Genomic DNA, 139,273 nt, shown 5'->3' on the forward strand with positions numbered 1-139,273 from the left:
TCAGCGAACAGTGAAAAAGAGGACAAAGAAGTCAACTACGAATGTACGATGGAAGTGTTACGACTAACGGTCTTATATTCAACCTGTAGAATCAGGTAGAGAGTTCCTCACCTCTAGCAGCCGCCTTCCCCGTAGAGCTTGTTATGCTCAAAGGCACTCGGATGCCCCCAGGACTTATTCTCGCGGTGGTACAGGTGTATGAACGTGCCGTAGCGTAGAGTAATGTGGTGTAGAGTCTAGCGTGGTAAAAAGACAGGCCAAGGTCTGGGTCCAGAGCAGATATCATGGTCAAGGTCAGGAATGGCAGCAGACTGGGATAAAGCAGGAACAAAGCAAGGGTCAGGGCAACAGGCAAGAATCAAATCCACAAGAACAAAGCCAAGCACAGCAGCAGGCTAAGACACAGAAAACAGGAACTATAACCTGCAGGGAGGCTAAGCCCTCACTGCCTTATAAACAGACACTGACCAATGTCAAAACAGAGAGGACAGCATGATAATCAGCCCCAGAAGCTGATTAATAAATTCAATTACTTGCGCACGTGCCTGGTTGCCCCTAATGCCGAGACCCGGCACTATCACTCACAGCGTCCCGACTGTTGTCTAGGCAACGGCCGGGGTGATACAGGAAGTGACGTCCCGGCATGGAGACAGCCTGGACACTTCCTGCGGGCATGGATAGTTGCGGTGACCTGAGGGACCACCACGACCCGTTACAGTACTTCCCACCCCACCCCCCCCCCTTGAGGAGGGATCAAGGAACCTCAAAAACCAAGTTTTCCAGGGAATTGTTTAAATAATCTATTGAGCAGTCTGTCAGCGTGCAGGCGCCTCTCAGGAACCCAAGAGCGTTCTTCTGGACTGGATCCCTTCGGATGCACCAGAAAATGGGTTTGTCCCTGAATCCTCTTGGAGTCGAGAATTTCTCCACAATAAATTCATGAGAACCATGCAAGTTGACTGGTCGGGGTTTGGGTTGTTCAGGAGTCTCAAACTTGGAGGATGAGACAACAAGTTTCAGGAGGGAACAGTAAAACATATTAGGGATTCTCAAAGGAGGTGGAATCTTCAGCCTGAAGGCAACAGGGTTAACTTTTTTTAACAATAGAAAACGGTCTAATGAACCTAGGTCCCAATTTCTTGCAGGGTTGTTTGAGCCTAATATTCCGGGTGGACAACCAGACTTTGTCTCACACCTTAAGAGAATAGTTCCTGAAATGACGATCTGCAAAAAAAATTGACCGAGAGGTGGCCTGAAGCAGGGCGGAATGGAACTTCTTCCAAATAATTGTGAGATAGGAGGCTGTTTGGCGTACCCCAGGAGAACTAGAAGAGTTGATTGAAGCAAGAGAATTAGACCTGGGATGGAGGCCATAGTTGCAAAAGAATAGAGATGTGCAGGTGGAAAAATGGCAAGAGTTATTATAGGCAAATTCGTCCCACGGAAGTAAAGAAGATCAATTGTTATGGCATTTGGAAAAATATAATAAGATGAATTGTTCCAATGACTGATTGACTTTTTCTGTTTGTCTGTTTGACTGTGGATGGTAGGCAAAAGACAGACTGATGTTGATGTCAAGGTGGTTGCAGAAAGATCTCCAAAACTGAGCCATGAACTGAGACCCACGATCAGAATCAATATCTTCAGGCAGACCGTGGAGATGGAAGATATAGCGAATGAATAGTGATGCCAGAGTTCGGGCATTGGGTAGACCTGCCAAAGCGATAAAGTGGGCCATCTTGTTAAATTCATCTACCACCACCCAGATTGTTTTGTGACCGGGTGACCAGGGTAAATCTACAATGAGGTCCATCGACAGATGTGACCAAGGTTTACTTGGAGTGGACAACGACATTATTTGACCCGACGGAGAGCTTCTGATACTCTCGTTTCTAGCACAATCTCTACATGAGAGTGCAAACTCTTTAAAATCAGTGGCCAAATAGGGCCACAAAACTGTGCGCAGGAGGACTTCAGTGGTTTTGAAAACTCCAGGATGTCCGGCAATCTTGTTGTCATGAGCCTCAGATAGTACAGCCTTCCTGAGATGGACTGGTACAAACAATTTATCTGAAGGAGTCTAAGGAGGAGCAATTCTTTGGAAATGGTGGAGAGCAGCACCCAAATCCTGGGTCAATCCTAAATGAATTGAGGATGAAGGAACTGTAGAGAGCGGAACAGTGGAAGGGGCATGAGAGGTCATAAAGCGGCGGGAGAGTGCGTCCGTGCATCCGCTTAAACATTCTTGGAACCAGGTCTGTAAGAAATAATAAACTTGAAGCGGGTAGAAAAAAAGGCCCAGCGTGCTTATCTGGAATTTAGACGTTTGGCAGATTAGGGCAGTTAGAGGAGCTACCAGGTCCAAGAAGGAATTAATAAATATCAGGTAATAATTCTAAAGCCCAGGAATCTTTGTACGGCCTTCAGATTGGTTGGGCATACCCAATCTAAGACTGCTTGGACCTTGCTGGGATCCATGAGTAACCCATCCTAGAAATATAGCCTAGAAATGAGACCTTATGGATCTCAAATTCACACTTTTCTAGCTTGGCAATGAGTTGATGTTGCCGAAGTTTAGAAAGGACATGTTTCACGTGAAGGCGGTGTTGGTCCACGAATGAAGAATATATCAGGTATAACACGACAAAGCGCCCTAATAACTCTCATAGAACATCGCTTATTAGATCCTGAAAGACAGCATGTGCGTTGCATAAACGAAAAGGCATGGACAGGTACTCATAGTGACCTGAGTGGGTGTTGAATGCGATCTTCCCTTCTTCCCTGTCCTTGATACGTATAAGGTTGTATGCTCCTCGTAGATCAATCTTGGTGAATACTGAAGCACTTCTGAGTTTATAAAAAAAAAAGGACTGATATGAGTGGAAGTGGGTAGGTGTTTCTGATGTGATTGTATTTAACCCACGAAAGTCAATTCAAGGTCGAAGAGAACCGTCCTTTTTTAGTCACAAAGAAGAACCTGGCTCCTACCGGGGATTTAGAAGGCCTAATAAAGCCCATTTTAAGGTTATCCTTAATGTACTCCTCCATGGAATGTGTTTCTGGTAACGAGAGAGAGTACAGTCTCCCTTTTGGGAGTTTTAGAGCCAGGATCTATGTCAATAGTGCAATCATAATCATGATGAGGAGGTAGCGTGTCAGCTGACTGCTTAGAGAATACATCAGAAAACTTATTGTAGGGTGACGGAAGCTGATCTAGAGGAACCTGGAGCAGACGAACAGGCACAGATAAGCAGGATGAAGAACAAGAAGGACTCCAATGAATGATGTCTCCCTTGTTCCAATCGATGACCGGACTGTGGAGCTGCAGCCAGGTATGCCCCAAGATCACCAGAACGGAAGAGCAATTAATTAGATAAATGGATGTTATGACTGTCTTTGTTTTGTATCTGGCAGCAGAACCTATAATCCATCAGAGGTGCTGCTACTGTCCTGCTCCTGAACTCTGCAACATGCCTGAAGGAGTTAATCTCCTTGTCTGATGCTAATTAGAACTGCACCTGTTGCACTGCTTTAAGTACCTGCCTCTAGCTGTGCTCTGAGCAGTTCATCCATTTGTTCCTGGCTGCTGCTAACCTGCTCCTGTGCTATTTGGTATACCTGCTGGACTGAACTTCTGTGTATGACCCCTGCACAGGGCCATCTTAACAACATTATGGGCCCCCGGGAAAAGCAGTGCACCGGGGCCCATATATATAGATATAGATATAGATATTTAGATGTATACAGATACAGATACAGATATAGATCTAGATATATAGAGATTGATAGATGTACTTGCTCAGTGACCCGTGTAGTTTTTCTTTTGTTGTTTTTTTTTCTTTTGCAGGATTATTTATTCTCATTAAGAGAATTGCCTATGGGGCCCACTTGCTCGTGGGGGCCCCCGGGCAGCTGCCCACCGTGCCCAATGGAAAAGATGGCCCTGCCCCTGCCTTTACCTTGGACCTTGCCTGCTTGCCTGAGACCCCAAATCATTTGCCTGTACCTTGGACCACGCTGTTTTACCTGTTGCCCTGACCTTTTGGACAGACTTCTGGACCTCGCCTATTTGCTTGATATCTGCCTGGCTATTTGGATTTGTTTGTCTGGTCTCTATTTGATCCCTGGACTCTGTCTGCTTTCCTGGACATCCTTGTGCCTTCTGGACTGGGGTAAACTTATCATACTTGTTCCTGCCATTTTACTATACAGTCTCTTTTGGAACCTGTTATCCGTTTATTTCAGTTATCTTTGTTAATATATTAACCTGAATAAATGCACTTTGCCTTACACTTCTGTCGCACTTTGTGACTGCACTGGGATTCATAACATGATGAACTGCCATACAATCTGGGCCTGCTGATTGCACACCCTCTGCCTTAGTCCTGGAATTCCTAGTGATGTTGCATTGAACTCTGTGTTTGGCTATTAGACATGTCTGTAAATCCACAATTACAAATGCTGCAAATGGACATTGTTCAGCTCTGTTACCAAATCATACAACTATCCATTTTACTCCAAGAACTACTTAAAACTATTCCTGCTGCTGTGATAAGTAATTTCAACACTAATTCTGATTTTAAAGCAACAAACTCCTCTAATGAAAGCATTCAGACTGCAGAGAATTCTCCCAGAACTTTTTCTGACATTGGTGCTGCATCTATGATATTGCCAGCGGTCCCTACCATTAGGGATTCTAAACGACCAAGCTACCTGCGTCCCCCTCTCACTGAGGAGGAACGATGGCGCAGAAGGATTGGTAAACTATGCCTCTACTGTGCCAGTGGCGAACAGCTCTTACAAAGTTGTCTGCTCCGCAGACCACAACATCCTATGGAGCAGCCTTCAGTGTGCTCCTCTCCAGACCCTAGATTGTTCTGCACAGCACCTCCTGTTGCTTTACTTCAGCCTAATCTGCCAGTTCCAGTTGCCACCTGTCCTGCGGTGCCAGTTCCAGTTGCCGTCTGTCCTGCGGTGCCAGTTCCAGTTGCCGCCTGTCCTGCGGTGCCAGTTCCAGCTACTGCCTATCCTGTGATGCCAGTTCCAGCTACCGACGGCACTGGGTCTCCGGCCATTGCCTCCTGTTCCGAGGTGCCAGCCTCTGCCTTCAGTCCTGAGTCCGCTGTGTCCGGTCCTGAGTCCGCTGTGTCCGGTCCTGAGTCTGCTCCCTCTACTCCCGAGTCTTCAGCCGCTGCCTCTACTGCCGGGTCTTTAGCCGCTGCCTCTACTCCCGGATCTTCAGCCGCTGCCTCTACTCCCTGGGCTTCAGCCGCTGCCTCTACTCCTGAGTCTTCAGCTCCAGAGGGGGCGCTGCCCTTACAATCTTCTCCAGAGAGGGCGCTGCCCTTAAAGTCTGCTCCAGAGGGGGCGCTGCCCTTACAGTCTGCTCCAGAGGGGGCGCTGCCCTTACAGTCTCCTCCAGAGAGGGCTCTGTCCCTCCAGCCCATTCCAGAGAGGACCCTATCCCTCCAGCCTGTTCCAGAGAGGGCCCTGTCCCTCCAGCCCGTTCCAGAGAGGGCCCTGTACCTCCAGTCCCCTATCGAGTTGCCTGTCCATGCGGTTCAGCCCGGGTTGCCTCTCCATGCGGTTCAGCCCGAGTTGCCTGTACATGCGGTCCAGCCCGAGTTGCTTGTCCATGCGGTCCAGCCCGAGTTGCCTGCCCATGCGTTTCAGCCCGAGTTGACTGTCCATGCGGTTAAGCCCGAGTTACCACTTGGTACTGTCTGCATTGAGGCATCTCACAGTGCTGTTTGCTCTGAGGCATCTCACAGTGCTGTCTGCTCTGAGGCATCTCATAGTGCTGTCTGCTCTGAGACATCTCACAGTGCAATCCAGTCAGAGTTCTGTGCCCAGTACGGGCTTCCCATCAAGTGTGCCCAACTTGCCATCCCAGTCGGGACTCCTGCTCTGCCGTTCCAGTTGAGGACTCTCCAGAGACTGCTGCACAAGCTGGGTACTCTCCAGAGACTGCTATTGAGCCTGAATGCCCAAAAGCCTTTTCCGAGTCATCAGATCCTCCTCCAGTCTTCTTTGATGGAGACATCAAACAGTTTGTTATGGTACTCAAACTTTCCATGAAACAGTTTCAAGATTGTCCGGTTTATTTTGTTGATCAATTTAACCAAGTGGGTTCAATTATTATGTGTTTTAGAGGGGAGCCACAAACCTGGGACTTCTCATTACTAAATTCCGATGACCCCATTATTCATAATACCATGGACTGTTAATACTGTTTGTCAGAAGTAGACTCCATCCACAGTCAAGTCATTTGATTACGATTTGTCTGTGCCCGTTCCAACCTGTGCGTCAGTTCCTGCACTTGTCCATAAGACCTCTATGAATGTGTCTTCCATCAGACAGTCTAGGTCACCTAGGGAGAAGGTTAACAAGAATGGAAAAACCTTTGCTTTGCCACTTCAGTCACAACAAACACCAACCTTGGTGACTGGCTTTTTGGGCATATCATCATCGGGTGATAAAATAAAAGGTCCTATCCCGACTCTAGGCTGGGACTCAGACTCTGAAATTGAATTTGTGGAGGATACTAGAGAGTTAGTGGACAAACTTTACAATTCTTCTGCTTCTGAAGAATCGGGTCTTCTCTGTACTCCATTAGAGAAGAGCCCAATTGTGTCTCCAGGGAGATCTTATAAAAAGAAAAAGAAGAGGAGAAAAACCTGAAGGGAGCATGTATGGAGCGTCTGGAATCCGCTCCTTAAAGGGGGGGCTATGTTATGACTGCCTTTGTTTTGTATCTGGCAGCAGTACCTATAATCCATCAGAGGTGCTGCTGCTGTCCTGCACCTGAACTCTGCAACATGCCTGAAGGAGTTAATCTCCTTGTCTGATGCTAATTAGAACTGCACCTGGTACACTGCTTTAAGTACCTGCCTCTAGCTGTGCTCTGAGCAGTTCATCCATTTGTTCCTGGCTGCTGCTAACCTGCTCTTTTGCTATTTGGTATATACCTGCTGGACTGAACTTCTGTGTATGACCCCTGCCTGTACCTTGGACCTTGCCTGCTTGCCTGAGACCCTGAATCATTTGCCTGTACCTTGGACCACACTGTTTTGCCTGTTGCCCTGACCTTTTGAACAGACTTCTGGACCTCGCCTATTTGCTTAATCTCTGCCTGGCTATTTGGATTTGTTTGTCTGGTCTCTATTTGATCCCTGGACTCTGTCTGCTTTCCTGGACAGCCTTGTGCCTTCTGGACTGGGGTAAACTTATTATACTTGTTCCTGACATTTTACTATACAGTCTCTTTTGGAACCTGTTATCCGTGGATTTGAGTTATCTTTGTTAATATATTTACCTGAATAAAGACACTTTGCCTTACACTTCTGTTGCACTTTGTGAATGCACTGGGATTCATAACAATGGACAAGACTTCAGAATGTAGCGCCCCCACTGTGAGCGGCAACAGTTGTGGTTGGGAACAAATTTTACCACCTGGTAAAGGACCACCATCCAGACCACAGACAGTGATGGGCGACTCGAGCTTAATGGCAGGAAATCCCAAAGTACAAGCGAAATCCAGATCCAGAAAATTCCCTGCAGTACCGCTGTCTAGGAAAGCAGAGACAGATGTGGATTGTGCACCAAAGGAAATTACTGCAGGAACCAAGAGTGCTTTATTGGAAGATATAATCTGCAGACCTAGACAAACCTCTTCCACGTTCTCTAGGCCTGTTCTTTTCCCGGCTGGTCTGACTTGTTGGCACAGTTTTGGAGGAGATGACACCAGTTGCCACAATATAGACAACGGGCTAAGGTTCGTCTCCGGGTTTTCTCTTCCGAAGAAAGGCGATAAGCACTTGGCTGCATGGGCTCAGCAGCTTCAAAAGGTGCAGCAGGAGGAGTCTAAAAAGAGCATGAGGTGACGGTAGTATCCCTCTCAGCTTTTCTCTCTTTAAATCTACGGTCAATTTTAATGACCAATTGCATTAGACTCTCCAGTGTAGCAGGAATAGGATATTACAACAGGGAGTCTTTTATGTGTTCCGAGAGACCCAAACGGAACTGGCTCCGGAGTGCCAGATCATTCCACTCGTTATCTGTGGACCAGCGCCTGAACTCAGCACAATATTCCTCAGCAGAGCGGTGACCCCGTTTTAGTGCCCTGAGATGTGATTCAGCCGATGCAGCTCTGTCAGGCTCTTCATAAAGCAACCCCAGGGCATCAAAGAATGCATCAACGGACTATAGTGGAGGGCATGTGAAAGCAAGGCTAAACGCCCAGGACTGAGGATCACCCTGGAGCAGGGAGATAATGATGCCAACTCTTTGCTGTTCAGAGCCAGAGAAGCGTGGTCTCAAGCGAAAGTAGAGTTTGCAGCTCTCCTTAAAATTGTGAAAAGAAGCCTTGTCACCGTAGACGCGGTCTTGTAGCTTCAATTTGGGCTCCATTGCAGGACCCGGAAGGCCTTGCTGGGCTTGCGAGGCTCTGGTGGCCTCTTCCTGGGCAGACAATTGCTGAACTAGGTTCTGGACCACCTGTGATATGGTCTGGATCTGGCCTGCAACAACTTGGGCTGGAGTGGGGTTCGTCCCGCTTTCATCCATGGAAGCGAACTCTTCCAGAACTTCACTGACCGGTTATAATGCTACGACTTGTCATCAACCTGTAGAACCAGGTAGAGAGTTCTTCACCTCTAGCAGCCGCCTTTCCAGTAGAGCTCGTTATGCTCACAGGTACTTGGTTGCCCCCAGGACTTATACTCGCGGTTGTACAGGCAAGGACTTATACTCGCGGTTGTACAGGTGTATGAACGTACTGTAGCGTAGAGTAACGGGGTGTAGAATCTAGCATGGTCAAAAGATAGGCCACGGTCTGGGTCCAGGAGCAGGTATTGTGGTCAAGGCCAGGCAAGATGTCAGGACTGGCAGCAGACAAGGATAATCCAGGAATGAAGCAAGGGTCAGGGCAACAGGCAAGAATCAAGTCCACAAGAACAAAGCCAAAGGTCATACACAGGAAGCCTAATAAAAATATTTGTTCAAGCACAGCACCAGGCTAATACACAGAAAATTGGAACTATAACCGTCAGGGAGGCTAAGCCATCCATGCCTTATATACAGAGACTGATCAATGGCAAAACACAGAGGACAGCATGATAATCGGCCCCAGGAGCTGTTTAATTAATTAATTAATTCAAGTACTAGCGCACGCGCCCGGCTGCCCCTAATGTCGGGACGCGGAGCTATCACTCACAACGTCCCCACTCTTGTCTAGGAAACGGCCGGGGCGAACCAGTAAGTGACAACCCGGTCGCCGAGGAGACGGCCGGGACACTTCTTGCAGGCTCGGAGAATCGCGGTGGCATGAGGATCGAGAGAGGAGGAGAAAGTAGTGGGGTCAAGAGCATCTAGATTGCACCTAGGAAAGCTAGATTTGGGTGAGAGGGGAGGGCAGGAGAAGAATGTAAGGGGTGCTAAAAATGGTACAAAGCGCGCAGCACAATCCCCTATCCCACCCCCAGTTACTCACCTGATCCCGAGGGAATACTATGGAAAACCACCTCCCATGATCTGAGGCTCGCCTTGCTCCTCCTCCTCCTGCAAGCCACCGGTACGACCCTTGCACGGGGAAACAAACTGGAGGCTCTACTACCCTTCGACGAAAGGGCAATGTCCGAGGTGACGGCTGCGAGTCAGAGACACTGACTCTACCCCGGCTGCCGACACCTTATTTTGCTCTAGTCTAATACTTAGGCGCCGAGAGTACGAGGGCCTAGGAACAATCCCGCCCAAGTACTCCACCCACCAAAAGGTGGGAGCCCGTTCTGAAAAAGGGGACTTAGTGTTTTACTCACCTGATCACTCCTCTCCTTAGCTCCTGACTCCGTGCATCCTAACGTCACCTGTAATGACACTACCCAGCCTCCCACCAACTCCAACTGTGAGGCTATGGTGGGGCACTCTTACACTGTTACCAGCGGATCTACTAGGGACCTAACCACAAACCAACTAGGGGTCAGGGAGAGACTACGTTTGTCAGAATCACTAGGTGGAATTGATGATACCTGCCAGCAGTTGGCGCTACTGAGTACTGAGGCGCAGAGTCTAACACGCCCATGGTTTTCACCAGGAACCACCGCAAGAAGGTATGGACTTCGCTGCAAGGGACATGCAAGTCGCGGCCCTCAGTATCAGTCAGCTGGCGAGGTAACAATTGACAAAAAAGGAGAAAAAGAAAAGTGTGTCTTAGAATAGAGGCACTCTAATGGCCAGAATTTTTTTAAATATATAACTTTATTAATTTGCATTCAAAAGTATATTATTTATTTATTATATGGAGAGTGTTTTCTCGTAGGCCTGTAGCGAAATATTAAAATAGAATGTGAATTGTATTTACCAGGTTAATATGTACTGTTAAGAAGGTAGAAACAGGAAAAAATACCTTGCTGCGCTGCTACTCTGAAGTATAGCTGATACTTCTAAATGTACTAAAGAGAACAAATTGGATTAACTGGGATGTCTGCCACCTTTGGTCATTGGCGGCATGACGTCCTATAAGTGATATATTATATTGTACCAATAGTCACTATATATGGTATGAACGTATTATACGGGACCCTTGAAATATAGTGAAATATAGAACTCAGTTATCCATTTCTAGTTGTACTTTACAGGTCCACTTTTTTTAAAGTCTGTTTGGTAAGAAGTATTTTTGTATTTCAGAACAAGTGATATTTATTCAGAGCTAATGTTGCTCAATTACTGCAGCAACAGAAGTTGCTTATTTATAAAGTTTCAGTGGGAATTGTTAATCCAATCCACATCAAACCATTACTATTGAGTAAAAGTTTTTTTCCCCAAATGTCTATTTCTAGAGTATTTGTATAGCTCAATTATTGTCATTGGTACATGTATATAATACTCAAAACTTCATTCACTCTCCCTTTTAGGGATCATTGGTCACTTCCCCACGTTTTAGGGACTGATTTTCTATCTAGTATATATTTACTTGTTCCTTAGTATAGATATCATTCATACAGAGCTACTTTTTTGGAATTCTCATTCACACATTACTTCAATGAAAAAGCGCTATATCTAATGAGCATCATTTCATAGCTACTTAGTAGTTGGTTGTCTCTCTAGATAATCTTAAATGCTTTCACAATCCAAATCTATCATGAGTAGCAGACGCAGCGTCCGCCGACGCGCGTTTCGCTAAGAGGCTTTTTCGAGGCAAGCCGGGATGTGTGTTAATTGGCTTTATAAATGGGAAAATCCTCCCATAATTGCTGACGTCACTCAGCGACATTGATAGCAACCGTCCGGTCATGTGACTGCATCAGCCAATAATCTGATTTGCTGACGTCGCCTAACGATGTTGATGGCAACCGTCCGGTCATGTGACTGTATAAGCGAATTGTCTGATTTACTAGCGTCACTTAGTAATGTTAGTGGCAACCATCCAGTCATATGATTATTCCAGCCAATTATTTGATTTAATTTCAGGTGAGGTATTTATCTGTATTGCAGTCATAAGAATGCTCTCTGTATTGTATGGTGGTCATAGGAATGCTCTCTGTATAGTATGGCAGTCATAGGAATGCTCTCTGTATAGTATGGTGGTCATAGAAATGCTCTCTGTATAGTATGGCGGTCATAGGAATGCTCTCTGTATAGTATGGTGGTCATAGGAATGCTCTCTGTATAGTATGGGGTCATAGGAATGCTCTCTGTATTGTATGGTGATCAAAGGAATGCTCTCTGTATTGTATGGAGGTCACAGGAATGCTCTCTGTAAGGTATGGCGGACACTAGGAGGCTCTTTATATTGTATGTGTGTGTATATATGTGTGTATATATATATATATATATATATATATATATATATATATATATATATATATATATATATATACACACACATTGGAAAACAAATAGAGGATATATCAGGCGCTGATCACCACAGCGTGATCACTTAAAAGTGGTATAATAAAATAAAATAAAATATGTATATATGCACACATACATATACACAGTTTATGACAATAAAGTCCCGTATCCACAATATATAAAGATCACTTGACTCTTGTAAGAGTGGCAGCCTCGATAGCCTGGCGTCAGATGGTTAGTCCGGACAAATTGGATTACTGCAACAGAAATACAAGCAGGGCGCCTTTCAGTGGTATATTAAATATGCAACATGGGATAGAGCAATAACATGCGTACCGTGAGGAAAATAGCGTTGGGTCTTGTTGGGAAATAGTGGAGTAGTCTTTGCTGTACTTGTAGTCCTCCAGAACTCCACCGATCAGTACAAAAATGCGGAAAGAGCAAACATAGTATAACTCTGTGGTATTTTTGGTAGGGGCAGTATCACCAATAACCCCACAATCCTATGGGGTGTGTGGGATTGGTATCCCAATATTACCAATTTATATGACACCCATATAAGTGCAACACAGAAAAACATGTAAGTCTGCGTACCATATATCCTGAAGTATCCCACTTCTGGATAAAATTAGAACATGTGCAACACCAATGACTTCACAGTCACAAACTCATCCAGATGGCGAAATTGCATAAGATTGAAAAAAAGGAAGATATTTTGGTATGCATATAAAAAATTTAATAAAATGTAATAAAAGCACTCACATGAGGTACTGGACAATACACTGGATACAGCTCAACGCGTTTCGTCTTGCACAACTCAAGACTTCATCAGGAGCATGAGATATACATGTACCTCCGGTCTTGGTCGTGGAACAGGTAACACAGGATAACGATGTGCACAAGGGAGCCAGAGAGAACAGGGAGCGTCCTAACAGGCAAGAAGAGCTGAAGATCCGGCCAATAATCTGATTTGCTGACGTCGCCTAACGATGTTGATGGCAACCGTCCGGTCATGTGACTGTATAAGCGAATTGTCTGATTTACTAGCATCACTTAGTAATGTTAGTGGCAACCATCCAGTCATATGATTATTCCAGCCAATTATTTGATTTAATTTCAGGTGAGGTATTTATCTGTATTGCAGTCATAAGAATGCTCTCTGTATTGTATGGTGGTCATAGGAATGCTCTCTGTATAGTATGGCAGTCATAGGAATGCTCTCTGTATAGTATGGTGGTCATAGAAATGCTCTCTGTATAGTATGGCGGTCATAGGAATGCTCTCTGTATAGTATGGTGGTCATAGGAATGCTCTCTGTAAGGTATGGCGGACACTAGGAGGCTCTTTATATTGTATGTGTGTGTATATATGTATGTATGTATATATATATATATATATATATATATATATATATATATATAATTCATTTCGTGTGATGGTGATAAGGGGGCCACTGTGATAAAGATGGCTCCATGGCACGGTGTGATAAAGGATAAACTGTGATGGAGGGCACAGTGTGATGATTGGGCAGTGTGATACAGATGGTACCGTTACATTTATGTTTTAATTTGTTTCAGTGAGTTTTATTTTAATAACCAATTAATTTTTATACAGCTAGCATGTGATAGCTGCATTTAAAGTACTTTGATTCTATGGAGGCTTATTACATAAAGATCCTTACAAAGCCAGACCGAGAAGAATGGGGAGGGAGGGGGCTTCAGTGCGGTCTAGAACTTGTAAAGCGCTAGCCATGCCCCCACAGAAGGTTGATCAGGCCCACTCGATGATTGGCACTCCCACTTAGATGGGGGGCGCCGGTTCCCTGTCTCGCCCAGGGCACTAAAATGGCTAGTTACGGTACTGTCAATACTCCATCTCCTGGAGGGTCATCCGGTCTGGTGGAATGGGTTAAAGTATATGCCCCCATGGGAGAGAGCATTGGGGGAAGCTGTGTCGTAAAAAGAGAGCCAAGTTTCAGTGATGGCTAGAAGGTAGAGGGGCCTATTTATCAAAGCTATCCGTCTTTTAATTTAGCGGTAAATCCTCGAAAACAACAGTTTTCGGGTATTATCGGCTAAATTACTATGTATTATTCTAGCATCACTGCAGATATCTCAGATATCTGCTGCTTTGCATCTCTCATCGTTTTACTGAGCACTCCCCATAACAGTGCATGGGAAGTGCTCAGTAACTCTATGCAACAGTGACCGAAACTTAGCTTTCAACCATGTTAATATACGCCATCTGAAGCTGGCGAACATTAACATGATTGAAAACTTTCACTGAAAACAGCTCTGCTCAGAAGAGCAGAGCTGCACAGCGCATGTGTGAAGGGATCACATGATCCCTCCATGTCACTTTCCGCATGTTCTTCATTCAGGGATTTCTGTGCGCATGCCCGAGGTCACCGGTCGAAGCATGCGCAAAGGGATTGAAAGAGGGGTGAGCAGTGTGGAGAAGTGCCCCGGCGACAAGGCGGCCGAGAGGGAGGCGCAGGACAAAGCTACTCACCAGTCCAGCGGTGAGTATTCATTCCTCCCTGGAAAGGTCCCGGTGGCAGCGGGCAAATGAGCCAATCCCGGCTTACTTCCCGCTGCTGGCCAATCAGCGGCCGGGTCGGCGAACCAATCCTGGCTCGCCTCCGGCCATTCAAACTACTGGTGCCACCGCTAGCCAATCAGGGCTCGCGGCAACGGCTGATGACGTCAGTGTGTCCGCGGCTTTTTCTGTCGCTGGGCGCCAACGCGAGGGCTGTGCGGCGGCGGAGGGGAAGTAGGAGGACGTCGCGTCCAGACGTCCAGCAGCGGCGGAAGCGTTAGGGAGCCCTTGTAAGGGCTGTGAGCTACCCTGATGCCCGAAGACTTCAAGCAAGACGCCGGAGCAGAGATCGTCGGTGGGGAGCCCTTGTAAGGGCTAAGAGCGCCCCCGCAAAGCAGCCTTTGACAGCGCCAAACAGGAGAAGAGGCGCCGGCGGTTGGAGAGCCTGGAAGACCCGAAGAAGGCGGGTCAAGCTGAGTTTCCTGCGCGGAACAAGTGAGTACCAATTACTCTTTTAGCAGGACGCTAGGACCTGACGTAGAGTACGGAACACTCGGTTCCTAAGTAGGTACTAAGAAGAGTTCTGGAGCGGTTTATAGAACCCCATCCATCCGTCCGGAAGGGCACCCAAGTTCAGGACAAGGCGGGCTTAACGGCCGCGGGCGCAGGCCGGTGGGGCACAGCGTCTCAGGACGTGAGAGTGGTCGGTCTAAGGTAACGTCCGGTGTGGTGAGTTCCATAGCGGTCCCTCTGGATCGGGTAAGTAACAGAGGTGTTGGGAAGGGCTGTCATTGTGCTGTCTCTCTTGTCTTACAGGTGCTGATCGGAAGACAAGGTAAGTGGAAGGAACCAAAGGGGGCACCAACGGAGAGTTAATAAATTTGAGAAACTTTTGAATCCGCATCTATGGGATGGGGATTGAAAAGTTTATACTGAAAAAGCGAAGGGTAATAATAGACCCCTAAGAGAGATGGAGATGAAGAGGTTGCGGACAGAGGGCAGTTTATTGCACATGACACTGCAGTTCCAGAGGGCACAGGAGAAAGCGAGGGAGGGAAGTGGGGAGATATGGATGAGATTGGCAGGGTTACTTGAGCGGGGAGGTGGGTTGTGATTAGGGTAGGACGGGGGGAGCTGGGGGTGAGGATGGGTATAGGACTTGAGCAAGGAGACATGGGGCACATTTATCAATCATCGGCAAAAGTGAGAAATAGTTATCAATCCTTATCGCATGGATAAGGATTGAACTATTTCTCAAATTTATGAACAACAGATCATAGGAACAGCTGTTTCGAAAAACTGCTTTTTCTGTGATAAAAAAAAAATCATACTTACTCCCCCTCTTCGGAAGCGCTGTCTCCGGATTTACTCCTCGTTCTCTTCATCCTTCAATTGCGCATGTGCATTTCGAAGAACTGCACATGCGCACAGAGATCCCTGCTCTGTCTCTGCAACTATCGTTGCATAGATAGAGCTGTAAGTGACAGGGAGGGATCCTGTGATCCCTCCACACATGCGCTGTCCAGCTCTGCTCTTCGGAGCAGAGATGACAGCATTGGATTTTTTCGGAACTTGTTAGATTTCAGCTGGGAGCAGTCACCATACTGTTGAATGTCAACTACTCCTAAAAACGAAGAGGAGTGCAAAGCAGCAGATATCCACGATATCTGCTGCAATGCACTTTTCATAAATTTGCGGAGGACACCCAGGAAGCTTAATTTGCCGGTAAGAGCACTATCATGCTTTCTTAAATATACCCCATGGTGAGAGACAGAGGGTAGATAAAGGAGAGGGAATGGAAGGACTGCATGGAGTGGAGGAGGGGTATATGAGAAGGGGAGGGGAGCATGAGGGAACAAAGAGTTGTGCGTGTTTATGATGACCACAGTTTAGCTTAAAAAGGAACAAAAAGATTGTAACTGTGCTCTAACACTGCCCACAAATTATGTTACATGTGAAAACTTAAGTTGTGTTATTTTATGTGTCTCTGGATAAAAGGTAATCTGTCTGCTCTATATTGCTTGGCATCTGTGAGGATACCAGGGTAACGCATAGCCCATGTTTGTTGCCAGCTTACTGACTGGCCCAAAAGCAACCTTATTTGCCAAGCTATCACCTGCCTCAGAAAGGGAAACCTTTTGTCATATGATATAACCCTGAGAGACCATATTCTAATGGCACGGTGACATACATGGTTATACTATACACGTGGAGCATTTTGGAGAAGTGTGACTGGCATATTTCAGAGAACAGGGGGACTCCAACGGGTACTGGACCTTTATTGATGTTGCTGGGTACTTGTGTGATGGATTGATATCGGCTTAGTTTTAAGAGAATACCAATAAAAATAAGAAAAAACTAAAATGTGAAGAAAGTGTTGACTGCAATTTCTGGCTGTTCGGTGGCAAGAAATGATCGGCGGATCCCAATAACTGGTGGTGAGCATGGGGTTAATGGTGGCTGTTTTCCCCACACAGTAAATAGAACATCTGTTTGAACGCTGCGTGGAAACAAAGTAATGCTTTCCCGCTCAAATCCTTTCATTCCCGAGTTGCTAATAAGACTTAGTATACCGTTGATCTGGGAAGTACGTTACTACTGGCGGGTTAATTTGAAATAGTCCACAGTTTATTTAAGCCAATCAAAGGAGGGGGGCATGCTTAACTCATCCAATCATCGTGCAGCGCTATGTATAAATAAGATTGTTAAGCTGCCGTCTTTAATATTCATTATAATTTTGAATAATGGCTAGAACTAAGCAAACCGCTCGCAAGTCCACCGGCGGGAAAGCTCCCCGCAAGCAGCTGGCGACCAAAGCTGCCAGGAAAAGCGCCCCAGCTACTGGCGGCGTGAAGAAGCCTCACCGCTACCGTCCCGGCACTGTTGCTCTGCGAGAGATCCGCCGCTACCAGAAGTCCACCGAGCTGCTGATCCGCAAGTTGCCCTTCCAGCGCTTAGTACGTGAGATCGCCCAGGACTTCAAGACCGACCTGCGCTTCCAGAGCTCAGCAGTCATGGCTCTGCAAGAGGCCAGCGAGGCTTATCTGGTGGGGCTCTTCGAGGACACCAACCTGTGCGCCATCCACGCCAAGAGAGTGACCATCATGCCCAAAGACATCCAGCTGGCCCGCAGGATCCGAGGGGAGAGAGCATAGATACTCGTCCCTCCTACGTACACAGCACAAAGGCTCTTTTCAGAGCCACCAAATGCGCATTCGAACGAGCTGTATCCTCCCATCTACCCAGCTTTCCGACATGATATGACCTGGGAGGGGCGGGTGCTTTATACATGTTGAGATCTAAAACCTGTTTTAAAAGTTATCCCGTTTTTTTAAGTGTTACTGTAACGTCCCTAAAATTCATTTTAACAACAGTTCTCCCTTCGGTGCAGGACGAAACATTGCCTGGGTCTATACTGGTTCCTAGAGTAACTAAAGTACGTCTGGGTTACCCAATGGGCGAGAGCTGATTCATTCTACAAGCCGTTAAATAGATGCTGCAAGACAGACAAAATATTAAATTGAAGTCGGCTTATTTAGAACGTTGGCTGGTAGAATTGTATGTATTGTAATAAACATTCGTACAGGGGATGGTGGTGGTACAGTATAGGAAAACCTGTTATCCATGACTTACAGGGAATGTGAATACAGCCCGATCAGAGAGAAGGTGGGTGGCTCTGAAAAGAGCCTTTGTGGTCTCAGGATATCACGGGTGAATTATTTGGCGCTGGTGTATTTGGTGACGGCCTTGGTGCCCTCGGACACGGCGTGCTTGGCCAGCTCTCCGGGCAGCAGCAGACGTACGGCGGTCTGGATCTCCCTGGAGGTGATGGTGGAGCGCTTGTTGTAGTGAGCCAGGCGGGAAGCTTCTCCAGCAATGCGCTCAAAGATGTCGTTGACGAAGGAGTTCATGATGCCCATGGCCTTAGAGGAGATGCCGGTGTCGGGGTGGACCTGCTTCAGCACCTTGTAGATATAAATAGCATAACTCTCCTTCCTGCTCTTTCTCCGCTTCTTGCCATCTTTCTTCTGGGTCTTGGTGACGGCTTTCTTTGAGCCCTTTTTGGCTGCTGGGGCAGACTTGGCTGGTTCAGGCATTATAGCGACAAAACGATCCCAATCACAATGTGCAGAAGCTGTTCCTGATACCTCCCACAGCCGCTCTATTTATAGGCAGCCCATGTAAATGAGACCCACAGTCTGCTCTGTGCACTATTGGATGTTGTGCGATGTCAAATCCCACCCGCTGCTGCGGATTGGTGTTTGTTTGAACTTGAGCGGCACTAGCTAATTTGATAGCGGACCAATGAGAGAAGGGTGTCTGTCCCTACAGCGTATAAATATACGGAGGCGGGACAGATAGCCTTATTGTTGTAGATTGACTTACACATAAGTTGAAATGTCTGGAAGAGGCAAACAGGGCGGTAAGACCCGTGCTAAGGCCAAGACTCGCTCATCTCGAGCCGGTCTCCAATTCCCGGTCGGTCGCGTTCACCGTCTGCTGAGGAAGGGGAACTATGCGGAGCGTGTGGGAGCTGGCGCCCCGGTGTATCTGGCAGCGGTGCTGGAGTACCTGACTGCTGAGATTCTGGAGCTGGCTGGGAATGCCGCCCGTGATAACAAGAAGACCCGCATCATCCCCCGTCACCTACAGCTGGCTGTGCGCAACGATGAAGAGCTCAACAAGCTACTCGGTGGGGTGACTATCGCCCAAGGAGGAGTCCTGCCCAACATCCAGGCCGTCCTACTGCCCAAGAAAACCGAGAGCCATAAACCGACCAAGAGCAAGTAATTTCCTGCTGGATAATTGTCCCCACAACACAAAGGCTCTTTTCAGAGCCACCCACCCCGTCCCTAAAGAGCTGATCCACGACTATAACATCACGCTTTAGCTGTGTGTTAACTTGAGTTAGACGAGGTTACATTGTAATGCTCGTTAAATAACGGACACAGTTGAACTAAACTCCCCCATCCAGATTGGCGGTGTCGTCTATTAAACAAAAGTGAACCATATATGGCACTGTCACGGTGCACTGACGTTACGTTTAAACAAGCTGCAGACACTTTATAATAAGACGGCAGGAGTCAGTATATACGGCTATAATCTCTTTTCTCGCACCACCGCCGGAAAGAAACAGCTACTCTAGAGCTCCGCTTCATAGCGCACACATCCACCCCCATAGAGTAACAGAAAAGTGTGTGGAGGGGGATATATACTATATAGCTCTGTCGAGACCGAGTGGGTGGCTCTGAAAAGAGCCTTTGTGTGATTGACAGGAGTGCGGCTCCAAGTTACTTCTTCTTAGGAGCAGCCTTCTTCGGCTTAGCTGCCTTTTTAGCCGGGCTCTTGGCTACTTTGGGCTTAGCTGCCTTTTTAGCCGGACTCTTAGCCACTTTGGGCTTAGCTGCCTTTTTAGCCGGGCTCTTGGCCGCCTTCTTGGGTTTCACAGCAGGTTTCGGCTTCTTAGGGCTTTTTACTGCTTTCTTGGCTGCTGCCGGTTTCTTGGCCTTTTTCGGGCTCTTGGCTGCGCTGGGAGACTTCTTCGGGGACTTGGGCACTTTCTTGGCTGCCGCTTTCTTGGGTTTAACCACCGCCACCTTCTTCTTAGCTGCCTTATCCTTGCTCTCCAGCTGCTTCTTGTTGAGCTTGAAGGAACCGGAGGCGCCGCTGCCTTTCACCTGGATCAGGGTCTCTTTCGTCACCAAGCTCTTGAGCGCCACTTTCAGGCGGCTGTTATTCTTCTCCACATCGTAACCTCCAGCAGCGAGGGTCTTCTTCAGGGCGGCCAGGGAAACACCGCTGCGCTCCTTGGATGCGGACACGCATTTTACAATCTGCTCAGACACGCTTGGACCGGACGTTTTGTTGCCCTTCTTGGAGCTTCCTGCAGCTGCTTTCTTCGGCTGACGCTTTCCCTTGACGGGGGCCTCTGCTGGAGCAGCGGGCGCTGCGGCTGGAGCTGTCTCTGACATTTTCCGTGCACCAAATAGAAACAAAACTTTTACATGCAGATAATCATCAACTGAGTTGTTATATAGAGCCCAGGAATGCGAAGCCATTGGCTGTGGTGAAGAGCCAATCATGTGCGCAGATTCCGGGGGTATTGTTACCACGCCCATTATCCTCATGGACGCCGTTCTAGAATGTCGGCTCCCGCTTTGTGTTTCTATGGCTGAAAGAAATGAGTTTAATATGAAGTGTAATAATACCGGCTCGTTGTCCTTTATTTCATCAGCACATTGTGACGCCCTTTCGTCGTGTGTAGACTTTTTATATTGAGGAACCCCGGGCAAATACACTGAAAATACACCCAACACCCCCATCTCCCTAAATCTCCTCTCTGTATCTTAACTTATGATCAAATACGTGGATGCGCCCAAAGAAAGCTCCCGGATCCCCCAGTGACTGAGCAGAGTAAACCTTCCTACTTCTCTTTTTATGTCATGTTTCACTTCTCACGTCTTATTTCTACCTTTTTAAACCTTCAGACTCCTGTGAGACTGTCACGTTACACAGATGTTCCATACTGACAGGCATACAGTCATGCATCACAATCGTCAGCTCTGTATATGTCCAGTAATCACTATTCCCGATTTAACATTTGCGACAGTCTCCTACCAGACAACACTGAAAGGATGGTCACACGGCAGTTTGAACACGGAGCATACAGAATGCAGCCACCGCCGCTGAATAAATGGTCACAGACTTGTACAGAAAGTGTGTGAAAGTGCAAGCAGCGCTTTATTCCCAGCCTGAGAGCTCAGAAAACAGAAATATATACTGAGTTAACCGAACACATCTACGTTCTGCGTTCTAACAACAAAAGGTCGCCCTGATTGACATTACAGGGCCAAAATATAATTGTACTACAACGGCCTGAAAACTGGCAGTGTTGGTATGACTCAGGAACCTGTTGCTTGGTGCTCCTCCCCTAATTCCATCAAGTTCCCAATCAGGTCCGCCTATCCTGTATAAAAGGACAGCTTGTCTAGCGTGTAACTTAGTTCGTTTGCTGTAGACGGAAAGAAGATTACTTTTGAACATGTCTGGCAGAGGGAAAGGCGGTAAAGGACTCGGAAAAGGAGGCGCCAAGAGGCACAGGAAAGTCTTGCGGGATAATATCCAGGGTATCACAAAGCCCGCGATCCGCCGCCTGGCTCGTAGAGGAGGTGTGAAGCGTATTTCTGGCCTCATTTATGAAGAGACCCGTGGGGTGCTGAAGGTTTTCCTGGAGAACGTCATCCGGGACGCCGTCACCTACACTGAGCACGCCAAGCGGAAGACTGTCACCGCTATGGATGTGGTCTATGCTCTGAAGAGACAGGGCCGCACTCTGTATGGATTCGGAGGCTGAGCACTGACTCCTCTCGTCTAATTTCATTACACACACAAAGGTCCTTTTCAGGGCCGCCCATCTCTTCCATTGGAGAGCTGTAATATTGCCCTAGTACTCGGTAGAATGTGTGGAATTCTCCCCACTATATATCGGTGATCTGTTTAACTTTTGTATCCTCGAGGATACACGATTAGCTATTTGAAACATATGCAAAGGTGATCGCTGCGTGTCAGTGTTGCCTTAGAAAAGTTTGTTAATAAGAGACTATCGCGTCCTGCTGGTAACAATGCACGATTGTAAAGCATACCAGATTATATAATAATTACATCTTGCACAGATACCTTTGCTGAGTAAATGTGACCAGTGGTATTGCAGTCTGTGTAAAACATTAAACGGTGCAACTCACGATTTGAACAATATATTATCTTTCCAGAAAACTCTAAATATGTGTCCCTATATTTGATATCTTGGTGCAGACTTTATAATATATGTGAGGTCTGGTAAGAGCAGGGAGATGGCATGAATGAAAGTAAAGTTTAAGTCAGCCTGGCTCATTCCCTCTTACATTTCAAAGGACAGCAGAAAGCATTCACCACAGAACTGGGTATTTGTTTTAATCATACATACAATAGTTTTAATTCATAGCATGGGACAATGTAGCACTGTGAAAATGGAGATGTGATTGCCACTGTTCATGCAGCGGTTATGATACATAGTAAATATAATATGTGATTTGACACTGTATATTAAATCTGTTCTTTGTTTCAGTCTGTACACTTCCCTGCATTCTAAGAGAGACTGTTACAATATGACTCAATACATATGTTAGTCCTGTTTTTGTATTGTGACATATTAGCTGTATAACTGACATATTAGCTGTATAACATTGTTCTCTCTTTATTAGAAGCGAAGATTAGGGGGAGAAATTATATTCATAAATAATGGACACATGTTTGTTAAGTATTAATATCAATTATAGGAAGTATATTTAGGAAGGATTAGATTTTTCTTATGTGGATTATAGGAAACATGCATGCGCTCTCGGATCACATGGTCCCTTTGTGTGTGATTGGCAGCCCCCCTCTCTGATCTGGATCCCTGGTGTCTTGTTATGTGTTAAGAGTTACTTCAATGACAGGACATTGTTTACAGTGAAAGCTTTTGTCTCCTATAGCGGTTCATTGCAGCTTTAAAGTTATGTCATAGATGAGGTTGCTTTGCATTCCACTACATGTCACATAGTAGTACAGGCAACTTTATCCCTGATATCACATTTCATATATTTGGCTCATAATCTCGACAGCCAGCAAACCAGTCAGACAGCCAGCCACAGGGTTAACCAGGAGATAGGCATCGAGAAGCCCCGTCTGCCAATGGGTTACTTGCAATTGGGGATTTGGGGTTGGGGAAGTCACCCAACGAATGTCAGACAACAACTCTGCTACCACTATTTTGCACATATGCGTGGCCCAATTTCTCCCCTGTTGCCTCATACTTTGCTACATGACAGTGTCAACCTCCACTCTAGCTGAGTGACCGCACTAATGAGTTCCAATGGGACATCCAGGAACTGTGTACTGCTGTCTACCCCACCACCAGAACCAGGTGAGATCCTTACGGGACAGATCAGTGGCTTAGGCCAGAGTCTTTGGACCTGGAGGAGGAAGATGTGCTTGGGATAAGTCGAGACACTGAGTAACAAGGGTTAAATGTGTGCAAGAAGTGGCATCGTTTTATAACAACTGTGTTCAATACACCACTGGGTACACACCGTAAATTTTAGTGTTCAACTGCCAGGGAAGGGAGATGCAAGACCTATCACTCACTCACATCCCCTGATAATGAAGAAAATGGAACCAACCAGCTGTGTCTAGCAGCAGTAACCCCCAGTTGGGGGTAGCTCACAATGTGGTTAGCAAACGGTTGCACCAAGGTCTGTCGCTAGCAACGTCAGGAGCATGACGCTTGGGACAGAGGGTGCAGGTATGCATGAAGAGGCTGAGCTACAAGTTGAGTGATCGCTGACAGGTAACACCGTACGTAGTCTGAAGGCACATGTATCCAGATGGCCGGTGCATGATATAGTGCCCGAACATGGAGATGGACGGGTGACAGTACAGCACAGGAATATGCTGCGACCCTGTTTATTTTCAGAATCACACTTGGTGGTACCAATTGCGGAAGAACAAGTTGACCCACTGGTGGTGATGGAGGACTTCTGGTTCATGTTCCCACACATTGAGGATGTAGCAAATCCCCCACCTGCCAAAGATACGGTCATCCAGACCCCTCTTCCAGTCCTAGTAGGAGACAGCCCCACAGGGCCTTGCCCGCTATCCTGCCTCCCATAAGGCCCCTGAGGACAATCTTGGGTAGCCCCAGCAACCGGATTGCAAGTTACGTGTGGTCTTAGACTCTCTTTATAGGGACTACAAAGGACAAAACAGTGGGAGTTTAAGAGCCAGGACTGGCGACACTTTGGTTCCGGTTGCATCACGGTCCATCGAACTGCGTGTGGATGACGTCACCCGGTGATATCCCTAGACGGCACGTTATTGGAACAACGCGGCTCCCCTTGAGGGGCATTATGCAACACCGCTACTGGTGGACAATTTAGGTGTTCAGCGAACAGTGAAAAAGAGGACAAAGAAGTCAACTACGAATGTACGATGGAAGTGTTACGACTAACGGTCTTATATTCAACCTGTAGAATCAGGTAGAGAGTTCCTCACCTCTAGCAGCCGCCTTCCCCGTAGAGCTTGTTATGCTCAAAGGCACTCGGATGCCCCCAGGACTTATTCTCGCGGTGGTACAGGTGTATGAACGTGCCGTAGCGTAGAGTAATGTGGTGTAGAGTCTAGCGTGGTAAAAAGACAGGCCAAGGTCTGGGTCCAGAGCAGATATCATGGTCAAGGTCAGGAATGGCAGCAGACTGGGATAAAGCAGGAACAAAGCAAGGGTCAGGGCAACAGGCAAGAATCAAATCCACAAGAACAAAGCCAAGTACAGCAGCAGGCTAAGACACAGAAAACAGGAACTATAACCTGCAGGGAGGCTAAGCCCTCACTGCCTTATAAACAGACACTGACCAATGTCAAAACAGAGAGGACAGCATGATAATCAGCCCCAGAAGCTGATTAATAAATTCAATTACTTGCGCACGTGCCTGGTTGCCCCTAATGCCGAGACCCGGCACTATCACTCACAGCGTCCCGACTGTTGTCTAGGCAACGGCCGGGGTGATACAGGAAGTGACGTCCCGGCATGGAGACAGCCTGGACACTTCCTGCGGGCATGGATAGTTGCGGTGACCTGAGGGACCACCACGACCCGTTACAGTACTTCCCACCCCCCCCCCCCCCCCCCCTTGAGGAGGGATCAAGGAACCTCAAAAACCAAGTTTTCCAGGGAATTGTTTAAATAATCTATTGAGCAGTCTGTCAGCGTGCAGGCGCCTCTCAGGAACCCAAGAGCGTTCTTCTGGACTGGATCCCTTCGGATGCACCAGAAAATGGGTTTGTCCCTGAATCCTCTTGGAGTCGAGAATTTCTCCACAATAAATTCATGAGAACCATGCAAGTTGACTGGTCGGGGTTTGGGTTGTTCAGGAGTCTCAAACTTGGAGGATGAGACAACAAGTTTCAGGAGGGAACAGTAAAACATATTAGGGATTCTCAAAGGAGGTGGAATCTTCAGCCTGAAGGCAACAGGGTTAACTTTTTTTAACAATAGAAAACGGTCTAATGAACCTAGGTCCCAATTTCTTGCAGGGTTGTTTGAGCCTAATATTCCGGGTGGACAACCAGACTTTGTCTCACACCTTAAGAGAATAGTTCCTGAAATGACGATCTGCAAAAAAAATTGACCGAGAGGTGGCCTGAAGCAGGGCGGAATGGAACTTCTTCCAAATAATTGTGAGATAGGAGGCTGTTTGGCGTACCCCAGGAGAACTAGAAGAGTTGATTGAAGCAAGAGAATTAGACCTGGGATGGAGGCCATAGTTGCAAAAGAATAGAGATGTGCAGGTGGAAAAATGGCAAGAGTTATTATAGGCAAATTCGTCCCACGGAAGTAAAGAAGATCAATTGTTATGGCATTTGGAAAAATATAATAAGATGAATTGTTCCAATGACTGATTGACTTTTTCTGTTTGTCTGTTTGACTGTGGATGGTAGGCAAAAGACAGACTGATGTTGATGTCAAGGTGGTTGCAGAAAGATCTCCAAAACTGAGCCATGAACTGAGACCCACGATCAGAATCAATATCTTCAGGCAGACCGTGGAGATGGAAGATATAGCGAATGAATAGTGATGCCAGAGTTCGGGCATTGGGTAGACCTGCCAAAGCGATAAAGTGGGCCATCTTGTTAAATTCATCTACCACCACCCAGATTGTTTTGTGACCGGGTGACCAGGGTAAATCTACAATGAGGTCCATCGACAGATGTGACCAAGGTTTACTTGGAGTGGACAACGACATTATTTGACCCGACGGAGAGCTTCTGATACTCTCGTTTCTAGCACAATCTCTACATGAGAGTGCAAACTCTTTAAAATCAGTGGCCAAATAGGGCCACAAAACTGTGCGCAGGAGGACTTCAGTGGTTTTGAAAACTCCAGGATGTCCGGCAATCTTGTTGTCATGAGCCTCAGATAGTACAGCCTTCCTGAGATGGACTGGTACAAACAATTTATCTGAAGGAGTCTAAGGAGGAGCAATTCTTTGGAAATGGTGGAGAGCAGCACCCAAATCCTGGGTCAATCCTAAATGAATTGAGGATGAAGGAACTGTAGAGAGCGGAACAGTGGAAGGGGCATGAGAGGTCATAAAGCGGCGGGAGAGTGCGTCCGTGCATCCGCTTAAACATTCTTGGAACCAGGTCTGTAAGAAATAATAAACTTGAAGCGGGTAGAAAAAAAGGCCCAGCGTGCTTATCTGGAATTTAGACGTTTGGCAGATTAGGGCAGTTAGAGGAGCTACCAGGTCCAAGAAGGAATTAATAAATATCAGGTAATAATTCTAAAGCCCAGGAATCTTTGTACGGCCTTCAGATTGGTTGGGCATACCCAATCTAAGACTGCTTGGACCTTGCTGGGATCCATGAGTAACCCATCCTAGAAATATAGCCTAGAAATGAGACCTTATGGATCTCAAATTCACACTTTTCTAGCTTGGCAATGAGTTGATGTTGCCGAAGTTTAGAAAGGACATGTTTCACGTGAAGGCGGTGTTGGTCCACGAATGAAGAATATATCAGGTATAACACGACAAAGCGCCCTAATAACTCTCATAGAACATCGCTTATTAGATCCTGAAAGACAGCATGTGCGTTGCATAAACGAAAAGGCATGGACAGGTACTCATAGTGACCTGAGTGGGTGTTGAATGCGATCTTCCCTTCTTCCCTGTCCTTGATACGTATAAGGTTGTATGCTCCTCGTAGATCAATCTTGGTGAATACTGAAGCACTTCTGAGTTTATAAAAAAAAAAGGACTGATATGAGTGGAAGTGGGTAGGTGTTTCTGATGTGATTGTATTTAACCCACGAAAGTCAATTCAAGGTCGAAGAGAACCGTCCTTTTTTAGTCACAAAGAAGAACCTGGCTCCTACCGGGGATTTAGAAGGCCTAATAAAGCCCATTTTAAGGTTATCCTTAATGTACTCCTCCATGGAATGTGTTTCTGGTAACGAGAGAGAGTACAGTCTCCCTTTTGGGAGTTTTAGAGCCAGGATCTATGTCAATAGTGCAATCATAATCATGATGAGGAGGTAGCGTGTCAGCTGACTGCTTAGAGAATACATCAGAAAACTTATTGTAGGGTGACAGAAGCTGATCTAGAGGAACCTGGAGCAGACGAACAGGCACAGATAAGCAGGATGAAGAACAAGAAGGACTCCAATGAATGATGTCTCCCTTGTTCCAATCGATGACCGGACTGTGGAGCTGCAGCCAGGTATGCCCCAAGATCACCAGAACGGAAGAGCAATTAATTAGATAAATGGATGTTATGACTGTCTTTGTTTTGTATCTGGCAGCAGAACCTATAATCCATCAGAGGTGCTGCTACTGTCCTGCTCCTGAACTCTGCAACATGCCTGAAGGAGTTAATCTCCTTGTCTGATGCTAATTAGAACTGCACCTGTTGCACTGCTTTAAGTACCTGCCTCTAGCTGTGCTCTGAGCAGTTCATCCATTTGTTCCTGGCTGCTGCTAACCTGCTCCTGTGCTATTTGGTATACCTGCTGGACTGAACTTCTGTGTATGACCCCTGCACAGGGCCATCTTAACAACATTATGGGCCCCCGGGAAAAGCAGTGCACCGGGGCCCATATATATAGATATAGATATAGATATTTAGATGTATACAGATACAGATACAGATATAGATCTAGATATATAGAGATTGATAGATGTACTTGCTCAGTGACCCGTGTAGTTTTTCTTTTGTTGTTTTTTTTTCTTTTGCAGGATTATTTATTCTCATTAAGAGAATTGCCTATGGGGCCCACTTGCTCATGGGGGCCCCCGGGCAGCTGCCCACCGTGCCCAATGGAAAAGATGGCCCTGCCCCTGCCTTTACCTTGGACCTTGCCTGCTTGCCTGAGACCCCAAATCATTTGCCTGTACCTTGGACCACGCTGTTTTACCTGTTGCCCTGACCTTTTGGACAGACTTCTGGACCTCGCCTATTTGCTTGATATCTGCCTGGCTATTTGGATTTGTTTGTCTGGTCTCTATTTGATCCCTGGACTCTGTCTGCTTTCCTGGACATCCTTGTGCCTTCTGGACTGGGGTAAACTTATCATACTTGTTCCTGCCATTTTACTATACAGTCTCTTTTGGAACCTGTTATCCGTTTATTTCAGTTATCTTTGTTAATATATTAACCTGAATAAATGCACTTTGCCTTACACTTCTGTTGCACTTTGTGACTGCACTGGGATTCATAACATGATGAACTGCCATACAATCTGGGCCTGCTGATTGCACACCCTCTGCCTTAGTCCTGGAATTCCTAGTGATGTTGCATTGAACTCTGTGTTTGGCTATTAGACATTTCTGTAAATCCACAATTACAAATGCTGCAAATGGACATTGTTCAGCTCTGTTACCAAATCATACAACTATCCATTTTACTCCAAGAACTACTTAAAACTATTCCTGCTGCTGTGATAAGTAATTTCAACACTAATTCTGATTTTAAAGCAACAAACTCCTCTAATGAAAGCATTCAGACTGCAGAGAATTCTCCCAGAACTTTTTCTGACATTGGTGCTGCATCTATGATATTGCCAGCGGTCCCTACCATTAGGGATTCTAAACGACCAAGCTACCTGCGTCCCCCTCTCACTGAGGAGGAACGATGGCGCAGAAGGATTGGTAAACTATGCCTCTACTGTGCCAGTGGCGAACAGCTCTTACAAAGTTGTCTGCTCCGCAGACCACAACATCCTATGGAGCAGCCTTCAGTGTGCTCCTCTCCAGACCCTAGATTGTTCTGCACAGCACCTCCTGTTGCTTTACTTCAGCCTAATCTGCCAGTTCCAGTTGCCACCTGTCCTGCGGTGCCAGTTCCAGTTGCCGTCTGTCCTGCGGTGCCAGTTCCAGTTGCCGCCTGTCCTGCGGTGCCAGTTCCAGCTACTGCCTATCCTGTGATGCCAGTTCCAGCTACCGACGGCACTGGGTCTCCGGCCATTGCCTCCTGTTCCGAGGTGCCAGCCTCTGCCTTCAGTCCTGAGTCCGCTGTGTCCGGTCCTGAGTCCGCTGTGTCCGGTCCTGAGTCTGCTCCCTCTACTCCCGAGTCTTCAGCCGCTGCCTCTACTGCCGGGTCTTTAGCCGCTGCCTCTACTCCCGGATCTTCAGCCGCTGCCTCTACTCCCTGGGCTTCAGCCGCTGCCTCTACTCCTGAGTCTTCAGCTCCAGAGGGGGCGCTGCCCTTACAATCTTCTCCAGAGAGGGCGCTGCCCTTAAAGTCTGCTCCAGAGGGGGCGCTGCCCTTACAGTCTGCTCCAGAGGGGGCGCTGCCCTTACAGTCTCCTCCAGAGAGGGCTCTGTCCCTCCAGCCCATTCCAGAGAGGACCCTATCCCTCCAGCCTGTTCCAGAGAGGGCCCTGTCCCTCCAGCCCGTTCCAGAGAGGGCCCTGTACCTCCAGTCCCCTATCGAGTTGCCTGTCCATGCGGTTCAGCCCGGGTTGCCTCTCCATGCGGTTCAGCCCGAGTTGCCTGTACATGCGGTCCAGCCCGAGTTGCTTGTCCATGCGGTCCAGCCCGAGTTGCCTGCCCATGCGTTTCAGCCCGAGTTGACTGTCCATGCGGTTAAGCCCGAGTTACCACTTGGTACTGTCTGCATTGAGGCATCTCACAGTGCTGTTTGCTCTGAGGCATCTCACAGTGCTGTCTGCTCTGAGGCATCTCATAGTGCTGTCTGCTCTGAGACATCTCACAGTGCAATCCAGTCAGAGTTCTGTGCCCAGTACGGGCTTCCCATCAAGTGTGCCCAACTTGCCATCCCAGTCGGGACTCCTGCTCTGCCGTTCCAGTTGAGGACTCTCCAGAGACTGCTGCACAAGCTGGGTACTCTCCAGAGACTGCTATTGAGCCTGAATGCCCAAAAGCCTTTTCCGAGTCATCAGATCCTCCTCCAGTCTTCTTTGATGGAGACATCAAACAGTTTGTTATGGTACTCAAACTTTCCATGAAACAGTTTCAAGATTGTCCGGTTTATTTTGTTGATCAATTTAACCAAGTGGGTTCAATTATTATGTGTTTTAGAGGGGAGCCACAAACCTGGGACTTCTCATTACTAAATTCCGATGACCCCATTATTCATAATACCATGGACTGTTAATACTGTTTGTCAGAAGTAGACTCCATCCACAGTCAAGTCATTTGATTACGATTTGTCTGTGCCCGTTCCAACCTGTGCGTCAGTTCCTGCACTTGTCCATAAGACCTCTATGAATGTGTCTTCCATCAGACAGTCTAGGTCACCTAGGGAGAAGGTTAACAAGAATGGAAAAACCTTTGCTTTGCCACTTCAGTCACAACAAACACCAACCTTGGTGACTGGCTTTTTGGGCATATCATCATCGGGTGATAAAATAAAAGGTCCTATCCCGACTCTAGGCTGGGACTCAGACTCTGAAATTGAATTTGTGGAGGATACTAGAGAGTTAGTGGACAAACTTTACAATTCTTCTGCTTCTGAAGAATCGGGTCTTCTCTGTACTCCATTAGAGAAGAGCCCAATTGTGTCTCCAGGGAGATCTTATAAAAAGAAAAAGAAGAGGAGAAAAACCTGAAGGGAGCATGTATGGAGCGTCTGGAATCCGCTCCTTAAAGGGGGGGCTATGTTATGACTGCCTTTGTTTTGTATCTGGCAGCAGTACCTATAATCCATCAGAGGTGCTGCTGCTGTCCTGCACCTGAACTCTGCAACATGCCTGAAGGAGTTAATCTCCTTGTCTGATGCTAATTAGAACTGCACCTGGTACACTGCTTTAAGTACCTGCCTCTAGCTGTGCTCTGAGCAGTTCATCCATTTGTTCCTGGCTGCTGCTAACCTGCTCTTTTGCTATTTGGTATATACCTGCTGGACTGAACTTCTGTGTATGACCCCTGCCTGTACCTTGGACCTTGCCTGCTTGCCTGAGACCCTGAATCATTTGCCTGTACCTTGGACCACACTGTTTTGCCTGTTGCCCTGACCTTTTGAACAGACTTCTGGACCTCGCCTATTTGCTTAATCTCTGCCTGGCTATTTGGATTTGTTTGTCTGGTCTCTATTTGATCCCTGGACTCTGTCTGCTTTCCTGGACAGCCTTGTGCCTTCTGGACTGGGGTAAACTTATTATACTTGTTCCTGACATTTTACTATACAGTCTCTTTTGGAACCTGTTATCCGTGGATTTGAGTTATCTTTGTTAATATATTTACCTGAATAAAGACACTTTGCCTTACACTTCTGTTGCACTTTGTGAATGCACTGGGATTCATAACAATGGACAAGACTTCAGAATGTAGCGCCCCCACTGTGAGCGGCAACAGTTGTGGTTGGGAACAAATTTTACCACCTGGTAAAGGACCACCATCCAGACCACAGACAGTGATGGGCGACTCGAGCTTAATGGCAGGAAATCCCAAAGTACAAGCGAAATCCAGATCCAGAAAATTCCCTGCAGTACCGCTGTCTAGGAAAGCAGAGACAGATGTGGATTGTGCACCAAAGGAAATTACTGCAGGAACCAAGAGTGCTTTATTGGAAGATATAATCTGCAGACCTAGACAAACCTCTTCCACGTTCTCTAGGCCTGTTCTTTTCCCGGCTGGTCTGACTTGTTGGCACAGTTTTGGAGGAGATGACACCAGTTGCCACAATATAGACAACGGGCTAAGGTTCGTCTCCGGGTTTTCTCTTCCGAAGAAAGGCGATAAGCACTTGGCTGCATGGGCTCAGCAGCTTCAAAAGGTGCAGCAGGAGGAGTCTAAAAAGAGCATGAGGTGACGGTAGTATCCCTCTCAGCTTTTCTCTCTTTAAATCTACGGTCAATTTTAATGACCAATTGCATTAGACTCTCCAGTGTAGCAGGAATAGGATATTACAACAGGGAGTCTTTTATGTGTTCCGAGAGACCCAAACGGAACTGGCTCCGGAGTGCCAGATCATTCCACTCGTTATCTGTGGACCAGCGCCTGAACTCAGCACAATATTCCTCAGCAGAGCGGTGACCCCGTTTTAGTGCCCTGAGATGTGATTCAGCCGATGCAGCTCTGTCAGGCTCTTCATAAAGCAACCCCAGGGCATCAAAGAATGCATCAACGGACTATAGTGGAGGGCATGTGAAAGCAAGGCTAAACGCCCAGGACTGAGGATCACCCTGGAGCAGGGAGATAATGATGCCAACTCTTTGCTGTTCAGAGCCAGAGAAGCGTGGTCTCAAGCGAAAGTAGAGTTTGCAGCTCTCCTTAAAATTGTGAAAAGAAGCCTTGTCACCGTAGACGCGGTCTTGTAGCTTCAATTTGGGCTCCATTGCAGGACCCGGAAGGCCTTGCTGGGCTTGCGAGGCTCTGGTGGCCTCTTCCTGGGCAGACAATTGCTGAACTAGGTTCTGGACCACCTGTGATATGGTCTGGATCTGGCCTGCAACAACTTGGGCTGGAGTGGGGTTCGTCCCGCTTTCATCCATGGAAGCGAACTCTTCCAGAACTTCACTGACCGGTTATAATGCTACGACTTGTCATCAACCTGTAGAACCAGGTAGAGAGTTCTTCACCTCTAGCAGCCGCCTTTCCAGTAGAGCTCGTTATGCTCACAGGTACTTGGTTGCCCCCAGGACTTATACTCGCGGTTGTACAGGCAAGGACTTATACTCGCGGTTGTACAGGTGTATGAACGTACTGTAGCGTAGAGTAACGGGGTGTAGAATCTAGCATGGTCAAAAGATAGGCCACGGTCTGGGTCCAGGAGCAGGTATTGTGGTCAAGGCCAGGCAAGATGTCAGGACTGGCAGCAGACAAGGATAATCCAGGAATGAAGCAAGGGTCAGGGCAACAGGCAAGAATCAAGTCCACAAGAACAAAGCCAAAGGTCATACACAGGAAGCCTAATAAAAATATTTGTTCAAGCACAGCACCAGGCTAATACACAGAAAATTGGAACTATAACCGTCAGGGAGGCTAAGCCATCCATGCCTTATATACAGAGACTGATCAATGGCAAAACACAGAGGACAGCATGATAATCGGCCCCAGGAGCTGTTTAATTAATTAATTAATTCAAGTACTAGCGCACGCGCCCGGCTGCCCCTAATGTCGGGACGCGGAGCTATCACTCACAACGTCCCCACTCTTGTCTAGGAAACGGCCGGGGCGAACCAGTAAGTGACAACCCGGTCGCCGAGGAGACGGCCGGGACACTTCTTGCAGGCTCGGAGAATCGCGGTGGCATGAGGATCGAGAGAGGAGGAGAAAGTAGTGGGGTCAAGAGCATCTAGATTGCACCTAGGAAAGCTAGATTTGGGTGAGAGGGGAGGGCAGGAGAAGAATGTAAGGGGTGCTAAAAATGGTACAAAGCGCGCAGCACAATCCCCTATCCCACCCCCAGTTACTCACCTGATCCCGAGGGAATACTATGGAAAACCACCTCCCATGATCTGAGGCTCGCCTTGCTCCTCCTCCTCCTCCTGCAAGCCACCGGTACGACCCTTGCACGGGGAAACAAACTGGAGGCTCTACTACCCTTCGACGAAAGGGCAATGTCCGAGGTGACGGCTGCGAGTCAGAGACACTGACTCTACCCCGGCTGCCGACACCTTATTTTGCTCTAGTCTAATACTTAGGCGCCGAGAGTACGAGGGCCTAGGAACAATCCCGCCCAAGTACTCCACCCACCAAAAGGTGGGAGCCCGTTCTGAAAAAGGGGACTTAGTGTTTTACTCACCTGATCACTCCTCTCCTTAGCTCCTGACTCCGTGCATCCTAACGTCACCTGTAATGACACTACCCAGCCTCCCACCAACTCCAACTGTGAGGCTATGGTGGGGCACTCTTACACTGTTACCAGCGGATCTACTAGGGACCTAACCACAAACCAACTAGGGGTCAGGGAGAGACTACGTTTGTCAGAATCACTAGGTGGAATTGATGATACCTGCCAGCAGTTGGCGCTACTGAGTACTGAGGCGCAGAGTCTAACACGCCCATGGTTTTCACCAGGAACCACCGCAAGAAGGTATGGACTTCGCTGCAAGGGACATGCAAGTCGCGGCCCTCAGTATCAGTCAGCTGGCGAGGTAACAATTGACAAAAAAGGAGAAAAAGAAAAGTGTGTCTTAGAATAGAGGCACTCTAATGGCCAGAATTTTTTTAAATATATAACTTTATTAATTTGCATTCAAAAGTATATTATTTATTTATTATATGGAGAGTGTTTTCTCGTAGGCCTGTAGCGAAATATTAAAATAGAATGTGAATTGTATTTACCAGGTTAATATGTACTGTTAAGAAGGTAGAAACAGGAAAAAATACCTTGCTGCGCTGCTACTCTGAAGTATAGCTGATACTTCTAAATGTACTAAAGAGAACAAATTGGATTAACTGGGATGTCTGCCACCTTTGGTCATTGGCGGCATGACGTCCTATAAGTGATATATTATATTGTACCAATAGTCACTATATATGGTATGAACGTATTATACGGGACCCTTGAAATATAGTGAAATATAGAACTCAGTTATCCATTTCTAGTTGTACTTTACAGGTCCACTTTTTTTAAAGTCTGTTTGGTAAGAAGTATTTTTGTATTTCAGAACAAGTGATATTTATTCAGAGCTAATGTTGCTCAATTACTGCAGCAACAGAAGTTGCTTATTTATAAAGTTTCAGTGGGAATTGTTAATCCAATCCACATCAAACCATTACTATTGAGTAAAAGTTTTTTTCCCCAAATGTCTATTTCTAGAGTATTTGTATAGCTCAATTATTGTCATTGGTACATGTATATAATACTCAAAACTTCATTCACTCTCCCTTTTAGGGATCATTGGTCACTTCCCCACGTTTTAGGGACTGATTTTCTATCTAGTATATATTTACTTGTTCCTTAGTATAGATATCATTCATACAGAGCTACTTTTTTGGAATTCTCATTCACACATTACTTCAATGAAAAAGCGCTATATCTAATGAGCATCATTTCATAGCTACTTAGTAGTTGGTTGTCTCTCTAGATAATCTTAAATGCTTTCACAATCCAAATCTATCATGAGTAGCAGACGCAGCGTCCGCCGACGCGCGTTTCGCTAAGAGGCTTTTTCGAGGCAAGCCGGGGTGTGTGTTAATTGGCTTTATAAATGGGAAAATCCTCCCATAATTGCTGACGTCACTCAGCGACATTGATAGCAACCGTCCGGTCATGTGACTGCATCAGCCAATAATCTGATTTGCTGACGTCGCCTAACGATGTTGATGGCAACCGTCCGGTCATGTGACTGTATAAGCGAATTGTCTGATTTACTAGCGTCACTTAGTAATGTTAGTGGCAACCATCCAGTCATATGATTATTCCAGCCAATTATTTGATTTAATTTCAGGTGAGGTATTTATCTGTATTGCAGTCATAAGAATGCTCTCTGTATTGTATGGTGGTCATAGGAATGCTCTCTGTATAGTATGGCAGTCATAGGAATGCTCTCTGTATAGTATGGTGGTCATAGAAATGCTCTCTGTATAGTATGGCGGTCATAGGAATGCTCTCTGTATAGTATGGTGGTCATAGGAATGCTCTCTGTATAGTATGGGGTCATAGGAATGCTCTCTGTATTGTATGGTGATCAAAGGAATGCTCTCTGTATTGTATGGAGGTCACAGGAATGCTCTCTGTAAGGTATGGCGGACACTAGGAGGCTCTTTATATTGTATGTGTGTGTATATATGTGTGTATATATATATATATATATATATATATATATACACACACATTGGAAAACAAATAGAGGATATATCAGGCGCTGATCACCACAGCGTGATCACTTAAAAGTGGTATAATAAAATAAAATAAAATATGTATATATGCACACATACATATACACAGTTTATGACAATAAAGTCCCGTATCCACAATATATAAAGATCACTTGACTCTTGTAAGAGTGGCAGCCTCGATAGCCTGGCGTCAGATGGTTAGTCCGGACAAATTGGATTACTGCAACAGAAATACAAGCAGGGCGCCTTTCAGTGGTATATTAAATATGCAACATGGGATAGAGCAATAACATGCGTACCGTGAGGAAAATAGCGTTGGGTCTTGTTGGGAAATAGTGGAGTAGTCTTTGCTGTACTTGTAGTCCTCCAGAACTCCACCGATCAGTACAAAAATGCGGAAAGAGCAAACATAGTATAACTCTGTGGTATTTTTGGTAGGGGCAGTATCACCAATAACCCCACAATCCTATGGGGTGTGTGGGATTGGTATCCCAATATTACCAATTTATATGACACCCATATAAGTGCAACACAGAAAAACATGTAAGTCTGCGTACCATATATCCTGAAGTATCCCACTTCTGGATAAAATTAGAACATGTGCAACACCAATGACTTCACAGTCACAAACTCATCCAGATGGCGAAATTGCATAAGATTGAAAAAAAGGAAGATATTTTGGTATGCATATAAAAAATTTAATAAAATGTAATAAAAGCACTCACATGAGGTACTGGACAATACACTGGATACAGCTCAACGCGTTTCGTCTTGCACAACTCAAGACTTCATCAGGAGCATGAGATATACATGTACCTCCGGTCTTGGTCGTGGAACAGGTAACACAGGATAACGATGTGCACAAGGGAGCCAGAGAGAACAGGGAGCGTCCTAACAGGCAAGAAGAGCTGAAGATCCGGCCAATAATCTGATTTGCTGACGTCGCCTAACGATGTTGATGGCAACCGTCCGGTCATGTGACTGTATAAGCGAATTGTCTGATTTACTAGCATCACTTAGTAATGTTAGTGGCAACCATCCAGTCATATGATTATTCCAGCCAATTATTTGATTTAATTTCAGGTGAGGTATTTATCTGTATTGCAGTCATAAGAATGCTCTCTGTATTGTATGGTGGTCATAGGAATGCTCTCTGTATAGTATGGCAGTCATAGGAATGCTCTCTGTATAGTATGGTGGTCATAGAAATGCTCTCTGTATAGTATGGCGGTCATAGGAATGCTCTCTGTATAGTATGGTGGTCATAGGAATGCTCTCTGTAAGGTATGGCGGACACTAGGAGGCTCTTTATATTGTATGTGTGTGTATATATGTATGTATGAATATAATAATATATATATATATATATATATATATATATATATATTCATTTCGTGTGATGGTGATAAGGGGGCCACTGTGATAAAGATGGCTCCATGGCACGGTGTGATAAAGGATAAACTGTGATGGAGGGCACAGTGTGATGATTGGGCAGTGTGATACAGATGGTACCGTTACATTTATGTTTTAATTTGTTTCAGTGAGTTTTATTTTAATAACCAATTAATTTTTATACAGCTAGCATGTGATAGCTGCATTTAAAGTACTTTGATTCTATGGAGGCTTATTACATAAAGATCCTTACAAAGCCAGACCGAGAAGAATGGGGAGGGAGGGGGCTTCAGTGCGGTCTAGAACTTGTAAAGCGCTAGCCATGCCCCCACAGAAGGTTGATCAGGCCCACTCGATGATTGGCACTCCCACTTAGATGGGGGGCGCCGGTTCCCTGTCTCGCCCAGGGCACTAAAATGGCTAGTTACGGTACTGTCAATACTCCATCTCCTGGAGGGTCATCCGGTCTGGTGGAATGGGTTAAAGTATATGCCCCCATGGGAGAGAGCATTGGGGGAAGCTGTGTCGTAAAAAGAGAGCCAAGTTTCAGTGATGGCTAGAAGGTAGAGGGGCCTATTTATCAAAGCTATCCGTCTTTTAATTTAGCGGTAAATCCTCGAAAACAACAGTTTTCGGGTATTATCGGCTAAATTACTATGTATTATTCTAGCATCACTGCAGATATCTCAGATATCTGCTGCTTTGCATCTCTCATCGTTTTACTGAGCACTCCCCATAACAGTGCATGGGAAGTGCTCAGTAACTCTATGCAACAGTGACCGAAACTTAGCTTTCAACCATGTTAATATACGCCATCTGAAGCTGGCGAACATTAACATGATTGAAAACTTTCACTGAAAACAGCTCTGCTCAGAAGAGCAGAGCTGCACAGCGCATGTGTGAAGGGATCACATGATCCCTCCATGTCACTTTCCGCATGTTCTTCATTCAGGGATTTCTGTGCGCATGCCCGAGGTCACCGGTCGAAGCATGCGCAAAGGGATTGAAAGAGGGGTGAGCAGTGTGGAGAAGTGCCCCGGCGACAAGGCGGCCGAGAGGGAGGCGCAGGACAAAGCTACTCACCAGTCCAGCGGTGAGTATTCATTCCTCCCTGGAAAGGTCCCGGTGGCAGCGGGCAAATGAGCCAATCCCGGCTTACTTCCCGCTGCTGGCCAATCAGCGGCCGGGTCGGCGAACCAATCCTGGCTCGCCTCCGGCCATTCAAACTACTGGTGCCACCGCTAGCCAATCAGGGCTCGCGGCAACGGCTGATGACGTCAGTGTGTCCGCGGCTTTTTCTGTCGCTGGGCGCCAACGCGAGGGCTGTGCGGCGGCGGAGGGGAAGTAGGAGGACGTCGCGTCCAGACGTCCAGCAGCGGCGGAAGCGTTAGGGAGCCCTTGTAAGGGCTGTGAGCTACCCTGATGCCCGAAGACTTCAAGCAAGACGCCGGAGCAGAGATCGTCGGTGGGGAGCCCTTGTAAGGGCTAAGAGCGCCCCCGCAAAGCAGCCTTTGACAGCGCCAAACAGGAGAAGAGGCGCCGGCGGTTGGAGAGCCTGGAAGACCCGAAGAAGGCGGGTCAAGCTGAGTTTCCTGCGCGGAACAAGTGAGTACCAATTACTCTTTTAGCAGGACGCTAGGACCTGACGTAGAGTACGGAACACTCGGTTCCTAAGTAGGTACTAAGAAGAGTTCTGGAGCGGTTTATAGAACCCCATCCATCCGTCCGGAAGGGCACCCAAGTTCAGGACAAGGCGGGCTTAACGGCCGCGGGCGCAGGCCGGTGGGGCACAGCGTCTCAGGACGTGAGAGTGGTCGGTCTAAGGTAACGTCCGGTGTGGTGAGTTCCATAGCGGTCCCTCTGGATCGGGTAAGTAACAGAGGTGTTGGGAAGGGCTGTCATTGTGCTGTCTCTCTTGTCTTACAGGTGCTGATCGGAAGACAAGGTAAGTGGAAGGAACCAAAGGGGGCACCAACGGAGAGTTAATAAATTTGAGAAACTTTTGAATCCGCATCTATGGGATGGGGATTGAAAAGTTTATACTGAAAAAGCGAAGGGTAATAATAGACCCCTAAGAGAGATGGAGATGAAGAGGTTGCGGACAGAGGGCAGTTTATTGCACATGACACTGCAGTTCCAGAGGGCACAGGAGAAAGCGAGGGAGGGAAGTGGGGAGATATGGATGAGATTGGCAGGGTTACTTGAGCGGGGAGGTGGGTTGTGATTAGGGTAGGACGGGGGGAGCTGGGGGTGAGGATGGGTATAGGACTTGAGCAAGGAGACATGGGGCACATTTATCAATCATCGGCAAAAGTGAGAAATAGTTATCAATCCTTATCGCATGGATAAGGATTGAACTATTTCTCAAATTTATGAACAACAGATCATAGGAACAGCTGTTTCGAAAAACTGCTTTTTCTGTGATAAAAAAAAAATCATACTTACTCCCCCTCTTCGGAAGCGCTGTCTCCGGATTTACTCCTCGTTCTCTTCATCCTTCAATTGCGCATGTGCATTTCGAAGAACTGCACATGCGCACAGAGATCCCTGCTCTGTCTCTGCAACTATCGTTGCATAGATAGAGCTGTAAGTGACAGGGAGGGATCCTGTGATCCCTCCACACATGCGCTGTCCAGCTCTGCTCTTCGGAGCAGAGATGACAGCATTGGATTTTTTCGGAACTTGTTAGATTTCAGCTGGGAGCAGTCACCATACTGTTGAATGTCAACTACTCCTAAAAACGAAGAGGAGTGCAAAGCAGCAGATATCCACGATATCTGCTGCAATGCACTTTTCATAAATTTGCGGAGGACACCCAGGAAGCTTAATTTGCCGGTAAGAGCACTATCATGCTTTCTTAAATATACCCCATGGTGAGAGACAGAGGGTAGATAAAGGAGAGGGAATGGAAGGACTGCATGGAGTGGAGGAGGGGTATATGAGAAGGGGAGGGGAGCATGAGGGAACAAAGAGTTGTGCGTGTTTATGATGACCACAGTTTAGCTTAAAAAGGAACAAAAAGATTGTAACTGTGCTCTAACACTGCCCACAAATTATGTTACATGTGAAAACTTAAGTTGTGTTATTTTATGTGTCTCTGGATAAAAGGTAATCTGTCTGCTCTATATTGCTTGGCATCTGTGAGGATACCAGGGTAACGCATAGCCCATGTTTGTTGCCAGCTTACTGACTGGCCCAAAAGCAACCTTATTTGCCAAGCTATCACCTGCCTCAGAAAGGGAAACCTTTTGTCATATGATATAACCCTGAGAGACCATATTCTAATGGCACGGTGACATACATGGTTATACTATACACGTGGAGCATTTTGGAGAAGTGTGACTGGCATATTTCAGAGAACAGGGGGACTCCAACGGGTACTGGACCTTTATTGATGTTGCTGGGTACTTGTGTGATGGATTGATATCGGCTTAGTTTTAAGAGAATACCAATAAAAATAAGAAAAAACTAAAATGTGAAGAAAGTGTTGACTGCAATTTCTGGCTGTTCGGTGGCAAGAAATGATCGGCGGATCCCAATAACTGGTGGTGAGCATGGGGTTAATGGTGGCTGTTTTCCCCACACAGTAAATAGAACATCTGTTTGAACGCTGCGTGGAAACAAAGTAATGCTTTCCCGCTCAAATCCTTTCATTCCCGAGTTGCTAATAAGACTTAGTATACCGTTGATCTGGGAAGTACGTTACTACTGGCGGGTTAATTTGAAATAGTCCACAGTTTATTTAAGCCAATCAAAGGAGGGGGGCATGCTTAACTCATCCAATCATCGTGCAGCGCTATGTATAAATAAGATTGTTAAGCTGCCGTCTTTAATATTCATTATAATTTTGAATAATGGCTAGAACTAAGCAAACCGCTCGCAAGTCCACCGGCGGGAAAGCTCCCCGCAAGCAGCTGGCGACCAAAGCTGCCAGGAAAAGCGCCCCAGCTACTGGCGGCGTGAAGAAGCCTCACCGCTACCGTCCCGGCACTGTTGCTCTGCGAGAGATCCGCCGCTACCAGAAGTCCACCGAGCTGCTGATCCGCAAGTTGCCCTTCCAGCGCTTAGTACGTGAGATCGCCCAGGACTTCAAGACCGACCTGCGCTTCCAGAGCTCAGCAGTCATGGCTCTGCAAGAGGCCAGCGAGGCTTATCTGGTGGGGCTCTTCGAGGACACCAACCTGTGCGCCATCCACGCCAAGAGAGTGACCATCATGCCCAAAGACATCCAGCTGGCCCGCAGGATCCGAGGGGAGAGAGCATAGATACTCGTCCCTCCTACGTACACAGCACAAAGGCTCTTTTCAGAGCCACCAAATGCGCATTCGAACGAGCTGTATCCTCCCATCTACCCAGCTTTCCGACATGATATGACCTGGGAGGGGCGGGTGCTTTATACATGTTGAGATCTAAAACCTGTTTTAAAAGTTATCCCGTTTTTTTAAGTGTTACTGTAACGTCCCTAAAATTCATTTTAACAACAGTTCTCCCTTCGGTGCAGGACGAAACATTGCCTGGGTCTATACTGGTTCCTAGAGTAACTAAAGTACGTCTGGGTTACCCAATGGGCGAGAGCTGATTCATTCTACAAGCCGTTAAATAGATGCTGCAAGACAGACAAAATATTAAATTGAAGTCGGCTTATTTAGAACGTTGGCTGGTAGAATTGTATGTATTGTAATAAACATTCGTACAGGGGATGGTGGTGGTACAGTATAGGAAAACCTGTTATCCATGACTTACAGGGAATGTGAATACAGCCCGATCAGAGAGAAGGTGGGTGGCTCTGAAAAGAGCCTTTGTGGTCTCAGGATATCACGGGTGAATTATTTGGCGCTGGTGTATTTGGTGACGGCCTTGGTGCCCTCGGACACGGCGTGCTTGGCCAGCTCTCCGGGCAGCAGCAGACGTACGGCGGTCTGGATCTCCCTGGAGGTGATGGTGGAGCGCTTGTTGTAGTGAGCCAGGCGGGAAGCTTCTCCAGCAATGCGCTCAAAGATGTCGTTGACGAAGGAGTTCATGATGCCCATGGCCTTAGAGGAGATGCCGGTGTCGGGGTGGACCTGCTTCAGCACCTTGTAGACATAAATAGCATAACTCTCCTTCCTGCTCTTTCTCCGCTTCTTGCCATCTTTCTTCTGGGTCTTGGTGACGGCTTTCTTTGAGCCCTTTTTGGCTGCTGGGGCAGACTTGGCTGGTTCAGGCATTATAGCGACAAAACGATCCCAATCACAATGTGCAGAAACTGTTCCTGATCTCTCCCACAGCCGCTCTATTTATAGGCAGCCCATGTAAATGAGACCCACAGTCTGCTCTGTGCACTATTGGATGTTGTGCGATGTCAAATCCCACCCGCTGCTGCGGATTGGTGTTTGTTTGAACTTGAGCGGCACTAGCTAATTTGATAGCGGACCAATGAGAGAAGGGTGTCTGTCCCTACAGCGTATAAATATACGGAGGCGGGACAGATAGCCTTATTGTTGTAGGTTGACTTACACATAAGTTGAAATGTCTGGAAGAGGCAAACAGGGCGGTAAGACCCGTGCTAAGGCCAAGACTCGCTCATCTCGAGCCGGTCTCCAATTCCCGGTCGGTCGCGTTCACCGTCTGCTGAGGAAGGGGAACTATGCGGAGCGTGTGGGAGCTGGCGCCCCGGTGTATCTGGCAGCGGTGCTGGAGTACCTGACTGCTGAGATTCTGGAGCTGGCTGGGAATGCCGCCCGTGATAACAAGAAGACCCGCATCATCCCCCGTCACCTACAGCTGGCTGTGCGCAACGATGAAGAGCTCAACAAGCTACTCGGTGGGGTGACTATCGCCCAAGGAGGAGTCCTGCCCAACATCCAGGCCGTCCTACTGCCCAAGAAAACCGAGAGCCATAAACCGACCAAGAGCAAGTAATTTCCTGCTGGATAATTGTCCCCACAACACAAAGGCTCTTTTCAGAGCCACCCACCCCGTCCCTAAAGAGCTGATCCACGACTATAACATCACGCTTTAGCTGTGTGTTAACTTGAGTTAGACGAGGTTACATTGTAATGCTCGTTAAATAACGGACACAGTTGAACTAAACTCCCCCATCCAGATTGGCGGTGTCGTCTATTAAACAAAAGTGAACCATATATGGCACTGTCACGGTGCACTGACGTTACGTTTAAACAAGCTGCAGACACCTTATAATAAGACGGCAGGAGTCAGTATATACGGCTATAATCTCTTTTCTCGCACCACCGCCGGAAAGAAACAGCTACTCTAGAGCTCCGCTTCATAGCGCACACATCCACCCCCATAGAGTAACAGAAAAGTGTGTGGAGGGGGATATATACTATATAGCTCTGTCGAGACCGAGTGGGTGGCTCTGAAAAGAGCCTTTGTGTGATTGACAGGAGTGCGGCTCCAAGTTACTTCTTCTTAGGAGCAGCCTTCTTCGGCTTAGCTGCCTTTTTAGCCGGGCTCTTGGCTACTTTGGGCTTAGCTGCCTTTTTAGCCGGACTCTTAGCCACTTTGGGCTTAGCTGCCTTTTTAGCCGGGCTCTTGGCCGCCTTCTTGGGTTTCACAGCAGGTTTCGGCTTCTTAGGGCTTTTTACTGCTTTCTTGGCTGCTGCCGGTTTCTTGGCCTTTTTCGGGCTCTTGGCTGCGCTGGGAGACTTCTTCGGGGACTTGGGCACTTTCTTGGCTGCCGCTTTCTTGGGTTTAACCACCGCCACCTTCTTCTTAGCTGCCTTATCCTTGCTCTCCAGCTGCTTCTTGTTGAGCTTGAAGGAACCGGAGGCGCCGCTGCCTTTCACCTGGATCAGGGTCTCTTTCGTCACCAAGCTCTTGAGCGCCACTTTCAGGCGGCTGTTATTCTTCTCCACATCGTAACCTCCAGCAGCGAGGGTCTTCTTCAGGGCGGCCAGGGAAACACCGCTGCGCTCCTTGGATGCGGACACGCATTTTACAATCTGCTCAGACACGCTTGGACCGGACGTTTTGTTGCCCTTCTTGGAGCTTCCTGCAGCTGCTTTCTTCGGCTGACGCTTTCCCTTGACGGGGGCCTCTGCTGGAGCAGCGGGCGCTGCGGCTGGAGCTGTCTCTGACATTTTCCGTGCACCAAATAGAAACAAAACTTTTACATGCAGATAATCATCAACTGAGTTGTTATATAGAGCCCAGGAATGCGAAGCCATTGGCTGTGGTGAAGAGCCAATCATGTGCGCAGATTCCGGGGGTATTGTTACCACGCCCATTATCCTCATGGACGCCGTTCTAGAATGTCGGCTCCCGCTTTGTGTTTCTATGGCTGAAAGAAATGAGTTTAATATGAAGTGTAATAATACCGGCTCGTTGTCCTTTATTTCATCAGCACATTGTGACGCCCTTTCGTCGTGTGTAGACTTTTTATATTGAGGAACCCCGGGCAAATACACTGAAAATACACACAACACCCCCATCTCCCTAAATCTCCTCTCTGTATCTTAACTTATGATCAAATACGTGGATGCGCCCAAAGAAAGCTCCCGGATCCCCCAGTGACTGAGCAGAGTAAACCTTCCTACTTCTCTTTTTATGTCATGTTTCACTTCTCACGTCTTATTTCTACCTTTTTAAACCTTCAGACTCCTGTGAGACTGTCACGTTACACAGATGTTCCATACTGACAGGCATACAGTCATGCATCACAATCGTCAGCTCTGTATATGTCCAGTAATCACTATTCCCGATTTAACATTTGCGACAGTCTCCTACCAGACAACACTGAAAGGATGGTCACACGGCAGTTTGAACACGGAGCATGCAGAATGCAGCCACCGCCGCTGAATAAATGGTCACAGACTGGTACAGAAAGTGAGTGAAAGTGCAAGCAGCGCTTTATTCCCAGCCTGAGAGCTCAGAAAACAGAAATATATACTGAGTTAACCGAACACATCTACGTTCTGCGTTCTAACAACAAAAGGTCGCCCTGATTGACATTACAGGGCCAAAATATAATTGTACTACAACGGCCTGAAAACTGGCAGTGTTGGTATGACTCAGGAACCTGTTGCTTGGTGCTCCTCCCCTAATTCCATCAAGTTCCCAATCAGGTCCGCCTATCCTGTATAAAAGGACAGCTTGTCTAGCGTGTAACTTAGTTCGTTTGTTGTAGACGGAAAGAAGATTACTTTTGAACATGTCTGGCAGAGGGAAAGGCGGTAAAGGACTCGGAAAAGGAGGCGCCAAGAGGCACAGGAAAGTCTTGCGGGATAATATCCAGGGTATCACAAAGCCCGCGATCCGCCGCCTGGCTCGTAGAGGAGGTGTGAAGCGTATTTCTGGCCTCATTTATGAAGAGACCCGTGGGGTGCTGAAGGTTTTCCTGGAGAACGTCATCCGGGACGCCGTCACCTACACTGAGCACGCCAAGCGGAAGACTGTCACCGCTATGGATGTGGTCTATGCTCTGAAGAGACAGGGCCGCACTCTGTATGGATTCGGAGGCTGAGCACTGACTCCTCTCGTCTAATTTCATTACACACACAAAGGTCCTTTTCAGGGCCGCCCATCTCTTCCATTGGAGAGCTGTAATATTGCCCTAGTACTCGGTAGAATGTGTGGAATTCTCCCCACTATATATCGGTGATCTGTTTAACTTTTGTATCCTCGAGGATACACGATTAGCTATTTGAAACATATGCAAAGGTGATCGCTGCGTGTCAGTGTTGCCTTAGAAAAGTTTGTTAATAAGAGACTATCGCGTCCTGCTGGTAACAATGCACGATTGTAAAGCATACCAGATTATATAATAATTACATCTTGCACAGATACCTTTGCTGAGTAAATGTGACCAGTGGTATTGCAGTCTGTGTAAAACATTAAACGGTGCAACTCACGATTTGAACAATATATTATCTTTCCAGAAAACTCTAAATATGTGTCCCTATAATTGATATCTTGGTGCAGACTTTATAATATATGTGAGGTCTGGTAAGAGCAGGGAGATGGCATGAATGAAAGTAAAGTTTAAGTCAGCCTGGCTCATTCCCTCTTACATTTCAAAGGACAGCAGAAAGCATTCACCACAGAACTGGGTATTTGTTTTAATCATACATACAATAGTTTTAATTCATAGCATGGGACAATGTAGCACTGTGAAAATGGAGATGTGATTGCCACTGTTCATGCAGCGGTTATGATACATAGTAAATATAATATGTGATTTGACACTGTATATTAAATCTGTTCTTTGTTTCAGTCTGTACACTTCCCTGCATTCTAAGAGAGACTGTTACAATATGACTCAATACATATGTTAGTCCTGTTTTTGTATTGTGACATATTAGCTGTATAACTGACATATTAGCTGTATAACATTGTTCTCTCTTTATTAGAAGCGAAGATTAGGGGGAGAAATTATATTCATAAATAATGGACACATGTTTGTTAAGTATTAATATCAATTATAGGAAGTATATTTAGGAAGGATTAGATTTTTCTTATGTGGATTATAGGAAACATGCATGCGCTCTCGGATCACATGGTCCCTTTGTGTGTGATTGGCAGCCCCCCTCTCTGATCTGGATCCCTGGTGTCTTGTTATGTGTTAAGAGTTACTTCAATGACAGGACATTGTTTACAGTGAAAGCTTTTGTCTCCTATAGCGGTTCATTGCAGCTTTAAAGTTATGTCATAGATGAGGTTGCTTTGCATTCCACTACATGTCACATAGTAGTACAGGCAACTTTATCCCTGATATCACATTTCATATATTTGGCTCATAATCTCGACAGCCAGCAAACCAGTCAGACAGCCAGCCACAGGGTTAACCAGGAGATAGGCATCGAGAAGCCCCGTCTGCCAATGGGTTACTTGCAATTGGGGATTTGGGGTTGGGGAAGTCACCCAACGAATGTCAGACAACAACTCTGCTACCACTATTTTGCACATATGCGTGGCCCAATTTCTCCCCTGTTGCCTCATACTTTGCTACATGACAGTGTCAACCTCCACTCTAGCTGAGTGACCGCACTAATGAGTTCCAATGGGACATCCAGGAACTGTGTACTGCTGTCTACCCCACCACCAGAACCAGGTGAGATCCTTACGGGACAGATCAGTGGCTTAGGCCAGAGTCTTTGGACCTGGAGGAGGAAGATGTGCTTGGGATAAGTCGAGACACTGAGTAACAAGGGTTAAATGTGTGCAAGAAGTGGCATCGTTTTATAACAACTGTGTTCAATACACCACTGGGTACACACCGTAAATTTTAGTGTTCAACTGCCAGGGAAGGGAGATGCAAGACCTATCACTCACTCACACCCCCTGATAATGAAGAAAATGGAACCAACCAGCTGTGTCTAGCAGCAGTAACCCCAAGTTGGGGGTAGCTCACAATGTGGTTAGCAAACGGTTGCACCAAGGTCTGTCGCTAGCAACGTCAGGAGCATGACGCTTGGGACAGAGGGTGCAGGTATGCATGAAGAGGCTGAGCTACAAGTTGAGTGATCGCTGACAGGTAACACCGTACGTAGTCTGAAGGCACATGTATCCAGATGGCCGGTGCATGATATAGTGCCCGAACATGGAGATGGACGGGTGACAGTACAGCACAGGAATATGCTGCGACCCTGTTTATTTTCAGAATCACACTTGGTGGTACCAATTGCGGAAGAACAAGTTGACCCACTGGTGGTGATGGAGGACTTCTGGTTCATGTTCCCACACATTGAGGATGTAGCAAATCCCCCACCTGCCAAAGATACGGTCATCCAGACCCCTCTTCCAGTCCTAGTAGGAGACAGCCCCACAGGGCCTTGCCCGCTATCCTGCCTCCCATAAGGCCCCTGAGGACAATCTTGGGTAGCCCCAGCAACCGGATTGCAAGTTACGTGTGGTCTTAGACTCTCTTTATAGGGACTACAAAGGACAAAACAGTGGGAGTTTAAGAGCCAGGACTGGCGACACTTTGGTTCCGGTTGCATCACGGTCCATCGAACTGCGTGTGGATGACGTCACCCGGTGATATCCCTAGACGGCACGTTATTGGAACAACGCGGCTCCCCTTGAGGGGCATTATGCAACACCGCTACTGGTGGACAATTTAGGTGTTCAGCGAACAGTGAAAAAGAGGACAAAGAAGTCAACTACGAATGTACGATGGAAGTGTTACGACTAACGGTCTTATATTCAACCTGTAGAATCAGGTAGAGAGTTCCTCACCTCTAGCAGCCGCCTTCCCCGTAGAGCTTGTTATGCTCAAAGGCACTCGGATGCCCCCAGGACTTATTCTCGCGGTGGTACAGGTGTATGAACGTGCCGTAGCGTAGAGTAATGTGGTGTAGAGTCTAGCGTGGTAAAAAGACAGGCCAAGGTCTGGGTCCAGAGCAGATATCATGGTCAAGGTCAGGAATGGCAGCAGACTGGGATAAAGCAGGAACAAAGCAAGGGTCAGGGCAACAGGCAAGAATCAAATCCACAAGAACAAAGCCAAGCACAGCAGCAGGCTAAGACACAGAAAACAGGAACTATAACCTGCAGGGAGGCTAAGCCCTCACTGCCTTATAAACAGACACTGACCAATGTCAAAACAGAGAGGACAGCATGATAATCAGCCCCAGAAGCTGATTAATAAATTCAATTACTTGCGCACGTGCCTGGTTGCCCCTAATGCCGAGACCCGGCACTATCACTCACAGCGTCCCGACTGTTGTCTAGGCAACGGCCGGGGTGATACAGGAAGTGACGTCCCGGCATGGAGACAGCCTGGACACTTCCTGCGGGCATGGATAGTTGCGGTGACCTGAGGGACCACCACGACCCGTTACAGTACTTCCCACCCCACCCCCCCCCTTGAGGAGGGATCAAGGAACCTCAAAAACCAAGTTTTCCAGGGAATTGTTTAAATAATCTATTGAGCAGTCTGTCAGCGTGCAGGCGCCTCTCAGGAACCCAAGAGCGTTCTTCTGGACTGGATCCCTTCGGATGCACCAGAAAATGGGTTTGTCCCTGAATCCTCTTGGAGTCGAGAATTTCTCCACAATAAATTCATGAGAACCATGCAAGTTGACTGGTCGGGGTTTGGGTTGTTCAGGAGTCTCAAACTTGGAGGATGAGACAACAAGTTTCAGGAGGGAACAGTAAAACATATTAGGGATTCTCAAAGGAGGTGGAATCTTCAGCCTGAAGGCAACAGGGTTAACTTTTTTTAACAATAGAAAACGGTCTAATGAACCTAGGTCCCAATTTCTTGCAGGGTTGTTTGAGCCTAATATTCCGGGTGGACAACCAGACTTTGTCTCACACCTTAAGAGAATAGTTCCTGAAATGACGATCTGCAAAAAAAATTGACCGAGAGGTGGCCTGAAGCAGGGCGGAATGGAACTTCTTCCAAATAATTGTGAGATAGGAGGCTGTTTGGCGTACCCCAGGAGAACTAGAAGAGTTGATTGAAGCAAGAGAATTAGACCTGGGATGGAGGCCATAGTTGCAAAAGAATAGAGATGTGCAGGTGGAAAAATGGCAAGAGTTATTATAGGCAAATTCGTCCCACGGAAGTAAAGAAGATCAATTGTTATGGCATTTGGAAAAATATAATAAGATGAATTGTTCCAATGACTGATTGACTTTTTCTGTTTGTCTGTTTGACTGTGGATGGTAGGCAAAAGACAGACTGATGTTGATGTCAAGGTGGTTGCAGAAAGATCTCCAAAACTGAGCCATGAACTGAGACCCACGATCAGAATCAATATCTTCAGGCAGACCGTGGAGATGGAAGATATAGCGAATGAATAGTGATGCCAGAGTTCGGGCATTGGGTAGACCTGCCAAAGCGATAAAGTGGGCCATCTTGTTAAATTCATCTACCACCACCCAGATTGTTTTGTGACCGGGTGACCAGGGTAAATCTACAATGAGGTCCATCGACAGATGTGACCAAGGTTTACTTGGAGTGGACAACGACATTATTTGACCCGACGGAGAGCTTCTGATACTCTCGTTTCTAGCACAATCTCTACATGAGAGTGCAAACTCTTTAAAATCAGTGGCCAAATAGGGCCACAAAACTGTGCGCAGGAGGACTTCAGTGGTTTTGAAAACTCCAGGATGTCCGGCAATCTTGTTGTCATGAGCCTCAGATAGTACAGCCTTCCTGAGATGGACTGGTACAAACAATTTATCTGAAGGAGTCTAAGGAGGAGCAATTCTTTGGAAATGGTGGAGAGCAGCACCCAAATCCTGGGTCAATCCTAAATGAATTGAGGATGAAGGAACTGTAGAGAGCGGAACAGTGGAAGGGGCATGAGAGGTCATAAAGCGGCGGGAGAGTGCGTCCGTGCATCCGCTTAAACATTCTTGGAACCAGGTCTGTAAGAAATAATAAACTTGAAGCGGGTAGAAAAAAAGGCCCAGCGTGCTTATCTGGAATTTAGACGTTTGGCAGATTAGGGCAGTTAGAGGAGCTACCAGGTCCAAGAAGGAATTAATAAATATCAGGTAATAATTCTAAAGCCCAGGAATCTTTGTACGGCCTTCAGATTGGTTGGGCATACCCAATCTAAGACTGCTTGGACCTTGCTGGGATCCATGAGTAACCCATCCTAGAAATATAGCCTAGAAATGAGACCTTATGGATCTCAAATTCACACTTTTCTAGCTTGGCAATGAGTTGATGTTGCCGAAGTTTAGAAAGGACATGTTTCACGTGAAGGCGGTGTTGGTCCACGAATGAAGAATATATCAGGTATAACACGACAAAGCGCCCTAATAACTCTCATAGAACATCGCTTATTAGATCCTGAAAGACAGCATGTGCGTTGCATAAACGAAAAGGCATGGACAGGTACTCATAGTGACCTGAGTGGGTGTTGAATGCGATCTTCCCTTCTTCCCTGTCCTTGATACGTATAAGGTTGTATGCTCCTCGTAGATCAATCTTGGTGAATACTGAAGCACTTCTGAGTTTATAAAAAAAAAAGGACTGATATGAGTGGAAGTGGGTAGGTGTTTCTGATGTGATTGTATTTAACCCACGAAAGTCAATTCAAGGTCGAAGAGAACCGTCCTTTTTTAGTCACAAAGAAGAACCTGGCTCCTACCGGGGATTTAGAAGGCCTAATAAAGCCCATTTTAAGGTTATCCTTAATGTACTCCTCCATGGAATGTGTTTCTGGTAACGAGAGAGAGTACAGTCTCCCTTTTGGGAGTTTTAGAGCCAGGATCTATGTCAATAGTGCAATCATAATCATGATGAGGAGGTAGCGTGTCAGCTGACTGCTTAGAGAATACATCAGAAAACTTATTGTAGGGTGACGGAAGCTGATCTAGAGGAACCTGGAGCAGACGAACAGGCACAGATAAGCAGGATGAAGAACAAGAAGGACTCCAATGAATGATGTCTCCCTTGTTCCAATCGATGACCGGACTGTGGAGCTGCAGCCAGGTATGCCCCAAGATCACCAGAACGGAAGAGCAATTAATTAGATAAATGGATGTTATGACTGTCTTTGTTTTGTATCTGGCAGCAGAACCTATAATCCATCAGAGGTGCTGCTACTGTCCTGCTCCTGAACTCTGCAACATGCCTGAAGGAGTTAATCTCCTTGTCTGATGCTAATTAGAACTGCACCTGTTGCACTGCTTTAAGTACCTGCCTCTAGCTGTGCTCTGAGCAGTTCATCCATTTGTTCCTGGCTGCTGCTAACCTGCTCCTGTGCTATTTGGTATACCTGCTGGACTGAACTTCTGTGTATGACCCCTGCACAGGGCCATCTTAACAACATTATGGGCCCCCGGGAAAAGCAGTGCACCGGGGCCCATATATATAGATATAGATATAGATATTTAGATGTATACAGATACAGATACAGATATAGATCTAGATATATAGAGATTGATAGATGTACTTGCTCAGTGACCCGTGTAGTTTTTCTTTTGTTGTTTTTTTTTCTTTTGCAGGATTATTTATTCTCATTAAGAGAATTGCCTATGGGGCCCACTTGCTCGTGGGGGCCCCCGGGCAGCTGCCCACCGTGCCCAATGGAAAAGATGGCCCTGCCCCTGCCTTTACCTTGGACCTTGCCTGCTTGCCTGAGACCCCAAATCATTTGCCTGTACCTTGGACCACGCTGTTTTACCTGTTGCCCTGACCTTTTGGACAGACTTCTGGACCTCGCCTATTTGCTTGATATCTGCCTGGCTATTTGGATTTGTTTGTCTGGTCTCTATTTGATCCCTGGACTCTGTCTGCTTTCCTGGACATCCTTGTGCCTTCTGGACTGGGGTAAACTTATCATACTTGTTCCTGCCATTTTACTATACAGTCTCTTTTGGAACCTGTTATCCGTTTATTTCAGTTATCTTTGTTAATATATTAACCTGAATAAATGCACTTTGCCTTACACTTCTGTTGCACTTTGTGACTGCACTGGGATTCATAACATGATGAACTGCCATACAATCTGGGCCTGCTGATTGCACACCCTCTGCCTTAGTCCTGGAATTCCTAGTGATGTTGCATTGAACTCTGTGTTTGGCTATTAGACATGTCTGTAAATCCACAATTACAAATGCTGCAAATGGACATTGTTCAGCTCTGTTACCAAATCATACAACTATCCATTTTACTCCAAGAACTACTTAAAACTATTCCTGCTGCTGTGATAAGTAATTTCAACACTAATTCTGATTTTAAAGCAACAAACTCCTCTAATGAAAGCATTCAGACTGCAGAGAATTCTCCCAGAACTTTTTCTGACATTGGTGCTGCATCTATGATATTGCCAGCGGTCCCTACCATTAGGGATTCTAAACGACCAAGCTACCTGCGTCCCCCTCTCACTGAGGAGGAACGATGGCGCAGAAGGATTGGTAAACTATGCCTCTACTGTGCCAGTGGCGAACAGCTCTTACAAAGTTGTCCGCTCCGTAGACCACAACATCCTATGGAGCAGCCTTCAGTGTGCTCCTCTCCAGACCCTAGATTGTTCTGCACAGCACCTCCTGTTGCTTTACTTCAGCCTAATCTGCCAGTTCCAGTTGCCACCTGTCCTGCGGTGCCAGTTCCAGTTGCCGTCTGTCCTGCGGTGCCAGTTCCAGTTGCCGCCTGTCCTGCGGTGCCAGTTCCAGCTACTGCCTATCCTGTGATGCCAGTTCCAGCTACCGACGGCACTGGGTCTCCGGCCATTGCCTCCTGTTCCGAGGTGCCAGCCTCTGCCTTCAGTCCTGAGTCCGCTGTGTCCGGTCCTGAGTCCGCTGTGTCCGGTCCTGAGTCTGCTCCCTCTACTCCCGAGTCTTCAGCCGCTGCCTCTACTGCCGGGTCTTTAGCCGTTGCCTCTACTCCCGGATCTTCAGCCGCTGCCTCTACTCCCTGGGCTTCAGCCGCTGCCTCTACTCCTGAGTCTTCAGCTCCAGAGGGGGCGCTGCCCTTACAATCTTCTCCAGAGAGGGCGCTGCCCTTAAAGTCTGCTCCAGAGGGGGCGCTGCCCTTACAGTCTGCTCCAGAGGGGGCGCTGCCCTTACAGTCTCCTCCAGAGAGGGCTCTGTCCCTCCAGCCCATTCCAGAGAGGACCCTATCCCTCCAGCCTGTTCCAGAGAGGGCCCTGTCCCTCCAGCCCGTTCCAGAGAGGGCCCTGTACCTCCAGTCCCCTATCGAGTTGCCTGTCCATGCAGTTCAGCCCGGGTTGCCTCTCCATGCGGTTCAGCCCGAGTTGCCTGTACATGCGGTCCAGCCCGAGTTGCTTGTCCATGCGGTCCAGCCCGAGTTGCCTGCCCATGCGTTTCAGCCCGAGTTGACTGTCCATGCGGTTAAGCCCGAGTTACCACTTGGTACTGTCTGCATTGAGGCATCTCACAGTGCTGTTTGCTCTGAGGCATCTCACAGTGCTGTCTGCTCTGAGGCATCTCATAGTGCTGTCTGCTCTGAGACATCTCACAGTGCAATCCAGTCAGAGTTCTGTGCCCAGTACGGGCTTCCCATCAAGTGTGCCCAACTTGCCATCCCAGTCGGGACTCCTGCTCTGCCGTTCCAGTTGAGGACTCTCCAGAGACTGCTGCACAAGCTGGGTACTCTCCAGAGACTGCTATTAAGCCTGAATGCCCAAAAGCCTTTTCCGAGTCATCAGATCCTCCTCCAGTCTTCTTTGATGGAGACATCAAACAGTTTGTTATGGTACTCAAACTTTCCATGAAACAGTTTCAAGATTGTCCGGTTTATTTTGTTGATCAATTTAACCAAGTGGGTTCAATTATTATGTGTTTTAGAGGGGAGCCACAAACCTGGGACTTCTCATTACTAAATTCCGATGACCCCATTATTCATAATACCATGGACTGTTAATACTGTTTGTCAGAAGTAGACTCCATCCACAGTCAAGTCATTTGATTACGATTTGTCTGTGCCCGTTCCAACCTGTGCGTCAGTTCCTGCACTTGTCCATAAGACCTCTATGAATGTGTCTTCCATCAGACAGTCTAGGTCACCTAGGGAGAAGGTTAACAAGAATGGAAAAACCTTTGCTTTGCCACTTCAGTCACAACAAACACCAACCTTGGTGACTGGCTTTTTGGGCATATCATCATCGGGTGATAAAATAAAAGGTCCTATCCCGACTCTAGGCTGGGACTCAGACTCTGAAATTGAATTTGTGGAGGATACTAGAGAGTTAGTGGACAAACTTTACAATTCTTCTGCTTCTGAAGAATCGGGTCTTCTCTGTACTCCATTAGAGAAGAGCCCAATTGTGTCTCCAGGGAGATCTTATAAAAAGAAAAAGAAGAGGAGAAAAACCTGAAGGGAGCATGTATGGAGCGTCTGGAATCCGCTCCTTAAAGGGGGGGCTATGTTATGACTGCCTTTGTTTTGTATCTGGCAGCAGTACCTATAATCCATCAGAGGTGCTGCTGCTGTCCTGCACCTGAACTCTGCAACATGCCTGAAGGAGTTAATCTCCTTGTCTGATGCTAATTAGAACTGTACCTGGTACACTGCTTTAAGTACCTGCCTCTAGCTGTGCTCTGAGCAGTTCATCCATTTGTTCCTGGCTGCTGCTAACCTGCTCTTTTGCTATTTGGTATATACCTGCTGGACTGAACTTCTGTGTATGACCCCTGCCTGTACCTTGGACCTTGCCTGCTTGCCTGAGACCCTGAATCATTTGCCTGTACCTTGGGCCACACTGTTTTGCCTGTTGCCCTGACCTTTTGAACAGACTTCTGGACCTCGCCTATTTGCTTAATCTCTGCCTGGCTATTTGGATTTGTTTGTCTGGTCTCTATTTGATCCCTGGACTCTGTCTGCTTTCCTGGACAGCCTTGTGCCTTCTGGACTGGGGTAAACTTATTATACTTGTTCCTGACATTTTACTATACAGTCTCTTTTGGAACCTGTTATCCGTGGATTTGAGTTATCTTTGTTAATATATTTACCTGAATAAAGACACTTTGCCTTACACTTCCGTTGCACTTTGTGAATGCACTGGGATTCATAACAATGGACAAGACTTCAGAATGTAGCGCCCCCACTGTGAGCGGCAACAGTTGTGGTTGGGAACAAATTTTACCACCTGGTAAAGGACCACCATCCAGACCACAGACAGTGATGGGCGACTCGAGCTTAATGGCAGGAAATCCCAAAGTACAAGCGAAATCCAGATCCAGAAAATTCCCTGCAGTACCGCTGTCTAGGAAAGCAGAGACAGATGTGGATTGTGCACCAAAGGAAATTACTGCAGGAACCAAGAGTGCTTTATTGGAAGATATAATCTGCAGACCTAGACAAACCTCTTCCACGTTCTCTAGGCCTGTTCTTTTCCCGGCTGGTCTGACTTGTTGGCACAGTTTTGGAGGAGATGACACCAGTTGCCACAATATAGACAACGGGCTAAGGTTCGTCTCCGGGTTTTCTCTTCCGAAGAAAGGCGATAAGCACTTGGCTGCATGGGCTCAGCAGCTTCAAAAGGTGCAGCAGGAGGAGTCTAAAAAGAGCATGAGGTGACGGTAGTATCCCTCTCAGCTTTTCTCTCTTTAAATCTACGGTCAATTTTAATGACCAATTGCATTAGACTCTCCAGTGTAGCAGGAATAGGATATTACAACAGGGAGTCTTTTATGTGTTCCGAGAGACCCAAACGGAACTGGCTCCGGAGTGCCAGATCATTCCACTCGTTATCTGTGGACCAGCGCCTGAACTCAGCACAATATTCCTCAGCAGAGCGGTGACCCCGTTTTAGTGCCCTGAGATGTGATTCAGCCGATGCAGCTCTGTCAGGCTCTTCATAAAGCAACCCCAGGGCATCAAATAATGCATCAACGGACTATAGTGGAGGGCATGTGGAAGCAAGGCTAAACGCCCAGGACTGAGGATCACCCTGGAGCAGGGAGATAATGATGCCAACTCTTTGCTGTTCAGAGCCAGAGAAGCGTGGTCTCAAGCGAAAGTAGAGTTTGCAGCTCTCCTTAAAATTGTGAAAAGAAGCCTTGTCACCGTAGACGCGGTCTTGTAGCTTCAATTTGGGCTCCATTGCAGGACCCGGAAGGCCTTGCTGGGCTTGCGAGGCTCTGGTGGCCTCTTCCTGGGCAGACAAATGCTGAACTAGGTTCTGGACCACCTGTGATATGGTCTGGATCTGGCCTGCAACAACTTGGGCTGGAGTGGGGTTCGTCCCGCTTTCATCCATGGAAGCGAACTCTTCCAGAACTTCACTGACCGGTTATAATGCTACGACTTGTCATCAACCTGTAGAACCAGGTAGAGAGTTCTTCACCTCTAGCAGCCGCCTTTCCAGTAGAGCTCGTTATGCTCACAGGTACTTGGTTGCCCCCAGGACTTATACTCGCGGTTGTACAGGCAAGGACTTATACTCGCGGTTGTACAGGTGTATGAACGTACTGTAGCGTAGAGTAACGGGGTGTAGAATCTAGCATGGTCAAAAGATAGGCCACGGTCTGGGTCCAGGAGCAGGTATTGTGGTCAAGGCCAGGCAAGATGTCAGGACTGGCAGCAGACAAGGATAATCCAGGAATGAAGCAAGGGTCAGGGCAACAGGCAAGAATCAAGTCCACAAGAACAAAGCCAAAGGTCATACACAGGAAGCCTAATAGAAATATTTGTTCAAGCACAGCACCAGGCTAATACACAGAAAATTGGAACTATAACCGACAGGGAGGCTAAGCCATCCATGCCTTATATACAGAGACTGATCAATGGCAAAACACAGAGGACAGCATGATAATCGGCCCCAGGAGCTGTTTAATTAATTAATTCAAGTACTAGCGCACGCGCCCGGCTGCCCCTAATGTTGGGACGCGGCGCTATCACTCACAACGTCCCCACTCTTGTCTAGGAAACGGCCGGGGCGAACCAGTAAGTGACAACCTGGTCGCCGAGGAGACGGCCGGGACACTTCCTGCAGGCTCGGAGAATCGCGGTGGCATGAGGATCGAGAGAGGAGGAGAAAGTAGTGGGGTCAAGAGCATCTAGATTGCACCTAGGAAAGCTAGATTTGGGTGAGAGGGGAGGGCAGGAGAAGAATGTAAGGGGTGCTAAAAATGGTACAAAGCGTGCAGCACAATCCCCTATCCCACCCCCAGTTACTCACCTGATCCCGAGGGAATACTATGGAAAACCACCTCCCATGATCTGAGGCTCGCCTTGCTCCTCCTCCTCCTGCACGCCACCGGTACGACCCTTGCACGGGGAAACAAACTGGAGGCTCTACTACCCTTCGACGAAAGGGCAATGTCCGAGGTGACGGCTGCGAGTCAGAGACACTGACTCTACCCCGGCTGCCGACACCTTATTTTGCTCTAGTCTAATACTTCGGCGCCGAGAGTACGAGGGCCTAGGAACAATCCCGCCCAAGTACTCCACCCACCAAAAGGTGGGAGCCCGTTCTGAAAAAGGGGACTTAGTGTTTTACTCACCTGATCACTCCTCTCCTTAGCTCCTGACTCCTTGCGTCCTAACGTCACCTGTAATGACACTACCCAGCCTCCCACCAACTCCAACTGTGAGGCTATGGTGGGGCACTCTTACACTGTTACCAGCGGATCCACCAGGGACCTAACCACAAACCAACTAGGGGTCAGGGAGAGACTACGTTTGTCAGAATCACTAGGTGGAATTGATGATACCTGCCAGCAGTTGGCGCTACTGAGTACTTAGGCGCAGAGTCTAACACGCCCATGGTTTTCACCAGGAACCACCGCAAGAAGGTATGGACTTCGCTGCAAGGGACATGCAAGTCGCGGCCCTCAGTATCAGTCAGCTGGCGAGGTAACAATTGACAAAAAAGGAGAAAAAGAAAAGTGTGTCTTAGAATAGAGGCACTCTAATGGCCAGAATTTTTTTAAATATATAACTTTATTAATTTGCATTCAAAAGTATATTATTTATTTATTATATGGAGAGTGTTTTCTCGTAGGCCTGTAGCGAAATATTAAAATATAATGTGAATTGTATTTACCAGGTTAATATGTACTGTTAAGAAGGTAGAAACAGGAAAAAATACCTTGCTGCGCTGCTACTCTGAAGTATAGCTGATACTTCTAAATGTACTAAAGAGAACAAATTGGATTAACTGGGATGTCTGCCACCTTTGGTCATTGGCGGCATGACGTCCTATAAGTGATATATTATATTGTACCAATAGTCACTATATATGGTATGAACGTATTATACGGGACCCTTGAAATATAGTGAAATATAGAACTCAGTTATCCATTTCTAGTTATACTTTACAGGTCCACTTTTTTTAAAGTCTGTTTGGTAAGAAGTATTTTTGTATTTCAGAACAAGTGATATTTATTCAGAGCTAATGTTGCTCAATTACTGCAGCAAAAGAAGTTGCTTATTTATAAAGTTTCAGTGGGAATTGTTAATCCAATCCACATCAAACCATTACTATTGAGTAAAAGTTTTTTCCCCCAAATGTCTATTTCTAGAGTATTTGTATAGCTCAATTATTGTCATTGGTACATGTATATAATACTCAAAACTTCATTCACTCCACCTTTTAGGGATCATTGGTCACTTCCCCACGTTTTAGGGACTGATTTTCTATCTAGTATATATTTACTTGTTCCTTAGTATAGATATCATTCATACAGAGCTACTTTTTTGGAATTCTCATTCACACATTACTTCAATGAAAAAGCGCTATATCTAATGAGCATCACTTCATAGCTACTTAGTAGTTGGTTGTCTCTCTAGATAATCTTAAATGCTTTCACAATCTAAATCTATCATGAGTAGCATACGCAGCGTCCGTCGACGCGCGTTTCGCTAAGAGGCTTTTTCGAGGCAAGCCGGGATGTGTGTTAATTGGCTTTATAAATGGGAAAATCCTCCCATAATTGGTGACGTCACTCAGCGACATTGATAGCAACCGTCCGGTCATGGGACTGCATCAGCCAATAATCTGATTTGCTGACGTCGCCTAACGATGTTGATGGCAACCGTCCGGTCATGTGACTGTATAAGCGAATTGTCTGATTTACTAGCGTCACTTAGTAATGTTAGTGGCGACCATCCAGTCATATGATTATTCCAGCCAATTAGTTGATTTAATTTCAGGTGAGGTATTTATCTGTATTGCAGTCATAAGAATGCTCTCTGTATTGTATGGTGGTCATAGGAATGCTCTCTGTATAGTATGGTGGTCATAGAAATGCTCTCTGTATAGTATGGCGGTCATAGGAATGCTCTCTGTATAGTATGGTGGTTATAGGAATGCTCTCTGTATAGTATGGGGTCATAGGAATGCTCTCTGTATTGTATGGTGATCAAACTAATGCTCTCTGTATTGTATGGAGGTCACAGGAATGCTCTCTGTAAGGTATGGCGGACACTAGGAGGCTCTTTATATTGTATGTGTGTGTATATATGTGTATGTATGTATATATATATATATAATTCATTTCGTGTGGTGGTGATAAGGGGGCCACTGTGATAAAGATGGCTCCATGGCACGGTGTGATAAAGGAGAAACTGTGATGGAGGGCACAGTGTGATGATTGGGCAGTGTGATACAGATGGTACCGTTACATTTATGTTTTAATTTGTTTCAGTGAGTTTTATTTCAATAACCAATTAATTTTTATACAGCTAGCATGTGATATCTGCATTTAAAGTACTTTGATTCTATGGAGGCTTATTACATAAAGATCCTTACAAAGCCAGACCGAGAAGAATGGGGAGGGAGGGGGCTTCAGTGCGGTCTAGAACTTGTAAAGCGCTAGCCACGCCCCCCACATAAGGTTGATCACGCCCACTCGACGATTGGCACTCCCACTTAGATGGGGGGCGCCGGTTCCCTGTCTCGTCCAGGGCACTAAAATGGCTAGTTATGGTAATGTCAATACTCCATCTCCTGGAGGGTCATCCGGTCTGGTGGAATGGGTTAAAGTATATGCCCCCATGGGAGAGAGCAGTGGGGGAAGCTGTGTCGGAAAAAGAGAGCCAAGTTTCAGTGATGGCTAGAAGGTAGAGGGGCCTATTTATCAAAGCTATCCGTCTTTTAATTTAGCGGTAAATCCTCGAAAACAACAGTTTTCGGGTATTATCGGCTAAATTACTATGTATTATTCTAGCATCGCTGCAGATATCTCAGATATCTGCTGCTTTGCATCTCTCATCGTTTTACTGAGCACTCCCCATAACAGTGCATGGGAAGTGCTCAGTAACTCTATGCAACAGTGACCGAAACTTAGCTTTCAACCATGTTAATATACGCCATCTGAAGCTGGCGAACATTAACATGATTGAAAACTTTCACTGAAAACAGCTCTGCTCAGAAGAGCAGAGCTGCACAGCGCATGTGTGAAGGGATCACATGATCCCTCCATGTCACTTTCCGCATGTTCTTCATTCAGGGATTTCTGTGCGCATGCCCGAGGTCACCGGTCGAAGCATGCGCAAAGGGATTGAAAGAGGGGTGAGCAGTGTGGAGAAGTGCCCCGGCGACAAGGCGGCCGAGAGGGAGGCGCAGGACAAAGCTACTCACCAGTCCAGCGGTGAGTATTCATTCCTCCCTGGAAAGGTCCCGGTGGCAGCGGGCAAATGAGCCAATCCCGGCTTACTTCCCGCTGCTGGCCAATCAGCGGCCGGGTCGGCGAACCAATCCTGGCTCGCCTCCGGCCATTCAAACTACTGGTGCCACCGCTAGCCAATCAGGGCTCGCGGCAACGGCTGATATCGTCAGTGTGCCCGCGGCTTTTTCTGTCGCCGGGCGCCAACGCGAGGGCTGTGCGGCGGCGGAGGGGAAGTAGGAGGACGTCGCGTCCAGACGTCCAGCAGCGGCGGAAGCGTTAGGGAGCCCTTGTAAGGGCTGTGAGCTACCCTGATGCCCGAAGACTTCAAGCAAGACGCCGGAGCAGAGATCGTCGGTGGGGAGCCCTTGTAAGGGCTAAGAGCGCCCCCGCAAAGCAGCCTTTGACAGCGCCAAACAGGAGAAGAGGCGCCGGCGGTTGGAGAGCCTGGAAGACCCGAAGAAGGCGGGTCAAGCTGAGTTTCCTGCGCGGAACAAGTGAGTACCAATTACTCTTTTAGCAGGACGCTAGGACCTGACGTAGAGTACGGAACACTCGGTTCCTAAGTAGGTACTAAGAAGAGTTCTGGAGCGGTTTATAGAACCCCATCCATCCGTCCGGAAGGGCACCCAAGTTCAGGACAAGACGGGCTTAACGGCCGCGGGCGCAGGCCTGTGGGGCACAGCGTCTCAGGACGTGAGAGTGGTCGGTCTAAGGTAACGTCCGGTGTGGTGAGTTCCATAGCGGTCCCTCTGGATCGGGTAAGTAACAGAGGTGTTGGGAAGGGCTGTCATTGTGCTGTCTCTCTTGTCTTACAGGTGCTGATCGGAAGACAAGGTAAGTGGAAGGAACCAAAGGGGGCACCAACGGAGAGTTAATAAATTTGAGAAACTTTTGAATCCGCATCTATGGGATGGGGATTGAAAAGTTTATACTGAAAAAGCGAAGGGTAATAATAGACCCCTAAGAGAGATGGAGATGAAGAGGTTGCGGACAGAGGGCAGTTTATTGCACATGACACTGCAGTTCCAGAGGGCACAGGAGAAAGCGAGGGAGGGAAGTGGGGAGATATGGATGAGATTGGCAGGGTTACTTGAGCGGGGAGGTGGGTTGTGATTAGGGTAGGACGGGGGGAGCTGGGGGTGAGGATGGGTATAGGACTTGAGCAAGGAGACATGGGGCGCATTTATCAATCATCGGCAAAAGTGAGAAATAGTTATCAATCCTTATCGCATGGATAAGGATTGAACTATTTCTCAAATTTATGAACAACAGATCATAGGAACAGCTGTTTCGAAAAACTGCTGTTTCTGTGATTACAAAAAAATCATACTTACCCCCCCTCTTCGGAAGCGCTGTCTCCGGATCTACTCCTCGTTCTCTTCATCCTTCAATTGCGCATGTGCATTTCGAAGAACTGCACATGCGCACAGAGATCCCTGCTCTGTCTCTGCAACTATCGTTGCAGAGATAGAGCTGTAAGTGACAGGGAGGGATCCTGTGATCCCTCCACACATGCGCTGTCCAGCTCTGCTCTTCGAAGCAGAGATGACAGCATTGGATTTTTTCGGAACTTGTTAGATTTGAGCTGGGAGCAGTCACCATACTGTTGAATGTCAACTACTCCTAAAAACGAAGATGAGTGCAAAGCAGCAGATATCCACGATATCTGCTGCAATGCACCTTTCATAAATTTGCGGAGGACACCCAGGAAGCTTAATTTGCCGGTAAGAGCACTATCATGCTTTCTTAAATATACCCCATGGTGAGAGACAGAGGGTAGATAAAGGAGAGGGAATGGAAGGACTGCATGGAGTGGAGGAGGGGTATATGAGAAGGGGAGGGGAGCATGAGGGAACAAAGAGTTGTGCGTGTTTATGATGACCACAGTTTAGCTTAAAAAGGAACAAACAGATTGTAACTGTGCTCTAACACTGCCCACAAATTATGTTACATGTGAAAACTTAAGTTGTGTTATTTTATGTGTCTCTGGATAAAAGGTAATCCGTCTGCTCTATATTGCTTGGCATCTGTGAGGATACCAGGGTAACGCATAGCCCATGTTTGTTGCCAGCTTACTGACTGGCCCAAAAGCAACCTTATTTGCCAAGCTATCACCTGCCTCAGAAAGGGAAACCTTTTGTCCTATGATATAACCCTGAGAGACCATATTCTAATGGCACGGTGACATACATGGTTATACTATACACGTGGAGCATTTTGGAGAAGTGTGACTGGCATATTTCAGAGAACAGGGGGACTCCAACGGGTACTGGACCTTTATTGATGTTGCTGGGTACTTGTGTGATGGATTGATATCGGCTTAGTTTTAAGAGAATACCAATAAAAATAAGAAAAAACTAAAATGTGAAGAAAGTGTTGACTGCAATTTCAGGCTGTTCGGTGGCAACAAATGATCGGCGGATCCCAATAACTGGTGGTGAGCATGGGGTTAATGGTGGCTGTTTTTTCCCACACAGTAAATAGAACATCTGTTTGAACGCTGCGTGGAAACAAAGTAATGCTTTCCCGCTCAAATCCTTTCATTCCCGAGTTGCTAATAAGACTTAGTATACCGTTGATCTGGGAAGTACGTTACTACTGGCGGGTTAATTTGAAATAGTCCACAGTTTATTTAAGCCAATCAAAGGAGGGGGGCATGCTTAACTCATCCAATCATCGTGCAGCGCTATGTCTAAATAGGATTGTTAAGCTGCCGTCTTTAATATTCATTATAATTTTGAATAATGGCTAGAACTAAGCAAACCGCTCGCAAGTCCACCGGCGGGAAAGCTCCCCGCAAGCAGCTGGCGACCAAAGCTGCCAGGAAAAGCGCCCCAGCTACTGGCGGCGTGAAGAAGCCTCACCGCTACCGTCCCGGCACTGTTGCTCTGCGAGAGATCCGCCGCTACCAGAAGTCCACCGAGCTGCTGATCCGCAAGTTGCCCTTCCAGCGCTTAGTACGTGAGATCGCCCAGGACTTCAAGACCGACCTGCGCTTCCAGAGCTCAGCAGTCATGGCTCTGCAAGAGGCCAGCGAGGCTTATCTGGTGGGGCTCTTCGAGGACACCAACCTGTGCGCCATCCACGCCAAGAGAGTGACCATCATGCCAAAAGACATCCAGCTGGCCCGCAGGATCCGAGGGGAGAGAGCATAGATACTCGTCCCTCCTACGTACACAGCACAAAGGCTCTTTTCAGAGCCACCAAATGCGCATTCGAACGAGCTGTATCCTCCCATCTACCCAGCTTTCCGACATTATATGACCTGGGAGGGGCGGGTGCTTTATACATGTTGAGATCTAAAACCTGTTTTAAAAGTTATCCCGTTTTTTTAAGTGTTACTGTAACGTCCCTAAAATTCATTTTAACAACAGTTCTCCCTTCGGTGCAGGACGAAACATTGCCTGGGTCTATACTGATTCCTAGAGTAACTAAAGTACGTCTGGGTTACCCAATGGGCGAGAGCTGATTCATACTACAAGCCGTTAAATAGATGCTGCAAGACAGACAAAATATTAAATTGAAGTCGGCTTATTTAGAACGTTGGCTGGTAGAATTGTATGTATTGTAATAAACATTCGTACAGGGGATGGTGGTGGTACAGTATAGGAAAACCTGTTATCCATGACTTACAGGGAATGTGAATACAGCCCGATCAGAGAGAAGGTGGGTGGCTCTGAAAAGAGCCTTTGTGGTCTCAGGATATCACGGGTGAATTATTTGGCGCTGGTGTATTTGGTGACGGCCTTGGTGCCCTCGGACACGGCGTGCTTGGCCAGCTCTCCGGGCAGCAGCAGACGTACGGCGGTCTGGATCTCCCTGGAGGTGATGGTGGAGCGCTTGTTGTAGTGAGCCAGGCGGGAAGCTTCTCCAGCAATGCGCTCAAAGATGTCGTTGACGAAGGAGTTCATGATGCCCATGGCCTTAGAGGAGATGCCGGTGTCGGGGTGGACCTGCTTAAGCACCTTGTAGACATAAATAGCATAACTCTCCTTCCTGCTCTTTCTCCGCTTCTTGCCATCTTTCTTCTGGGTCTTGGTGACGGCTTTCTTTGAGCCCTTTTTGGCTGCTGGGGCAGACTTGGCTGGTTCAGGCATTATAGCGACAAAACGATCCCAATCACAATGTGCAGAAACTGTTCCTGATACCTCCCACAGCCGCTCTATTTATAGGCAGCCCATGTAAATGAGACCCACAGTCTGCTCTGTGCACTATTGGATGTTGTGCGATGTCAAATCCCACCCGCTGCTGCGGATTGGTGTTTGTTTGAACTTGAGCGGCACTAGCTAATTTGATAGCGGACCAATGAGAGAAGGGTGTCTGTCCCTACAGCGTATAAATATACGGAGGCGGGACAGATAGCCTTATTGTTGTAGATTGACTTACACATAAGTTGAAATGTCTGGAAGAGGCAAACAGGGCGGTAAGACCCGTGCTAAGGCCAAGACTCGCTCATCTCGAGCCGGTCTCCAATTCCCGGTCGGTCGCGTTCACCGTCTGCTGAGGAAGGGGAACTATGCGGAGCGTGTGGGAGCTGGCGCCCCGGTGTATCTGGCAGCGGTGCTGGAGTACCTGACTGCTGAGATTCTGGAGCTGGCTGGGAATGCCGCCCGTGATAACAAGAAGACCCGCATCATCCCCCGTCACCTACAGCTGGCTGTGCGCAACGATGAAGAGCTCAACAAGCTACTCGGTGGGGTGACTATCGCCCAAGGAGGAGTCCTGCCCAACATCCAGGCCGTCCTACTGCCCAAGAAAACCGAGAGCCATAAACCAACCAAGAGCAAGTAATTTCCTGCTGGATAATTGTCCCCACAACACAAAGGCTCTTTTCAGAGCCACCCACCCCGTCCCTAAAGAGCTGATCCACGACTATAACATCCCGCTTTAGCTGTGTGTTAACTCGAGTTAGACGAGGTTACATTGTAATGCTCGTTAGATAACGGACACAGTTGAACTAAACTCCCCCATCCAGATTGGCGGTGTCGTCTATTAAACAAAAGTGAACCATATATGGCACTGTCACGGTGCACTGACGTTACGTTTAAACAAGCTGCAGACACTTTATAATAAGACGGCAGGAGTCAGTATATACGGCTATAATCTCTTTTCTCGCACCACCGCCGGAAAGAAACAGCTACTCTAGAGCTCAGCTTCATAGCGCACACATCCACCCCCATAGAGTAACAGAAAAGTGTGTGTGGAGGGGAATATATACTATATAGCTCTGTCGAGACCGAGTGGGTGGCTCTGAAAAGAGCCTTTGTGTGATTGACAGGAGTGCGGCTCCAAGTTACTTCTTCTTAGGAGCAGCCTTCTTCGGCTTAGCTGCCTTTTTAGCCGGGCTCTTGGCTACTTTGGGCTTAGCTGCCTTTTTAGCCGGACTCTTAGCCACTTTGGGCTTAGCTGCCTTTTTAGCCGGGCTCTTGGCCGCCTTCTTGGGTTTCACAGCAGGTTTCGGCTTCTTAGGGCTTTTTACTGCTTTCTTGGCTGCTGCCGGTTTCTTGGCCTTTTTCGGGCTCTTGGCTGCGCTGGGAGACTTCTTCGGGGACTTGGGCACTTTCTTGGCTGCCGCTTTCTTGGGTTTAACCACCGCCACCTTCTTCTTAGCTGCCTTATCCTTGCTCTCCAGCTGCTTCTTGTTCAGCTTGAAGGAACCGGAGGCGCCGCTGCCTTTCACCTGGATCAGGGTCTCTTTCGTCACCAAGCTCTTGAGCGCCACTTTCAGGCGGCTGTTATTCTTCTCCACATCGTAACCTCCAGCAGCGAGGGTCTTCTTCAGGGCGGCCAGGGAAACACCGCTGCGCTCCTTGGATGCGGACACGCATTTTACAATCTGCTCAGACACGCTTGGACCGGACGTTTTGTTGCCCTTCTTGGAGCTTCCTGCAGCTGCTTTCTTCGGCTGACGCTTTCCCTTGACGGGGGCCTCTGCTGGAGCAGCGGGCGCTGCGGCGGGAGCTGTCTCTGACATTTTCCGTGCACCAAATAGAAACAAAACTTTTACATGCAGATAATCATCAACTGAGTTGTTATATAGAGCCCAGGAATGCGAAGCCATTGGCTGTGGTGAAGAGCCAATCATGTGCGCAGATTCCGGGGGTATTGTTACCACGCCCATTATCCTCATGGACGCCGTTCTAGAATGTCGGCTCCCGCTTTGTGTTTCTATGGCTGAAAGAAATGAGTTTAATATGAAGTGTAATAATACCGGCTCGTTGTCCTTTATTTCATCAGCACATTGTGACGCCCTTTCGTCGTGTGTAGACTTTTTATATTGAGGAACCCCGGGCAAATACACTGAAAATACACCCAACACCCCCATCTCCCTAAATCTCCTCTCTGTATCTTAACTTATGATCAAATACGTGGATGCGCCCAAAGAAAGCTCCCGGATCCCCCAGTGACTGAGCAGAGTAAACCTTCCTACTTCTCCTTTTATGTCATGTTTCACTTCTCACGTCTTATTTCTACCTTTTTAAACCTTCAGACTCGTGTGAGACTGTCACGTTACACAGATGTTCCATACTGACAGGCATACAGTCATGCATCACAATCGTCAGCTCTGTATATGTCCAGTAATCACTATTCCCGATTTAACATTTGCGACAGTCTCCTACCAGACAACACTGAAAGGATGGTCACACGGCAGTTTGAACACGGAGCATGCAGAATGCAGCCACCGCCGCTGAATAAATGGTCACACACTGGTACAGAAAGTGAGTGAAAGTGCAAGCAGAGCTTTATTCCCAGCCTGAGAGCTCAGAAAACAGAAACATATACTGAGTTAACCGAACACATCTACGTTCTGCGTTCTAACAACAAAAGGTCGCCCTGATTGACATTACAGGACCAAAATATAATTGTACTACAACGGCCTGAAAACTGGCAGTGTTGGTATGACTCAGGAACCTGTTGCTTGGTGCTCCTCCCCTATTTCCCTCAAGTTCCCAATCAGGTCCGCCTCTCCTGTATAAAAGGACAGCTTGTCTAGCGTGTAACTTAGTTCGTTTGTTGTAGACGGAAAGAAGATTACCTTTGAACATGTCTGGCAGAGGGAAAGGCGGTAAAGGACTCGGAAAAGGAGGCGCCAAGAGGCACAGGAAAGTCTTGCGGGATAATATCCAGGGTATCACAAAGCCCGCGATCCGCCGCCTGGCTCGTAGAGGAGGTGTGAAGCGTATTTCTGGCCTCATTTATGAAGAGACCCGTGGGGTGCTGAAGGTTTTCCTGGAGAACGTCATCCGGGACGCCGTCACCTACACTGAGCACGCCAAGCGGAAGACTGTCACCGCTATGGATGTGGTCTATGCTCTGAAGAGACAGGGCCGCACTCTGTATGGATTCGGAGGCTGAGCACTGACTCCTCTCGTCTAATTTCATTACACACACAAAGGTCCTTTTCAGGGCCGCCCATCTCTTCCATTAGAGAGCTGTAATATTGCCCTAGTACTCGGTAGAATGTGTGGAATTCTCCCCACTATATATCGGTGATCTGTTTAACTTTTGTATCCTCGAGGATACACGATTAGCTATTTGAAACATATGCAAAGGTGATCGCTGCGTGTCAGTGTTGCCTTAGAAAAGTTTGTTAATAAGAGACTATCGTGTCCTGCTGGTAACAATGCACGATTGTAAAGCATACCAGATTATATAATAATTACATCTTGCACAGATACCTTTGCTGAGTAAATGTGACCAGTGGTATTGCAGTCTGTGTAAAACATTAAACGGTGCAACTCACGATTTGAACAATATATTATCTTTCCAGAAAACTCTAAATATGTGTCCCTATAATTGATATCTTGGTGCAGACTTTATAATATATGTGAGGTCTGGTAAGAGCAGGGAGATGGCATGAATGAAAGTAAAGTTTAAGTCAGCCTGGCTCATTCCCTCTTACATTTCAAAGGACAGCAGAAAGCATTCACCACAGAACTGGGTATTTGTTTTAATCATACATACAATAGTTTTAATTCATAGCATGGGACAATGTAGCACTGTGAAAATGGAGATGTGATTGCCACTGTTCATGCAGCGGTTATGATACATAGTAAATATAATATGTGATTTGACACTGTATATTAAATCTGTTCTTTGTTTCAGTCTGTACACTTCCCTGCATTCTAAGAGAGACTGTTACAATGTGCCTCAATACAGATGTTAGTCCTGTTTTTGTATTGTGACATATTAGCTGTATAACTGACATATTAGCTGTATAACATTGTTCTCTCTTTATTAGGAGCGAAGATTAGGGGGAGAAATTATATTCATAATTAATGGACACATGTTTGTTAAGTATTAATATCAATTATAGGAAGTATATTTAGGAAGGATTAGATTTTTCTTATGTGGATTATAGGAAACATGCATGCGCTCTCGGATCACATGGTCCCTTTGTGTGTGATTGGCAGCCCCCCTCTCTGATCTGGATCCCTGGTGTCTTGTTATGTGTTAAGAGTTACTTCAATGACAGGACATTGTTTACAGTGAAAGCTTTTGTCTCCTATAGCGGTTCATTGTAGCTTTAAAGTTATGTCATAGATGAGGTTGCTTTGCATTCCACTACATGTCACATAGTAGTACAGGCAACTTTATCCCTGATATCACATTTCATATATTTGGCTCATAATCTCGACAGCCAGCAAACCAGTCAGACAGCCAGCCACAGGGTTAACCAGGAGATAGGCATCGAGAAGCCCCGTCTGCCAATGGGTTACTTGCAATTGGGGATTTGGGGTTGGGGAAGTCACCCAACGAATGTCAGACAACAACTCTGCTACCACTATTTTGCACATATGCGTGGCCCAATTTCTCCCCTGTTGCCTCATACTTTGCTACATGACAGTGTCAACCTCCACTCTAGCTGAGTGACCGCACTAATGAGTTCCAATGGGACATCCAGGAACTGTGTACTGCTGTCTACCCCACCACCAGAACCAGGTGAGATCCTTACGGGACAGATCAGTGGCTTAGGCCAGAGTCTTTGGACCTGGAGAAGGAAGATGTGCTTGGGATAAGTCGAGACACTGAGTAATAAGGGTTAAATGTGTGCAAGAAGTGGCATAGTTTTATAACAACTGCGTTCAATACACCACTGGGTACACACCGTAAATTTTAGTGTTCAACTGCCAGGGAAGGGAGATGCAAGACCTATCTCTCACTCACATCCCCTGATAATGAAGAAAATGGAACCAACCAGCTGTGTCTAGCAGCAGTAACCACCAGTTGGGGGTAGCTCACAATGTGGTTAGCAAACGGTTGCACCAAGGTCTGTCGCTAGCAACGTCAGGAGCATGACGCTTGGGACAGAGGGTGCAGGTATGCATGAAGAGGCTGAGCTACAAGTTGAGTGATCGCTGACAGGTAACACCGTACGTAGTCTGAAGGCACATGTATCCAGATGGCCGGTGCATGATATAGTGCCCGAACATGGAGATGGACGGGTGACAGTACAGCACAGGAATATGCTGCGACCCTGTTTATTTTCAGAATCACACTTGGTGGTACCAATTGCGGAAGAACAAGTTGACCCACTGGTGGTGATGGAGGACTTCTGGTTCATGTTCCCACACATTGAGGATGTAGCAAATCCCCCACCTGCCAAAGATACGGTCATCCAGACCCCTCTTCCAGTCCTAGTAGGAGACAGCCCCACAGGGCCTTGCCCGCTATCCTGCCTCCCATAAGGCCCCTGAGGACAATCTTGGGTAGCCCCAGCAACCGGATTGCAAGTTACGTGTGGTCTTAGACTCTCTTTATAGGGACTACAAAGGACAAAACAGTGGGAGTTTAAGAGCCAGGACTGGCAACACTTTGGTTCCGGTTGCATCACGGTCCATCGAACTGCGTGTGGATGACGTCATCCAGTGATATCCCTAGACGGTACGTTATTGGAACAACGCGGCTCCCCTTGAGGGGCATTATGCAACACCGCTACTGGTGGACAATTTAGGTGTTCAGCGAACAGTGAAAAAGAGGACAAAGAAGTCAACTATGAATGTACGATGGAAGTGTTACGACTAACGGTCTTATATTCAACCTGTAGAATCAGGTAGAGAGTTCCTCACCTCTAGCAGCCGCCTTCCCCGTAGAGCTTGTTATGCTCAAAGGTACTCGGATGCCCCCAGGACTTATTCTCGCGGTGGTACAGGTGTATGAACGTACCGTAGCGTAGAGTAATGTGGTGTAGAGTCTAGCGTGGTAAAAAGACAGGCCAAGGTCTGGGTCCAGAGCAGATATCATGGTCAAGGTCAGGAATGGCAGCAGACTGGGATAAAGCAGGAACAAAGCAAGGGTCAGGGCAACAGGCAAGAATCAAATCCACAAGAACAAAGCCAAGCACAGCAGCAGGCTAAGACACAGAAAACAGGAACTATAACCTGCAGGGAGGCTAAGCCCTCACTGCCTTATAAACAGACACTGACCAATGTCAAAACAGAGAGGACAGCATGATAATCAGCCCCAGAAGCTGATTGATTAATTAATTCAATTACTTGCGCACGTGCCTGGTTGCCCCTAATGCCGAGACCCGGCACTATCACTCACAGCGTCCAGACTGTTGTCTAGGCAACGGCCGGGGTGATACAGGAAGTGACGTCCCGGCATGGAGACAGCCTGGACACTTTCTGCGGGCATGGATAGTTGCGGTGACCTGAGGGACCACCACGACCTGTTACAGTACTTCCCACCCCCCCCTTGAGGAGGGATCAAGGAACCTCAAAAACCAAGTTTTCCAGGGAATTGTTTAAATAATCTCTTGAGCAGTCTGTCAGCGTGCAGGCGCCTCTCAGGAACCCAAGAGCGTTCTTCTGGACTGGATCCCTTCGGATGCACCAGAAAATGGGTTTGTCCCTGAATCCGCTTGGAGTCGAGAATTTTTCCACAATAAATTCATGAGAACCATGCAAGTTGACTGGTCGGGGTTTGGGTTGTTCAGGAGTCTCAAACTTGGAGGACAAGACAACAAGTTTCAGGAGGGAACAGTAAAACATATTAGGGATTCTCAAAGAAGGTGGAATCTTCAGCCTGAAGGCAACAGGGTTAACTTTTTTTAACAATAGAAAACGGTCTAATGAACCTAGGTCCCAATTTCTTGCAGGGTTGTTTGAGCCTAATATTCCGGGTGGACAACCAGACTTTGTCTCACACCTTAAGAGAACAGTTCCTGAAATGACGATCTGCAAAAAAAATTGACCGAGAGGTGGCCTGAAGCAGGGCGGAATGGAACTTCTTCCAAATAATTGTGAGATGGGAGGCTGTTTGGCGTACCCCAGGAGAACCAGAAGAGTTGATTGAAGCAAGAGAATTAGACCTGGGATGGAGGCCATAGTTGCAAAAGAATGGAGATGTGCGGGTGGAAAAATGGCAAGAGTTATTATAGGCAAATTCGTCCCACGGAAGTAAAGAAGATCAATTGTTATGACATTTGGAAAAATATAATAAGATGAATTGTTCCAATGACTGATTGTCTTTTTCTGTTTGACTGTGGATGGTAAGCAAAAGACAGACTGATGTTGATGTCAAGGTGGTTGCAGAAAGATCTCCAAAACTGAGCCATGAACTGAGACCCACGATCAGAATCAATATCTTCAGGCAGACCGTGGAGATGGAAGATATAGCGAATGAATAGTGATGCCAGAGTTCGGGCATTGGGTAGACCTGCCAAAGCGATAAAGTGGGCCATCTTGTTAAATTCATCTACCACCACCCAGATTGTTTTGTGACCGGGTGACCAGGGTAAATCTACAATGAGGTCCATCGACAGATGTGACCAAGGTTTACTTGGAGTGGACAACGACATTATTTGTCCCGACGGAGAGCTTCTGATACTCTTGTTTCTAGCACAATCTCTACATGAGAGTGCAAACTCTTTAAAATCAGTGGCCAAATAGGGCCACAAAACTGTGCGCAGGAGGACTTCAGTGGTTTTGAAAACTCCAGGATGTCCGACAATCTTGTTGTCATGAGCCTCAGATAGTACAGCCTTCCTGAGATGGACTGGTACAAACAATTTATCTGAAGGAGTCTGAGGAGGAGCAATTCTTTGGAAATGGTGGAGAGCAGCACCCAAATCCTGGGTAAATCCTAAATGAATTGAGGATGAAGGAACTGTAGACAGCAGAACAGTGGAAGGGGCATGAGAGGTCATAAAGCGGCAGGAGAGTGCGTCCGTGCATCCGCTTAAACATTCTTGGAACCAGGTCTGTAAGAAATAATAAACTTGAAGCGGGTAGAAAACAAGGCCCAGCGTGCTTGTCTGGAATTTAGACGTTTGCCAGATTAGGGCAGTTAGAGGAGCTACCAGGTCCAAGAAGGAATTAATAAATATCAGGTAATAATTCTAAAGCCCAGGAATCTTTGTACGGCCTTCAGATTGGTTGGGCATACCCAATCTAAGACTGCTTGGACCTTGCTGGGATCCATGAGTAACCCATCCTAGAAATATAACCTAGAAATGAGACCTTATGGATCTCAAATTCACACTTTTCTAGCTTGGCAATGAGTTGATGTTGCCGAAGTTTAGAAAGGACATGTTTCACGTGAAGGCGGTGTTGGTCCACGGATGAAGAATATATCAGGTATAACACGACAAAGCGCCCTAATAACTCTCGTAGAACATTGCTTATTAGATCCTGAAAGACAGCATGTGCGTTGCATAAACGAAAAGGCATGGACAGGTACTCATAGTGACCTGAGTGGGTGTTGAATGCGTTCTTCCCTTCATCCCTGTCCTTGATACGTATAAGGTTGTATGCTCCTCGTAGATCAATCTTGGTGAATACTGAAGCACTTCTGAGTTTATAAAAAAAAAGGACTGATATGAGTGGAAGTGGGTAGGTGTTTCTGATGTGATTGTACTTAACCCACGAAAGTCAATTCAAGGTCGAAGAGAACCGTCCTTTTTTAGTCACAAAGAAGAACCTGGCTCCTACCGGGGATTTAGAAGGCCTAATAAAGCCCATTTTAAGGTTATCCTTAATATACTCCTCCATGGAATGTGTTTCTGGTAACGAGAGAGAGTACAGTCTCCCTTTTGGGAGTTTTAGAGCCAGGATCTATGTCAATAGTGCAATCGTAATCATGATGAGGAGGTAGCGTGTCAGCTGACTGCTTAGAGAATACATCAGAAAACTTATTGTAGGGTGACGGAAGCTGATCTAGAGGAACCTGGAGCAGACTAACAGGCACAGATAAGCAGGATGAAGAACAAGAAGGACTCCAATGAATGATGTCTCCCTTGTTCCAATCGATGACCGGACTGTGGAGCTGCAGCCAGGTATGCCCCAAGATCACCAGAACGGAAGAGCAATTAATTAGATAAATGGATGTTATGACTGTCTTTGTTTTGTATCTGGCAGCAGAACCTATAATCCATCAGAGGTGCTGCTGCTGTCCTGCTCCTGAACTCTGCAACATGCCTGAAGGAGTTAATCTCCTTGTCTGATGCTAATTAGAACTGCACCTGTTGCACTGCTTTAAGTACCTGCCTCTAGCTGTGCTCTGAGCAGTTCATCCATTTGTTCCTGGCTGCTGCTAACCTGCTCCTGTGCTATTTGGTATACCTGCTGGACTGAACTTCTGTGTATGACCCCTGCACAGGGCCATCTTAACAACATTATGGGCCCCTGGGAAAAGCAGTGCACCGGGGCCCATAGATATAGATATAGATATAGATATTTAGATGTATGCAGATACAGATACAGATACAGATACAGATATAGATATATATAGATAGATAGATGTACTTGCTCAGTGACCGGTGTAGTTTTTTTTTGTTGTTTTTTTTTTCTTTTGCAGGATTATTTATTCTCATTAAGAGAAGTGCCTATGGGGCCCACTTGCTCGTGGGGCCCCCCGGGCAGCTGCCCACCGTGCCCAATGGAAAAGATGGCCCTGCCCCTGCCTTTACCTTGGACCTTGCCTGCTTGCCTGAGACCCCAAATCATTTGCCTGTACCTTGGACCACGCTGTTTTACCTGTTGCCCTGACCTTTTGGACAGACTTCTGGACCTCGCCTATTTGCTTGATATCTGCCTGGCTATTTGGATTTGTTTGTCTGGTCTCTATTTGATCCCTGGACTCTGTCTGCTTTCCTGGACATCCTTGTGCCTTCTGGACTGGGGTAAACTTATCATACTTGTTCCTGCCATTTTACTATACAGTCTCTTTTGGAACCTGTTATCCGTTTATTTCAGTTATCTTTGTTAATATATTAACCTGAATAAATACACTTTGCCTTACACTTCTGTTGCACTTTGTGACTGCACTGGGATTCATAACATGATGAACTGCCATACAATCTGGGCCTGCTGATTGCACACTCTCTGCCTTAGTCCTGGAATTCCTAGTGTTGTTGCATTGAACTCTGTGTTTGGCTATTAGACATGTCTGTAAATCCACAATTACAAATGCTGCAAATGGACATTGTTCAGCTCTGTTACCAAATCATACAACTATCCATTTTACTCCAAGAACTACTTAAAACTCTTCCTGCTGCTGTGATAAGTAATTTCAACACTAATTCTGATTTTAAAGCAACAAACTCCTCTAATGAAAGCATTCAGACTGCAGAGAATTCTCCCAGAACTTTTTCTGACATTGGTGCTGCATCTATGATATTGCCAGCGGTCCCTACCATTAGGGATTCTAAACGACCAAGCTACCTGCGTCCCCCTCTCACTGAGGAGGAACGATGGCGCAGAAGGATTGTTAAACTATGCCTCTACTGCGCCAGTGGCGAACATCTCTTACAAAGTTGTCCGCTCCGCAGACAACAACATCCTATGGAGCAGCCTTCAGTGTGCTCCTCTCCAGACCCTAGATTGTTCTGCACAGCACCTCCTGTTGCTTTACTTCAGCCTAATCTGCCAGTTCCAGTTGCCACCTGTCCTGCGGTGCCAGTTCCAGTTGCCACCTGTCCTGCGGTGCCAGTTCCAGTTGCCGTCTTTCCTGCGGTGCCAGTTCCAGTTGCCGCCTGTCCTGCGGTGCCAGTTCCAGCTACTGCCTATCCTGTGATGCCAGTTCCAGCTACCGCCAGGACTGGGTCTCCGGCCATTGCCTCCTGTTCCGAGGTGCCAGCCTCTGCCTTCAGTCCTGAGTCCGCTGTGTCCGGTCCTGAGTCAGCTGTGTCTGTCCCGAGTCCGCTGTGTCCGGTTCTGAGTCCGCTGTGTCCGGTCCTGAGTCTGCTCCCTCTACTCCCGAGTCTTCAGCCGCTGCCTCTACTCCCAGGTCTTTAGCCGCTGCCTCTACTCCCGGGTCTTCAGCCGCTGCCTCTACTCCCTGGGCTTCAGCCGCTGCCTCTACTCCCGAGTCTTCAGCTCCAGAGGGGGCGCTGCCCTTACAATCTGCTCCAGAGAGGGTGCTGCCCTTAAAATCTGCTCCAGAGGGGGCGCTGCCCTTACAGTCTGCTCCAGAGGGGGCGCTGCCCTTACAGTCTCCTCCAGAGAGGGCTCTGTCCCTCCAGCCCATTCCAGAGAGGACCCTGTCCCTCCAGCCTGTTCCAGAGAGGGCCCTGTCCCTCCAGCCCGTTCCAGAGAGGGCCCTGTACCTCCAGTCCCCTATCGAGTTGCCTGTCCATGCGGTTCAGCCCGGGTTGCCTCTCCATGCGGTTCAGCCCGAGTTGCCTGTCCATGCGGTCCAGCCCGAGTTGCTTGTCCATGCGGTCCAGCCCGAGTTGCCTGCCCATGCGTTTCAGCCCGAGTTGACTGTCCATGCGGTTTAGCCCGAGTTACCACTTGCTACTGTCTGCATTGAGGCATCTCACAGTGCTGTTTGCTCTGAGGCATCTCACAGTGCTGTCTGCTCTGAGGCATCTCATAGTGCTGTCTGCTCTGAGGCATCTCACAGTGCAATCCAGTCAGAGTTCTGTGCCCAGTACGGGCTTCCCATCAAGTGTGCCCAACTTGCCATCCCAGTCGGGACTCCTGCTCTGCCGTTCCAGTTGAGGACTCTCCAGAGACTGCTGCACAAGCTGGGTACTCTCCAGAGACTGCTATTGAGCCTGAATGCCCAAAAGCCTTTTCCGAGTCATCAGATCCTCCTCCAGTCTTCTTTGATGGAGACATCAAACAGTTTGTTATGGTACTCAAACTTTCCATGAAACAGTTTCAAGATTGTCCGGTTTATTTTGTTGATCAATTTAACCAAGTGGGTTCAATTATTATGTGTTTTAGAGGGGAGCCACAAACCTGGGACTTCTCATTACTAAATTCCGATGACCCCATTATTCATAATACCATGGACTGTTAATACTGTTTGTCAGAAGTACACTCCATCCACAGTCAAGTCATTTGATCACGATTTTTCTGTGCCCGTTCCAACCTGTGCGTCAGTTCCTGCACCTGTCCATAAGACCTCTATGAATGTGTCTTCCATCAGACAGTCTAGGTCACCTAGGGAGAAGGTTAACAAGAATGGAAAAACCTTTGCTTTGCCACTTCAGTCACAACAAACACCAACCTTGGTGACTGGCTTTTTGGGCATATCATCATCGGGTGATAAAATAAAAGGTCCTATCCCGACTCTAGGCTGGGACTCAGACTCTGAAATTGAATTTGTGGAGGATACTAGAGAGTTAGTGGACAAACTTTACAATTCTTCTGCTTCTGAAGAATGGGGTCTTCTCTGTACTCCATTAGAGAAGAGCCCAATTGTGTCTCCAGGGAGATCTTATAAAAAGAAAAAGAAGAGGAGAAAAACCTGAAGGGAGCATGTATGGAGCGTCTGGAATCCGCTCCTTAAAGGGGCGGCTATGTTATGACTGCCTTTGTTTTGTATCTGGCAGCAGTACCTATAATCCATCAGAGGTGCTGCTGCTGTCCTGCACCTGAACTCTGCAACATGCCTGAAGGAGTTAATCTCCTTGTCTGATGCTAATTAGAACTGCACCTTGTACACTGTTTTAAGTACCTGCCTCTAGCTGTGCTCTGAGCAGTTCATCCATTTGTTCCTGGCTGCTGCTAACCTGCTCTTGTGCTATTTGGTATATACCTGCTGGACTGAACTTCTGTGTATGACCCCTGCCTGTACCTTGGACCTTGCCTGCTTGCCTGAGACCCTGAATCATTTGCCTGTACCTTGGACCACACTGTTTTGCCTGTTGCCCTGACCTTTTGAAAAGACTTCTGGACCTCGCCTATTTGCTTGATCTCTGCCTGGCTATTTGGATTTGTTTGTCTGGTCTCTATTTGATCCCTGGACTCTGTCTGCTTTCCTGGACAGCCTTGTGCCTTCTGGACTGGGGTAAACTTATTATACTTGTTCCTGACATTTTACTATACAGTCTCTTTTGGAACCTGTTATCCGTGGATTTGAGTTATCTTTGTTAATATATTTACCTGAATAAAGACACTTAGCCTTACACTTCCGTTGCACTTTGTGAATGCACTGGGATTCATAACAATGGACAAGACTTCAGAATGTAGCGCCCCCACTGTGAGCGGCAACAGTTGTGGTTGGGAACAAATTTTACCACCTGGTAAAGGACCACCATCCAGACCACATACAGTGATGGGCGACTCGAGCTTAATGGCAGGAAATCCCAAAGTACAAGCGAAATCCAGATCCAGAAAATTCCCTGCAGCACCGCTGTCTAGGAAAGCAGAGACAGATGTGGATTGTGCACCAAAGGAAATTACTGCAGGAACCAAGAGTGCTTTATTGGAAGATATAATCTGCAGACCTAGACAAACCTCTTCCACCATCTCTAGGCCTGTTCTTTTCCCGGCTGGTCTGACTTGTTGGCACAGTTTTGGAGGAGATGACACCAGTTGCCACAATATAGACAACGGGCTAAGGTTCGTCTCTGGGTTTTCTCTTCCGAAGAAAGGCGATAAGCACTTAGCTGCATGGGCTCAGCAGCTTCAAAAGGTGCAGCAGGAGGAGTCTAAAAAGAGCATGAGGTGACGGTAGTATCCCTCTCAGCTTTTCTCTCTTTAAATCTACGGTCAATTTTAATGACCAATTGCATTAGACTCTCCAGTGTAGCAGGAATAGGATATTACAACAGGGAGTCTTTTATGTGTTCCGAGAGACCCAAACGGAACTGGCTCCGGAGTGCCAGATCATTCCACTCGTTATCTGTGGACCAGCGCCTGAACTCAGCACAATATTCCTCAGCAGAGCGGTGACCCCGTTTTAGTGCCCTGAGATGTGATTCAGCCGATGCAGCTCTGTCAGGCTCTTCATAAAGCAACCCCAGGGCATCAAATAATGCATCAACGGACTATAGTGGAGGGCATGTGGAAGCAAGGCTAAACGCCCAGGACTGAGGATCACCCTGGAGCAGGGAGATAATGATGCCAACTCTTTGCTGTTCAGAGCCAGAGAAGCGTGGTCTCAAGCGAAAGTAGAGTTTGCAGCTCTCCTTAAAATTGTGAAAAGAAGCCTTGTCACCGTAGACGCGGTCTTGTAGCTTCAATTTGGGCTCCATTGCAGGACCCGGAAGGCCTTGCTGGGCTTGCGAGGCTCTGGTGGCCTCTTCCTGGGCAGACAAATGCTGAACTAGGTTCTGGACCACCTGTGATATGGTCTGGATCTGGCCTGCAACAACTTGGGCTGGAGTGGGGTTCGTCCCGCTTTCATCCATGGAAGCGAACTCTTCCAGAACTTCACTGACCGGTTATAATGCTACGACTTGTCATCAACCTGTAGAACCAGGTAGAGAGTTCTTCACCTCTAGCAGCCGCCTTTCCAGTAGAGCTCGTTATGCTCACAGGTACTTGGTTGCCCCCAGGACTTATACTCGCGGTTGTACAGGCAAGGACTTATACTCGCGGTTGTACAGGTGTATGAACGTACTGTAGCGTAGAGTAACGGGGTGTAGAATCTAGCATGGTCAAAAGATAGGCCACGGTCTGGGTCCAGGAGCAGGTATTGTGGTCAAGGCCAGGCAAGATGTCAGGACTGGCAGCAGACAAGGATAATCCAGGAATGAAGCAAGGGTCAGGGCAACAGGCAAGAATCAAGTCCACAAGAACAAAGCCAAAGGTCATACACAGGAAGCCTAATAGAAATATTTGTTCAAGCACAGCACCAGGCTAATACACAGAAAATTGGAACTATAACCGACAGGGAGGCTAAGCCATCCATGCCTTATATACAGAGACTGATCAATGGCAAAACACAGAGGACAGCATGATAATCGGCCCCAGGAGCTGTTTAATTAATTAATTCAAGTACTAGCGCACGCGCCCGGCTGCCCCTAATGTTGGGACGCGGCGCTATCACTCACAACGTCCCCACTCTTGTCTAGGAAACGGCCGGGGCGAACCAGTAAGTGACAACCTGGTCGCCGAGGAGACGGCCGGGACACTTCCTGCAGGCTCGGAGAATCGCGGTGGCATGAGGATCGAGAGAGGAGGAGAAAGTAGTGGGGTCAAGAGCATCTAGATTGCACCTAGGAAAGCTAGATTTGGGTGAGAGGGGAGGGCAGGAGAAGAATGTAAGGGGTGCTAAAAATGGTACAAAGCGTGCAGCACAATCCCCTATCCCACCCCCAGTTACTCACCTGATCCCGAGGGAATACTATGGAAAACCACCTCCCATGATCTGAGGCTCGCCTTGCTCCTCCTCCTCCTGCACGCCACCGGTACGACCCTTGCACGGGGAAACAAACTGGAGGCTCTACTACCCTTCGACGAAAGGGCAATGTCCGAGGTGACGGCTGCGAGTCAGAGACACTGACTCTACCCCGGCTGCCGACACCTTATTTTGCTCTAGTCTAATACTTCGGCGCCGAGAGTACGAGGGCCTAGGAACAATCCCGCCCAAGTACTCCACCCACCAAAAGGTGGGAGCCCGTTCTGAAAAAGGGGACTTAGTGTTTTACTCACCTGATCACTCCTCTCCTTAGCTCCTGACTCCTTGCGTCCTAACGTCACCTGTAATGACACTACCCAGCCTCCCACCAACTCCAACTGTGAGGCTATGGTGGGGCACTCTTACACTGTTACCAGCGGATCCACCAGGGACCTAACCACAAACCAACTAGGGGTCAGGGAGAGACTACGTTTGTCAGAATCACTAGGTGGAATTGATGATACCTGCCAGCAGTTGGCGCTACTGAGTACTTAGGCGCAGAGTCTAACACGCCCATGGTTTTCACCAGGAACCACCGCAAGAAGGTATGGACTTCGCTGCAAGGGACATGCAAGTCGCGGCCCTCAGTATCAGTCAGCTGGCGAGGTAACAATTGACAAAAAAGGAGAAAAATAAAAGTGTGTCTTAGAATAGAGGCACTCTAATGGCCAGAATTTTTTTAAATATATAACTTTATTAATTTGCATTCAAAAGTATATTATTTATTTATTATATGGAGAGTGTTTTCTCGTAGGCCTGTAGCGAAATATTAAAATAGAATGTGAATTGTATTTACCAGGTTAATATGTACTGTTAAGAAGGTAGAAACAGGAAAAAATACCTTGCTGCGCTGCTACTCTGAAGTATAGCTGATACTTCTAAATGTACTAAAGAGAACAAATTGGATTAACTGGGATGTCTGCCACCTTTGGTCATTGGCGGCATGACGTCCTATAAGTGATATATTATATTGTACCAATAGTCACTATATATGGTATGAACGTATTATACGGGACCCTTAAAATATAGTGAAATATAGAACTCAGTTATCCATTTCTAGTTATACTTTACAGGTCCACTTTTTTTAAAGTCTGTTTGGTAAGAAGTATTTTTGTATTTCAGAACAAGTGATATTTATTCAGAGCTAATGTTGCTCAATTACTGCAGCAAAAGAAGTTGCTTATTTATAAAGTTTCAGTGGGAATTGTTAATCCAATCCACATCAAACCATTACTATTGAGTAAAAGTTTTTTCCCCCAAATGTCTATTTCTAGAGTATTTGTATAGCTCAATTATTGTCATTGGTACATGTATATAATACTCAAAACTTCATTCACTCCACCTTTTAGGGATCATTGGTCACTTCCCCACGTTTTAGGGACTGATTTTCTATCTAGTATATATTTACTTGTTCCTTAGTATAGATATCATTCATACAGAGCTACTTTTTTGGAATTCTCATTCACACATTACTTCAATGAAAAAGCGCTATATCTAATGAGCATCACTTCATAGCTACTTAGTAGTTGGTTGTCTCTCTAGATAATCTTAAATGCTTTCACAATCTAAATCTATCATGAGTAGCATACGCAGCGTCCGTCGACGCGCGTTTCGCTAAGAGGCTTTTTCGAGGCAAGCCGGGATGTGTGTTAATTGGCTTTATAAATGGGAAAATCCTCCCATAATTGGTGACGTCACTCAGCGACATTGATAGCAACCGTCCGGTCATGGGACTGCATCAGCCAATAATCTGATTTGCTGACGTCGCCTAACGATGTTGATGGCAACCGTCCGGTCATGTGACTGTATAAGCGAATTGTCTGATTTACTAGCGTCACTTAGTAATGTTAGTGGCGACCATCCAGTCATATGATTATTCCAGCCAATTAGTTGATTTAATTTCAGGTGAGGTATTTATCTGTATTGCAGTCATAAGAATGCTCTCTGTATTGTATGGTGGTCATAGGAATGCTCTCTGTATAGTATGGTGGTCATAGAAATGCTCTCTGTATAGTATGGCGGTCATAGGAATGCTCTCTGTATAGTATGGTGGTTATAGGAATGCTCTCTGTATAGTATGGGGTCATAGGAATGCTCTCTGTATTGTATGGTGATCAAACTAATGCTCTCTGTATTGTATGGAGGTCACAGGAATGCTCTCTGTAAGGTATGGCGGACACTAGGAGGCTCTTTATATTGTATGTGTGTGTATATATGTGTATGTATGTATATATATATATAATTCATTTCGTGTGGTGGTGATAAGGGGGCCACTGTGATAAAGATGGCTCCATGGCACGGTGTGATAAAGGAGAAACTGTGATGGAGGGCACAGTGTGATGATTGGGCAGTGTGATACAGATGGTACCGTTACATTTATGTTTTAATTTGTTTCAGTGAGTTTTATTTCAATAACCAATTAATTTTTATACAGCTAGCATGTGATATCTGCATTTAAAGTACTTTGATTCTATGGAGGCTTATTACATAAAGATCCTTACAAAGCCAGACCGAGAAGAATGGGGAGGGAGGGGGCTTCAGTGCGGTCTAGAACTTGTAAAGCGCTAGCCACGCCCCCCACATAAGGTTGATCACGCCCACTCGACGATTGGCACTCCCACTTAGATGGGGGGCGCCGGTTCCCTGTCTCGTCCAGGGCACTAAAATGGCTAGTTATGGTAATGTCAATACTCCATCTCCTGGAGGGTCATCCGGTCTGGTGGAATGGGTTAAAGTATATGCCCCCATGGGAGAGAGCAGTGGGGGAAGCTGTGTCGGAAAAAGAGAGCCAAGTTTCAGTGATGGCTAGAAGGTAGAGGGGCCTATTTATCAAAGCTATCCGTCTTTTAATTTAGCGGTAAATCCTCGAAAACAACAGTTTTCGGGTATTATCGGCTAAATTACTATGTATTATTCTAGCATCGCTGCAGATATCTCAGATATCTGCTGCTTTGCATCTCTCATCGTTTTACTGAGCACTCCCCATAACAGTGCATGGGAAGTGCTCAGTAACTCTATGCAACAGTGACCGAAACTTAGCTTTCAACCATGTTAATATACGCCATCTGAAGCTGGCGAACATTAACATGATTGAAAACTTTCACTGAAAACAGCTCTGCTCAGAAGAGCAGAGCTGCACAGCGCATGTGTGAAGGGATCACATGATCCCTCCATGTCACTTTCCGCATGTTCTTCATTCAGGGATTTCTGTGCGCATGCCCGAGGTCACCGGTCGAAGCATGCGCAAAGGGATTGAAAGAGGGGTGAGCAGTGTGGAGAAGTGCCCCGGCGACAAGGCGGCCGAGAGGGAGGCGCAGGACAAAGCTACTCACCAGTCCAGCGGTGAGTATTCATTCCTCCCTGGAAAGGTCCCGGTGGCAGCGGGCAAATGAGCCAATCCCGGCTTACTTCCCGCTGCTGGCCAATCAGCGGCCGGGTCGGCGAACCAATCCTGGCTCGCCTCCGGCCATTCAAACTACTGGTGCCACCGCTAGCCAATCAGGGCTCGCGGCAACGGCTGATATCGTCAGTGTGCCCGCGGCTTTTTCTGTCGCCGGGCGCCAACGCGAGGGCTGTGCGGCGGCGGAGGGGAAGTAGGAGGACGTCGCGTCCAGACGTCCAGCAGCGGCGGAAGCGTTAGGGAGCCCTTGTAAGGGCTGTGAGCTACCCTGATGCCCGAAGACTTCAAGCAAGACGCCGGAGCAGAGATCGTCGGTGGGGAGCCCTTGTAAGGGCTAAGAGCGCCCCCGCAAAGCAGCCTTTGACAGCGCCAAACAGGAGAAGAGGCGCCGGCGGTTGGAGAGCCTGGAAGACCCGAAGAAGGCGGGTCAAGCTGAGTTTCCTGCGCGGAACAAGTGAGTACCAATTACTCTTTTAGCAGGACGCTAGGACCTGACGTAGAGTACGGAACACTCGGTTCCTAAGTAGGTACTAAGAAGAGTTCTGGAGCGGTTTATAGAACCCCATCCATCCGTCCGGAAGGGCACCCAAGTTCAGGACAAGACGGGCTTAACGGCCGCGGGCGCAGGCCTGTGGGGCACAGCGTCTCAGGACGTGAGAGTGGTCGGTCTAAGGTAACGTCCGGTGTGGTGAGTTCCATAGCGGTCCCTCTGGATCGGGTAAGTAACAGAGGTGTTGGGAAGGGCTGTCATTGTGCTGTCTCTCTTGTCTTACAGGTGCTGATCGGAAGACAAGGTAAGTGGAAGGAACCAAAGGGGGCACCAACGGAGAGTTAATAAATTTGAGAAACTTTTGAATCCGCATCTATGGGATGGGGATTGAAAAGTTTATACTGAAAAAGCGAAGGGTAATAATAGACCCCTAAGAGAGATGGAGATGAAGAGGTTGCGGACAGAGGGCAGTTTATTGCACATGACACTGCAGTTCCAGAGGGCACAGGAGAAAGCGAGGGAGGGAAGTGGGGAGATATGGATGAGATTGGCAGGGTTACTTGAGCGGGGAGGTGGGTTGTGATTAGGGTAGGACGGGGGGAGCTGGGGGTGAGGATGGGTATAGGACTTGAGCAAGGAGACATGGGGCGCATTTATCAATCATCGGCAAAAGTGAGAAATAGTTATCAATCCTTATCGCATGGATAAGGATTGAACTATTTCTCAAATTTATGAACAACAGATCATAGGAACAGCTGTTTCGAAAAACTGCTGTTTCTGTGATTACAAAAAAATCATACTTACCCCCCCTCTTCGGAAGCGCTGTCTCCGGATCTACTCCTCGTTCTCTTCATCCTTCAATTGCGCATGTGCATTTCGAAGAACTGCACATGCGCACAGAGATCCCTGCTCTGTCTCTGCAACTATCGTTGCAGAGATAGAGCTGTAAGTGACAGGGAGGGATCCTGTGATCCCTCCACACATGCGCTGTCCAGCTCTGCTCTTCGAAGCAGAGATGACAGCATTGGATTTTTTCGGAACTTGTTAGATTTGAGCTGGGAGCAGTCACCATACTGTTGAATGTCAACTACTCCTAAAAACGAAGATGAGTGCAAAGCAGCAGATATCCACGATATCTGCTGCAATGCACCTTTCATAAATTTGCGGAGGACACCCAGGAAGCTTAATTTGCCGGTAAGAGCACTATCATGCTTTCTTAAATATACCCCATGGTGAGAGACAGAGGGTAGATAAAGGAGAGGGAATGGAAGGACTGCATGGAGTGGAGGAGGGGTATATGAGAAGGGGAGGGGAGCATGAGGGAACAAAGAGTTGTGCGTGTTTATGATGACCACAGTTTAGCTTAAAAAGGAACAAACAGATTGTAACTGTGCTCTAACACTGCCCACAAATTATGTTACATGTGAAAACTTAAGTTGTGTTATTTTATGTGTCTCTGGATAAAAGGTAATCCGTCTGCTCTATATTGCTTGGCATCTGTGAGGATACCAGGGTAACGCATAGCCCATGTTTGTTGCCAGCTTACTGACTGGCCCAAAAGCAACCTTATTTGCCAAGCTATCACCTGCCTCAGAAAGGGAAACCTTTTGTCCTATGATATAACCCTGAGAGACCATATTCTAATGGCACGGTGACATACATGGTTATACTATACACGTGGAGCATTTTGGAGAAGTGTGACTGGCATATTTCAGAGAACAGGGGGACTCCAACGGGTACTGGACCTTTATTGATGTTGCTGGGTACTTGTGTGATGGATTGATATCGGCTTAGTTTTAAGAGAATACCAATAAAAATAAGAAAAAACTAAAATGTGAAGAAAGTGTTGACTGCAATTTCAGGCTGTTCGGTGGCAACAAATGATCGGCGGATCCCAATAACTGGTGGTGAGCATGGGGTTAATGGTGGCTGTTTTTTCCCACACAGTAAATAGAACATCTGTTTGAACGCTGCGTGGAAACAAAGTAATGCTTTCCCGCTCAAATCCTTTCATTCCCGAGTTGCTAATACGACTTAGTATACCGTTGATCTGGGAAGTACGTTACTACTGGCGGGTTAATTTGAAATAGTCCACAGTTTATTTAAGCCAATCAAAGGAGGGGGGCATGCTTAACTCATCCAATCATCGTGCAGCGCTATGTCTAAATAGGATTGTTAAGCTGCCGTCTTTAATATTCATTATAATTTTGAATAATGGCTAGAACTAAGCAAACCGCTCGCAAGTCCACCGGCGGGAAAGCTCCCCGCAAGCAGCTGGCGACCAAAGCTGCCAGGAAAAGCGCCCCAGCTACTGGCGGCGTGAAGAAGCCTCACCGCTACCGTCCCGGCACTGTTGCTCTGCGAGAGATCCGCCGCTACCAGAAGTCCACCGAGCTGCTGATCCGCAAGTTGCCCTTCCAGCGCTTAGTACGTGAGATCGCCCAGGACTTCAAGACCGACCTGCGCTTCCAGAGCTCAGCAGTCATGGCTCTGCAAGAGGCCAGCGAGGCTTATCTGGTGGGGCTCTTCGAGGACACCAACCTGTGCGCCATCCACGCCAAGAGAGTGACCATCATGCCAAAAGACATCCAGCTGGCCCGCAGGATCCGAGGGGAGAGAGCATAGATACTCGTCCCTCCTACGTACACAGCACAAAGGCTCTTTTCAGAGCCACCAAATGCGCATTCGAACGAGCTGTATCCTCCCATCTACCCAGCTTTCCGACATTATATGACCTGGGAGGGGCGGGTGCTTTATACATGTTGAGATCTAAAACCTGTTTTAAAAGTTATCCCGTTTTTTTAAGTGTTACTGTAACGTCCCTAAAATTCATTTTAACAACAGTTCTCCCTTCGGTGCAGGACGAAACATTGCCTGGGTCTATACTGATTCCTAGAGTAACTAAAGTACGTCTGGGTTACCCAATGGGCGAGAGCTGATTCATACTACAAGCCGTTAAATAGATGCTGCAAGACAGACAAAATATTAAATTGAAGTCGGCTTATTTAGAACGTTGGCTGGTAGAATTGTATGTATTGTAATAAACATTCGTACAGGGGATGGTGGTGGTACAGTATAGGAAAACCTGTTATCCATGACTTACAGGGAATGTGAATACAGCCCGATCAGAGAGAAGGTGGGTGGCTCTGAAAAGAGCCTTTGTGGTCTCAGGATATCACGGGTGAATTATTTGGCGCTGGTGTATTTGGTGACGGCCTTGGTGCCCTCGGACACGGCGTGCTTGGCCAGCTCTCCGGGCAGCAGCAGACGTACGGCGGTCTGGATCTCCCTGGAGGTGATGGTGGAGCGCTTGTTGTAGTGAGCCAGGCGGGAAGCTTCTCCAGCAATGCGCTCAAAGATGTCGTTGACGAAGGAGTTCATGATGCCCATGGCCTTAGAGGAGATGCCGGTGTCGGGGTGGACCTGCTTAAGCACCTTGTAGACATAAATAGCATAACTCTCCTTCCTGCTCTTTCTCCGCTTCTTGCCATCTTTCTTCTGGGTCTTGGTGACGGCTTTCTTTGAGCCCTTTTTGGCTGCTGGGGCAGACTTGGCTGGTTCAGGCATTATAGCGACAAAACGATCCCAATCACAATGTGCAGAAACTGTTCCTGATACCTCCCACAGCCGCTCTATTTATAGGCAGCCCATGTAAATGAGACCCACAGTCTGCTCTGTGCACTATTGGATGTTGTGCGATGTCAAATCCCACCCGCTGCTGCGGATTGGTGTTTGTTTGAACTTGAGCGGCACTAGCTAATTTGATAGCGGACCAATGAGAGAAGGGTGTCTGTCCCTACAGCGTATAAATATACGGAGGCGGGACAGATAGCCTTATTGTTGTAGATTGACTTACACATAAGTTGAAATGTCTGGAAGAGGCAAACAGGGCGGTAAGACCCGTGCTAAGGCCAAGACTCGCTCATCTCGAGCCGGTCTCCAATTCCCGGTCGGTCGCGTTCACCGTCTGCTGAGGAAGGGGAACTATGCGGAGCGTGTGGGAGCTGGCGCCCCGGTGTATCTGGCAGCGGTGCTGGAGTACCTGACTGCTGAGATTCTGGAGCTGGCTGGGAATGCCGCCCGTGATAACAAGAAGACCCGCATCATCCCCCGTCACCTACAGCTGGCTGTGCGCAACGATGAAGAGCTCAACAAGCTACTCGGTGGGGTGACTATCGCCCAAGGAGGAGTCCTGCCCAACATCCAGGCCGTCCTACTGCCCAAGAAAACCGAGAGCCATAAACCAACCAAGAGCAAGTAATTTCCTGCTGGATAATTGTCCCCACAACACAAAGGCTCTTTTCAGAGCCACCCACCCCGTCCCTAAAGAGCTGATCCACGACTATAACATCCCGCTTTAGCTGTGTGTTAACTCGAGTTAGACGAGGTTACATTGTAATGCTCGTTAGATAACGGACACAGTTGAACTAAACTCCCCCATCCAGATTGGCGGTGTCGTCTATTAAACAAAAGTGAACCATATATGGCACTGTCACGGTGCACTGACGTTACGTTTAAACAAGCTGCAGACACTTTATAATAAGACGCAGGAGTCAGTATATACGGCTATAATCTCTTTTCTCGCACCACCGCCGGAAAGAAACAGCTACTCTAGAGCTCAGCTTCATAGCGCACACATCCACCCCCATAGAGTAACAGAAAAGTGTGTGTGGAGGGGAATATATACTATATAGCTCTGTCGAGACCGAGTGGGTGGCTCTGAAAAGAGCCTTTGTGTGATTGACAGGAGTGCGGCTCCAAGTTACTTCTTCTTAGGAGCAGCCTTCTTCGGCTTAGCTGCCTTTTTAGCCGGGCTCTTGGCTACTTTGGGCTTAGCTGCCTTTTTAGCCGGACTCTTAGCCACTTTGGGCTTAGCTGCCTTTTTAGCCGGGCTCTTGGCCGCCTTCTTGGGTTTCACAGCAGGTTTCGGCTTCTTAGGGCTTTTTACTGCTTTCTTGGCTGCTGCCGGTTTCTTGGCCTTTTTCGGGCTCTTGGCTGCGCTGGGAGACTTCTTCGGGGACTTGGGCACTTTCTTGGCTGCCGCTTTCTTGGGTTTAACCACCGCCACCTTCTTCTTAGCTGCCTTATCCTTGCTCTCCAGCTGCTTCTTGTTCAGCTTGAAGGAACCGGAGGCGCCGCTGCCTTTCACCTGGATCAGGGTCTCTTTCGTCACCAAGCTCTTGAGCGCCACTTTCAGGCGGCTGTTATTCTTCTCCACATCGTAACCTCCAGCAGCGAGGGTCTTCTTCAGGGCGGCCAGGGAAACACCGCTGCGCTCCTTGGATGCGGACACGCATTTAACAATCTGCTCAGACACGCTTGGACCGGACGTTTTGTTGCCCTTCTTGGAGCTTCCTGCAGCTGCTTTCTTCGGCTGACGCTTTCCCTTGACGGGGGCCTCTGCTGGAGCAGCGGGCGCTGCGGCGGGAGCTGTCTCTGACATTTTCCGTGCACCAAATAGAAACAAAACTTTTACATGCAGATAATCATCAACTGAGTTGTTATATAGAGCCCAGGAATGCGAAGCCATTGGCTGTGGTGAAGAGCCAATCATGTGCGCAGATTCCGGGGGTATTGTTACCACGCCCATTATCCTCATGGACGCCGTTCTAGAATGTCGGCTCCCGCTTTGTGTTTCTATGGCTGTAAGAAATGAGTTTAATATGAAGTGTAATAATACCGGCTCGTTGTCCTTTATTTCATCAGCACATTGTGACGCCCTTTCGTCGTGTGTAGACTTTTTATATTGAGGAACCCCGGGCAAATACACTGAAAATACACCCAACACCCCCATCTCCCTAAATCTCCTCTCTGTATCTTAACTTATGATCAAATACGTGGATGCGCCCAAAGAAAGCTCCCGGATCCCCCAGTGACTGAGCAGAGTAAACCTTCCTACTTCTCCTTTTATGTCATGTTTCACTTCTCACGTCTTATTTCTACCTTTTTAAACCTTCAGACTCGTGTGAGACTGTCACGTTACACAGATGTTCCATACTGACAGGCATACAGTCATGCATCACAATCGTCAGCTCTGTATATGTCCAGTAATCACTATTCCCGATTTAACATTTGCGACAGTCTCCTACCAGACAACACTGAAAGGATGGTCACACGGCAGTTTGAACACGGAGCATGCAGAATGCAGCCACCGCCGCTGAATAAATGGTCACACACTGGTACAGAAAGTGAGTGAAAGTGCAAGCAGAGCTTTATTCCCAGCCTGAGAGCTCAGAAAACAGAAACATATACTGAGTTAACCGAACACATCTACGTTCTGCGTTCTAACAACAAAAGGTCGCCCTGATTGACATTACAGGACCAAAATATAATTGTACTACAACGGCCTGAAAACTGGCAGTGTTGGTATGACTCAGGAACCTGTTGCTTGGTGCTCCTCCCCTATTTCCCTCAAGTTCCCAATCAGGTCCGCCTCTCCTGTATAAAAGGACAGCTTGTCTAGCGTGTAACTTAGTTCGTTTGTTGTAGACGGAAAGAAGATTACCTTTGAACATGTCTGGCAGAGGGAAAGGCGGTAAAGGACTCGGAAAAGGAGGCGCCAAGAGGCACAGGAAAGTCTTGCGGGATAATATCCAGGGTATCACAAAGCCCGCGATCCGCCGCCTGGCTCGTAGAGGAGGTGTGAAGCGTATTTCTGGCCTCATTTATGAAGAGACCCGTGGGGTGCTGAAGGTTTTCCTGGAGAACGTCATCCGGGACGCCGTCACCTACACTGAGCACGCCAAGCGGAAGACTGTCACCGCTATGGATGTGGTCTATGCTCTGAAGAGACAGGGCCGCACTCTGTATGGATTCGGAGGCTGAGCACTGACTCCTCTCGTCTAATTTCATTACACACACAAAGGTCCTTTTCAGGGCCGCCCATCTCTTCCATTAGAGAGCTGTAATATTGCCCTAGTACTCGGTAGAATGTGTGGAATTCTCCCCACTATATATCGGTGATCTGTTTAACTTTTGTATCCTCGAGGATACACGATTAGCTATTTGAAACATATGCAAAGGTGATCGCTGCGTGTCAGTGTTGCCTTAGAAAAGTTTGTTAATAAGAGACTATCGTGTCCTGCTGGTAACAATGCACGATTGTAAAGCATACCAGATTATATAATAATTACATCTTGCACAGATACCTTTGCTGAGTAAATGTGACCAGTGGTATTGCAGTCTGTGTAAAACATTAAACGGTGCAACTCACGATTTGAACAATATATTATCTTTCCAGAAAACTCTAAATATGTGTCCCTATAATTGATATCTTGGTGCAGACTTTATAATATATGTGAGGTCTGGTAAGAGCAGGGAGATGGCATGAATGAAAGTAAAGTTTAAGTCAGCCTGGCTCATTCCCTCTTACATTTCAAAGGACAGCAGAAAGCATTCACCACAGAACTGGGTATTTGTTTTAATCATACATACAATAGTTTTAATTCATAGCATGGGACAATGTAGCACTGTGAAAATGGAGATGTGATTGCCACTGTTCATGCAGCGGTTATGATACATAGTAAATATAATATGTGATTTGACACTGTATATTAAATCTGTTCTTTGTTTCAGTCTGTACACTTCCCTGCATTCTAAGAGAGACTGTTACAATGTGCCTCAATACAGATGTTAGTCCTGTTTTTGTATTGTGACATATTAGCTGTATAACTGACATATTAGCTGTATAACATTGTTCTCTCTTTATTAGGAGCGAAGATTAGGGGGAGAAATTATATTCATAATTAATGGACACATGTTTGTTAAGTATTAATATCAATTATAGGAAGTATATTTAGGAAGGATTAGATTTTTCTTATGTGGATTATAGGAAACATGCATGCGCTCTCGGATCACATGGTCCCTTTGTGTGTGATTGGCAGCCCCCCTCTCTGATCTGGATCCCTGGTGTCTTGTTATGTGTTAAGAGTTACTTCAATGACAGGACATTGTTTACAGTGAAAGCTTTTGTCTCCTATAGCGGTTCATTGTAGCTTTAAAGTTATGTCATAGATGAGGTTGCTTTGCATTCCACTACATGTCACATAGTAGTACAGGCAACTTTATCCCTGATATCACATTTCATATATTTGGCTCATAATCTCGACAGCCAGCAAACCAGTCAGACAGCCAGCCACAGGGTTAACCAGGAGATAGGCATCGAGAAGCCCCGTCTGCCAATGGGTTACTTGCAATTGGGGATTTGGGGTTGGGGAAGTCACCCAACGAATGTCAGACAACAACTCTGCTACCACTATTTTGCACATATGCGTGGCCCAATTTCTCCCCTGTTGCCTCATACTTTGCTACATGACAGTGTCAACCTCCACTCTAGCTGAGTGACCGCACTAATGAGTTCCAATGGGACATCCAGGAACTGTGTACTGCTGTCTACCCCACCACCAGAACCAGGTGAGATCCTTACGGGACAGATCAGTGGCTTAGGCCAGAGTCTTTGGACCTGGAGAAGGAAGATGTGCTTGGGATAAGTCGAGACACTGAGTAATAAGGGTTAAATGTGTGCAAGAAGTGGCATAGTTTTATAACAACTGCGTTCAATACACCACTGGGTACACACCGTAAATTTTAGTGTTCAACTGCCAGGGAAGGGAGATGCAAGACCTATCTCTCACTCACATCCCCTGATAATGAAGAAAATGGAACCAACCAGCTGTGTCTAGCAGCAGTAACCACCAGTTGGGGGTAGCTCACAATGTGGTTAGCAAACGGTTGCACCAAGGTCTGTCGCTAGCAACGTCAGGAGCATGACGCTTGGGACAGAGGGTGCAGGTATGCATGAAGAGGCTGAGCTACAAGTTGAGTGATCGCTGACAGGTAACACCGTACGTAGTCTGAAGGCACATGTATCCAGATGGCCGGTGCATGATATAGTGCCCGAACATGGAGATGGACGGGTGACAGTACAGCACAGGAATATGCTGCGACCCTGTTTATTTTCAGAATCACACTTGGTGGTACCAATTGCGGAAGAACAAGTTGACCCACTGGTGGTGATGGAGGACTTCTGGTTCATGTTCCCACACATTGAGGATGTAGCAAATCCCCCACCTGCCAAAGATACGGTCATCCAGACCCCTCTTCCAGTCCTAGTAGGAGACAGCCCCACAGGGCCTTGCCCGCTATCCTGCCTCCCATAAGGCCCCTGAGGACAATCTTGGGTAGCCCCAGCAACCGGATTGCAAGTTACGTGTGGTCTTAGACTCTCTTTATAGGGACTACAAAGGACAAAACAGTGGGAGTTTAAGAGCCAGGACTGGCGACACTTTGGTTCCGGTTGCATCACGGTCCATCGAACTGCGTGTGGATGACGTCATCCAGTGATATCCCTAGACGGTACGTTATTGGAACAACGCGGCTCCCCTTGAGGGGCATTATGCAACACCGCTACTGGTGGACAATTTAGGTGTTCAGCGAACAGTGAAAAAGAGGACAAAGAAGTCAACTATGAATGTACGATGGAAGTGTTACGACTAACGGTCTTATATTCAACCTGTAGAATCAGGTAGAGAGTTCCTCACCTCTAGCAGCCGCCTTCCCCGTAGAGCTTGTTATGCTCAAAGGTACTCGGATGCCCCCAGGACTTATTCTCGCGGTGGTACAGGTGTATGAACGTACCGTAGCGTAGAGTAATGTGGTGTAGAGTCTAGCGTGGTAAAAAGACAGGCCAAGGTCTGGGTCCAGAGCAGATATCATGGTCAAGGTCAGGAATGGCAGCAGACTGGGATAAAGCAGGAACAAAGCAAGGGTCAGGGCAACAGGCAAGAATCAAATCCACAAGAACAAAGCCAAGCACAGCAGCAGGCTAAGACACAGAAAACAGGAACTATAACCTGCAGGGAGGCTAAGCCCTCACTGCCTTATAAACAGACACTGACCAATGTCAAAACAGAGAGGACAGCATGATAATCAGCCCCAGAAGCTGATTGATTAATTAATTCAATTACTTGCGCACGTGCCTGGTTGCCCCTAATGCCGAGACCCGGCACTATCACTCACAGCGTCCAGACTGTTGTCTAGGCAACGGCCGGGGTGATACAGGAAGTGACGTCCCGGCATGGAGACAGCCTGGACACTTTCTGCGGGCATGGATAGTTGCGGTGACCTGAGGGACCACCACGACCTGTTACAGTACTTCCCACCCCCCCCTTGAGGAGGGATCAAGGAACCTCAAAAACCAAGTTTTCCAGGGAATTGTTTAAATAATCTCTTGAGCAGTCTGTCAGCGTGCAGGCGCCTCTCAGGAACCCAAGAGCGTTCTTCTGGACTGGATCCCTTCGGATGCACCAGAAAATGGGTTTGTCCCTGAATCCGCTTGGAGTCGAGAATTTTTCCACAATAAATTCATGAGAACCATGCAAGTTGACTGGTCGGGGTTTGGGTTGTTCAGGAGTCTCAAACTTGGAGGACAAGACAACAAGTTTCAGGAGGGAACAGTAAAACATATTAGGGATTCTCAAAGAAGGTGGAATCTTCAGCCTGAAGGCAACAGGGTTAACTTTTTTTAACAATAGAAAACGGTCTAATGAACCTAGGTCCCAATTTCTTGCAGGGTTGTTTGAGCCTAATATTCCGGGTGGACAACCAGACTTTGTCTCACACCTTAAGAGAACAGTTCCTGAAATGACGATCTGCAAAAAAAATTGACCGAGAGGTGGCCTGAAGCAGGGCGGAATGGAACTTCTTCCAAATAATTGTGAGATGGGAGGCTGTTTGGCGTACCCCAGGAGAACCAGAAGAGTTGATTGAAGCAAGAGAATTAGACCTGGGATGGAGGCCATAGTTGCAAAAGAATGGAGATGTGCGGGTGGAAAAATGGCAAGAGTTATTATAGGCAAATTCGTCCCACGGAAGTAAAGAAGATCAATTGTTATGACATTTGGAAAAATATAATAAGATGAATTGTTCCAATGACTGATTGTCTTTTTCTGTTTGACTGTGGATGGTAAGCAAAAGACAGACTGATGTTGATGTCAAGGTGGTTGCAGAAAGATCTCCAAAACTGAGCCATGAACTGAGACCCACGATCAGAATCAATATCTTCAGGCAGACCGTGGAGATGGAAGATATAGCGAATGAATAGTGATGCCAGAGTTCGGGCATTGGGTAGACCTGCCAAAGCGATAAAGTGGGCCATCTTGTTAAATTCATCTACCACCACCCAGATTGTTTTGTGACCGGGTGACCAGGGTAAATCTACAATGAGGTCCATCGACAGATGTGACCAAGGTTTACTTGGAGTGGACAACGACATTATTTGTCCCGACGGAGAGCTTCTGATACTCTTGTTTCTAGCACAATCTCTACATGAGAGTGCAAACTCTTTAAAATCAGTGGCCAAATAGGGCCACAAAACTGTGCGCAGGAGGACTTCAGTGGTTTTGAAAACTCCAGGATGTCCGACAATCTTGTTGTCATGAGCCTCAGATAGTACAGCCTTCCTGAGATGGACTGGTACAAACAATTTATCTGAAGGAGTCTGAGGAGGAGCAATTCTTTGGAAATGGTGGAGAGCAGCACCCAAATCCTGGGTAAATCCTAAATGAATTGAGGATGAAGGAACTGTAGACAGCAGAACAGTGGAAGGGGCATGAGAGGTCATAAAGCGGCAGGAGAGTGCGTCCGTGCATCCGCTTAAACATTCTTGGAACCAGGTCTGTAAGAAATAATAAACTTGAAGCGGGTAGAAAACAAGGCCCAGCGTGCTTGTCTGGAATTTAGACGTTTGCCAGATTAGGGCAGTTAGAGGAGCTACCAGGTCCAAGAAGGAATTAATAAATATCAGGTAATAATTCTAAAGCCCAGGAATCTTTGTACGGCCTTCAGATTGGTTGGGCATACCCAATCTAAGACTGCTTGGACCTTGCTGGGATCCATGAGTAACCCATCCTAGAAATATAACCTAGAAATGAGACCTTATGGATCTCAAATTCACACTTTTCTAGCTTGGCAATGAGTTGATGTTGCCGAAGTTTAGAAAGGACATGTTTCACGTGAAGGCGGTGTTGGTCCACGGATGAAGAATATATCAGGTATAACACGACAAAGCGCCCTAATAACTCTCGTAGAACATTGCTTATTAGATCCTGAAAGACAGCATGTGCGTTGCATAAACGAAAAGGCATGGACAGGTACTCATAGTGACCTGAGTGGGTGTTGAATGCGTTCTTCCCTTCATCCCTGTCCTTGATACGTATAAGGTTGTATGCTCCTCGTAGATCAATCTTGGTGAATACTGAAGCACTTCTGAGTTTATAAAAAAAAAGGACTGATATGAGTGGAAGTGGGTAGGTGTTTCTGATGTGATTGTACTTAACCCACGAAAGTCAATTCAAGGTCGAAGAGAACCGTCCTTTTTTAGTCACAAAGAAGAACCTGGCTCCTACCGGGGATTTAGAATGCCTAATAAAGCCCATTTTAAGGTTATCCTTAATATACTCCTCCATGGAATGTGTTTCTGGTAACGAGAGAGAGTACAGTCTCCCTTTTGGGAGTTTTAGAGCCAGGATCTATGTCAATAGTGCAATCGTAATCATGATGAGGAGGTAGCGTGTCAGCTGACTGCTTAGAGAATACATCAGAAAACTTATTGTAGGGTGACGGAAGCTGATCTAGAGGAACCTGGAGCAGACTAACAGGCACAGATAAGCAGGATGAAGAACAAGAAGGACTCCAATGAATGATGTCTCCCTTGTTCCAATCGATGACCGGACTGTGGAGCTGCAGCCAGGTATGCCCCAAGATCACCAGAACGGAAGAGCAATTAATTAGATAAATGGATGTTATGACTGTCTTTGTTTTGTATCTGGCAGCAGAACCTATAATCCATCAGAGGTGCTGCTGCTGTCCTGCTCCTGAACTCTGCAACATGCCTGAAGGAGTTAATCTCCTTGTCTGATGCTAATTAGAACTGCACCTGTTGCACTGCTTTAAGTACCTGCCTCTAGCTGTGCTCTGAGCAGTTCATCCATTTGTTCCTGGCTGCTGCTAACCTGCTCCTGTGCTATTTGGTATACCTGCTGGACTGAACTTCTGTGTATGACCCCTGCACAGGGCCATCTTAACAACATTATGGGCCCCTGGGAAAAGCAGTGCACCGGGGCCCATAGATATAGATATAGATATAGATATTTAGATGTATGCAGATACAGATACAGATACAGATACAGATATAGATATATATAGATAGATAGATGTACTTGCTCAGTGACCGGTGTAGTTTTTTTTTGTTGTTTTTTTTTTTCTTTTGCAGGATTATTTATTCTCATTAAGAGAAGTGCCTATGGGGCCCACTTGCTCGTGGGGCCCCCCGGGCAGCTGCCCACCGTGCCCAATGGAAAAGATGGCCCTGCCCCTGCCTTTACCTTGGACCTTGCCTGCTTGCCTGAGACCCCAAATCATTTGCCTGTACCTTGGACCACGCTGTTTTACCTGTTGCCCTGACCTTTTGGACAGACTTCTGGACCTCGCCTATTTGCTTGATATCTGCCTGGCTATTTGGATTTGTTTGTCTGGTCTCTATTTGATCCCTGGACTCTGTCTGCTTTCCTGGACATCCTTGTGCCTTCTGGACTGGGGTAAACTTATCATACTTGTTCCTGCCATTTTACTATACAGTCTCTTTTGGAACCTGTTATCCGTTTATTTCAGTTATCTTTGTTAATATATTAACCTGAATAAATACACTTTGCCTTACACTTCTGTTGCACTTTGTGACTGCACTGGGATTCATAACATGATGAACTGCCATACAATCTGGGCCTGCTGATTGCACACTCTCTGCCTTAGTCCTGGAATTCCTAGTGTTGTTGCATTGAACTCTGTGTTTGGCTATTAGACATGTCTGTAAATCCACAATTACAAATGCTGCAAATGGACATTGTTCAGCTCTGTTACCAAATCATACAACTATCCATTTTACTCCAAGAACTACTTAAAACTCTTCCTGCTGCTGTGATAAGTAATTTCAACACTAATTCTGATTTTAAAGCAACAAACTCCTCTAATGAAAGCATTCAGACTGCAGAGAATTCTCCCAGAACTTTTTCTGACATTGGTGCTGCATCTATGATATTGCCAGCGGTCCCTACCATTAGGGATTCTAAACGACCAAGCTACCTGCGTCCCCCTCTCACTGAGGAGGAACGATGGCGCAGAAGGATTGTTAAACTATGCCTCTACTGCGCCAGTGGCGAACATCTCTTACAAAGTTGTCCGCTCCGCAGACAACAACATCCTATGGAGCAGCCTTCAGTGTGCTCCTCTCCAGACCCTAGATTGTTCTGCACAGCACCTCCTGTTGCTTTACTTCAGCCTAATCTGCCAGTTCCAGTTGCCACCTGTCCTGCGGTGCCAGTTCCAGTTGCCACCTGTCCTGCGGTGCCAGTTCCAGTTGCCGTCTTTCCTGCGGTGCCAGTTCCAGTTGCCGCCTGTCCTGCGGTGCCAGTTCCAGCTACTGCCTATCCTGTGATGCCAGTTCCAGCTACCGCCAGGACTGGGTCTCCGGCCATTGCCTCCTGTTCCGAGGTGCCAGCCTCTGCCTTCAGTCCTGAGTCCGCTGTGTCCGGTCCTGAGTCAGCTGTGTCTGTCCCGAGTCCGCTGTGTCCGGTTCTGAGTCCGCTGTGTCCGGTCCTGAGTCTGCTCCCTCTACTCCCGAGTCTTCAGCCGCTGCCTCTACTCCCAGGTCTTTAGCCGCTGCCTCTACTCCCGGGTCTTCAGCCGCTGCCTCTACTCCCTGGGCTTCAGCCGCTGCCTCTACTCCCGAGTCTTCAGCTCCAGAGGGGGCGCTGCCCTTACAATCTGCTCCAGAGAGGGTGCTGCCCTTAAAATCTGCTCCAGAGGGGGCGCTGCCCTTACAGTCTGCTCCAGAGGGGGCGCTGCCCTTACAGTCTCCTCCAGAGAGGGCTCTGTCCCTCCAGCCCATTCCAGAGAGGACCCTGTCCCTCCAGCCTGTTCCAGAGAGGGCCCTGTCCCTCCAGCCCGTTCCAGAGAGGGCCCTGTACCTCCAGTCCCCTATCGAGTTGCCTGTCCATGCGGTTCAGCCCGGGTTGCCTCTCCATGCGGTTCAGCCCGAGTTGCCTGTCCATGCGGTCCAGCCCGAGTTGCTTGTCCATGCGGTCCAGCCCGAGTTGCCTGCCCATGCGTTTCAGCCCGAGTTGACTGTCCATGCGGTTTAGCCCGAGTTACCACTTGCTACTGTCTGCATTGAGGCATCTCACAGTGCTGTTTGCTCTGAGGCATCTCACAGTGCTGTCTGCTCTGAGGCATCTCATAGTGCTGTCTGCTCTGAGGCATCTCACAGTGCAATCCAGTCAGAGTTCTGTGCCCAGTACGGGCTTCCCATCAAGTGTGCCCAACTTGCCATCCCAGTCGGGACTCCTGCTCTGCCGTTCCAGTTGAGGACTCTCCAGAGACTGCTGCACAAGCTGGGTACTCTCCAGAGACTGCTATTGAGCCTGAATGCCCAAAAGCCTTTTCCGAGTCATCAGATCCTCCTCCAGTCTTCTTTGATGGAGACATCAAACAGTTTGTTATGGTACTCAAACTTTCCATGAAACAGTTTCAAGATTGTCCGGTTTATTTTGTTGATCAATTTAACCAAGTGGGTTCAATTATTATGTGTTTTAGAGGGGAGCCACAAACCTGGGACTTCTCATTACTAAATTCCGATGACCCCATTATTCATAATACCATGGACTGTTAATACTGTTTGTCAGAAGTACACTCCATCCACAGTCAAGTCATTTGATCACGATTTTTCTGTGCCCGTTCCAACCTGTGCGTCAGTTCCTGCACCTGTCCATAAGACCTCTATGAATGTGTCTTCCATCAGACAGTCTAGGTCACCTAGGGAGAAGGTTAACAAGAATGGAAAAACCTTTGCTTTGCCACTTCAGTCACAACAAACACCAACCTTGGTGACTGGCTTTTTGGGCATATCATCATCGGGTGATAAAATAAAAGGTCCTATCCCGACTCTAGGCTGGGACTCAGACTCTGAAATTGAATTTGTGGAGGATACTAGAGAGTTAGTGGACAAACTTTACAATTCTTCTGCTTCTGAAGAATGGGGTCTTCTCTGTACTCCATTAGAGAAGAGCCCAATTGTGTCTCCAGGGAGATCTTATAAAAAGAAAAAGAAGAGGAGAAAAACCTGAAGGGAGCATGTATGGAGCGTCTGGAATCCGCTCCTTAAAGGGGCGGCTATGTTATGACTGCCTTTGTTTTGTATCTGGCAGCAGTACCTATAATCCATCAGAGGTGCTGCTGCTGTCCTGCACCTGAACTCTGCAACATGCCTGAAGGAGTTAATCTCCTTGTCTGATGCTAATTAGAACTGCACCTTGTACACTGTTTTAAGTACCTGCCTCTAGCTGTGCTCTGAGCAGTTCATCCATTTGTTCCTGGCTGCTGCTAACCTGCTCTTGTGCTATTTGGTATATACCTGCTGGACTGAACTTCTGTGTATGACCCCTGCCTGTACCTTGGACCTTGCCTGCTTGCCTGAGACCCTGAATCATTTGCCTGTACCTTGGACCACACTGTTTTGCCTGTTGCCCTGACCTTTTGAAAAGACTTCTGGACCTCGCCTATTTGCTTGATCTCTGCCTGGCTATTTGGATTTGTTTGTCTGGTCTCTATTTGATCCCTGGACTCTGTCTGCTTTCCTGGACAGCCTTGTGCCTTCTGGACTGGGGTAAACTTATTATACTTGTTCCTGACATTTTACTATACAGTCTCTTTTGGAACCTGTTATCCGTGGATTTGAGTTATCTTTGTTAATATATTTACCTGAATAAAGACACTTAGCCTTACACTTCCGTTGCACTTTGTGAATGCACTGGGATTCATAACAATGGACAAGACTTCAGAATGTAGCGCCCCCACTGTGAGCGGCAACAGTTGTGGTTGGGAACAAATTTTACCACCTGGTAAAGGACCACCATCCAGACCACATACAGTGATGGGCGACTCGAGCTTAATGGCAGGAAATCCCAAAGTACAAGCGAAATCCAGATCCAGAAAATTCCCTGCAGCACCGCTGTCTAGGAAAGCAGAGACAGATGTGGATTGTGCACCAAAGGAAATTACTGCAGGAACCAAGAGTGCTTTATTGGAAGATATAATCTGCAGACCTAGACAAACCTCTTCCACCATCTCTAGGCCTGTTCTTTTCCCGGCTGGTCTGACTTGTTGGCACAGTTTTGGAGGAGATGACACCAGTTGCCACAATATAGACAACGGGCTAAGGTTCGTCTCTGGGTTTTCTCTTCCGAAGAAAGGCGATAAGCACTTAGCTGCATGGGCTCAGCAGCTTCAAAAGGTGCAGCAGGAGGAGTCTAAAAAGAGCATGAGGTGACGGTAGTATCCCTCTCAGCTTTTCTCTCTTTAAATCTACGGTCAATTTTAATGACCAATTGCATTAGACTCTCCAGTGTAGCAGGAATAGGATATTACAACAGGGAGTCTTTTATGTGTTCCGAGAGACCCAAACGGAACTGGCTCCGGAGTGCCAGATCATTCCACTCGTTATCTGTGGACCAGCGCCTGAACTCAGCACAATATTCCTCAGCAGAGCGGTGACCCCGTTTTAGTGCCCTGAGATGTGATTCAGCCGATGCAGCTCTGTCAGGCTCTTCATAAAGCAACCCCAGGGCATCAAATAATGCATCAACGGACTATAGTGGAGGGCATGTGGAAGCAAGGCTAAACGCCCAGGACTGAGGATCACCCTGGAGCAGGGAGATAATGATGCCAACTCTTTGCTGTTCAGAGCCAGAGAAGCGTGGTCTCAAGCGAAAGTAGAGTTTGCAGCTCTCCTTAAAATTGTGAAAAGAAGCCTTGTCACCGTAGACGCGGTCTTGTAGCTTCAATTTGGGCTCCATTGCAGGACCCGGAAGGCCTTGCTGGGCTTGCGAGGCTCTGGTGGCCTCTTCCTGGGCAGACAAATGCTGAACTAGGTTCTGGACCACCTGTGATATGGTCTGGATCTGGCCTGCAACAACTTGGGCTGGAGTGGGGTTCGTCCCGCTTTCATCCATGGAAGCGAACTCTTCCAGAACTTCACTGACCGGTTATAATGCTACGACTTGTCATCAACCTGTAGAACCAGGTAGAGAGTTCTTCACCTCTAGCAGCCGCCTTTCCAGTAGAGCTCGTTATGCTCACAGGTACTTGGTTGCCCCCAGGACTTATACTCGCGGTTGTACAGGCAAGGACTTATACTCGCGGTTGTACAGGTGTATGAACGTACTGTAGCGTAGAGTAACGGGGTGTAGAATCTAGCATGGTCAAAAGATAGGCCACGGTCTGGGTCCAGGAGCAGGTATTGTGGTCAAGGCCAGGCAAGATGTCAGGACTGGCAGCAGACAAGGATAATCCAGGAATGAAGCAAGGGTCAGGGCAACAGGCAAGAATCAAGTCCACAAGAACAAAGCCAAAGGTCATACACAGGAAGCCTAATAGAAATATTTGTTCAAGCACAGCACCAGGCTAATACACAGAAAATTGGAACTATAACCGACAGGGAGGCTAAGCCATCCATGCCTTATATACAGAGACTGATCAATGGCAAAACACAGAGGACAGCATGATAATCGGCCCCATGAGCTGTTTAATTAATTAATTCAAGTACTAGCGCACGCGCCTGGCTGCCCCTAATGTTGGGACGCGGCGCTATCACTCACAACGTCCCCACTCTTGTCTAGGAAACGGCCGGGGCGAACCAGTAAGTGACAACCTGGTCGCCGAGGAGACGGCCGGGACACTTCCTGCAGGCTCGGAGAATCGCGGTGGCATGAGGATCGAGAGAGGAGGAGAAAGTAGTGGGGTCAAGAGCATCTAGATTGCACCTAGGAAAGCTAGATTTGGGTGAGAGGGGAGGGCAGGAGAAGAATGTAAGGGGTGCTAAAAATGGTACAAAGCGTGCAGCACAATCCCCTATCCCACCCCCAGTTACTCACCTGATCCCGAGGGAATACTATGGAAAACCACCTCCCATGATCTGAGGCTCGCCTTGCTCCTCCTCCTCCTGCACGCCACCGGTACGACCCTTGCACGGGGAAACAAACTGGAGGCTCTACTACCCTTCGACGAAAGGGCAATGTCCGAGGTGACGGCTGCGAGTCAGAGACACTGACTCTACCCCGGCTGCCGACACCTTATTTTGCTCTAGTCTAATACTTCGGCGCCGAGAGTACGAGGGCCTAGGAACAATCCCGCCCAAGTACTCCACCCACCAAAAGGTGGGAGCCCGTTCTGAAAAAGGGGACTTAGTGTTTTACTCACCTGATCACTCCTCTCCTTAGCTCCTGACTCCTTGCGTCCTAACGTCACCTGTAATGACACTACCCAGCCTCCCACCAACTCCAACTGTGAGGCTATGGTGGGGCACTCTTACACTGTTACCAGCGGATCCACCAGGGACCTAACCACAAACCAACTAGGGGTCAGGGAGAGACTACGTTTGTCAGAATCACTAGGTGGAATTGATGATACCTGCCAGCAGTTGGCGCTACTGAGTACTTAGGCGCAGAGTCTAACACGCCCATGGTTTTCACCAGGAACCACCGCAAGAAGGTATGGACTTCGCTGCAAGGGACATGCAAGTCGCGGCCCTCAGTATCAGTCAGCTGGCGAGGTAACAATTGACAAAAAAGGAGAAAAATAAAAGTGTGTCTTAGAATAGAGGCACTCTAATGGCCAGAATTTTTTTAAATATATAACTTTATTAATTTGCATTCAAAAGTATATTATTTATTTATTATATGGAGAGTGTTTTCTCGTAGGCCTGTAGCGAAATATTAAAATAGAATGTGAATTGTATTTACCAGGTTAATATGTACTGTTAAGAAGGTAGAAACAGGAAAAAATACCTTGCTGCGCTGCTACTCTGAAGTATAGCTGATACTTCTAAATGTACTAAAGAGAACAAATTGGATTAACTGGGATGTCTGCCACCTTTGGTCATTGGCGGCATGACGTCCTATAAGTGATATATTATATTGTACCAATAGTCACTATATATGGTATGAACGTATTATACGGGACCCTTAAAATATAGTGAAATATAGAACTCAGTTATCCATTTCTAGTTATACTTTACAGGTCCACTTTTTTTAAAGTCTGTTTGGTAAGAAGTATTTTTGTATTTCAGAACAAGTGATATTTATTCAGAGCTAATGTTGCTCAATTACTGCAGCAAAAGAAGTTGCTTATTTATAAAGTTTCAGTGGGAATTGTTAATCCAATCCACATCAAACCATTACTATTGAGTAAAAGTTTTTTCCCCCAAATGTCTATTTCTAGAGTATTTGTATAGCTCAATTATTGTCATTGGTACATGTATATAATACTCAAAACTTCATTCACTCCACCTTTTAGGGATCATTGGTCACTTCCCCACGTTTTAGGGACTGATTTTCTATCTAGTATATATTTACTTGTTCCTTAGTATAGATATCATTCATACAGAGCTACTTTTTTGGAATTCTCATTCACACATTACTTCAATGAAAAAGCGCTATATCTAATGAGCATCACTTCATAGCTACTTAGTAGTTGGTTGTCTCTCTAGATAATCTTAAATGCTTTCACAATCTAAATCTATCATGAGTAGCATACGCAGCGTCCGTCGACGCGCGTTTCGCTAAGAGGCTTTTTCGAGGCAAGCCGGGATGTGTGTTAATTGGCTTTATAAATGGGAAAATCCTCCCATAATTGGTGACGTCACTCAGCGACATTGATAGCAACCGTCCGGTCATGGGACTGCATCAGCCAATAATCTGATTTGCTGACGTCGCCTAACGATGTTGATGGCAACCGTCCGGTCATGTGACTGTATAAGCGAATTGTCTGATTTACTAGCGTCACTTAGTAATGTTAGTGGCGACCATCCAGTCATATGATTATTCCAGCCAATTAGTTGATTTAATTTCAGGTGAGGTATTTATCTGTATTGCAGTCATAAGAATGCTCTCTGTATTGTATGGTGGTCATAGGAATGCTCTCTGTATAGTATGGTGGTCATAGAAATGCTCTCTGTATAGTATGGCGGTCATAGGAATGCTCTCTGTATAGTATGGTGGTTATAGGAATGCTCTCTGTATAGTATGGGGTCATAGGAATGCTCTCTGTATTGTATGGTGATCAAACTAATGCTCTCTGTATTGTATGGAGGTCACAGGAATGCTCTCTGTAAGGTATGGCGGACACTAGGAGGCTCTTTATATTGTATGTGTGTGTATATATGTGTATGTATGTATATATATATATAATTCATTTCGTGTGGTGGTGATAAGGGGGCCACTGTGATAAAGATGGCTCCATGGCACGGTGTGATAAAGGAGAAACTGTGATGGAGGGCACAGTGTGATGATTGGGCAGTGTGATACAGATGGTACCGTTACATTTATGTTTTAATTTGTTTCAGTGAGTTTTATTTCAATAACCAATTAATTTTTATACAGCTAGCATGTGATATCTGCATTTAAAGTACTTTGATTCTATGGAGGCTTATTACATAAAGATCCTTACAAAGCCAGACCGAGAAGAATGGGGAGGGAGGGGGCTTCAGTGCGGTCTAGAACTTGTAAAGCGCTAGCCACGCCCCCCACATAAGGTTGATCACGCCCACTCGACGATTGGCACTCCCACTTAGATGGGGGGCGCCGGTTCCCTGTCTCGTCCAGGGCACTAAAATGGCTAGTTATGGTAATGTCAATACTCCATCTCCTGGAGGGTCATCCGGTCTGGTGGAATGGGTTAAAGTATATGCCCCCATGGGAGAGAGCAGTGGGGGAAGCTGTGTCGGAAAAAGAGAGCCAAGTTTCAGTGATGGCTAGAAGGTAGAGGGGCCTATTTATCAAAGCTATCCGTCTTTTAATTTAGCGGTAAATCCTCGAAAACAACAGTTTTCGGGTATTATCGGCTAAATTACTATGTATTATTCTAGCATCGCTGCAGATATCTCAGATATCTGCTGCTTTGCATCTCTCATCGTTTTACTGAGCACTCCCCATAACAGTGCATGGGAAGTGCTCAGTAACTCTATGCAACAGTGACCGAAACTTAGCTTTCAACCATGTTAATATACGCCATCTGAAGCTGGCGAACATTAACATGATTGAAAACTTTCACTGAAAACAGCTCTGCTCAGAAGAGCAGAGCTGCACAGCGCATGTGTGAAGGGATCACATGATCCCTCCATGTCACTTTCCGCATGTTCTTCATTCAGGGATTTCTGTGCGCATGCCCGAGGTCACCGGTCGAAGCATGCGCAAAGGGATTGAAAGAGGGGTGAGCAGTGTGGAGAAGTGCCCCGGCGACAAGGCGGCCGAGAGGGAGGCGCAGGACAAAGCTACTCACCAGTCCAGCGGTGAGTATTCATTCCTCCCTGGAAAGGTCCCGGTGGCAGCGGGCAAATGAGCCAATCCCGGCTTACTTCCCGCTGCTGGCCAATCAGCGGCCGGGTCGGCGAACCAATCCTGGCTCGCCTCCGGCCATTCAAACTACTGGTGCCACCGCTAGCCAATCAGGGCTCGCGGCAACGGCTGATATCGTCAGTGTGCCCGCGGCTTTTTCTGTCGCCGGGCGCCAACGCGAGGGCTGTGCGGCGGCGGAGGGGAAGTAGGAGGACGTCGCGTCCAGACGTCCAGCAGCGGCGGAAGCGTTAGGGAGCCCTTGTAAGGGCTGTGAGCTACCCTGATGCCCGAAGACTTCAAGCAAGACGCCGGAGCAGAGATCGTCGGTGGGGAGCCCTTGTAAGGGCTAAGAGCGCCCCCGCAAAGCAGCCTTTGACAGCGCCAAACAGGAGAAGAGGCGCCGGCGGTTGGAGAGCCTGGAAGACCCGAAGAAGGCGGGTCAAGCTGAGTTTCCTGCGCGGAACAAGTGAGTACCAATTACTCTTTTAGCAGGACGCTAGGACCTGACGTAGAGTACGGAACACTCGGTTCCTAAGTAGGTACTAAGAAGAGTTCTGGAGCGGTTTATAGAACCCCATCCATCCGTCCGGAAGGGCACCCAAGTTCAGGACAAGACGGGCTTAACGGCCGCGGGCGCAGGCCTGTGGGGCACAGCGTCTCAGGACGTGAGAGTGGTCGGTCTAAGGTAACGTCCGGTGTGGTGAGTTCCATAGCGGTCCCTCTGGATCGGGTAAGTAACAGAGGTGTTGGGAAGGGCTGTCATTGTGCTGTCTCTCTTGTCTTACAGGTGCTGATCGGAAGACAAGGTAAGTGGAAGGAACCAAAGGGGGCACCAACGGAGAGTTAATAAATTTGAGAAACTTTTGAATCCGCATCTATGGGATGGGGATTGAAAAGTTTATACTGAAAAAGCGAAGGGTAATAATAGACCCCTAAGAGAGATGGAGATGAAGAGGTTGCGGACAGAGGGCAGTTTATTGCACATGACACTGCAGTTCCAGAGGGCACAGGAGAAAGCGAGGGAGGGAAGTGGGGAGATATGGATGAGATTGGCAGGGTTACTTGAGCGGGGAGGTGGGTTGTGATTAGGGTAGGACGGGGGGAGCTGGGGGTGAGGATGGGTATAGGACTTGAGCAAGGAGACATGGGGCACATTTATCAATCATCGGCAAAAGTGAGAAATAGTTATCAATCCTTATCGCATGGATAAGGATTGAACTATTTCTCAAATTTATGAACAACAGATCATAGGAACAGCTGTTTCGAAAAACTGCTGTTTCTGTGATTACAAAAAAATCATACTTACTCCCCCTCTTCGGAAGAGCTGTCTCCGGATCTACTCCTCGTTCTCTTCATCCTTCAATTGCGCATGTGCATTTCGAAGAACTGCACATGCGCACAGAAATCCCTGCTCTGTCTCTGCAACTATCGTTGCAGAGATAGAGCTGTAAGTGACAGGGAGGGATCCTGTGATCCCTCCACACATGCGCTGTCCAGCTCTGCTCTTCGAAGCAGAGATGACAGCATTGGATTTTTTCGGAACTTGTTAGATTTGAGCTGGGAGCAGTCACCATACTGTTGAATGTCAACTACTCCTAAAAACGAAGATGAGTGCAAAGCAGCAGATATCCACGATATCTGCTGCAATGCACCTTTCATAAATTTGCGGAGGACACCCAGGAAGCTTAATTTGCCGGTAAGAGCACTATCATGCTTTCTTAAATATACCCCATGGTGAGAGACAGAGGGTAGATAAAGGAGAGGGAATGGAAGGACTGCATGGAGTGGAGGAGGGGTATATGAGAAGGGGAGGGGAGCATGAGGGAACAAAGAGTTGTGCGTGTTTATGATGACCACAGTTTAGCTTAAAAAGGAACAAAAAGATTGTAACTGTGCTCTAACACTGCCCACAAATTATGTTACATGTGAAAACTTAAGTTGTGTTATTTTATGTGTCTCTGGATAAAAGGTAATCTGTCTGCTCTATATTGCTTGGCATCTGTGAGGATACCAGGGTAACGCATAGCCCATGTTTGTTGCCAGCTTACTGACTGGCCCAAAAGCAACCTTATTTGCCAAGCTATCACCTGCCTCAGAAAGGGAAACCTTTTGTCCTATGATATAACCCTGAGAGACCATATTCTAATGGCACGGTGACATACATGGTTATACTATACACGTGGAGCATTTTGGAGAAGTGTGACTGGCATATTTCAGAGAACAGGGGGACTCCAACGGGTACTGGACCTTTATTGATGCTGCTGGGTACTTGTGTGATGGATTGATATCGGCTTAGTTTTAAGAGAATACCAATAAAAATAAGAAAAAACTAAAATGTGAAGAAAGTGTTGACTGCAATTTCTGGCTGTTCGGTGGCAACAAATGATCGGCGGATCCCAATAACTGGTGGTGAGCATGGGGTTAATGGTGGCTGTTTTTTCCCACACAGTAAATAGAACATCTGTTTGAACGCTGCGTGGAAACAAAGTAATGCTTTCCCGCTCAAATCCTTTCATTCCCGAGTTTCTAATAAGACTTAGTATACCGTTGATCTGGGAAGTACGTTACTACTGGCGGGTTAATTTGAAATAGTCCACAGTTTATTTAAGCCAATCAAAGGAGGGGGGCATGCTTAACTCATCCAATCATCGTGCAGCGCTATGTCTAAATAGGATTGTTAAGCTGCCGTCTTTAATATTCATTATAATTTTGAATAATGGCTAGAACTAAGCAAACCGCTCGCAAGTCCACCGGCGGGAAAGCTCCCCGCAAGCAGCTGGCGACCAAAGCTGCCAGGAAAAGCGCCCCAGCTACTGGCGGCGTGAAGAAGCCTCACCGCTACCGTCCCGGCACTGTTGCTCTGCGAGAGATCCGCCGCTACCAGAAGTCCACCGAGCTGCTGATCCGCAAGTTGCCCTTCCAGCGCTTAGTACGTGAGATCGCCCAGGACTTCAAGACCGACCTGCGCTTCCAGAGCTCAGCAGTCATGGCTCTGCAAGAGGCCAGCGAGGCTTATCTGGTGGGGCTCTTCGAGGACACCAACCTGTGCGCCATCCACGCCAAGAGAGTGACCATCATGCCCAAAGACATCCAGCTGGCCCGCAGGATCCGAGGGGAGAGAGCATAGATACTCGTCCCTCCTACGTACACAGCACAAAGGCTCTTTTGAGAGCCACCAAATGCGCATTCGAACGAGCTGTATCCTCCCATCTACCCAGCTTTCCGACATTATATGACCTGGGAGGGGCGGGTGCTTTATACATGTTGAGATCTAAAACCTGTTTTAAAAGTTATCCCGTTTTTTTAAGTGTTACTGTAACGTCCCTAAAATTCATTTTAACAACAGTTCTCCCTTCGGTGCAGGACGAAACATTGCCTGGGTCTATTGTGGAGGACTTACCTGGCCGGGGCCATCGTCATCCCTCGGGCGGCGGTCCCCTCCGTTCAGCCGGGACGGTGAGCCAATCAGGGCTCACCTCCCGGCCATTTCAAAAAGAAACATGGCGACGGACCAATCCGGGCCCGCCATGTCATCACGTGGCGTCGCGTCGACGCTACGTGATGACGCTAGCGCGGCGCCGACTATTTAAGTCGGCGCGCGCGCCGCCATGGGCAGTTCGACGGCGGAGAGAGTCAGAAGAGGACGTGTCGCGGAGACCTGCAGGATCAAGACCAGAAGAGAAGGCAGCGGAGACCAGCAGTGGCGGCAGAGAGCCCTTGTTAGGGCTAAGAGCGCCTCTGCTGCCTGAAGACCGGCGGGATCAAGAACAGAAGCCGGCGGCAGAGCGTAGAAGCGGCGGCAGGCGGGGAAGGAGTCCAGGAGAAGCTCCCCGAAGACAGCCCCAGGTAAGGCCTTGCCAGGCAACTCCTCTCCTGGGCCCGCGCCCGCAGCACATACAATAACGTCGGGCACTAGGCTCGTGGCACAGTCGGGCACAAGGCCCGTGGCACGTGAATTAGGGGCACAAGGCCCAGGGACCTGGGCACTAGGCCCCAACGTGGTAGTGGGCCAGTAGGCCATTAGTATCTATATAAAGGGGACAAGCCCCTGTTAGTTAGAGAGGGGGACTCAGAGCCCCAGGTGTACAAGGGCACAAGGCCCTTAGGTAGTTAGTGGCCTAGAGGCCATAGGAAGGCCAGAGGGCCTGGTTAGGGGCTGGTAGCCCATCTGCTATTAAGGGCACAAGGCCCTCAGTTAGTTAGGAAGGCCACAGGCCTCAGGCAGGGGCTAGGACCCCTAGGTAGTAGGGCACAAGGCCCTAGTGAGTGGGCTCAGAGCCCTGAGTTAGAGAGGGGGCTGAGGCCCATTAGTCAGAGCAGAAGGCTCTGTGTGTAGCTGGGCAGAGACCCATGGTGTGTAGGGCATAAGGCCCTGGTGGTGTGAGGTAGAGGCGTGGGAGCCTCGTGAGAGTAGGCGCGGTCCGGTGTGAGGTGAGCACACGTGGTTAGGAGGTACGGTCGAGCGTAGGCTCCTGTGGTGCTGTAGCAACCTGCTGGTTGGCTAGCAGCGGTGTGTTCGGGTAAGTAGCGGGCAAGGTACTGTATACTGTATCTATTTATTCTGTCTGTGTGGCGAGTGTAGTTTACATTACAGTATTTTGGTGTGCTTTCTAACTGTGTCCAGGGGCAAGACGTCAGGCCCCCATTAAAGGTAGGCTCTTGTTTCCTGTGGTTTTCCTGTGCTAACCCGTGCTGTGGGGGACAAGTGTAAGTACCAGCATACACATAGTCAGGGGAGAACACATGTAGTTTCCCTGTCCCTTAGGTCCCCGGGGTCACACTGGTACCCAGAGGGGGTGGCTGAGTGAGTTGGTGGCAGTACAGCACACCTTGAGGCAGTTCCAGGGGCGGCCGTGGTTCTGATCAAGGGTCCTCAAGGCCGGTTCCGTGCAGGTGGACCTGTGGTTCCGGACGTAGGGACACGTGTGAGATACCCGAGTACAGGCAGTCGGGCGGTTCAGTTCGATCGGCTGTTCCGTGCGGCAGTCGGCCCGCGGGTTAGTGTGCTGTTTTACTGAGCCTCAGCCGGGCTTAAAGAACCCGTACTTAGGGCCTGTGTGTGACTCCATAGCAAGAAGGCAGCTTCTTGGTACGACCTGGGTGAGGGGGTTAGGAACCGCCCTCCGGTTTAGGCTGTGAACACCGGCTGGTGTTCCCCGTAGCGTGTAACTAGTAGTTCCGTTAGTGCACCACATTTAGTTAGTCCTAGTGTTTGACTTAGTTGCGTTGCCGACCATTAGAACGTTGTTAGGGTCGGGTCGCCGTTGTAGTTAGTCCAGTTTTGTGGGTGCCATCTTAGTTCACGGAGAGCGTAGAGGGAGGCTGTGTGTTCTTGTCATCCGCAGGAGTCGGGAAGGTGCAGGAGAACCGGATCGGAAGTGGGAGTGTCCCGGTGAGTATCACGCTCGATTCCTCCTTTCGGTTAGGCCCTCACCGGCAGGTGTGTGAGGCACTTGAGGCGGGATTAGTCCTCGGATTAGTCTTGGCCTTCAGTGCCTGTAGTCCCCCGCGTCTTGGCAAGAACAAAGTGAGGAGGCGGCAAGGAGCTTGGACTGACCGTGTCCTCGTCCCTTGCCGTAGTCTCGGACAGCCCTTACTTGGTAGACTCGGGTTAACTGTGTGTTTCCCTCTTAGGTGTTACTTGCGGGCGTCCGGAGAAAACCCAAACCGGGACCGAGGTGGGATCCAGTCATCCACGCGGATCGTGGTAAATTAGGAGGTATTAGGAGTTAGTCGCCCTGTGAGGCACATCTCCTTTAGGGACCTTACATTTTGGCGTAGTCGGCAGGATCCGCGTTCGTGATGACGGATTCACGACCAACCACGCCTTCCCCCGAGCGCAACCCGCCTAATGTGATGGCTGTGGGTGCCGCGTTGTCCCACCTGCCGAAGTTCGATGGAAAGAATCTTGCTTTCGCCGACTGGCAGGAACGGCTGCATGGCACTGCCCGGTTGTATCATATCACCGGTGCCATGAAGGTGGAGCTGGCTCTGAACGCCCTGGAAGGGGATGCCAGGAAGACGGTTCTTCTTCGACCCAAATCAGATAGGGACACCCTGGACGCCATCTTCAAAATCTTGGGAGGATTGTACGGTGACACCTCCTCTGCGGCAGTTCTGAGGAAGAGGTTCTTCGGGCGTGTGCAGAGAGAAGACGAGAGTCTGACCCAGTTTGGCAACGCTCTACTAGAATTGGCGGGAGAACTCTGGCAGAGAGACCCACGGGGGTCGGCCGCCATGGGAGACTCGGATGTGCTACTGCGAGACCAATTTGCCCTGGGGCTCTGGAACGTGCCACTCCAGCACATTCTACTGGACAAGGTGCGGGACCAACCTCACCTGGCGTTCCAGGAAATACAAGCGGAGGCTGTGTCCCGGGACAGAGATGATCACTACGGGCCTTACGCGGTAGCGCCCCAGCAAGTCCTGCTCACCAGTAGCCCGTCCGAAGCAGAGGCCCAACCGTTGGAGAGTTGTGTGAAAGATCTAAAGGAAGCTCTCTTAGCCATGAAGGAAGAAGTCGCCCAATTGCGGCAGGAAGTCCGTCGGCCGAGGGATCGCCGAAGTGAAGGGGGACCTATAGAGGAACGGCGAAGCGCCCCCAGGTCCCAGCAGGGCCCAAGACCGGGCGTTCGCTGCTGGAGATGCCAACGCGTGGGACATTATGCCCGAAACTGTCCCGAACCTCCAAACCAGGCACCGTTAAACTAGAGTCCCTCGCGGTGAAGGGGCCACCCGCGGGGGAGATGGGGGCAAACCCCAACTTCACCAACTCTGCTGATTTGGTGGGGGAGTGCCCTACCGTAGTAGCCACGTTAGGGGGTAAACCACAACAGTGTCTGCTGGACACGGGGTCTCAGGTGACCACTATGTCGGAGCGGTGTTTCCTGGAAAACTACGCTCACCTGCAGAAGAGCCGGGCCCAAACGTGGATTAAGCTGACCGCCGCCAACAATTTGCCCATCCCTGTCGTGGGAGTAGTCTGGTTGGAAATTGAAGTATGCGGACAGACCTTGGGAAAGAAGGGCATTCTGGTGGTTGGTGGAAAAGAGCTTCGTCATGGCCCGGTGATCCTGGGGATGAACGCCCTACAAAATTTGGATCAGGCCTTATTCCACGCCAAAGGGGCTCGATACTGAAAAGAGTTGGACGTACCCCGGCCCGTGCAGCAGGTTTTCCAGAGAATGGTACGACGGTGTGATGAAGAACCGACTGAGTCGGGACTGGAGCTCCTTGGCTACCTACGGACCAACTATCGACAGACGGTTGAAGTACCCCCTGGTCAGGAGGTGCTGCAATATATGGAAGTGAGGACAAACCGGAGATTAGAGGGAAGAGTGGTGTTGGTGGAACCGGTCAGTCCGGAACGAACGGCGGAAGGACCTCTTGTTGCCCGTGCGTTGGCCAGGGTACATCGAGGAAGGGTACCCGTGCGGTTATGTAATGTGCAGGACCATACTCAGACGATGGGGCCTGGTACGACTGTCGCTCGAGTTATCGCCGTAGAAGCAGAACAGATTGGAGATGACCGGCAGATACTTCTCAAACCCGCGTCATGACAACAAGGGGGCTTGGCGGTCCAGGTGGAGGGTGACGATAGCCTGTCCCGCGAGTGGAACGGCAACACCATTTTGGAACAAATGGATGTTTCCTTGGAAGGGATCGAGCCTCGAGATGTTACCCGTTTACAGCAGATATTGTGGGCCAGACAGAAAGTGTTCTCCCGAAGTGAAGAGGATTTTGGGTACACGGAGGAACTGGAACATAATATCCGTACCGGAGACAGTCTGCCCATTAGGGAGAGATATCGGCCAATCCCGCCCAAGTTGTACCAAGAGGTCAAGCTGATGATTAGGCAGATGTTGGATAGCCACGTGATTACCGAAAGTAAGAGCCCGTGGGCAGCTCCTATCGTCTTAGTACGGAAGAAAGATGGCGCTATCAGGTTCTGTGTGGACTATCGGCGATTGAATAGTTGTACTGTTCGCGACGCGTATCCATTGCCCAGGATTGAGGAATCGCTAGCTGCGCTAGGAAAGGCGAGATATTTCTCCACTCTGGATCTTGCCAGCGGATACTGGCAAGTACCAGTGGCGGCAGAGGACCGGCAGAAGACGGCCTTCATCACACCAATGGGTCTGTTTGAGTTCTGTAGGATGCCGTTTGGGCTCACTAATGCTCCCGCCACCTTCCAACGGTTAATGGAGAGATGTCTGGGAAACCTGAACTTCGACGCTCTCCTGATCTATTTGGATGATATCATCATCTTCGCTCCCACGGTCAAGGAACATCTGGATCGACTCGACGTCGTCCTACAGCGCTTGGAGAAGTTCGGCCTGAAGTTGAAGCCGCGAAAGTGTCATCTTCTGAAATCTCGGTTGGAATACCTGGGACATATTGTGTCCCGGGATGGGGTGAGCCCCACTCCGGATAAGGTTTCTGCGGTGTTGGACTGGAAGATCCCTCGAACGGTGACGGAACTGAGAGCATTTCTGGGGTTAGTGGGCTACTATCGGAGATTCATCAAAGACTTCGCGAAGGTGGCTGGCCCGCTACACGAATTATTGAGGGGCGTTGCCACTACGGCTAAGAATCAAGCCATAGCCTGGGGAGACGCTCAGGAAAAGGCGTTCACGACGCTCAAAGAAGACCTGACGACGGCTCCAGTGCTGGCGTACGCTGACTTCGAAAAGCCCTTCGTTCTGTATACTGATGGAAGTCTCAAGGGCCTGGGGGCCGTGCTAGCACAAGTCCAAGACGGCAAAGAACGGGTCATTGCCTACGGAAGCCGGAGCCTGCGGGATTCAGAAAGAAACCCCGATAATTACAGTGCCTTTAAGCTGGAGTTGTTAGCAGTGGTTTGGGCAGTAACCGAAAAGTTCACGGAATACTTGACCGGCGCTGAGTTCGACATAGTGACCGATCACAATCCCTTGGCCTACTTGGGCACGGCCAAGTTAGGGGCGCTGGAACAGCGCTGGATGGCTCGGTTGGCCAAGTTCGGATATAAGATCCGGTATCGACCCGGAAAGGCTAATGGGAATGCGGATGCGTTGTCCCGTTATCCCCTGCAAGGGCCGGAGGGGCCTAGTGATGAGGACAGAGAAGGGGAGGAGATCCCGGATCTGACCCAGTTGACATCTCCTGTTTGTGCTCTGAGTGTGCCCAAGACGACCGTAGATTGGGCCGAACGGCAGGCTCAGGATGCTCCATTGCGGTGTGTCCGCCGATGGAAGCAACAGGGACATTGGCCCTCTAGTGAAGAACGGCGTCGACTGTCCATAGCCGGACGACGGCTATTGCACAGATGGGATCAACTGGCAGTGAGGGAAGGGGTGCTAGTTCGCCGAGCCTACCTGGAGCAAGAGCTCCGTCCTGTATGGCAGGTGGTGCCTGAGTCCATGGCGCGGGACTTGGTACTGGAAGCCCATGAAAAAGGCGCTCATCTCGGGGCGGCCAAGACCCATCAATGGCTACGCAGGCAGTACTGCGTACCTGGCGCCAAGGCGTTGGCGGAAGAGGTCTGCCGAGCCTGTCCACGATGTGGGGTAAGTAAGGCTGGGGAGCAGCATGCGCCCGTGCAAACCATTCAGACGGGGCGACCCTTGGAGCTGCTTATGATTGATTACGTCCTGGTTGGGGAGTCAAGTAGTGGTCATAGCTACGCGTTGGTCATGACCGACCACTTTACAAAGTTCACCGTCGTTGTGCCCACACGAAATCAGACGGCGGAAGCAGCTACGCGCGCCATTGTGGAGCACTTCATTCGGAGATATGGGTGCCCGGAGCGGATTCACTCGGATCAGGGAGCCTGTTTTCAGGGACGCCTCATGGAGGGTCTGTGTGACACTTATGGGGTACAGAAGTCCCGGACCACTCCTTATCACCCTCAAGGTAATGGCGCCTGTGAAAGGTTCAATCGGACCTTGCTGCAAATGCTCAGGGCTCTGGGCAAAAGAACCGCTGGCCGGAGTACGTGCAGGACTTGGTGTGGGTATACAATAACCGGGTACATAGTACCACCGGTTATACCCCATACTTCCTTTTGTTTGGGCGGCCTGGAAGGGAGTGGCGTGATTTGGAGTTGTCCGTCCCCGAAGAAGCGGACAGATGGACTCCCAGCGGCTGGGTGACCGAGCAGAAGAGGAAGCTGAAGATTGCCGGGGACGTGGTTAGGGGGCAGCTACGGTCCAAAGTCCATCACGGGCCAACCAACAGCACGGCTTCCCCCTTCGTAGTGGGTCAGCGGGTACTGGTAAGAGTTAAGAGGTTGGGAAATAAACTCAGCGATCGGTGGGAAGTGTTGCCACATGTAGTGCAACGGCGCATGGCTCCTGACCTTCCTTTGTATGAGGTGGTTCCTGCGGAAGGGACTGGAAGACCGCGGGTGCTACATCGGAATATGTTACGTCCCTGTGGTTTTCTGGATTTGCCTTCCGACGTCCAGGAGAGAAGTGAGCCAGATCCTATACCCGCCCCGACGGGGGTGGATTGGTGGGCACCAATGACCGCTGACGACGTTGTTACTCCGGATGCTACTCCAGTGGACCTGGACCTTCCGACACCGCCGCTTCAACCCAGAAGATCGCAGCGGCCAAACTTGGGCCAGCCTGGAGGACGTTATACTGACCCGGATTTCGTGTGGACCAGGGTTTTGTCGGCATGGACTGCTGACATTAAAAACGGGGGAAATGTGGAGGACTTACCTGGCCGGGGCCGTCGTCATCCCTCGGGCGGCGGTCCCCTCCGTTCAGCCGGGACGGTGAGCCAATCAGGGCTCACCTCCCGGCCATTTCAAAAAGAAACATGGCGACGGACCAATCCGGGCCCGCCATGTCATCACGTGGCGTCGCGTCGACGCTACGTGATGACGCTAGCGCGGCGCCGACTATTTAAGTCGGCGCGCGCGCCGCCATGGGCAGTTCGACGGCGGAGAGAGTCAGAAGAGGACGTGTCGCGGAGACCTGCGGGATCAAGACCAGAAGAGAAGGCAGCGGAGACCAGCAGTGGCGGCAGAGAGCCCTTGTTAGGGCTAAGAGCGCCTCTGCTGCCTGAAGACCGGCGGGATCAAGAATAGAAGCCGGCGGCAGAGCGTAGAAGCGGCGGCAGGCGGGGAAGGAGTCCAGGAGAAGCTCCCCGAAGACAGCCCCAGGTAAGGCCTTGCCAGGCAACTCCTCTCCCGGGCCCGCGCCCGCAGCACATACAATAACGTCGGGCACTAGGCTCGTGGCACAGTCGGGCACAAGGCCCGTGGCACGTGAATTAGGGGCACAAGGCCCAGGGACCTGGGCACTAGGCCCCAACGTGGTAGTGGGCCAGTAGGCCATTAGTATCTATATAAAGGGGACAAGCCCCTGTTAGTTAGAGAGGGGGACTCAGAGCCCCAGGTGTACAAGGGCACAAGGCCCTTAGGTAGTTAGGTACCAAGGTCTGTCGCTAGCAACGTCAGGAGCATGACGCTTGGGACAGAGGGTGCAGGTATGCATGAAGAGGCTGAGCTACAAGTTGAGTGATCGCTGACAGGTAACACCGTACGTAGTCTGAAGGCACATGTATCCAGATGGCCGGTGCATGATATAGTGCCCGAACATGGAGATGGACGGGTGACAGTACAGCACAGGAATATGCTGCGACCCTGTTTATTTTCAGAATCACACTTGGTGGTACCAATTGCGGAAGAACAAGTTGACCCACTGGTGGTGATGGACGACTTCTGGTTCATGTTCCCACACATTGAGGATGTAGCAAATCCCCCACCTGCCAAAGATACGGTCATCCAGACCCCTCTTCCAGTCCTAGTAGGAGACAGCCCCACAGGGCCTTGCCCGCTATCCTGCCTCCCATAAGGCCCCTGAGGACAATCTTGGGTAGCCCCAGCAACCGGATTGCAAGTTACGTGTGGTCTTAGACTCTCTTTATAGGGACTACAAAGGACAAAACAGTGGGAGTTTAAGAGCCAGGACTGGCGACACTTTGGTTCCGGTTGCATCACGGTCCATCGAACTGCGTGTGGATGACGTCATCCGGTGATATCCCTAGACGGCACGTTATTGGAACAACGCGGCTCCCCTTGAGGGGCATTATGCAACACCGCTACTGGTGGACAATTTAGGTGTTCAGCGAACAGTGAAAAAGAGGACAAAGAAGTCTACTACGAATGTACGATGGAAGTGTTACGACTAACGGTCTTATATTCAACCTGTAGAATCAGGTAGAGAGTTCCTCACCTCTAGCAGCCGCCTTCCACGTAGAGCTTGTTATGCTCAAAGGTACTCGGATGCCCCCAGGACTTATTCTCGCGGTGGTACAGGTGTATGAACGTACCGTAGCGTAGAGTAATGTGGTGTAGAGTCTAGCGTGGTAAAAAGACAGGCCAAGGTCTGGGTCCAGAGCAGATATCATGGTCAAGGTCAGGAATGGCAGCAGACTGGGATAAAGCAGGAACAAAGCAAGGGTCAGGGCAACAGGCAAGAATCAAATCCACAAGAACAAAGCCAAGCACAGCAGCAGGCTAAGACACAGAAAACAGGAACTATAACCTGCAGGGAGGCTAAGCCCTCACTGCCTTATAAACAGACACTGACCAATGTCAAAACAGAGAGGACAGCATGATAATCAGCCCCAGAAGCTGATTAATTAATTCAATTACTTGCGCACGTGCCTGGTTGCCCCTAATCCTGAGACCCGGCACTATCACTCACAGCGTCCCGACTGTTGTCTAGGCAACGGCCGGGGTGATACAGGAAGTGACGTCCCGGCATGGAGACAGCCTGGACACTTTCTGCGGGCATGGATAGTTGCGGTGACCTGAGGGACCACCACGACCTGTTACAGTACTTCCCACCCCCCCCTTGAGGAGGGATCAAGGAACCTCAAAAACCAAGTTTTCCAGGGAATTGTTTAAATAATCTCTTGAGCAGTCTGTCAGCGTGCAGGCGCCTCTCAGGAACCCAAGAGCGTTCTTCTGGACTGGATCCCTTCGGATGCACCAGAAAATGGGTTTGTCCCTGAATCCGCTTGGAGTCGAGAATTTTTCCACAATAAATTCATGAGAACCATGCAAGTTGACTGGTCGGGGTTTGGGTTGTTCAGGAGTCTCAAACTTGGAGGACAAGACAACAAGTTTCAGGAGGGAACAGTAAAACATATTAGGGATTCTCAAAGAAGGTGGAATCTTCAGCCTGAAGGCAACAGGGTTAACTTTTTTTAACAATAGAAAACGGTCTAATGAACCTAGGTCCCAATTTCTTGCAGGGTTGTTTGAGCCTAATATTCCGGGTGGACAACCAGACTTTGTCTCACACCTTAAGAGAACAGTTCCTGAAATGACGATCTGCAAAAAAAATTGACCGAGAGGTGGCCTGAAGCAGGGCGGAATGGAACTTCTTCCAAATAATTGTGAGATGGGAGGCTGTTTGGCGTACCCCAGGAGAACCAGAAGAGTTGATTGAAGCAAGAGAATTAGACCTGGGATGGAGGCCATAGTTGCAAAAGAATGGAGATGTGCGGGTGGAAAAATGGCAAGAGTTATTATAGGCAAATTCGTCCCACGGAAGTAAAGAAGATCAATTGTTATGACATTTGGAAAAATATAATAAGATGAATTGTTCCAATGACTGATTGTCTTTTTCTGTTTGACTGTGGATGGTAAGCAAAAGACAGACTGATGTTGATGTCAAGGTGGTTGCAGAAAGATCTCCAAAACTGAGCCATGAACTGAGACCCACGATCAGAATCAATATCTTCAGGCAGACCGTGGAGATGGAAGATATAGCGAATGAATAGTGATGCCAGAGTTCGGGCATTGGGTAGACCTGCCAAAGCGATAAAGTGGGCCATCTTGTTAAATTCATCTACCACCACCCAGATTGTTTTGTGACCGGGTGACCAGGGTAAATCTACAATGAGGTCCATCGACAGATGTGACCAAGGTTTACTTGGAGTGGACAACGACATTATTTGTCCCGACGGAGAGCTTCTGATACTCTTGTTTCTAGCACAATCTCTACATGAGAGTGCAAACTCTTTAAAATCAGTGGCCAAATAGGGCCACAAAACTGTGCGCAGGAGGACTTCAGTGGTTTTGAAAACTCCAGGATGTCCGACAATCTTGTTGTCATGAGCCTCAGATAGTACAGCCTTCCTGAGATGGACTGGTACAAACAATTTATCTGAAGGAGTCTGAGGAGGAGCAATTCTTTGGAAATGGTGGAGAGCAGCACCCAAATCCTGGGTAAATCCTAAATGAATTGAGGATGAAGGAACTGTAGACAGCAGAACAGTGGAAGGGGCATGAGAGGTCATAAAGCGGCAGGAGAGTGCGTCCGTGCATCCGCTTAAACATTCTTGGAACCAGGTCTGTAAGAAATAATAAACTTGAAGCGGGTAGAAAACAAGGCCCAGCGTGCTTGTCTGGAATTTAGACGTTTGCCAGATTAGGGCAGTTAGAGGAGCTACCAGGTCCAAGAAGGAATTAATAAATATCAGGTAATAATTCTAAAGCCCAGGAATCTTTGTACGGCCTTCAGATTGGTTGGGCATACCCAATCTAAGACTGCTTGGACCTTGCTGGGATCCATGAGTAACCCATCCTAGAAATATAACCTAGAAATGAGACCTTATGGATCTCAAATTCACACTTTTCTAGCTTGGCAATGAGTTGATGTTGCCGAAGTTTAGAAAGGACATGTTTCACGTGAAGGCGGTGTTGGTCCACGGATGAAGAATATATCAGGTATAACACGACAAAGCGCCCTAATAACTCTCGTAGAACATTGCTTATTAGATCCTGAAAGACAGCATGTGCGTTGCATAAACGAAAAGGCATGGACAGGTACTCATAGTGACCTGAGTGGGTGTTGAATGCGTTCTTCCCTTCATCCCTGTCCTTGATACGTATAAGGTTGTATGCTCCTCGTAGATCAATCTTGGTGAATACTGAAGCACTTCTGAGTTTATAAAAAAAAAGGACTGATATGAGTGGAAGTGGGTAGGTGTTTCTGATGTGATTGTACTTAACCCACGAAAGTCAATTCAAGGTCGAAGAGAACCGTCCTTTTTTAGTCACAAAGAAGAACCTGGCTCCTACCGGGGATTTAGAAGGCCTAATAAAGCCCATTTTAAGGTTATCCTTAATATACTCCTCCATGGAATGTGTTTCTGGTAACGAGAGAGAGTACAGTCTCCCTTTTGGGAGTTTTAGAGCCAGGATCTATGTCAATAGTGCAATCGTAATCATGATGAGGAGGTAGCGTGTCAGCTGACTGCTTAGAGAATACATCAGAAAACTTATTGTAGGGTGACGGAAGCTGATCTAGAGGAACCTGGAGCAGACTAACAGGCACAGATAAGCAGGATGAAGAACAAGAAGGACTCCAATGAATGATGTCTCCCTTGTTCCAATCGATGACCGGACTGTGGAGCTGCAGCCAGGTATGCCCCAAGATCACCAGAACGGAAGAGCAATTAATTAGATAAATGGATGTTATGACTGTCTTTGTTTTGTATCTGGCAGCAGAACCTATAATCCATCAGAGGTGCTGCTGCTGTCCTGCTCCTGAACTCTGCAACATGCCTGAAGGAGTTAATCTCCTTGTCTGATGCTAATTAGAACTGCACCTGTTGCACTGCTTTAAGTACCTGCCTCTAGCTGTGCTCTGAGCAGTTCATCCATTTGTTCCTGGCTGCTGCTAACCTGCTCCTGTGCTATTTGGTATACCTGCTGGACTGAACTTCTGTGTATGACCCCTGCACAGGGCCATCTTAACAACATTATGGGCCCCTGGGAAAAGCAGTGCACCGGGGCCCATAGATATAGATATAGATATAGATATTTAGATGTATGCAGATACAGATACAGATACAGATACAGATATAGATATATATAGATAGATAGATGTACTTGCTCAGTGACCGGTGTAGTTTTTTTTTGTTGTTTTTTTTTTCTTTTGCAGGATTATTTATTCTCATTAAGAGAAGTGCCTATGGGGCCCACTTGCTCGTGGGGCCCCCCGGGCAGCTGCCCACCGTGCCCAATGGAAAAGATGGCCCTGCCCCTGCCTTTACCTTGGACCTTGCCTGCTTGCCTGAGACCCCAAATCATTTGCCTGTACCTTGGACCACGCTGTTTTACCTGTTGCCCTGACCTTTTGGACAGACTTCTGGACCTCGCCTATTTGCTTGATATCTGCCTGGCTATTTGGATTTGTTTGTCTGGTCTCTATTTGATCCCTGGACTCTGTCTGCTTTCCTGGACATCCTTGTGCCTTCTGGACTGGGGTAAACTTATCATACTTGTTCCTGCCATTTTACTATACAGTCTCTTTTGGAACCTGTTATCCGTTTATTTCAGTTATCTTTGTTAATATATTAACCTGAATAAATACACTTTGCCTTACACTTCTGTTGCACTTTGTGACTGCACTGGGATTCATAACATGATGAACTGCCATACAATCTGGGCCTGCTGATTGCACACTCTCTGCCTTAGTCCTGGAATTCCTAGTGTTGTTGCATTGAACTCTGTGTTTGGCTATTAGACATGTCTGTAAATCCACAATTACAAATGCTGCAAATGGACATTGTTCAGCTCTGTTACCAAATCATACAACTATCCATTTTACTCCAAGAACTACTTAAAACTCTTCCTGCTGCTGTGATAAGTAATTTCAACACTAATTCTGATTTTAAAGCAACAAACTCCTCTAATGAAAGCATTCAGACTGCAGAGAATTCTCCCAGAACTTTTTCTGACATTGGTGCTGCATCTATGATATTGCCAGCGGTCCCTACCATTAGGGATTCTAAACGACCAAGCTACCTGCGTCCCCCTCTCACTGAGGAGGAACGATGGCGCAGAAGGATTGTTAAACTATGCCTCTACTGCGCCAGTGGCGAACATCTCTTACAAAGTTGTCCGCTCCGCAGACAACAACATCCTATGGAGCAGCCTTCAGTGTGCTCCTCTCCAGACCCTAGATTGTTCTGCACAGCACCTCCTGTTGCTTTACTTCAGCCTAATCTGCCAGTTCCAGTTGCCACCTGTCCTGCGGTGCCAGTTCCAGTTGCCACCTGTCCTGCGGTGCCAGTTCCAGTTGCCGTCTTTCCTGCGGTGCCAGTTCCAGTTGCCGCCTGTCCTGCGGTGCCAGTTCCAGCTACTGCCTATCCTGTGATGCCAGTTCCAGCTACCGCCAGGACTGGGTCTCCGGCCATTGCCTCCTGTTCCGAGGTGCCAGCCTCTGCCTTCAGTCCTGAGTCCGCTGTGTCCGGTCCTGAGTCAGCTGTGTCTGTCCCGAGTCCGCTGTGTCCGGTTCTGAGTCCGCTGTGTCCGGTCCTGAGTCTGCTCCCTCTACTCCCGAGTCTTCAGCCGCTGCCTCTACTCCCAGGTCTTTAGCCGCTGCCTCTACTCCCGGGTCTTCAGCCGCTGCCTCTACTCCCTGGGCTTCAGCCGCTGCCTCTACTCCCGAGTCTTCAGCTCCAGAGGGGGCGCTGCCCTTACAATCTGCTCCAGAGAGGGTGCTGCCCTTAAAATCTGCTCCAGAGGGGGCGCTGCCCTTACAGTCTGCTCCAGAGGGGGCGCTGCCCTTACAGTCTCCTCCAGAGAGGGCTCTGTCCCTCCAGCCCATTCCAGAGAGGACCCTGTCCCTCCAGCCTGTTCCAGAGAGGGCCCTGTCCCTCCAGCCCGTTCCAGAGAGGGCCCTGTACCTCCAGTCCCCTATCGAGTTGCCTGTCCATGCGGTTCAGCCCGGGTTGCCTCTCCATGCGGTTCAGCCCGAGTTGCCTGTCCATGCGGTCCAGCCCGAGTTGCTTGTCCATGCGGTCCAGCCCGAGTTGCCTGCCCATGCGTTTCAGCCCGAGTTGACTGTCCATGCGGTTTAGCCCGAGTTACCACTTGCTACTGTCTGCATTGAGGCATCTCACAGTGCTGTTTGCTCTGAGGCATCTCACAGTGCTGTCTGCTCTGAGGCATCTCATAGTGCTGTCTGCTCTGAGGCATCTCACAGTGCAATCCAGTCAGAGTTCTGTGCCCAGTACGGGCTTCCCATCAAGTGTGCCCAACTTGCCATCCCAGTCGGGACTCCTGCTCTGCCGTTCCAGTTGAGGACTCTCCAGAGACTGCTGCACAAGCTGGGTACTCTCCAGAGACTGCTATTGAGCCTGAATGCCCAAAAGCCTTTTCCGAGTCATCAGATCCTCCTCCAGTCTTCTTTGATGGAGACATCAAACAGTTTGTTATGGTACTCAAACTTTCCATGAAACAGTTTCAAGATTGTCCGGTTTATTTTGTTGATCAATTTAACCAAGTGGGTTCAATTATTATGTGTTTTAGAGGGGAGCCACAAACCTGGGACTTCTCATTACTAAATTCCGATGACCCCATTATTCATAATACCATGGACTGTTAATACTGTTTGTCAGAAGTACACTCCATCCACAGTCAAGTCATTTGATCACGATTTTTCTGTGCCCGTTCCAACCTGTGCGTCAGTTCCTGCACCTGTCCATAAGACCTCTATGAATGTGTCTTCCATCAGACAGTCTAGGTCACCTAGGGAGAAGGTTAACAAGAATGGAAAAACCTTTGCTTTGCCACTTCAGTCACAACAAACACCAACCTTGGTGACTGGCTTTTTGGGCATATCATCATCGGGTGATAAAATAAAAGGTCCTATCCCGACTCTAGGCTGGGACTCAGACTCTGAAATTGAATTTGTGGAGGATACTAGAGAGTTAGTGGACAAACTTTACAATTCTTCTGCTTCTGAAGAATGGGGTCTTCTCTGTACTCCATTAGAGAAGAGCCCAATTGTGTCTCCAGGGAGATCTTATAAAAAGAAAAAGAAGAGGAGAAAAACCTGAAGGGAGCATGTATGGAGCGTCTGGAATCCGCTCCTTAAAGGGGCGGCTATGTTATGACTGCCTTTGTTTTGTATCTGGCAGCAGTACCTATAATCCATCAGAGGTGCTGCTGCTGTCCTGCACCTGAACTCTGCAACATGCCTGAAGGAGTTAATCTCCTTGTCTGATGCTAATTAGAACTGCACCTTGTACACTGTTTTAAGTACCTGCCTCTAGCTGTGCTCTGAGCAGTTCATCCATTTGTTCCTGGCTGCTGCTAACCTGCTCTTGTGCTATTTGGTATATACCTGCTGGACTGAACTTCTGTGTATGACCCCTGCCTGTACCTTGGACCTTGCCTGCTTGCCTGAGACCCTGAATCATTTGCCTGTACCTTGGACCACACTGTTTTGCCTGTTGCCCTGACCTTTTGAAAAGACTTCTGGACCTCGCCTATTTGCTTGATCTCTGCCTGGCTATTTGGATTTGTTTGTCTGGTCTCTATTTGATCCCTGGACTCTGTCTGCTTTCCTGGACAGCCTTGTGCCTTCTGGACTGGGGTAAACTTATTATACTTGTTCCTGACATTTTACTATACAGTCTCTTTTGGAACCTGTTATCCGTGGATTTGAGTTATCTTTGTTAATATATTTACCTGAATAAAGACACTTAGCCTTACACTTCCGTTGCACTTTGTGAATGCACTGGGATTCATAACAATGGACAAGACTTCAGAATGTAGCGCCCCCACTGTGAGCGGCAACAGTTGTGGTTGGGAACAAATTTTACCACCTGGTAAAGGACCACCATCCAGACCACATACAGTGATGGGCGACTCGAGCTTAATGGCAGGAAATCCCAAAGTACAAGCGAAATCCAGATCCAGAAAATTCCCTGCAGCACCGCTGTCTAGGAAAGCAGAGACAGATGTGGATTGTGCACCAAAGGAAATTACTGCAGGAACCAAGAGTGCTTTATTGGAAGATATAATCTGCAGACCTAGACAAACCTCTTCCACCATCTCTAGGCCTGTTCTTTTCCCGGCTGGTCTGACTTGTTGGCACAGTTTTGGAGGAGATGACACCAGTTGCCACAATATAGACAACGGGCTAAGGTTCGTCTCTGGGTTTTCTCTTCCGAAGAAAGGCGATAAGCACTTAGCTGCATGGGCTCAGCAGCTTCAAAAGGTGCAGCAGGAGGAGTCTAAAAAGAGCATGAGGTGACGGTAGTATCCCTCTCAGCTTTTCTCTCTTTAAATCTACGGTCAATTTTAATGACCAATTGCATTAGACTCTCCAGTGTAGCAGGAATAGGATATTACAACAGGGAGTCTTTTATGTGTTCCGAGAGACCCAAACGGAACTGGCTCCGGAGTGCCAGATCATTCCACTCGTTATCTGTGGACCAGCGCCTGAACTCAGCACAATATTCCTCAGCAGAGCGGTGACCCCGTTTTAGTGCCCTGAGATGTGATTCAGCCGATGCAGCTCTGTCAGGCTCTTCATAAAGCAACCCCAGGGCATCAAATAATGCATCAACGGACTATAGTGGAGGGCATGTGGAAGCAAGGCTAAACGCCCAGGACTGAGGATCACCCTGGAGCAGGGAGATAATGATGCCAACTCTTTGCTGTTCAGAGCCAGAGAAGCGTGGTCTCAAGCGAAAGTAGAGTTTGCAGCTCTCCTTAAAATTGTGAAAAGAAGCCTTGTCACCGTAGACGCGGTCTTGTAGCTTCAATTTGGGCTCCATTGCAGGACCCGGAAGGCCTTGCTGGGCTTGCGAGGCTCTGGTGGCCTCTTCCTGGGCAGACAAATGCTGAACTAGGTTCTGGACCACCTGTGATATGGTCTGGATCTGGCCTGCAACAACTTGGGCTGGAGTGGGGTTCGTCCCGCTTTCATCCATGGAAGCGAACTCTTCCAGAACTTCACTGACCGGTTATAATGCTACGACTTGTCATCAACCTGTAGAACCAGGTAGAGAGTTCTTCACCTCTAGCAGCCGCCTTTCCAGTAGAGCTCGTTATGCTCACAGGTACTTGGTTGCCCCCAGGACTTATACTCGCGGTTGTACAGGCAAGGACTTATACTCGCGGTTGTACAGGTGTATGAACGTACTGTAGCGTAGAGTAACGGGGTGTAGAATCTAGCATGGTCAAAAGATAGGCCACGGTCTGGGTCCAGGAGCAGGTATTGTGGTCAAGGCCAGGCAAGATGTCAGGACTGGCAGCAGACAAGGATAATCCAGGAATGAAGCAAGGGTCAGGGCAACAGGCAAGAATCAAGTCCACAAGAACAAAGCCAAAGGTCATACACAGGAAGCCTAATAGAAATATTTGTTCAAGCACAGCACCAGGCTAATACACAGAAAATTGGAACTATAACCGACAGGGAGGCTAAGCCATCCATGCCTTATATACAGAGACTGATCAATGGCAAAACACAGAGGACAGCATGATAATCGGCCCCATGAGCTGTTTAATTAATTAATTCAAGTACTAGCGCACGCGCCTGGCTGCCCCTAATGTTGGGACGCGGCGCTATCACTCACAACGTCCCCACTCTTGTCTAGGAAACGGCCGGGGCGAACCAGTAAGTGACAACCTGGTCGCCGAGGAGACGGCCGGGACACTTCCTGCAGGCTCGGAGAATCGCGGTGGCATGAGGATCGAGAGAGGAGGAGAAAGTAGTGGGGTCAAGAGCATCTAGATTGCACCTAGGAAAGCTAGATTTGGGTGAGAGGGGAGGGCAGGAGAAGAATGTAAGGGGTGCTAAAAATGGTACAAAGCGTGCAGCACAATCCCCTATCCCACCCCCAGTTACTCACCTGATCCCGAGGGAATACTATGGAAAACCACCTCCCATGATCTGAGGCTCGCCTTGCTCCTCCTCCTCCTGCACGCCACCGGTACGACCCTTGCACGGGGAAACAAACTGGAGGCTCTACTACCCTTCGACGAAAGGGCAATGTCCGAGGTGACGGCTGCGAGTCAGAGACACTGACTCTACCCCGGCTGCCGACACCTTATTTTGCTCTAGTCTAATACTTCGGCGCCGAGAGTACGAGGGCCTAGGAACAATCCCGCCCAAGTACTCCACCCACCAAAAGGTGGGAGCCCGTTCTGAAAAAGGGGACTTAGTGTTTTACTCACCTGATCACTCCTCTCCTTAGCTCCTGACTCCTTGCGTCCTAACGTCACCTGTAATGACACTACCCAGCCTCCCACCAACTCCAACTGTGAGGCTATGGTGGGGCACTCTTACACTGTTACCAGCGGATCCACCAGGGACCTAACCACAAACCAACTAGGGGTCAGGGAGAGACTACGTTTGTCAGAATCACTAGGTGGAATTGATGATACCTGCCAGCAGTTGGCGCTACTGAGTACTTAGGCGCAGAGTCTAACACGCCCATGGTTTTCACCAGGAACCACCGCAAGAAGGTATGGACTTCGCTGCAAGGGACATGCAAGTCGCGGCCCTCAGTATCAGTCAGCTGGCGAGGTAACAATTGACAAAAAAGGAGAAAAATAAAAGTGTGTCTTAGAATAGAGGCACTCTAATGGCCAGAATTTTTTTAAATATATAACTTTATTAATTTGCATTCAAAAGTATATTATTTATTTATTATATGGAGAGTGTTTTCTCGTAGGCCTGTAGCGAAATATTAAAATAGAATGTGAATTGTATTTACCAGGTTAATATGTACTGTTAAGAAGGTAGAAACAGGAAAAAATACCTTGCTGCGCTGCTACTCTGAAGTATAGCTGATACTTCTAAATGTACTAAAGAGAACAAATTGGATTAACTGGGATGTCTGCCACCTTTGGTCATTGGCGGCATGACGTCCTATAAGTGATATATTATATTGTACCAATAGTCACTATATATGGTATGAACGTATTATACGGGACCCTTAAAATATAGTGAAATATAGAACTCAGTTATCCATTTCTAGTTATACTTTACAGGTCCACTTTTTTTAAAGTCTGTTTGGTAAGAAGTATTTTTGTATTTCAGAACAAGTGATATTTATTCAGAGCTAATGTTGCTCAATTACTGCAGCAAAAGAAGTTGCTTATTTATAAAGTTTCAGTGGGAATTGTTAATCCAATCCACATCAAACCATTACTATTGAGTAAAAGTTTTTTCCCCCAAATGTCTATTTCTAGAGTATTTGTATAGCTCAATTATTGTCATTGGTACATGTATATAATACTCAAAACTTCATTCACTCCACCTTTTAGGGATCATTGGTCACTTCCCCACGTTTTAGGGACTGATTTTCTATCTAGTATATATTTACTTGTTCCTTAGTATAGATATCATTCATACAGAGCTACTTTTTTGGAATTCTCATTCACACATTACTTCAATGAAAAAGCGCTATATCTAATGAGCATCACTTCATAGCTACTTAGTAGTTGGTTGTCTCTCTAGATAATCTTAAATGCTTTCACAATCTAAATCTATCATGAGTAGCATACGCAGCGTCCGTCGACGCGCGTTTCGCTAAGAGGCTTTTTCGAGGCAAGCCGGGATGTGTGTTAATTGGCTTTATAAATGGGAAAATCCTCCCATAATTGGTGACGTCACTCAGCGACATTGATAGCAACCGTCCGGTCATGGGACTGCATCAGCCAATAATCTGATTTGCTGACGTCGCCTAACGATGTTGATGGCAACCGTCCGGTCATGTGACTGTATAAGCGAATTGTCTGATTTACTAGCGTCACTTAGTAATGTTAGTGGCGACCATCCAGTCATATGATTATTCCAGCCAATTAGTTGATTTAATTTCAGGTGAGGTATTTATCTGTATTGCAGTCATAAGAATGCTCTCTGTATTGTATGGTGGTCATAGGAATGCTCTCTGTATAGTATGGTGGTCATAGAAATGCTCTCTGTATAGTATGGCGGTCATAGGAATGCTCTCTGTATAGTATGGTGGTTATAGGAATGCTCTCTGTATAGTATGGGGTCATAGGAATGCTCTCTGTATTGTATGGTGATCAAACTAATGCTCTCTGTATTGTATGGAGGTCACAGGAATGCTCTCTGTAAGGTATGGCGGACACTAGGAGGCTCTTTATATTGTATGTGTGTGTATATATGTGTATGTATGTATATATATATATAATTCATTTCGTGTGGTGGTGATAAGGGGGCCACTGTGATAAAGATGGCTCCATGGCACGGTGTGATAAAGGAGAAACTGTGATGGAGGGCACAGTGTGATGATTGGGCAGTGTGATACAGATGGTACCGTTACATTTATGTTTTAATTTGTTTCAGTGAGTTTTATTTCAATAACCAATTAATTTTTATACAGCTAGCATGTGATATCTGCATTTAAAGTACTTTGATTCTATGGAGGCTTATTACATAAAGATCCTTACAAAGCCAGACCGAGAAGAATGGGGAGGGAGGGGGCTTCAGTGCGGTCTAGAACTTGTAAAGCGCTAGCCACGCCCCCCACATAAGGTTGATCACGCCCACTCGACGATTGGCACTCCCACTTAGATGGGGGGCGCCGGTTCCCTGTCTCGTCCAGGGCACTAAAATGGCTAGTTATGGTAATGTCAATACTCCATCTCCTGGAGGGTCATCCGGTCTGGTGGAATGGGTTAAAGTATATGCCCCCATGGGAGAGAGCAGTGGGGGAAGCTGTGTCGGAAAAAGAGAGCCAAGTTTCAGTGATGGCTAGAAGGTAGAGGGGCCTATTTATCAAAGCTATCCGTCTTTTAATTTAGCGGTAAATCCTCGAAAACAACAGTTTTCGGGTATTATCGGCTAAATTACTATGTATTATTCTAGCATCGCTGCAGATATCTCAGATATCTGCTGCTTTGCATCTCTCATCGTTTTACTGAGCACTCCCCATAACAGTGCATGGGAAGTGCTCAGTAACTCTATGCAACAGTGACCGAAACTTAGCTTTCAACCATGTTAATATACGCCATCTGAAGCTGGCGAACATTAACATGATTGAAAACTTTCACTGAAAACAGCTCTGCTCAGAAGAGCAGAGCTGCACAGCGCATGTGTGAAGGGATCACATGATCCCTCCATGTCACTTTCCGCATGTTCTTCATTCAGGGATTTCTGTGCGCATGCCCGAGGTCACCGGTCGAAGCATGCGCAAAGGGATTGAAAGAGGGGTGAGCAGTGTGGAGAAGTGCCCCGGCGACAAGGCGGCCGAGAGGGAGGCGCAGGACAAAGCTACTCACCAGTCCAGCGGTGAGTATTCATTCCTCCCTGGAAAGGTCCCGGTGGCAGCGGGCAAATGAGCCAATCCCGGCTTACTTCCCGCTGCTGGCCAATCAGCGGCCGGGTCGGCGAACCAATCCTGGCTCGCCTCCGGCCATTCAAACTACTGGTGCCACCGCTAGCCAATCAGGGCTCGCGGCAACGGCTGATATCGTCAGTGTGCCCGCGGCTTTTTCTGTCGCCGGGCGCCAACGCGAGGGCTGTGCGGCGGCGGAGGGGAAGTAGGAGGACGTCGCGTCCAGACGTCCAGCAGCGGCGGAAGCGTTAGGGAGCCCTTGTAAGGGCTGTGAGCTACCCTGATGCCCGAAGACTTCAAGCAAGACGCCGGAGCAGAGATCGTCGGTGGGGAGCCCTTGTAAGGGCTAAGAGCGCCCCCGCAAAGCAGCCTTTGACAGCGCCAAACAGGAGAAGAGGCGCCGGCGGTTGGAGAGCCTGGAAGACCCGAAGAAGGCGGGTCAAGCTGAGTTTCCTGCGCGGAACAAGTGAGTACCAATTACTCTTTTAGCAGGACGCTAGGACCTGACGTAGAGTACGGAACACTCGGTTCCTAAGTAGGTACTAAGAAGAGTTCTGGAGCGGTTTATAGAACCCCATCCATCCGTCCGGAAGGGCACCCAAGTTCAGGACAAGACGGGCTTAACGGCCGCGGGCGCAGGCCTGTGGGGCACAGCGTCTCAGGACGTGAGAGTGGTCGGTCTAAGGTAACGTCCGGTGTGGTGAGTTCCATAGCGGTCCCTCTGGATCGGGTAAGTAACAGAGGTGTTGGGAAGGGCTGTCATTGTGCTGTCTCTCTTGTCTTACAGGTGCTGATCGGAAGACAAGGTAAGTGGAAGGAACCAAAGGGGGCACCAACGGAGAGTTAATAAATTTGAGAAACTTTTGAATCCGCATCTATGGGATGGGGATTGAAAAGTTTATACTGAAAAAGCGAAGGGTAATAATAGACCCCTAAGAGAGATGGAGATGAAGAGGTTGCGGACAGAGGGCAGTTTATTGCACATGACACTGCAGTTCCAGAGGGCACAGGAGAAAGCGAGGGAGGGAAGTGGGGAGATATGGATGAGATTGGCAGGGTTACTTGAGCGGGGAGGTGGGTTGTGATTAGGGTAGGACGGGGGGAGCTGGGGGTGAGGATGGGTATAGGACTTGAGCAAGGAGACATGGGGCACATTTATCAATCATCGGCAAAAGTGAGAAATAGTTATCAATCCTTATCGCATGGATAAGGATTGAACTATTTCTCAAATTTATGAACAACAGATCATAGGAACAGCTGTTTCGAAAAACTGCTGTTTCTGTGATTACAAAAAAATCATACTTACTCCCCCTCTTCGGAAGAGCTGTCTCCGGATCTACTCCTCGTTCTCTTCATCCTTCAATTGCGCATGTGCATTTCGAAGAACTGCACATGCGCACAGAGATCCCTGCTCTGTCTCTGCAACTATCGTTGCAGAGATAGAGCTGTAAGTGACAGGGAGGGATCCTGTGATCCCTCCACACATGCGCTGTCCAGCTCTGCTCTTCGAAGCAGAGATGACAGCATTGGATTTTTTCGGAACTTGTTAGATTTGAGCTGGGAGCAGTCACCATACTGTTGAATGTCAACTACTCCTAAAAACGAAGATGAGTGCAAAGCAGCAGATATCCACGATATCTGCTGCAATGCACCTTTCATAAATTTGCGGAGGACACCCAGGAAGCTTAATTTGCCGGTAAGAGCACTATCATGCTTTCTTAAATATACCCCATGGTGAGAGACAGAGGGTAGATAAAGGAGAGGGAATGGAAGGACTGCATGGAGTGGAGGAGGGGTATATGAGAAGGGGAGGGGAGCATGAGGGAACAAAGAGTTGTGCGTGTTTATGATGACCACAGTTTAGCTTAAAAAGGAACAAAAAGATTGTAACTGTGCTCTAACACTGCCCACAAATTATGTTACATGTGAAAACTTAAGTTGTGTTATTTTATGTGTCTCTGGATAAAAGGTAATCTGTCTGCTCTATATTGCTTGGCATCTGTGAGGATACCAGGGTAACGCATAGCCCATGTTTGTTGCCAGCTTACTGACTGGCCCAAAAGCAACCTTATTTGCCAAGCTATCACCTGCCTCAGAAAGGGAAACCTTTTGTCCTATGATATAACCCTGAGAGACCATATTCTAATGGCACGGTGACATACATGGTTATACTATACACGTGGAGCATTTTGGAGAAGTGTGACTGGCATATTTCAGAGAACAGGGGGACTCCAACGGGTACTGGACCTTTATTGATGCTGCTGGGTACTTGTGTGATGGATTGATATCGGCTTAGTTTTAAGAGAATACCAATAAAAATAAGAAAAAACTAAAATGTGAAGAAAGTGTTGACTGCAATTTCTGGCTGTTCGGTGGCAACAAATGATCGGCGGATCCCAATAACTGGTGGTGAGCATGGGGTTAATGGTGGCTGTTTTTTCCCACACAGTAAATAGAACATCTGTTTGAACGCTGCGTGGAAACAAAGTAATGCTTTCCCGCTCAAATCCTTTCATTCCCGAGTTTCTAATAAGACTTAGTATACCGTTGATCTGGGAAGTACGTTACTACTGGCGGGTTAATTTGAAATAGTCCACAGTTTATTTAAGCCAATCAAAGGAGGGGGGCATGCTTAACTCATCCAATCATCGTGCAGCGCTATGTCTAAATAGGATTGTTAAGCTGCCGTCTTTAATATTCATTATAATTTTGAATAATGGCTAGAACTAAGCAAACCGCTCGCAAGTCCACCGGCGGGAAAGCTCCCCGCAAGCAGCTGGCGACCAAAGCTGCCAGGAAAAGCGCCCCAGCTACTGGCGGCGTGAAGAAGCCTCACCGCTACCGTCCCGGCACTGTTGCTCTGCGAGAGATCCGCCGCTACCAGAAGTCCACCGAGCTGCTGATCCGCAAGTTGCCCTTCCAGCGCTTAGTACGTGAGATCGCCCAGGACTTCAAGACCGACCTGCGCTTCCAGAGCTCAGCAGTCATGGCTCTGCAAGAGGCCAGCGAGGCTTATCTGGTGGGGCTCTTCGAGGACACCAACCTGTGCGCCATCCACGCCAAGAGAGTGACCATCATGCCCAAAGACATCCAGCTGGCCCGCAGGATCCGAGGGGAGAGAGCATAGATACTCGTCCCTCCTACGTACACAGCACAAAGGCTCTTTTGAGAGCCACCAAATGCGCATTCGAACGAGCTGTATCCTCCCATCTACCCAGCTTTCCGACATTATATGACCTGGGAGGGGCGGGTGCTTTATACATGTTGAGATCTAAAACCTGTTTTAAAAGTTATCCCGTTTTTTTAAGTGTTACTGTAACGTCCCTAAAATTCATTTTAACAACAGTTCTCCCTTCGGTGCAGGACGAAACATTGCCTGGGTCTATTGTGGAGGACTTACCTGGCCGGGGCCATCGTCATCCCTCGGGCGGCGGTCCCCTCCGTTCAGCCGGGACGGTGAGCCAATCAGGGCTCACCTCCCGGCCATTTCAAAAAGAAACATGGCGACGGACCAATCCGGGCCCGCCATGTCATCACGTGGCGTCGCGTCGACGCTACGTGATGACGCTAGCGCGGCGCCGACTATTTAAGTCGGCGCGCGCGCCGCCATGGGCAGTTCGACGGCGGAGAGAGTCAGAAGAGGACGTGTCGCGGAGACCTGCGGGATCAAGACCAGAAGAGAAGGCAGCGGAGACCAGCAGTGGCGGCAGAGAGCCCTTGTTAGGGCTAAGAGCGCCTCTGCTGCCTGAAGACCGGCGGGATCAAGAACAGAAGCCGGCGGCAGAGCGTAGAAGCGGCGGCAGGCGGGGAAGGAGTCCAGGAGAAGCTCCCCGAAGACAGCCCCAGGTAAGGCCTTGCCAGGCAACTCCTCTCCTGGGCCCGCGCCCGCAGCACATACAATAACGTCGGGCACTAGGCTCGTGGCACAGTCGGGCACAAGGCCCGTGGCACGTGAATTAGGGGCACAAGGCCCAGGGACCTGGGCACTAGGCCCCAACGTGGTAGTGGGCCAGTAGGCCATTAGTATCTATATAAAGGGGACAAGCCCCTGTTAGTTAGAGAGGGGGACTCAGAGCCCCAGGTGTACAAGGGCACAAGGCCCTTAGGTAGTTAGTGGCCTAGAGGCCATAGGAAGGCCAGAGGGCCTGGTTAGGGGCTGGTAGCCCATCTGCTATTAAGGGCACAAGGCCCTCAGTTAGTTAGGAAGGCCACAGGCCTCAGGCAGGGGCTAGGACCCCTAGGTAGTAGGGCACAAGGCCCTAGTGAGTGGGCTCAGAGCCCTGAGTTAGAGAGGGGGCTGAGGCCCATTAGTCAGAGCAGAAGGCTCTGTGTGTAGCTGGGCAGAGACCCATGGTGTGTAGGGCATAAGGCCCTGGTGGTGTGAGGTAGAGGCGTGGGAGCCTCGTGAGAGTAGGCGCGGTCCGGTGTGAGGTGAGCACACGTGGTTAGGAGGTACGGTCGAGCGTAGGCTCCTGTGGTGCTGTAGCAACCTGCTGGTTGGCTAGCAGCGGTGTGTTCGGGTAAGTAGCGGGCAAGGTACTGTATACTGTATCTATTTATTCTGTCTGTGTGGCGAGTGTAGTTTACATTACAGTATTTTGGTGTGCTTTCTAACTGTGTCCAGGGGCAAGACGTCAGGCCCCCATTAAAGGTAGGCTCTTGTTTCCTGTGGTTTTCCTGTGCTAACCCGTGCTGTGGGGGACAAGTGTAAGTACCAGCATACACATAGTCAGGGGAGAACACATGTAGTTTCCCTGTCCCTTAGGTCCCCGGGGTCACACTGGTACCCAGAGGGGGTGGCTGAGTGAGTTGGTGGCAGTACAGCACACCTTGAGGCAGTTCCAGGGGCGGCCGTGGTTCTGATCAAGGGTCCTCAAGGCCGGTTCCGTGCAGGTGGACCTGTGGTTCCGGACGTAGGGACACGTGTGAGATACCCGAGTACAGGCAGTCGGGCGGTTCAGTTCGATCGGCTGTTCCGTGCGGCAGTCGGCCCGCGGGTTAGTGTGCTGTTTTACTGAGCCTCAGCCGGGCTTAAAGAACCCGTACTTAGGGCCTGTGTGTGACTCCATAGCAAGAAGGCAGCTTCTTGGTACGACCTGGGTGAGGGGGTTAGGAACCGCCCTCCGGTTTAGGCTGTGAACACCGGCTGGTGTTCCCCGTAGCGTGTAACTAGTAGTTCCGTTAGTGCACCACATTTAGTTAGTCCTAGTGTTTGACTTAGTTGCGTTGCCGACCATTAGAACGTTGTTAGGGTCGGGTCGCCGTTGTAGTTAGTCCAGTTTTGTGGGTGCCATCTTAGTTCACGGAGAGCGTAGAGGGAGGCTGTGTGTTCTTGTCATCCGCAGGAGTCGGGAAGGTGCAGGAGAACCGGATCGGAAGTGGGAGTGTCCCGGTGAGTATCACGCTCGATTCCTCCTTTCGGTTAGGCCCTCACCGGCAGGTGTGTGAGGCACTTGAGGCGGGATTAGTCCTCGGATTAGTCTTGGCCTTCAGTGCCTGTAGTCCCCCGCGTCTTGGCAAGAACAAAGTGAGGAGGCGGCAAGGAGCTTGGACTGACCGTGTCCTCGTCCCTTGCCGTAGTCTCGGACAGCCCTTACTTGGTAGACTCGGGTTAACTGTGTGTTTCCCTCTTAGGTGTTACTTGCGGGCGTCCGGAGAAAACCCAAACCGGGACCGAGGTGGGATCCAGTCATCCACGCGGATCGTGGTAAATTAGGAGGTATTAGGAGTTAGTCGCCCTGTGAGGCACATCTCCTTTAGGGACCTTACATTTTGGCGTAGTCGGCAGGATCCGCGTTCGTGATGACGGATTCACGACCAACCACGCCTTCCCCCGAGCGCAACCCGCCTAATGTGATGGCTGTGGGTGCCGCGTTGTCCCACCTGCCGAAGTTCGATGGAAAGAATCTTGCTTTCGCCGACTGGCAGGAACGGCTGCATGGCACTGCCCGGTTGTATCATATCACCGGTGCCATGAAGGTGGAGCTGGCTCTGAACGCCCTGGAAGGGGATGCCAGGAAGACGGTTCTTCTTCGACCCAAATCAGATAGGGACACCCTGGACGCCATCTTCAAAATCTTGGGAGGATTGTACGGTGACACCTCCTCTGCGGCAGTTCTGAGGAAGAGGTTCTTCGGGCGTGTGCAGAGAGAAGACGAGAGTCTGACCCAGTTTGGCAACGCTCTACTAGAATTGGCGGGAGAACTCTGGCAGAGAGACCCACGGGGGTCGGCCGCCATGGGAGACTCGGATGTGCTACTGCGAGACCAATTTGCCCTGGGGCTCTGGAACGTGCCACTCCGGCACATTCTACTGGACAAGGTGCGGGACCAACCTCACCTGGCGTTCCAGGAAATACAAGCGGAGGCTGTGTCCCGGGACAGAGATGATCACTACGGGCCTTACGCGGTAGCGCCCCAGCAAGTCCTGCTCACCAGTAGCCCGTCCGAAGCAGAGGCCCAACCGTTGGAGAGTTGTGTGAAAGATCTAAAGGAAGCTCTCTTAGCCATGAAGGAAGAAGTCGCCCAATTGCGGCAGGAAGTCCGTCGGCCGAGGGATCGCCGAAGTGAAGGGGGACCTATAGAGGAACGGCGAAGCGCCCCCAGGTCCCAGCAGGGCCCAAGACCGGGCGTTCGCTGCTGGAGATGCCAACGCG

General features: G+C 48.1%; 22 protein-coding genes across 23 annotated transcripts; 14 read left to right on the top strand and 8 right to left on the bottom strand.

The window, feature by feature from the left end:
• Positions 1-17,130: 17,130 nt before the first annotated feature.
• Positions 17,131-17,571, top strand: LOC142111741 (histone H3). The gene has a single exon (XM_075193894.1). It carries the CDS (start codon positions 17,133-17,135, stop codon positions 17,541-17,543), a length of 411 nt encoding a protein of 136 aa, XP_075049995.1. The 5' UTR covers positions 17,131-17,132; the 3' UTR covers positions 17,544-17,571.
• Positions 17,572-18,104: 533 nt separating this feature from the next.
• Positions 18,105-18,485, bottom strand: LOC142111700 (histone H2B 1.1-like). The gene has a single exon (XM_075193858.1). It carries the CDS (start codon positions 18,483-18,485, stop codon positions 18,105-18,107), a length of 381 nt encoding a protein of 126 aa, XP_075049959.1.
• Positions 18,486-18,676: 191 nt separating this feature from the next.
• Positions 18,677-19,179, top strand: LOC142111674 (histone H2A type 1-like). The gene has a single exon (XM_075193834.1). It carries the CDS (start codon positions 18,787-18,789, stop codon positions 19,177-19,179), a length of 393 nt encoding a protein of 130 aa, XP_075049935.1. The 5' UTR covers positions 18,677-18,786.
• Positions 19,180-19,657: 478 nt separating this feature from the next.
• On the bottom strand, positions 19,658-20,642 carry LOC142111689 (uncharacterized). Its single transcript, XM_075193847.1, has one exon. It carries the CDS (start codon positions 20,514-20,516, stop codon positions 19,680-19,682), a length of 837 nt encoding a protein of 278 aa, XP_075049948.1. The 5' UTR covers positions 20,517-20,642; the 3' UTR covers positions 19,658-19,679.
• Positions 20,643-21,429: 787 nt separating this feature from the next.
• On the top strand, positions 21,430-21,800 carry LOC142111668 (histone H4). The gene has a single exon (XM_075193829.1). It carries the CDS (start codon positions 21,431-21,433, stop codon positions 21,740-21,742), a length of 312 nt encoding a protein of 103 aa, XP_075049930.1. The 5' UTR covers position 21,430; the 3' UTR covers positions 21,743-21,800.
• A 19,653-nt stretch (positions 21,801-41,453) lies between these two features.
• Positions 41,454-41,894, top strand: LOC142111749 (histone H3). The gene has a single exon (XM_075193901.1). The coding sequence runs from the start codon at positions 41,456-41,458 to the stop codon at positions 41,864-41,866; it is 411 nt and encodes a 136-aa protein (XP_075050002.1). The 5' UTR covers positions 41,454-41,455; the 3' UTR covers positions 41,867-41,894.
• Positions 41,895-42,380: 486 nt separating this feature from the next.
• On the bottom strand, positions 42,381-42,833 carry LOC142111744 (histone H2B 1.1). Its single transcript, XM_075193897.1, has one exon. The coding sequence runs from the start codon at positions 42,806-42,808 to the stop codon at positions 42,428-42,430; it is 381 nt and encodes a 126-aa protein (XP_075049998.1). The 5' UTR covers positions 42,809-42,833; the 3' UTR covers positions 42,381-42,427.
• Positions 42,834-43,098: 265 nt separating this feature from the next.
• Positions 43,099-43,502, top strand: LOC142111676 (histone H2A type 1-like). The gene has a single exon (XM_075193836.1). The coding sequence runs from the start codon at positions 43,110-43,112 to the stop codon at positions 43,500-43,502; it is 393 nt and encodes a 130-aa protein (XP_075049937.1). The 5' UTR covers positions 43,099-43,109.
• Positions 43,503-43,980: 478 nt separating this feature from the next.
• On the bottom strand, positions 43,981-44,870 carry LOC142111690 (uncharacterized). The gene has a single exon (XM_075193848.1). It carries the CDS (start codon positions 44,837-44,839, stop codon positions 44,003-44,005), a length of 837 nt encoding a protein of 278 aa, XP_075049949.1. The 5' UTR covers positions 44,840-44,870; the 3' UTR covers positions 43,981-44,002.
• Positions 44,871-45,753: 883 nt separating this feature from the next.
• On the top strand, positions 45,754-46,065 carry LOC142111701 (histone H4). The gene has a single exon (XM_075193859.1). It carries the CDS (start codon positions 45,754-45,756, stop codon positions 46,063-46,065), a length of 312 nt encoding a protein of 103 aa, XP_075049960.1.
• Positions 46,066-64,328: 18,263 nt separating this feature from the next.
• On the top strand, positions 64,329-64,741 carry LOC142111688 (histone H3). Its single transcript, XM_075193846.1, has one exon. It carries the CDS (start codon positions 64,331-64,333, stop codon positions 64,739-64,741), a length of 411 nt encoding a protein of 136 aa, XP_075049947.1. The 5' UTR covers positions 64,329-64,330.
• Positions 64,742-65,255: 514 nt separating this feature from the next.
• On the bottom strand, positions 65,256-65,724 carry LOC142111698 (histone H2B 1.1). The gene has a single exon (XM_075193857.1). The coding sequence runs from the start codon at positions 65,681-65,683 to the stop codon at positions 65,303-65,305; it is 381 nt and encodes a 126-aa protein (XP_075049958.1). The 5' UTR covers positions 65,684-65,724; the 3' UTR covers positions 65,256-65,302.
• A 147-nt stretch (positions 65,725-65,871) lies between these two features.
• LOC142111697 (histone H2A type 1-like) lies at positions 65,872-66,429 on the top strand. Its single transcript, XM_075193856.1, has one exon. It carries the CDS (start codon positions 65,985-65,987, stop codon positions 66,375-66,377), a length of 393 nt encoding a protein of 130 aa, XP_075049957.1. The 5' UTR covers positions 65,872-65,984; the 3' UTR covers positions 66,378-66,429.
• Positions 66,430-66,857: 428 nt separating this feature from the next.
• Positions 66,858-67,560, bottom strand: LOC142111691 (histone H1.01-like). The gene has a single exon (XM_075193849.1). The coding sequence runs from the start codon at positions 67,558-67,560 to the stop codon at positions 66,880-66,882; it is 681 nt and encodes a 226-aa protein (XP_075049950.1). The 3' UTR covers positions 66,858-66,879.
• A 1,070-nt stretch (positions 67,561-68,630) lies between these two features.
• LOC142111702 (histone H4) lies at positions 68,631-68,942 on the top strand. The gene has a single exon (XM_075193860.1). The coding sequence runs from the start codon at positions 68,631-68,633 to the stop codon at positions 68,940-68,942; it is 312 nt and encodes a 103-aa protein (XP_075049961.1).
• An 18,327-nt stretch (positions 68,943-87,269) lies between these two features.
• Positions 87,270-87,682, top strand: LOC142111687 (histone H3). Its single transcript, XM_075193845.1, has one exon. It carries the CDS (start codon positions 87,272-87,274, stop codon positions 87,680-87,682), a length of 411 nt encoding a protein of 136 aa, XP_075049946.1. The 5' UTR covers positions 87,270-87,271.
• A 514-nt stretch (positions 87,683-88,196) lies between these two features.
• LOC142111725 (histone H2B 1.1) lies at positions 88,197-88,665 on the bottom strand. Its single transcript, XM_075193880.1, has one exon. It carries the CDS (start codon positions 88,622-88,624, stop codon positions 88,244-88,246), a length of 381 nt encoding a protein of 126 aa, XP_075049981.1. The 5' UTR covers positions 88,625-88,665; the 3' UTR covers positions 88,197-88,243.
• A 147-nt stretch (positions 88,666-88,812) lies between these two features.
• On the top strand, positions 88,813-89,370 carry LOC142111724 (histone H2A type 1-like). The gene has a single exon (XM_075193879.1). The coding sequence runs from the start codon at positions 88,926-88,928 to the stop codon at positions 89,316-89,318; it is 393 nt and encodes a 130-aa protein (XP_075049980.1). The 5' UTR covers positions 88,813-88,925; the 3' UTR covers positions 89,319-89,370.
• Positions 89,371-89,797: 427 nt separating this feature from the next.
• LOC142111692 (histone H1.01-like) lies at positions 89,798-90,500 on the bottom strand. 2 transcript variants are annotated; one of them, XM_075193851.1, is made up of 2 exons: positions 89,922-90,500; positions 89,820-89,858 (listed from the first exon to the last, which is right to left on the bottom strand). In XM_075193851.1, the coding sequence occupies exons 1-2, from the start codon at positions 90,498-90,500 to the stop codon at positions 89,820-89,822; spliced, it is 618 nt and encodes a 205-aa protein (XP_075049952.1). The 2 variants fall into 2 exon arrangements, with proteins under 2 accessions (XP_075049951.1, XP_075049952.1); XM_075193850.1 differs by having other exon boundaries at positions 89,798-90,500.
• A 1,070-nt stretch (positions 90,501-91,570) lies between these two features.
• On the top strand, positions 91,571-91,882 carry LOC142111703 (histone H4). Its single transcript, XM_075193861.1, has one exon. It carries the CDS (start codon positions 91,571-91,573, stop codon positions 91,880-91,882), a length of 312 nt encoding a protein of 103 aa, XP_075049962.1.
• An 18,328-nt stretch (positions 91,883-110,210) lies between these two features.
• On the top strand, positions 110,211-110,650 carry LOC142111682 (histone H3). Its single transcript, XM_075193841.1, has one exon. The coding sequence runs from the start codon at positions 110,213-110,215 to the stop codon at positions 110,621-110,623; it is 411 nt and encodes a 136-aa protein (XP_075049942.1). The 5' UTR covers positions 110,211-110,212; the 3' UTR covers positions 110,624-110,650.
• A 24,682-nt stretch (positions 110,651-135,332) lies between these two features.
• Positions 135,333-135,772, top strand: LOC142111681 (histone H3). The gene has a single exon (XM_075193840.1). It carries the CDS (start codon positions 135,335-135,337, stop codon positions 135,743-135,745), a length of 411 nt encoding a protein of 136 aa, XP_075049941.1. The 5' UTR covers positions 135,333-135,334; the 3' UTR covers positions 135,746-135,772.
• The last annotated feature ends 3,501 nt before the right edge of the window (positions 135,773-139,273 follow it).

This window comes from Mixophyes fleayi (assembly GCF_038048845.1).
Source record: "Mixophyes fleayi isolate aMixFle1 chromosome 4 unlocalized genomic scaffold, aMixFle1.hap1 SUPER_4_unloc_4, whole genome shotgun sequence".
Lineage (NCBI taxonomy): Eukaryota > Metazoa > Chordata > Amphibia > Anura > Limnodynastidae > Mixophyes > Mixophyes fleayi.

Bases quoted from the DNA above. Each gene is read 5' to 3' on its own strand.
- LOC142111741 (XM_075193894.1), top strand. From the start codon at position 17,133: ATGGCTAGAACTAAGCAAACCGCTCGCAAGTCCACCGGCGGGAAAGCT.
- LOC142111700 (XM_075193858.1), bottom strand. From the start codon at position 18,485: ATGCCTGAACCAGCCAAGTCTGCCCCAGCAGCCAAAAAGGGCTCAAAG.
- LOC142111674 (XM_075193834.1), top strand. From the start codon at position 18,787: ATGTCTGGAAGAGGCAAACAGGGCGGTAAGACCCGTGCTAAGGCCAAG.
- LOC142111689 (XM_075193847.1), bottom strand. From the start codon at position 20,516: ATGAGGATAATGGGCGTGGTAACAATACCCCCGGAATCTGCGCACATG.
- LOC142111668 (XM_075193829.1), top strand. From the start codon at position 21,431: ATGTCTGGCAGAGGGAAAGGCGGTAAAGGACTCGGAAAAGGAGGCGCC.
- LOC142111749 (XM_075193901.1), top strand. From the start codon at position 41,456: ATGGCTAGAACTAAGCAAACCGCTCGCAAGTCCACCGGCGGGAAAGCT.
- LOC142111744 (XM_075193897.1), bottom strand. From the start codon at position 42,808: ATGCCTGAACCAGCCAAGTCTGCCCCAGCAGCCAAAAAGGGCTCAAAG.
- LOC142111676 (XM_075193836.1), top strand. From the start codon at position 43,110: ATGTCTGGAAGAGGCAAACAGGGCGGTAAGACCCGTGCTAAGGCCAAG.
- LOC142111690 (XM_075193848.1), bottom strand. From the start codon at position 44,839: ATGAGGATAATGGGCGTGGTAACAATACCCCCGGAATCTGCGCACATG.
- LOC142111701 (XM_075193859.1), top strand. From the start codon at position 45,754: ATGTCTGGCAGAGGGAAAGGCGGTAAAGGACTCGGAAAAGGAGGCGCC.
- LOC142111688 (XM_075193846.1), top strand. From the start codon at position 64,331: ATGGCTAGAACTAAGCAAACCGCTCGCAAGTCCACCGGCGGGAAAGCT.
- LOC142111698 (XM_075193857.1), bottom strand. From the start codon at position 65,683: ATGCCTGAACCAGCCAAGTCTGCCCCAGCAGCCAAAAAGGGCTCAAAG.
- LOC142111697 (XM_075193856.1), top strand. From the start codon at position 65,985: ATGTCTGGAAGAGGCAAACAGGGCGGTAAGACCCGTGCTAAGGCCAAG.
- LOC142111691 (XM_075193849.1), bottom strand. From the start codon at position 67,560: ATGTCAGAGACAGCTCCCGCCGCAGCGCCCGCTGCTCCAGCAGAGGCC.
- LOC142111702 (XM_075193860.1), top strand. From the start codon at position 68,631: ATGTCTGGCAGAGGGAAAGGCGGTAAAGGACTCGGAAAAGGAGGCGCC.
- LOC142111687 (XM_075193845.1), top strand. From the start codon at position 87,272: ATGGCTAGAACTAAGCAAACCGCTCGCAAGTCCACCGGCGGGAAAGCT.
- LOC142111725 (XM_075193880.1), bottom strand. From the start codon at position 88,624: ATGCCTGAACCAGCCAAGTCTGCCCCAGCAGCCAAAAAGGGCTCAAAG.
- LOC142111724 (XM_075193879.1), top strand. From the start codon at position 88,926: ATGTCTGGAAGAGGCAAACAGGGCGGTAAGACCCGTGCTAAGGCCAAG.
- LOC142111692 (XM_075193850.1), bottom strand. From the start codon at position 90,500: ATGTCAGAGACAGCTCCCGCCGCAGCGCCCGCTGCTCCAGCAGAGGCC.
- LOC142111703 (XM_075193861.1), top strand. From the start codon at position 91,571: ATGTCTGGCAGAGGGAAAGGCGGTAAAGGACTCGGAAAAGGAGGCGCC.
- LOC142111682 (XM_075193841.1), top strand. From the start codon at position 110,213: ATGGCTAGAACTAAGCAAACCGCTCGCAAGTCCACCGGCGGGAAAGCT.
- LOC142111681 (XM_075193840.1), top strand. From the start codon at position 135,335: ATGGCTAGAACTAAGCAAACCGCTCGCAAGTCCACCGGCGGGAAAGCT.